The sequence below is a fragment of the Hyperoodon ampullatus genome (genome assembly GCF_949752795.1).
Source record: "Hyperoodon ampullatus genome assembly, chromosome: 18".
Lineage (NCBI taxonomy): Eukaryota > Metazoa > Chordata > Mammalia > Artiodactyla > Ziphiidae > Hyperoodon > Hyperoodon ampullatus.
Genome location: NC_136931.1, coordinates 55,194,124 through 55,325,373, shown reverse-complemented (window position 1 = coordinate 55,325,373; position 131,250 = coordinate 55,194,124). Strand labels below are relative to the sequence as shown.

Genomic DNA, 131,250 nt, shown 5'->3' with positions numbered 1-131,250 from the left:
GTGGCTAGAAGCCAGCAAGGAAAAGTAGAAAAATCCTTACTTAATGTCATCACAGTTAACACCTTATTGTTGCTAAGACCCCATCTAGAAATGATTGATGGGCTTTGTCCTGCAGTCTAGGCTGGACCAACACATGTTGCCGCAGGGAAAGTCCAGGTCTGGCCACTGACTGAGCAAGCTTGGACTCTGAGTGAATGGGAATGCCGATATCTAGGAGGAGTCCCAGGAAAGATGGCTTTCTGTTCCCTCAGCTCTTCCAAAGACTTCCCTCCTCCTTCTCTGTGAATATGAGGTTCCCACCCAGGTTAAAAAAAATCCCTTCCTCCTGAGCAGGCTTTAGTCACAGCATATCCTGGAAGCTCTGCACCGAAGTAGGTTAGAGATAAAGGTTTCTATTTGATTTAGTCTAGGGCTTGTGTTCCTGGTCAAACTGTTGAAACAAATGGCCATTAAGAAGAGAGCACTGGGGCTAAATCAAGCTAGGTGTGACCTGATTGAAGCTGGGAAGCTTCCAGAAGCTATGCTGGTGTGGTCCTTTAGGGTTCATTATGGTTGAGAAAAGTTAGCACAAGACCTAATGTAGCAACATCCCTGCTTCTGATTTATAAGTCTCTGAAACCCTCTGAGTCCATTAAGATCACAGGAGGGTTCTCTTCCCAGAAGAGACTCAGGCTTGTCAACTAGATACCTGGATTTGAATTGAACCAACTCATATGGGGGTGTGGGACCTTTGGGTGTCCCCAGGTGTTGAGCACAACCAGAAATAGACTTCTGGGTGGTACAACCTCCTCTAGCCCCTTCTGCATTGAAAGAAAGGAGCCAGGGAGGCTGGGTTTGCCGAATAAGCTTTATTTCAAAGCTCAGTTTTGCCTCACAAAAGTCTCAGCCTTATTGCCCACAAGCTCCAGATAAGGCCGCTTTCTCAAGGCCACTGAAAGTGAGGCCTCCACTCACTCAGCCCTGCATGGAATGTACTTAACTCTGTGACTTGGAGAGGACACATCTCTCTGGGGTTAAGTGCACACACTCCTGCTGCGGACTGGATTTTGGCTCCTATAGTCATTAGCTGTGTGATTCTGGACAAGTGACATCACCTTTCTGAGGATTAAAACAGTGCCTGGCACGCATACACATGCAGTAAATTTTTGATATTATCACGTACAAAGCAAAAGGTGCTGTTCTGTATGGGCTCTGGGCCAGGGACCAGTGGGTTTCCACTTTTTCTGTTGGGTGTATGGGTAATGGTCAAATCTAGCATTTCGACCACAGCTCATAGTATTGGGATGATCCTCCTCTAGGTCCTCTAGGGCAGACCTAGAGGAGGAATCAATTTCATGAGAGGCTGTGAATCCTGAGACCAACTAAAGTAGCTCCGTACCGTCAGAAGCAGATACAATACATAGAGCTGACTTTGGGGATTATCCTTCTGGGGAGTGAGTGAGTGTGTCTGTGATTCACCTGCCATGATTGCAATTTGAGTTAAAAAAAAAAAAATAGAGTTGATGGGAATTCCCTGGCAGTCCAGTGGTTAGGACTCTGCGCTTCCAGTGCAGGGGGTAGGGGCTCAATCCCTGGTCAGGGAACTAAGATCCTGCAAGCCGTGTGGGTAGCAAAAAAAAAAATAGAGTTGAAGGCATGAGATAAAGAATACGGGTGATGGGTGATCAAGAGTTGCACTGCCTTAAGGAAGTACATTTTTGCTTGCCTAACCCATAGACCTTGTTACAGCCTGTTATGGGTTGAATTGTGTCCCTCTAGAAGAGATATATTGAAATCCTAACCCCTGGTAGCTCAGAATGTGACCTTACTTGGAGACAGGGTCTTTACAGAGATGACCAAGTTATAATGAGGTCATCCTAAGGTGGGCTTTAATCCAATAGGATGGGTGTCTTCATGAAAAACGCAAACACAGCCCATAGAGCATCATATGATGTTGGCCCAAGGGTGGCCCATCCATTGGCCAATCTGTGATGTGTGCAGGTGAGTGCTGGCTCAAGAGGATAAGTTGTACCAAGCAGGTCCTCTCCCTTGGGAATTTGAAGTTAGCAGCACAGAGAGGGTGGCCAGTTGATTGTGGACTTGGCAGTGGAAGGGCCTCTTAGGGCCCAGCTAGTGCAGTATGTTAAACCATATCTAGGATGAACTGGAGAAATCCCAGAGCAGAGTGAATTCAGCCCTGAGAATAAAACTCGATAAAGATCCTATGGAGAGGTGAAAGTATCACTGTGCTCCAGATGCCTTCCTGGTTCCTGTTTCCCTCAAGGCCATGCAGCACTTTCATTCGGGTCCAGATCCCCACAGGATTCCTCAGACTCTGCCCCTGACGGGGGAGAGGAACCCTCTGAGGACTGGAGGAAGGAAGAGGGAGCATTGAGGGAGGAGGAGGAAAGCTCCCTGTGGAGTGGCCTCTGCCTTCTTCCCACCACGGTTTTCTCTTCCTTCTTCCAGCTTGAAGGGCAAGGAGTAGACTTAGAGCCTCTCTCTGGCTCCAAATTTGCCAAGCTTGGGACATGGAACAACGGGGGCCAAGGGGAATGCTTGTAGGAAGGCAGAAGGATGGAGGGGAGGAAGGGAAAGAGAGAGCGGGAAGGAAGGGAGAGAGAGAGATGGAAAAAGACAGGAAAAGAGAAAGAGGGAAGTAGAAAGAAACGGAGAAAAAGACAGGGACACAGAGAGAGAGACAGAGAGAGAGAAAAAGAGTCTGAGACAGAGAAAGATGGAGGCAGGGAAAGAGAAACACAAAGGAAGAAACAGACAGAGACGGGACTAGAATGACAACAGAGGAGACAGAGGGGGAGGCAGAGAGGGAGAGAGAAAAAGGCCGCCGGGCAGGATGGGTCTCCCTCCACCGGGTCCCACCTCCAGCCCCTGCTCGGCCCCAACGCTCTCTCTCTCTCTCTAGGTCAGTCCCTTTTGAGACCTCTCAGTCTCAGTGTCTTTATTACACACTTCCTCCGGTGAAGGAAGGGACAGTGTCCATCTTGTCCCCCGTGTGTCCCCTACAGCCCTCAGAAGCTGGGCTCAGCACATAGCAGGTGCTCAGGAAATACACGCGGGAAGAATGCAGTCCCTGTCTGGCCCCATTTTTTTTTTCTCTCTCTCCTCTCAGTGAGTCTCTGCCAGCATCTCCCTGCCTCATTCATTTTCCTATATCCCCCCCTTGTTTTTTTTGGTCTCCATTTCCCAGCACCTAGTAGGTTAAAAAAAATGAATACTAGAAGCACAGACCTTCACAATCAAACCTCTTCAATTCTGGACTGGCAGCGGGGACCCCTGAATGGTCCTTCGAAATTTGTTTACAGCAGACAGAAAGACAAGGTAAAAGGAAATGCAGAATGTTCTAGAACAATGTCTTTTAGTCTTCCTGGTTGCTTCTCCCCTCCCCACCCAGGAAGGGGGATTGGCCACTGCTGAGGAGCCTCACGGGCCTCCAGAACTCGACCCCATGACCTCGACCAAGGCTTCGGGGAGAAGAGGGAGAGGTGGGGAGAGCCTCACAGGGTGAAACCCAGTGTCTAGGAGTAGGGGGCCACGCTGCGAGGTTTTGAAAGATTTAGGTTTGGAGAGAAGCTCTGTGGGGTGTGGCAAGAGTCTCTGATTAGCTGTGTGACCTTGACCAAGGGCCTCTCAGTGTCGTCATCCAAAAAGTGGGGATAATAATAAGAGCACGTCTCTGCAGGGCTGTGGAGCGAATGCTGGACCGCACGGGCTGTTCCTTTCATCTGGAGCAGGGTTCATACCCCAAACTCACATTTATGTCGGGCTCGAACCAAACGTCCTGTCTGCTGTCGTCGTACTCCCCTTCCTCCTAGTTTAGTTATCTTAACGAATTTTTTTTTTTTTTGCGGTACGCGGGCCTCTCACTGTTGTGGCCTCTCCCGCTGCGGAGCACAGGCTCCGGACGCGCAGGCTCAGCGCCCATGGCTCACGGGCCCAGCCGCCCCGCGGCACGTGGGATCTTCCCGGACCGGGGCACGAACCCGTGTCCCCTGCATTGGCAGGCGGACTCTCAACCACTGCGCCACCAGGGAAGCCCTATCTTGCTGAATTTTAACAACAATCTTGCGATCATAAGGCTCAGAGACCGGTCAGAGAGCGGGTGAGTGGCAGGCTTGGGGAAAGGCCAGGGCTGCGGGCGTGGGGGTGGGGGTGGGGAGGAGACCTGGAAATCAGCGCCCCTTGACGACGTCGGGGTCATTGGAGGTGAGCTCTTGGGGAAAGCCGACAGCTGCAGTGAGAATCTAAGGCTGCACAGCTTCTGGCAAAGGGGAGGAGTCTGCCTTTCCCTTCAGTCCTCTGAGGTCAGGAAGTTCATCTGCTTACCTGCCCTCAGTCCTTACAGCTGCATCACACCCTTCAGGGAGGGGCGATAGGAGGAGTTAAGGTCCCTCGCTCCCCCCGCTCCACCCCGCCCAGGTCCCCTGGGAGTCATCCCGTGAGGGGTTGCCCTAACTTGGCAGGGGGATTCTGCCTCCAAGTCCCTCAGAAAAGTGGGGCCACCCAAATCTGCTGATAGCTTCTTTTAGACTCTCTCGTTCTCGTCCACTTCCCTCTGTCCCAGGCCTGGCCTCATCCCCTCCCCTCTTGGAGTCTGGCCGGAGCCTCCGTGCCTCCCTCCCCTCCTCCCCACCATCTGTCCCCACGTCAGAGCTCACCCTACCGGCTCCTCTGTTCAAAACCTCGACTCTCCCCAACCAGAAGCCCAGTCCCATCACACCCTGTAATTTGCGTGTCCGATTCCTTGAGCTCAGTCCCTGCCCAGCTGCAGGATCCCCTCCACACCCACGCCGCCGGGCACGGGCAGGTTTGCCCTGTCCACCCCTGTCCCTGAAATTCACCCTATAATCACAACGCTGGGGAAGAGCTTCAGACAAGAACGTGAGGCTACCGCTTTGAAATCCCTAGCTTTCTGCTGGCCTAGAATGGAAACGGTGACTTAGGATAGAATCTAGGGAGTCAGGGATCCGCTCACCGCCCCGGCGGGGGCTTGCCTGGGGCTGGAGCCTGCAGCCCGGGCTCTCTGACCAGGGTCCTGCCGTCCGTCTCTTGGAGGTCGGCGAGCAGCCTACCGTGTGGGACCAGAACACTCCAGTTACCGCGGGCCCCATCCTGGCCTTTCCTTCTCAGTTTGCCTCGGTTCCGGGAAACCGGGTGACAGGAGGGAGGGAGGGAGCTGGTGGCCTTGGGTGGGGAAGGGGAGAGGGGTGGTGACAGAGGGGATGGGGGTGAGGTCAAGTAATAGATTTCCCAGGAAGGAAGATGATGGGAGCCGAGGAGGGCGGCTGGCTTGGGGGCTGACAGAGAGGTCAGGTGGCTGGTGTGCTGGGGGGCAGAGGCGGTGGGCGCCTCTGCTTCTGGAGACCCCTGGCAAACTGAGTCTCCACTTGCCGCTGAATCCCTGGGATCAAGTCTCTTCCCAGCTCTCTGTCGTGTGTGTATATGTGTGTGTGTATATATGTGTGTGTGTGTGTGTGTAAGTAAACAGAAGCGTGCTGCAGGTGCAGGGAGAACTCCCAGTCACCATCTCTTACCTGGTTCTGGCTGGACGACAAAGTGACTCGGAGAGGAGCTCAGTGCATTCCGTTCCCTCGGGTTGACTTCTCAATCAGAATCTCCCGAACCTTCCAGTACCTGTGGCCAAAAACCCGCCCAGGATCTACCCGGAGCCCGAGGGAGGCGGGAGCTGGAGCCAGGTGAGCCCGAAGCCCCTCCCTCTTCCCTGGGCGCTGCCAGGACGCTGGCCCGGAAGGCTGCCTGGAGGAGGGGGGACAGTTCTGCTGGGCCTGGCTCTTCCCGGCTCAGTCTTCTCAGCGTCCTACATTTATTTAGCTTGGCAAACAACTGTTAGCACTTACCTGGCCAACCAACCTCATTCCATCTTCACAATTCCTTGAGAGGGGCACCCTCTCATGGTACAGCGAGGAAAACCGAGACACAGAGAGTTGAAGTAACTTGCCCAAGGCCACACGGCTAGAAAGTTGGAGAAGCTGGAATATGAAACCAGGCAGGACGGAATCTTGGAAAACACTTGGCAAGTAGCAACGCTTCTCAGTTTCCCTTATTTCAACAAAGATTCCCTTAGGAAATGACCGTTTTGCATCTCTTAATAGTATGTTATGGGTCCAGGTGTGAGCAAGCATTTTGCAGGAAACTACCCTCAGCCCCTTTCCCTCTCACTTTACTTATTTATTTTAATTTATCTATTTTATTTATTTATTTTTGGCTTGTTGGGTCTTCGTTGCTGTGCGCGGGCTTTCTCTAGTTGCAGCGAGCAGGGGGCTACTCTTCATTGCGGTGCGAGGGCTTCTCATTGCGGTGGCTTCTCTTGTTGCGGAGCACCAGCTCTAAGCGCGCAGGCTTCACTAATTTTGGCGCACGGGTTTCAGTAGTTGTGGCTCGCGGGCTCTAGAGCACAGGCTCAGTAGTTGTGGCACACGGGCTTAGTAGCCCCGCGGCATGTGGGATCTTCCCGGACCAGGGCTCGAACCCATGTCCCCTGCATTGGCAGGCAGATTCTTAACCACTGCGCCACCAGGGAAGCCCTTCCCTGTCACTTTAGCAAAGCTATATTATAATTAATTTTTGAACCAGGCATCCTCATGCTCCACTCATCTCCAACCCAAGCACAACTTTCACATCTTTTAATCATATAATACTCTGCCTAACTTGTTGGTTCTTTCCGTGGATCAAAGAAGTAGAAATGAAGAATTAACAGATGACCACATCTCTTCCCTAGCTTCCCCTTCAGTAATGTCCTGAACAAACTGTGTGACCAAACTGTGTAAACAAGATAACATCTAGAGGAAGATCACGAGAGTCCACAAGCCTGCACACAGCTGGATGATGGTGACGACACTGACCCCGTATCTCAATGATTAACTGGGACTACTTCCCTCTTTCCCTTACAAGTTTCATGGCAGAATCTTCAGAGGTGGTTTTTGGGGGGACACTGAGTCCACCATCTCCCCAGGTTGCCAGCACTCTGATTAAAGGCACCTCTCCTTTGCTGTCAACGTTTGTATTGATTTTGTAAGCGGCGAGCAGCGGGACCCAATTCACTCGATAACATTAATGGTGTGTCATGGGTCCAGGCAATGCTTGTCTATGGCTGCCAAACTCAGGCGCAAGACTGATGAAGAGTTTTACTGGGGAGGGGTGAGGTGGGCATCAGCACGGCCCCCAGCAGTCCTAACACATAAAGAGGGACAAGCAGCACCTCTACCCCGTGAAGTGACAGGAGGTCCCTGCACCATCTAAAAATGCCCCCCCTCAGCCTTCCCTTGCCAAAAAAAAAAAAAAGAACCTGAATCCTATCTAGCCTCTCACTGTAATCGCCAGTTTTCAGAAAATAGGAGGAAGGAGGATAAAGTTGCCAGTGAATCAACACCATGAGGATGAAATCGACCAAGTCCAGAAAGTGGGACACAGTCTACAGGACAAATGACTCGGTTTCCCCAACGATTCAATGAGGTGGAAAAAAGAAGCAGGGTGGGTGGAGTTACCTATAATACATGCAAAGCAGATTCAGGGCTCAGAAACGTATAAACAGATTTTTCAACTGTACGAATGTCTAACACGTTGTTCAAAAGTCATGGGGATGCGGGATGATTCTTCCCCTTGTAACTTTCAGTAGTCCTGGCCCTCAGTCCCTAAGTGCTGTGCCAGTGTCGGAAAACCATTGTGACAACTAAAAAATGCCCCCATGGATTCCCAGAATGCCCCCTGGGGGACAGTACTCCTCATGTGAGAACTGTTGTCTTTAACCCTTCTGCTCTCCTGTCTTAGCAGCACCAACTTCCTGCAGAAGAAAACTCTTCTTGGTAGCAATTGTCAATTTCCACAGTGTAAAAACTCCCACCATGACCAGTGGCTTCATAGTGTATGAATATCTATATGAAATGTCCAGAATAGGCAAATCAAGAGGGATAGAAAGTAGGTTAGTGGTTGTCAGCGGCTGGGGAAGGCAGGGAATAGGGAATGACTGCTCTGGGTACTGGTTTCTTTTTGAGGGAATGGGGATGTTCTGGAATTTGATTGTGGCGATGCTTGTACAAGACTATGAGTGTGCTAAAAATCACTGTATCATACACTTTAAAGTGGCAAGTTGATTATTGCCATTATGAGTTGTGATATTGAAACCAAGCAGGACCCTGTGGGGCTTCTGGGCACAAAAGCCTTTCTGTGTCCCCTTCCCTGCGTTCCAAAGGGCAGGTTCAAACAGTTGCTAATCAGGGAAGGGAGGGGATGCAGAGACAAGGGAGGAGCAGTCAAGAAACAACGGTGCAGCCTTGGGGCAGGGCCCTGGTTCCCCTCAAGGGATACACATAACAATATCTTTGAGCTGTTTACAGAACTAAAACCCACCCCAAATGGAAGATGTTAGCATTCGTCATTCCAGAGAAGACCACCTGAGGCCAGATAAAAAGAACCAGAAAAGCTCATCAGGAGACCACCTGAGACCAGATCAAAGGAGTGCAGGCCCTACACGCACCCTAATCCTTATCAACAACCTTGCCCTTGAACCATTGCTATAAAACTCCTCACCCGAATCCCACCCCCACCCCCCCACCCCGGGTTGGGACACACGGTTTTTTTGGTTTGTTTTTTGCGGTACGCGGGCCTCTCACTGTTGTGGCCTCTCCCATTGCAGAGCACAGGCTCCGGACGCGCAGGCTCAGCGGCCATGGCTCAGGGGCCCAGCCGCTCTGCGGCATGTGGGATCTTCCCGGACCGGAGCACGAACCCGTGTCCCCTGCATTGGCAGGCGGACTCTCAACCACTGTGCCACCAGGGAAGCCCTCTGTATTCTTTTTTAACTTAAGAAGTTTTTTTTATATATATAAATTTAGTTATTTATTTTTTGGCTGCATTGGGTCTACCTTGCTGCGCATGGCCTTTCTCTCGTTGCGGTGAGCGGGGGCTACTCTTCCTTGCGGTGCGTGGGCTTCTCACTGCGGTGGCTTCTCTTGTTGTGGAGCATGGGCTCTAGGCACGTGGGCTTCAGTAGTTGTGGCTCGTGGGCTCAGTAGTCGTGGTGCACGGGCTTAGTTGCTCCGCGGCATGTGGGATCTTCCTGGGCCAGGGCTCAAACCTGTGTCCCCTGCGTTGGCAGGTGGATTCTTAACCACTGCGCCACCAGGGAAGTCCCTAGTCTGTATTTTTAAAAGGAACACTCACTGCTTCTTCAGCACCCAGAACCATTTCTGCTGATAATAAATGCTCAGAAGTTTGTGTTGACAGTGTTCATTGCAGCACTATTTACAATAGCCAGGACATGGAAGTGACCTAAATGTCCATCGACAGATGAATGGGTAAAGAAGATGTGGCACATATATACAATGGAATATTACTCAGCCATAAAATGGAAAGAAACTGAGTTATCTGCTGTGAGGTGGATGGACCTAGAATCTGTCAAACAGAGTGAAGTAAGTCAGAAAGAGAAAAACAAATACCGTATGCTAAAGCGTATATATGGAATTTTAAAAAGCGGTACTGATGAACCCAGTGGCAGGGCAGGAATAAAGACACAGACATAGAGAACAGACTTGAGGGCAAGGCGGGGTGGGGAGGGAGGGGAAGCTGGAATGAGTGAGAGAGTAACGATGACATATACACACTACCAAATGTAAAACAGGCAGCTAGTGAGAAGCAGCCACACAGCACAGGGAGATCAGCTCGGTGCTTTGTGACCACCTAGAGGGGTGGGACAGGGAGGGTGGGAGGGAGACGCAAGAGGGAGGAGATATGGGGATATATGTTTATGTATAGCTGATTCACTTTGTTATAAAGCAGAAACTAACACAACATTGTAAAGCAATTATACTCCAATAAGGATGTGAAAAAATAAAATAAAACTCAAAAAGCAAAGTTTGTGCTGAATAAATACAGGGGCGCCCAACGCCTACAGAGCAAGTGCTCTTGTGAACCTCTTGCCCTTAGAGATGGAGAAACCGAGGTAGAGAATTCACGCCCTTCCTGGGAGCCCACAGCTGAGGTGGGCAGAGGGGGATTGGAACCCAGGACGTGATGTTCGGGGACCCTGGCTCCTTGCCATCCTTCAATCCAACCCCTAATTAACAAACCTGAAAGTGGCCGTCACCTGTGTGGGGCTAGCTGCACAGAAGTGGGAAGCAGTACAGAAGAGGGGCACGCTGGGTGTCACGGGCCCAGGTTGGAATCCTGACTGTAAGCTCGGGGACTCTGGGTGAGAGACTGACTTTCCCCAGCCTGTAAAATAGCCTGGCACCTGCTTCAGAAGATTGCTGTGGATAAGCAGTGAGGCCCCATGGGAGAGGTACCAGCAGGTGGACCATTACTAGTAAGCAGTGACTGTGAGTCTAACCCCCTCTGCAATGGTACTGACCCTAAACAAGGTCCTGCACAGACACCTTCTGCATTTCCTCAAACACTGATCCATGTTCTCTTGAAATGCAGCCGCCATGCTGTGAGGAAGCCCACCTATCCTTCAGGAGAGAGGCCACATGGAGGGGACCCAAGTGTCCCAACCAAGCTCCCCATTGAAGGCAGCTGCATGAGAGACCTCAGATGACCTCACATGGAGAGAAGAACCACCCAGTCAATCCCTATAACTTAGAAACAATACATTCTGGGGTTGAAGCCATTCTGTTTCAGGGTGGTTTGTTACACAGCATTAAGGTGGCAGTTTCCTGAGAGGTGGAAGCATGTCTGTTTTGCCCCCTACAGTGTCCTCACTACCAAGGACATTTCTTGGTAGATAGTAGGTGCTCTATACATATTTGCTGAAGGAAGGGAGGGAGGGAGGGAGGGAGGAAGGAAAGGATTTTCAGAACTTCGTGTCCTGGACTGATGTCCATGAAATGTAAGGGAAGCCAGTAACTACCCACCAGCCTCTATGTATGTATCTATAGCGTGTGTTCAGGTGGCGGCTGTACATATGTATACAGACACCCCTTGGAAATATGGAGGGTTTGGTTCGAGACCACTGAAGTAAAACGAATATTGCAATAAGTCAAGTCACACAAGTTTTTTGGTTTCCAAGTGCATGTAAAATCATGTTTACACTATACTGTAGTCTATTTATTAAGTGTGCAATAGCATTATGTCTTAAAAAATGTACATAGCTCAATTAAAAATACTTTAGTGCTGGGGCTTTCCTGGTGGTCCAGTGGCCAAGACTCCATGCTCCCAATGCAGGGGGCCCAGGTTTGATCTGTGGTCAGGGGACTAGATCCCGCATGCATGCTACAACTAAAAGTCCACATGCTGCAACTAAGAAGTCCATATGCTGCAGCTAAAAAAGGTCCCGCGTGCCGCAATGATGATCCGGCTTGCCGCAACTAAGACCTGGCGCAGCCAAAATAAATAAATAAAATAAATATTAAAAAAGAAAAAACTTTAGTGCTAAACGATGTTGCCCATCATCTGAGCCTTCAGCTAGTTATAAACTTTTGTAATAATAACATCAAAGATCAGTGATCACAGATCACCATAACAAATATAATAATAATGAAAAAGTTTGAAATGTGGCGCTAACTACCAACATGTGACACAGAGACATGAAGTGAGCAAATACGATTGGAAAAATGGTGCTGATGGATGCAGAGTTGCCACACTTGTAAAAATCGCAGTATCTGCTGAAGTGCAATAAAGCAAAGCACAATAAAACGAGGTCTGCCTGTAGATACTGCTATCTCATTTCATAACCAGGGCCTGGGATGCCAGAAGTTTCTTGATGGAGGATTGTCCTGCAACCCCATGACTTTTGAACATTTTGTCAGACACGCATGTAGCTGTAAAACTTGTTTATAGGTAGCTGAGCCCAGGACATGTTTTGCTTATTAACCGTGGAGTTGGAGGTTGCACGTGGAGCCCAAGGCTGCATATTGGTATGTGGACAGGATGCTCCCTTGTGACCACAGGGAAGGTGCATGGGTATCCAGAGCTGAGGGTGAAACGCTGGAAACTCCCTGGATGCCCCGCCATCCACGGGCTCTGCATTGGGCAGGAGATAGCGTAAACTAAAGGACCACTTCCAACATCCTTCCAGCCTCTATCACCAAGGTTACCTGTGGCCTCTGCCATCAGACTGAGAGCCCTATGGGGTGGGGACTGAGGCCGGGCCACTCCTAAGCTGGTCCCCTGGCACAAAAAAAGGAGCCTTGGTAAATTTTTAAAAACTGTATTATGGAATTTAAATTTAACAACATGCAGAAAAGTAGACAGACTAGTACAATAAAGGCACACATACCCATTGTTGTTTTCAATGCTTTACCAGTCTTGGGCATCTATACCTCATCCAGTCTTTCTCATTAAATTTGTAAACATTTCATGGTGCTCCTCCGACTGATGAGAATATTTAAAAATAGATAACAAACCCCATGCTGTTACTAGATCTAAATATTAACAGTAATCTCTGAATATTACATAATACCCAGCCTAAATTATAATTTCCTGGAGAGTCTTAAAGCTGTGTTTTTTCTTTGAACCACGACCAACACATCCTCATGTAAAGGTGAAAATCCACTGGTCCGTGCCCCAGAGCCCACACATAACAGCACCCTTTGCTTTGGGTTGTTTTTTTTTTTTTTGGACACACCACGTGGCACGCAGGATCTTAGTTCCCCGACCAGGGATTGAGCCCGTGTCCCCTGCAGTGGAAGCTCAGAGTGCTAACCACTGGACCGCCAGGAAATTCCCAGCACCTTTTGCTTTGTGCGTGATGATGGCTAATACTCACTACATGTGTATGTTTGCCAGGAGCTACGTTTTTTAAATAACAGCTTTACTGAGCTATAATTCGCATACTATAAAATTCACCCATTTAAAGTATACAGTTCAAAGAGAGTAAATCCTAAGCGTTCTCATCATAGGAAAAAGAAAAATTTTTTTCTATTTCTTTAATTTTGTATGTCTGTGAGATGCTGGATGTTCACTAAACTTATTGTGACAGTCACTTCATGATGTATGTAAATCCAATCATTCTGGTGTACATCTTCAGTTTATACAGGGCTGCATGTCAATTATATCCCAATAAAACTGGAAGAAAAATAAAGTACACAACTCAATGGTTTTGAGTGGCTTGGAGATCAGTGACTTCCAAATCGGAATGGATTCAGAGCTCTGCACCCATCCCTACTGTCAGTTTAGAATATTTTCATCACCCAGTTAAGCAATCACTGCAAGGAAGGTCTCCACTCACTCAGCCCTGTATGGAATGTACTTCACCCGATGACTCAGAGGACACATGACTCTGTGGGTAAGTGCACACCCTCTGGCCACGGGCTGCTAATTTCAGCTTCCCACACTCAATAGCTGTGTGATCCTGGGCAAGTGACTTCACCTCTCTGAGGGTTAAAACAACGCCTGGCCAAAGAACCACATATTGTAGGAAATGTCCAGAAAAGGCAAGTCCATAGAGACAGAAAGCAGATTGGTGGTTGCCAAGGGCTGCGGCGCTTAAAAGGGGATGCGGAGGCTTTTCTTTCAGTGGCCATGAGGAAGGGGCCTTATCTGGAGCTTGTGGGCGATAAGACTGTGGATCTCCTGCTCTAGCTGAACTGCGAAATGAACCTTATTCAGCAAACCCAGCCTCCCCGACCCAAGAGGGTTGTCCCATCCAGGCGTCTATTTCTGGCTGGGCTCAAATAAACACATGGAGGCGACCCAAGGGACCCAGCCCCATCTGGGTTGGTTCAGTCCAGGCATATAGTTGGACAAGCCTGAGCCTCTTCTGGAAAGATAATGCTCATGCGATCTTAATGGGCTCTGAGCGTTTCAGGGACTTATAAATCCAAAGCAAGGATGTTGCTGTAGGTTACTCCTGTGCCACATCTATATAGCTTCTGGCAGCTTCTCAGGTTCAAGCAGGCCCCACCCTGCTTGACTCAGCCCCATTGTTCTCTTAATGGCCCCTGGGTTCCAGGCTCTGACCAGGAACACAGATCCTGGGCCAAGACATCTGTGCACATGCTGGCTGTAACCTGTTTGTGTGCTAAGCCAGAAGCACTGACCAGGAGATTGTTCAGTCCATTCAGTAAATACGCATTAAATGCTGTATTCATTCTGTAGGGCTGCTATAACCACATACCGCAAACTGGGTGGCTTCAAACAATAGGAAATTATTCTCTCACCTTCCTGGAGGCCCGATGCCAATCTCTGCCTCAGTCAATACGGGCGTTCTGTGTGCCACCTGTGCTGGAGTAGGGCCCACCCTATTCCAGTGTGACCTCATCTTAACTAATTACATCTGTAAAGACCCTGTTCCCAGATGTCACATCCTGAGGTACTGGGAATTAGGATTTCAACATCTCTTTTAGGGGGACACAATTCACAATTCAACTCATAACAAACACACACGGTGTGCTGATGCTCTCTGGAGCGCTGGGCTGTGAGAGCTCTGTCTTCAGAGACCCTAAGTAGTCCCTGTCCTGGGCGTCCTTGTATCCCCTCTGGTGAGTAGCAGGGGGAAGGTGTTGAAGGGCTTGCTACCTTCTGGTTTGGGTTTGCAAATCCAGGAAGGAGCTTAGTAAACATTTCTTGAATGAATTAGTGTGATTCATTGTTGGCAGCTGGCCAGTTCCTGCTTTGGCCCTGATAAAATAAAAGTTGTAAAGTTCCTTGTCCACCAAGGCCCTTCAAACACAGGGAACAGAGCTGGGTCACCCGAGCTTCTAGATTAAACAGAGCTCAATAGAGTATATCGAGCTACTCCATTCAGCTCCCGGAGGCAGCTGGTGCCTGTTCTGTCCACCGGCAGGGCCCTTTCTGGGTGGAGACCTCCTGGGAGGTAACAAGAGAGGGTGGTTGTGAGCACGGGTCTTCTGAATCTTCCCCCAGCACCTAAAGGTCCCCAGAATGTGCAAGAAAAGATGTGCAAGAAACTAGCGCCCAGCTTCCCACCCGTGGGTGCTGTGACAGCTCCACAGATTTCATCTTCATCCTCCAAGTCAGGTCTGTGAGAAATGTCACCTCTCTTCATTATTTTCTGTGAGTCAATTTGATTTTGACTGAGAACAAGTCCTCATTCCACTAATCTGGCCAGAAATTCAGCTAGTGGTTTCAACGTCAGAGCAATGTGGGCATTTCAGATTCAACGTGGGAACTTCTGTGTGTAGTACCAAAATCCTGGAGGCATCACTCAGACCCCCAGCAGGAGATGGAACACTCATAGGAAGTGACATGAGAGGAGTTAAATAGGATAATTTACCAAGATGTGGGTAGGGTGTAGGGAAAACAATGAGAGACAATACAGCTCCCAGGGGCTGGCAACTGTGGGGAGCTGCTACCACCTCTAGATCAGCCGGGATGGATCTGGGACAATAAATGGCCCAGCTTCACTCTCCCTCCTCTTCCGATTTCTGGACTGTGATCCCACTGACCCAAGCCAACAGGAAGGCATAGGACAGGGGAGCTCACAGATACTGTGTTGGTCAGTTTGGGCTGCCGTCACAAAAATACCCCCGCCTGGGTGGCTTAAACAACAGAAATTTCTTCCTCCCAGTTCTGAAGGCTGAGAAGCCCAAGACCTGCTGATTCAGTTCCTGGTGAGAGCCCACTTCCTGGTTTGCAGATCAATAAAAGTTTGTTAAAGGAATTAGTGCAATTTACTTTGATGGCTGGTCAACTTGCACTTTTGCCTTTATAAAAATAAAACGTTGGGGCCTCCCTGGTGGCGCAGTGGTTGAGAGTCCGCCTGCCGATGCAGGGGATACGGGTTCGTGCCCCGGTCTGGGAGGATCCCATATGCCGCGGAGCGGCTGGGCCCGTGAGCCATGGCCGCTGAGCCTGCGCATCCGGAGCCTGTGCTCCGCAACGGGAGAGGCCACAACAGTGAGAGGCCCGCGTACCGCAAAAAAAAAAATAAATAAATAAAACGTTGGCAGAGAGAAGACATCTCTCTCATGTCCTTATAAGGGCACCAATCCCATTTATGAAGGCCCCACCGTTACAACCTAATCCCTCCCAAAGGCCCCACTTCCAAATACCAACACATTGAAGATTAAGGCTTCAACATATGAATTTGTAGGGGACACAAATATTCGGGCCACAGCAGATAACATAAGACAGCCTCCCAGGGCACAGAACAGGGGGAGAACATTGGAGATGAGATTTGGAGGGGCAACAGGAAGAGACCTAGCACATGAGTATTTTATTGAAATGTGAGATACAGTTGCCATCCACTTCTATACTCTGATGTTGTTACACTTTTTCTTTTTTTTTTTTTTGGCCATGCTCCATGGCATGTGGGATCTTAGGTCCCCAACCAGGGATTGAATCAGCACCTGCTGTATTGGAAGCACAGAGTCTTAACCACTGGACTGCCAGGGAAGTCCCGGATGGTGTTGTTACACTCGACAGAGAGCCAGGGGTCAGGTCTGAGGTTCCTCTATCCTTCTGGCTTGAATCTCTCCCAAAGAGTTAATTTAGGAAAAGATCCTGGCTAAGGTAAATTATCCTGAGAAGGGGCTGACCCTGAGAGAATGGAGGAAAAAAAGGAAAGGGAGTAAAAACCGTCTGATTCTAGGGGGTAGGGCTGGGAATGGAGGCTGGGAGCTGTTATGGGCTGAACTGTGTCTCCACAAAAATTCCTAGGTTGAGGTCCTAACCCCCCAGAACCTCAGAATGTGATTGTATTTGGAGACAGGATGTTTACAGATGTAATTAAATTAAAATGTGATCATTATGTGGGCCCTAATTCATTATGACTGGTGTCCTTACAAGAAGAGGAATTCTGGACACATACACGTACAGAAGAAGGATGTAGAATCATAGAGAGAAGTGGTCATCTACCAGCCAAGGAGAGAGGCTCGGAGCAGATCATCCCCTAGGAGCACTCGGAAGGAACCAGCCCTGCCGACACCTTGATCTCAAACTTCAAGCCTCTAGAACTATGAGGTGATAAAGGTCTGTGGTTTAAGCCACCCCATCTGTGGTACTTTGCTATAGCAGCTCTAGCAAACTAATACAGCAGCTTCCAATATGGCCTGAAATAATCTTCACCTCCTGGTATCATACCCTTGTGTAGTTCCCTCCCACATTCAGTCAAGCTGCTCTGTGTGATGGACAGGATATGACAGAAGCAACATTGTGAGACAAGGTAAGGCTCCGTCGTAAAGGGCGTTGCAGTTTCTACCTTGGTCTCTTGGGTTTCTCTCTCTGGAGGAATCCAGCCGCCATGCTGTAAGGACACTCAAGCATTGTAAGGACACTCAAGCAGCCCCAAAGAGATCCACATCAAGAGAATGTGACCGGGCTTCCCTGGTGGCGCAGTGGTTGAGAGTCTGCCTGCCGATGCAGGGGACACGGGTTTGTGCCCTGGTCCGGGAAGATCCCACATGCCGCGGAGTGGCTGGGCCCGTGAGCCATGGCCGCTGAGCCTGCGTGTCCGGAGCCTGTGCTCCGCAACGGGAGAGGCCACAGCAGTGAGAGACCCGCGTACCGCAAAAAAAAAAAAAAAAAAAAAAAGCAATGACTGAGTTGAACCATTTGAGAGTGCCAATATTCAACCATATTTTTCCTACACAAACAGCCGTTTCATATGGTCCCACCTAACAGAACTACCTCATCGGTAACATTTTTAGAACAGCGCCTAGCATACAGAAGGCACTCTGTAAGTCTTGGAAAACAAAGACTTCTAGAGTATTTACTACGTGCATCCCTGTGAGCTCACGAATCTATTAAGGCTGCATATACAGAGGTGCAGAGCCTAGACTGTGAGGCTAGACAAGCTCAGGTTCACATGCAGACTCTGCCTCCTGCTGGCCAACCCGGAGCATGTTAGTTAACTCCCTAGGGCTCAGTCTTCTCCATAAAATGGGGCTAACCATAGCCCCTGCATGACGGGTGCCTGGAAGGGCCCCTGCCATGGTAAGCGCTAAGTGCCTCCCGCTACTGTCAGTGGATCTGGTGGATTCAAGCTGCTGCAGAGTCTTTGACGCTCCTTCCCTGACTCTGGGTGGGCCTGTGACCGCCTTGGCCAATCACATATGGCAGAAGTGACACTGTGTCATTTCTGGACCAGGACTTAAGGGTCCGCCAGTTCCCACCTCCTGCCTCTGTAACATTCTCTCCGCGTTGCCACCTCTAGCTGCCTAGATTTAGCTTTTTTTATATTTAGGTCTCCGATGAGCCCTTCTTCTTTTTTATTTTTATTATTATTATTTTTTTTGCAGTACGCGGGCCTCTCACTGCTGTGTCCTCTCCCGTTGCGGAGCACAGGCTCCGGACGCGCAGGCTCGGCGGCCATGGCTCACGGGCCCAGCCGCTCTGTGGTATGTGGGATCCTCCCGGACCGGGGCACGAACCCGTGTCCCCTGCATCGGCAGGCGGACTCTCAACCACTGCGCCACCAGGGAAGCCCCCTAGAGCCCTTCTTCTTCTTTCTTGTTGGCAACCACTTTATTGAGATAATATTCAAATACCATACAATTCTCCCATTTAAAGTGTACGGCAGCTTTTAGTATATTCACAGAGTTGGGCAACCATCACAATTAATTTTAGAAAAGTTTTATCACCCCCAAAAGAAACCCTGCACCCCTTAGCCATCCCCACCCCCCGTCTTCCCACCCTCCCCGCCCCCTCCCTCCCACTCATCTACTTTCTGTCTCAGTGGATTTACCTACTCTGCATGTTGCATATAAATGAATCACACAGTAAGTAGCTCTTTGTGACTGGCTTCTTTCATTCAGTGTCAGAGTTTCAAGGCTCATCCATGTTGCAGCGTGTGTTAGTATGTCACTGATTTCTTTTTACAGCCGACTAATATTCCACGGCATGGATATGCCTCGTTTTATTTATCAGTTCATCAGTTGCTAGACATTTGGGTTGTTTCCACTTTGGGGAATTATGAAGAATGCTGCTATGAACATGCACGTCCAAATCCCTGTGTGGACCTAAGTTTTCACTTCCCTCTGGTATTTCCTAGGAGTGGAATCGCTGGGTCATGTGATAACTAACTCTGTGTTTAACGCTTTCAGGAACTGCAGACTGGCTTCCAAGCAGCTGCCTCATTTTCCACTCCCCCCAGCAGCGTATGAGGGCTCTGATTTCTCCACATCCTCGCCAACACTGTCTGTCTTGTTGACCGCAGTGGGCGTGCCATGCTAGCACAGTGAAGCCTACACTTTTGAACCTACCCAGACTCCCTCCATCTCCTGCCTCTGACTGGGCTCCATGAACCTCAGTTTCCCCATCCTTGTAATGGGGTGGAGAATCCCTTCTTCAGGGGTTGCTTCTTTTTCAGTCCATCTCTCCTCCAGGTCTCCCCTGGGCTCCCAGAAACGGTCTTTTCACGCTGGGTCTCCAGTGTGTCCTGACCCGCTGTGTCCTCTCCCCTCCTCTGTTCCCCTGACCAGGCACCTGTGGTTTCCCTGTGGCTGTCCCAGTGCCTGCAGCTCAGGAGACCCCCAAGGCCCCTACAGAAGCCCTGGATTGTGAGGCCCCCGCTCTTCCTCATCTGGCTTCCATCTCACCCCCTCAGGCTCCCCATCTCTCCCTCCACTGGCCCCCTTAAATGTCAGGGCTCTGTGGGCCTCTCCTCCACTCTCTGCCTCCTCTTCCTCCTATATTCCAGGGCCCCTCACTTTATTAATCTGACCCCTATGGGAAATCTGAACACTCTTGGGCCCTCCTCAAGGGTCTCACATTCAACGTGGGTTCCCAGTGAGGTCAGCTGACTCTTACCACCTGAAACATGTGTTACGCTCCCTCCCCTGAGATGTACAAGAAATGCCTTGCTCGCTGCTTTAGTCTCCAAAAAGCAAACTAAAGCTGCCCCTGAGCCCCTCTTCTCGCTGGGCTGGTGACAACTCTGTCCCAATCCTTATCACACAGCCTGTCCAGCTCAGGCCCTGCCTGGGGTCCTGCGCAGAGGAGGACTCAAGCTTCCGCCTCTGGTCAGCTCAGGCAGCTCAGCCAGAGCCCCAGGCCGGTCTCAAAGCCAGCAGGCAAGCTGAGCAGGGACTGGAGCCAGGGCTACTGGGGAGGAGAAACCAGCTGAGGACAGAGGTACCCACCCAGGGTCACCTCCACGGTGTGCGACTCGTGCAGTTGCACAGGGTCCCTGCTCTGTTCTAGCCGTCTAGAAAGTCTCCATAAGCGAGTGCAAGGCAGCCCGGGTTTTCATTTTGCACTGGGCTCTGCCAATCAGGTAGCCTAGTCTGGCTGCCACCTCTGTCCTCCAGTCTCAAGAGCTCCCTCTCCTGGTCTCTCATGAGCCTACACAACTGAAAAGCCACAGGAAATAATGAACCAAAGCTGGTGCTTCTGTGGTTCCCGACTCAAGCCAGGCACTGGTTTCAGCGCTTATACCCTGGTCCACAATTCCTTACTGACCATTTTCATGAAGATTGCTGGCAAACCCCAACCTGAGCTGAATTCACTTGGGGACAAAATCTGAACCAACGTGCAGCTATTCGCAGACTTGACTTATTTTGGAGCAAACGCCCATGTGTTCTGCTTGCAGAAACAATAATGTTTGATTATGGGATGCTGCCCAGACCCCACCGGGGGAGTTGTATAATATATAATATAACCTGTGCACCGCATGATGGTGTCAAAACACCGGTTCTGCGGCATGTCTGGTCCACAGAGTTTCAGATATTAGACTGTAGGCCTATCTTCACTCATTTGGTCCTTGTGATCTCCCAAGAGGAAGGTACTTTTTTATGCCAATTTAACAGAAGAGGTTAAGAAACTTGCTTTGGGTCACGCAGCTAGGAAAGATGTGGAGCCTGGATTTGAAACCGGTGTGGTTCAGGAATCTGTACTCATAACTACGATCCTGGATTTTTCCACTATGTCCTGAGAAAGGGGTACTCAGCTGCACACTCCCAGTGCAGTTACTCAGGGGCTTTGACATGCCCTGCCTCCTGGGGCCTCTGTGATTTCTGCGTCACAGAGATAGGGATGAAAAGATGTCTCTGGAAGCCCAGAGGTGTGGGTCCCACCCTGCTGAGCCCACCTCAGAGCTGTGGCCCTGGGAGGTCCTGCCTCTGGGGCGCTGTGCGGGTAAAGGTGCCCCATACTTGAGGAACTGCCCCTTCCCCCCAAAGTCTCCTCCCCAACTTGGGGAGTTGTTTCCTCTCTGCTTTCTGCTTCTACCCCCCACCCCAGGCCCCTTCAGGGGTGATAATCGCCTCAGGCAGCTCAGACTATTAAAAGCAAAAGTGAGAAAGCAAGCTTCCCTACAGGGAACATTAGCTTAAGAAACTTCTAGTCCCTGGGGCGGGGGACGGGGGTGGATAAAGTGAGACCTAAACCTTCTTCCTGAGTTTTCTCTGACAGCAAAATTAGCCTTTGCACTGGCCACTCCCTGTGCCTGGGTCCTCCTGCCCCGATGCCCACGTGGGCATCTTGCCCTCACCTCCTCCAGGTCTCAGCCCAAATGTCCCCCTGACCCCCGCCCCTCAAACTACTTCCCTACTTGCTTTTGCTCCAAAGCATTTGTCACGTTCCATCTTTCTCTAGAACATAATGACTTACTACTTTTTGGTCACGATCTTGCTCTCTGGACTGTGAGCCTGACAAGGACGGGCTGCTGCGCGTGTTCGTGCGGTCAGCAGAGCGTCAGACACACAGTAGGAAGTCAGTGGGCACCAGCTGAATGGATCAGCGCAGCAAGTTACCCTGTCCATCACGCCGCCGCCTGGGATCTCACATGTCCCCCTCTGACTTGGTGGCGTCTCCTTCTCGGGCAGCTAACTCCTCCTCCTCACGCCTTACCCATGTCCCCACCCTGCCTCCTGCCCCCGGGGCTGCCTCTCCACTGCCCGGTGTGAGGGTCACCCAGAACCAGAATCACGGGTAGCCTTGGCTGTGCCCTCCCGCCCCAGACACTGGGTCCCCAAATCCCTGTCAGGGTCGGGCCCGCGCTGTGCCACAATCAATGCACTCAAGGCCACAGCAGCAAATGTGGTGCCCCATCCTCCTGAGGCCCTTGCTTTTCTCAGGGGGAAGTGAAGAAAAATGTTATTTTTCTAGTCAAAACCATTCGGATATGTAATGGAGTTGAGGGGGATATTTGCATGAAAGGTTCATGAATGAAGTGTTGAGGCCTCACAGTAAACTGGCCATGGACGGATCCGCTTTGAGCTCAGTCCCCCTCCGGGGGTCCCTGATTTCTCCCTCCAGCCGCTAGAACCACCAAGGTCCCAGGCATTCATATCTCCCCCTTCTCCTTCCCCACCACCTTAGAAAGAAGCCCAAGTCTTTGGGTTTCCGGGTGGGTGGTGCCACCCTTCAAAGAGCACTGATTTTTTAAGGCTTGAAAGCGAATGACCTTCATGCTCAGTTGACCCACAGCTGACAGAAGGTTCCAGAGGGCAGGAGGGGCTGGCTTGGGGTCACACAGCCAGGGGCCCACGTCCCGCCCCAGCGTCAGCGGCCCTGACAGCGCCGTGCTCCCCAGCAGGCCAGCCCCTTCCTGATCACAGCCACCACGTGCTGGGGCTGAGCCCGAGCCTGCCTGCACTGAGGAGTCAGGAGTCGCGGGGCAGGGGCGGGGTGTGAGGGGAGCACGGACCCCAGACCCCGGAAGGCCATCTGGCCGCCGTCCCCTCCTACCTGCCTTGAGCCTTCTGGGCCAGCCTGCTCGGGGCTGTCCAGCTGCGGGCCCCGGGGGGCGACGGCGCTCATGTCCCACACAGCGCCGGGTGGCGTGGCTGCCAGGGGTCCCTGCGGGGAGAGCGTGGCTGCCTTGGCGAGGGGACTGGGGCGGGGTGGTGTTGGATTCTTAGGCTCTGCTCTGAGCTCCCGCCCAGAACCCCTACTAGCCCGGGGGCTGAGAACAGCCACTCTGCCTGCACTCACTCCGAGAGCCCACGCTGGCCGCCAAGCTCCTGCGGGAGGGAAGGGCCGTGAGCGGCTGACTGCAGAGGACAGTCTCTTCCAGGGAACAGGTTTGGACGACGACAGGGGTGAAGGGTGGGGTGTGTGCAAAAGAAGCCGGGGAAAGGGGCCTGGGTCCCAGGTGGAACCCCACACTGCCCAGGCAAGAGGCCTGACCCTGGACCTGGTGAGTACACGGCTAGACTCTGCCCCTTAAAGTGGGGGCCAGGGTGGGCTACAGTCTCCAGAGGGACTGGAGGCCGGATATCTGGGCTCCCCAGTGGCAGGCGGTGGCGTCTGGATCCCCCAGGAACACCGTGGGACTCAGCCGGTTGCCCGGGGTACTAAAGGCCAGAAAGCGGTACCCCGTGAACCGCCCAGGCAAGAGAGGAGGTGGGAGATGGGGCGAGCCCCTTAACAAGGCCGGTGCCGGGGGACGGGGGCAAATGCCCGGCGGGCACAAGAGCTCAAAATGGCGCCAGGCTCCTCCTCGGGAGGTGCGGAGGGCCACGCCCGTCGTCTGGGCCTCGTCTGGGGCGGGGGAGGCGGCCTCCGCACCGGGCGACTGCGGTGGGAGCGCTGCGGGCTGTGAAATCAGGCTGGGAGGACGGGACCCACCCGCACCCACTGCTACCTCTTGGACTCCCAGCTGGGGCACAAACCCGGGTCCAGATTCAGAGCCAGGGGCCTGGACAGTGGGGCCCAGCAGGGCTCCAAGGCCCCCAGACCCGAGTGGGCTCCTCATCAGGGGCTGCCAGCTCGGGGTGGGGTGGGGTGGGGTGGGGGCGCGCATTTCCGCTCCAGGTCTGTCCTCGATCCTGCCATCCCCGGCTCTGGACTTGTGGTCCCTGCGGGCGCCCTAGCATCTGGCCCGGCCCCGTCTCCCTCTCTCCTCCCTTAGTACCCGCCACCCCCGACATCTGTTCTCCCTTCTGCTCTGGGGACCTTAGGACTGGAGGGGAATGCGGGGCCTCTGATTCCCGGACCCTGAGGCCTAGAATGGCAGTGGAGGGTGGGGTGGGCAGAGGTTATCAGAAATGCAAGTACAGGGTCCTCCCATCGTGAGCCTCAAGGGGAAACCAGGGGTCTGCCTTCCCAGCCCAGGCTTCCAGCCCCCAGGCATCCCCGTCCCCATCGGGTCCCTCAGCACAGCTCTTGGGGCTTTGAACCTGGGTGAGAAAGGGTTAAGGGCGGGTGGAAGCTAGGGCTGGGTGGCAGGGAGGCCTAGTTGTTTGGGTTGTTTGGTGATAATCCCCCTCCGTGCCCTGGGCGTGGAGAACACGGTTAGGGCCCCACGTGGGAAAGGGCCTCCACTCTGATCCCCAGTCCCCATGGGCCTGGCCTCCTGCTTCTGCTCCCCGCCCCCTTCCGCCTCCCCCCCGGGTCAGGCCCGCCGGGCTGCCTGTGCTCCTCCTGCTTCACAGGTGTCTCTGAGCCCCCTGCGCACCTGTCTGTCTCAGCCCCCAGGCTCCCTGGGACCCGGTGCCCCCCACCCTGTGGACTCTGGGTGCCTCCTGGTCTCCCCTTGTGTCCGTCCTCTCGCTCCTCGCAGTTCCTTCTCCCTGCCTGGCCCTTGCCCTTCGCTGGCCTCTGCCCCCGACTCTCTTTGCCGTCTGGGCCTCTGTCGGCCCCTTTCTCCATTTCTTTGCCACTAAGTCTTCATCTGTCTCTAACTCCCCTCCCCTGCGCACCCGGCTCCTCCTCTCTCCCCCTTGCTCCCTCTTTGGGTTTCGCCATCTGTCCCCCCTCCCTGCCCTCTCCCCAGGGCCCCCTGCCCCTCGACACTGACACACTGACGGATAGCTCTGGGGTGCTAAGCTACGGATTAGTTCAGGCAAAATTCTCGATTTTGCTTGCGTTCTTTCTCCTTTGGGTTATGTAAACAGTAATTCTCCCCAGATGGAACTATTTTCCTCGCTCCGAAGCAGCCGGGAGGGGTCTGGGGCAGGGCTGGGGGTGGAATGCCGGGGTTCCTCGGGGAGCCTGGGGAGCGGGCTGGAGGCTGACCCCCGAGGGCGGCCTGAGGCCCCCCGCCCAGACACTCGTCTCCTCTCCAGGTACGTGCCTCTGCCAGAACCATGCCAGTGACCTTTGCCCTCTTGCTCCTCCTGAGCCAGGCCAGCGCAGACCCATGCTACCATCCAGGGGGCCGCCCCCGCTTCTGCCTCCCACCAGTGACCCAGCTGGCCGGCATGGCTGCCTCCTGTCCCCAGGCCTGCATCCCCTCCCCGGGGGCGGATCTCGGCCCCCGGGCCACCTGCAATGGCAGTCTGACCCTAGCTTTGGGTGGCCCCTTCCTCCTGACGTCCGTCAGCCTGCGCTTCTGCACCCCAGGACCCCCAGCCCTGGTCCTGTCTGCTGCCTGGGCCACCGGAGGGCCCTGGAGATCACTGTGGCGCAGACCCGCCTGGCCGGGGGCCTTGGGAGGTCCCGAGACGGTGACCTTCCGAGCCCCACCGGGCCCTAAGGCCAGGGTGGTGGCCAGTCACCTCCGTGTGGAGCTCGGGGGCCAGGCAGAGCTGGCAGCAGCAGGAGTGAGAGGCCGCTGCCAGTGCCATGGCCACGCAGCCCGCTGTGCTGCCCGTGACCGGCCGCCCCGCTGCCGCTGCCGCCACCACACCACCGGCCCAGGCTGTGAGAGCTGCCGCCCATCCCACCGCGACTGGCCCTGGCGGCCTGCCACACCCCGGCACCCTCACCCTTGCTTGCGTGAGTCCTGGGCCCACCCTGACCCGCCAGCTGGCCACACGGCTCAAGCAGCTGGGCCCTTCTCCCTGAGGGGCAGGATGTTCTCCCCTCCCCAGAGCTGCATGCTCCTTGCTTCTCCCCATACTGTCCTCCAGCCAGGCCCCCTCTTCGCTTCCGCCCACTCCCTCCCCACCACCTGTGCTGCCCCCAGACTTCCAGCTGCTTACATGCCCATTAGGGGGCTCCAGCGTCTCCCTGACACTTGATCATGGTGATGGTGATATGGATAACATTTCCTGAGCTCCCAGCCCAGGGCCTGGCTTGGTGCAGGTGCTCAGGTGGTATTTACTGAGTGGCTGTAGGAAAACAGGGCAACTGGACATTTTTGGAATCATCAAATCAACCACAGGGGGTAAGGATTTATTCATTAGACACATATTTATCCAGCAACTACTATGTGCAGGGCAGGTATTACATCAGGCCCATTTTACAGATGAGGAGACTGAGGCTAGAGTTGGGAAGTCCCTTGGGCAAGGACATGCAGCTGGAAAGTGGCAGGGCCGGAATCTGAGCTCAGGAGGATAAGCCCAAGGGTCTTAGCTTGTCCTTGCCAGCCACCTTTATGTGCTGTCACACTAGATGTTCTCGGGCAGCAGACACGGGCATGGCCTCAGCAGCCAGCCAGACTGCCTGGGCTCAAATCCCAGCTTCTCTGCTTCCTGGCTGTGTGAACCCCAACAAATGACCAAACCTCTCTTTGCCTCCATTGGCTCACCTGTAATGTGAGGATAGTAACAGCCCTTCCTTTACAGGCTGTAGTGAAAATTCAATACATTAAAAGACATAAAGCCCTTAGAATAAAGCCTGATGCAGGACCTGGCACGGAGGAAGAGTTATCTGATTCCGCCAATGTTACCATTGCCCAGACGAGGAGGGTGAGGCCCAAGGGGACGTGTCACTTGCCCTACGTCTCACTGTCAGCAAGGGGCAGTGCTGGGACTGGACTCAGAGAAGTCTTCCGAGAGGCTGGGCCATCCACCAGCCTTCCAGCTGGACCAGAGCTCCCCAGGCCCCACTCAATGCCCTCCCCCATCCTCAGGGCTTCCGGACTGGCCTCCAGAGTCTGGGCCCTTCCCCATCCCTCCAGCGGCTCTCCTCAGAGACAGCCCTCCTCATCCCACCTGCAGCCTGCAGCCTTGCTAGAGGGTCTGAGTGTGTTACATGGCCTTGCTAACTCCACTCCATGGATAGATACACACCACACACACACGCACACACACACACGCCCCCTCCATTCTCTCGCTCCTGGACCTCCCTCTCTCTCCACCTCGCACATCCTTGGCCCCCTCCCCCTCTCCGTCCTCCTGCAACGTCAAGTGGACGAACTCACAGACCACCCAGCTGTCCCCTGCTCCCCGCTCTGTCCTCATCACACTTGGGTCCCCTTTGACCCGCTGTTCTCATCATCCCAGGCCTCTGTCCAGTTGGCCCATTCCTACCAGTAAGATCTGATGCCCCTACAGGGGAGTGAGGGAGGGGAGAATCACGTGGCCTGAGGGTGGGGTGGGGTCCATCCTGGGGGAGGACAGGGCCTGGGAGCTGGGGAGGCTGTCCCTCTGTGGATCACCACATCCCCTCAGGCTGAGCTGAGCAGCCGACCCTCCGAACCTGGGTAACAGACCAACAGTATTGTGATGGAGAAGGGCCTGGGCAGACAGGATGAGACTAACTCCTGTGGCGGAGCTGTGGGCTTTATAGACACAGTGGCCTGAACCCTTCCCCCAATCCAAGTTTTCTAGTGGGGAGTGAGGTGAAGTGATCATTCTCAGGTCAGAAAGAATCCAAAGCCCAACTCTACTGACTGATAATCTCAAGAGTGCTGCCATCCCTAACGCCTACAAAAACCCTTGAGAGAGGAACTGAGATCCCCACTGGATGGGAGGAAACTGAGGCTCAGAGAGGGGGAGTCATTTTCCCAAGAACACACAGCTGTCTCAGCTCCCTGACCTTCCCGCTGCTCCTTGGGGCCCTCAGGACCTGCTAGTCCAGGCCTCTCAAACCTCTTGGAGTCAAAAATTCCTTACATCTCTCCAAAGAGTGGTCCATGAACTCCCTGCATCAGCATCTCACTTTGGGATGCTTGCTAGACATACAGGCCCCTGGACCCACAGAAGCCCTGGGATGGGCCCTGGAATCTGTGTTGCTCTTTTTAAACATTTCCCACGTAATCTGGATAAGCGGTAAGGTTTGAGAGCCACTGCTTTTGAAAATCTGATCAACACTCCCCAGCAAAATGTACATGGTACGTGGTCCTCATGTGAGCTGTATGAGAAGCACTGGAGTGAGCCTGGGTTGCAATCCTGCCTCTGACCACCCCTCAGCTGAGTTTCTTTGGGCAGGTCACCGCGCCTCTCTGCCTCAGTGTTCACATCTGTAAAATGGGGATGGTGACAGCCCCAGTCTCACAGAGCTGCTGTGAGAAGGAAACATGCCAAGCACTCGGCACATGGCACCGGGCACGTGGATGTGCTGAATGGGCAGGGGCATGCTCTGTGTCAGGTACGGAGTTAAGTAGGCACTTTTTATGTAGGTGGTTGCATTTAAAGATCATGAAGTAGACACTATAAATGCTACTTTACAGCAAAGGAGACTGAGCTACAGAAAGGAGTCGTCACTTGCCCACGGAAACAGTGAGACACTTACACGCGGGGCTCTGATTCCACAGCCTCGGCCCAGAGCCGCCACTCTTCTTTACACCCCCTGGTTTTACACAGACATCCAGCATATTCATCACTCCTCTCGGGCTCATCCAGCTCCAGTCCAGTGCACCCATTTTAAAGATGACAGTGAAGAGCTTCTAGGACCCACACTTACCTAGGGACCCCCGGGCAGTCTCTTTCCTGAGGGCAGTGGGGAGAAAGCTGGGACAGGGGAACAGAGAGCCGGGCCTGATGTGCTGTGACTCCATCCTGTTCCTAGCCTGTTCCTGCAACCAGCACGCGCGACGCTGTAGGTTCAACTCTGAGCTGTTCAGGCTGTCGGGCGGCCGGAGTGGGGGTGTTTGTGAGCGGTGCCGCCACCACACAGCCGGGCGGCACTGCCACTACTGCCAGCCGGGGTTCTGGAGGGACCCTAGCCAGCCTATCAACAGCCGCAAGGCCTGCAGGGGTGAGTGCAGCCTGAAGCCCAGCCTAGAGGGAAAGGAGGCCGGCAGGTCTGAGAGGGGAGGGGCCGGGGGCCTGGATCCTCGGTCTGAGAGGGGAGGGGCCGGGGGCCTGGATCCTGGGTCTGAGGGGGGAGGGGCCGGGGGTCTGGATCCTGGGTCTGAGGGGGGAGGGGCCGGGGGCCTGGATCCTGGGTCTGAGGGGGGAGGGGCCGGGGGCCTGGATCCTGGGTCTGAGGGGGGAGGGGCTGGGGGCCTGGATCCTGGGTCTGAGGGGGGAGGGGCTGGGGGTCTGGATCCTGGGTCTGAGGGGGGAGGGGCCGGGGGCCTGGATCCTGGGTCTGAGGGGGGAGGGGCGGGGGGTCTGGATCCTGGGTCTGAGGGGGGAGGGGCCGGGGGCCTGGATCCTGGGTCTGAGGGGGGAGGGGCCGGGGGTCTGGATCCTGGGTCTGACGGGGGAGGGGCCGGGGGCCTGGATCCTGGGTCTGAGGAGAAGTGGCCAGGGAATTCCAATCTCCTCAGTCCTTGAGGAGGAAGAGGCTGGGAGCCTGCACCGCACATCCCCAGCTCCTCTCCTCATGTAGCCTGCCAGTGCCATCCTATCGGGGCGACAGGTGGTACCTGCAACCAGACCAGTGGGCAGTGCTCCTGCAAGTTAGGGGTCACTGGCCTGACATGCAGCCGCTGTGGTCCCGGCTACCAGCAGAGCCGCTCCCCAAGGATGCCCTGCCAGCGTGAGTCCTGAGGGACAGGCCCCAAGTCTGAAGGGGGGTGGGAAGGAGACATCCCAGATCTCCAGGGGGCAGGTGTTGTGAGGACCTGGTCCATAGGAGACGGACGCTAGAGAGTGGAGGCCGGACTCTGAGTCCTTAGGGAGGTGAAGACTGAAAGTCCAGTCTCCTCCATCTTGGGGACGAAGAGGGTGGGAGCCTGGATTCCTGGGTCTGAGGGAGGAAGGGGCTGGGGACCTGGACTTCTGAATCTTAAGAAAGTGGCTAGGGACCAGGACTCCAGGTCCTGGGGGAGAAAGGCAAAGTGTGCTTCCACTCTTGGGCCTCAGGGGAATAGACATTTGGGGTCTGGATGCCTGGCTTCCTTGGGGGGAGCGGGCTGCGGATGGGAGGCACTAAGGCCCTGTCTCTCCTCTGCTCTTTCACAGGAATTCCAGAGGCAACCACCACCCTTGCTACAACCCCTCATGCTTACAGCTCGGGTAAGACTGGCTGGCCTAGAAACCCCTGGCAGCAAGAGGGATCAGGGATGGGCTGACTGGGCCGCTAGGTGGGGATCCAGGGGTGTTCCACCGAGCCCAGTCCCCAAGGGTTCAGGCACCCCAGCTGTCTGTCAAGATGAAATGCAGGGGATGGGCAGGAGCAGAACGCTGTAGTCCAGGCCTCAGGAGCCCACTGCAGACAGCCTGACCCTCCCCAGACCCTCAGTGTCAAAACTACTGCAATGTCTCGGACACCAGGGTACACATGAGCCTTCGGAGGTACTGCCAGCAGGAGTACGGTGAGTGCTGGGGTGGAAAAGGGCCAGCAGCGGCACAGGGGCTCTGATCTGCTGCAAGCCACCCCCTTCTCTGGCCTTCAGTTTCCTCAGCTTAAATGGGAAGGGGTGTTGGACTCTGCAGGGCCTTTCCTGATCTAGAACCTAACAGGACAGCAGACAATGGGCAGAAGGGGCAGTGGGGAGGGGGTGCTCCCCACGTTCCTAGTCTCCTCTCTCCCCGTGTTATTGGCCTTGCAGAGTTTCACGATCTCCTTCAGCCTGACATCTCTGAGGGAGGGAGGTGGCCTCCTGAGGATGGAAGGAGAAAGGGGAACTGGTTGAATGGAAGGGATCCTTGCACCGTCTTGTCTGTCTCAGACCCTCTGCCTCCTATCAGGGTCTGAGATATCGGAGCTCCACTCCCACAGACTCACCCCACAGTGCCCTAATCCACCAGTCCACACCAGCCCCCGACCCCAGGGCCTGTGGCTGCAGGCTCTCTTGGACAATCAGTTCAGCCCAGTCCTAGTTACTTCCCTCAATGGTATAGGATCCCAGACCTCTCCTCCCTGAGGCTCAGCATCTGGCCACTAGTGTCCTTGAACTTCAAAGGTGGAGGATTCTCCCCCCACCTCCCACAGGGATCTTCTGCCCCAAAGACCCAGCTTGTCTGCCAGAGTCCTGCTCCCAGCATGTCTCACCTCACCCCCTCAGAGAGGACACGTCTCTGAATCACCACTAGTATGACCTCGACCCTCAGCTTCCAAGGACTGATCTCCTTCTGGCCCCCAAATTAATCCTAAATGCAGATCCCTCCCATGGCAATACCCCTGTTTTCCAAGGGCTCTGTCTGCTCCTAATACCTTCTGACCCCTTGGCATTAGAGATCTGGACTTGCCTCTTGGACCTTGTTCCCAGCCCCACCCACTGCAGGGTCCTCCTGGGACCTCTAACCCTTTAAGTAATCCCTGTACCCGCTGCTTCTAATATGACCCCCAAAGCGCCCCATCCGGCATATTCCTGGTGGGCCCCTGGGTTCCTCGCCCTGTCTGGCCTCCTCTCCAGAGGGACCCCCACCCCCGCCTTCCCAATCACAATCCTGTGACCCAACCTCTCGCTCCATAAGCCCCGCTCTCCTTGCTTTGACCCATCTCCCCAGAAAGATCTCACTCCTCACAGCACACGGCCAGACCCCCAGACCTCTCACCCTCAAAGGTTCAAGGTCTCTCCCTACTGATGCGATCCCGGAAGCCCACTCTCGGGTCCCGGGTCCCTCCCCACCAGGACTGACCCCACGGGACCCGGAGGCTCCCCACCGCCCAGGCCTGACATCTCCCCTCCCCGCAGTGCTCCGCGCGCAGGTGCTGGCGTCCGAGGCGGCGGGCCCGGCGTGGCAGCGGCTGGCCGTGCGCGTCCTGGCTGTATACAAGCAGCCGGCGCGGCCTGTGCGCCGCGGCGGCCAGGACGCCTGGGTGCCCCACGCCGACCTGGCCTGTGGCTGCTTGCGCCTGCGGCCCGCCACCCACTACCTGCTGCTGGGCAGCGCGGCCACCGGCCCCGACCCCGCGCGCCTAGTCCTCGACCGCCATGGCCTCGCGCTGCCCTGGAGGCCGCGCTGGGCCCGGCCGCTGCGGCGGCTGCAGCAGGAGGAGCGCGCTGGAGGCTGCCACGGCCTGCGGCCTTCGACCCCCAGCCCCGAACCCAGGATCTAGAGCCGGAGCCGGGCGGCCTCGAACTCCAAGGAAGGAACTTGAAGCAACCGCGAGAGGAGTATTCTACCTCGACGGTGCGTCCCCCAGCAAGCCAATCAGACGCCGTGGAGCCCCTGACGTCACTTGCATGTGCCAGCACCGAGGAGGCATGAGGGACTTTTAAATAAAGGCGGCAAACCTCTTGGTCTCTGGCTAGGACACTCGACCTGCGACCTACTCATCTAGTCCCCTCAATAAAGTCTCAACTCATGGGGAAAGTCGGCTACAGACCCCTGACCTGTGCTGGGAGGGTATCTGAGGGGCAAATGAAGAAGGCCACGAGGAAATCTGTGGAGCCGAATATGGCTACAGCTCTCTGACAGAATAGCCAATCCAATGAAAAAGCTGGTATGATGTCACTGGGTGCTAGTCAGATTTATGTTGCCTGACGATTGGTTAAAGCCGGTGGGAGGGGATGGTGGCTAGAAAAGGCGGGAAATACACCTGAGGAAAGCACAGCAGTGTCAGATTTCCAGAAAGTTCCAGATTGAGAAACACTTGGTTTCTGATGGCCCCAGGATGGTCTCTGAGAAAAGAATAATGGAACTTTGAGTGACTATCTGAAGAGGGTTCTCATGGGTTCACCTGGTCTTGAAGCACAGCCTAAACCCTTTCCTGAGGGATTAGCCAATTGGGAGCCACAGAGTCATGTGACGTCACTTGGTGCTAAGTAGAATTCGATTCCACCCAACAGCTAGGTACCTACAGGCCAGAGGGATGGGGTGAAAAAGGCAGGAAGCTTAAGTACTATGGAATGGAAGGCCGTCAGGGCCTATGATCTTCCTTGTCACCCTGGCCTCTGCCCCCACAATCAACAAAAAAATTTCAAATTTGGGTGACCTTGGTAGGAGAGAAAGTGAGCTAGTACTTTGAAGGAATCTCAGACAAAGTGATATGACTTAAGGTCCACTGGGGCCTAGAGAGCAACCTATTCTTTCCCTGAGAGAAAAGCAGGCCTCTTAGCCAGTGGGGAGTCAGGCTGGGCCATGATGTCATTGGGTGCTAGGCAGAGAGAACAGACCCTCCCACCAATGTTCTGGGTATGCTCCTGAGGAGACTAAGAAAGGCAGGAAATAGCCTTCAGGAGGTGACTGACTCCCAAGCTACCAATACTATCCTATATATGGGGAGGCTTGCCTTTGGCTTCCAACTGGGCCCTGGGTGCGGGCATATCAGAAGCAGGAGTTAGGAGTCTTTAAGGGGTTTTCTAAGAAGAGTTCTGTGTTTCAGAAAAGTTCTAGACCTTATCTTGCTCTTTCCATCCTTTCTCAAAATCAGTTCAATCAGGCACTACTTACCCCACTACTTCACCCTCACATCTACTTACAACTTTAATAATATATTGGCCAGGGACTTCCCTCGTGGTGCAGTGGTTAAGAATCCGCCTGCCAATGCAGGGGACACGGGTTCGAGCCCTGGTCCGGGAAGATCCCACATGCCGTGGAGCCCGTGCGCCACAACTACTGAGCCTGTGCTCTAGAGCCCGCGAGCCACAACTACTGAGCCCTCGTGCCACAACTACTGAAGCCCACGCGTGCCTAGAGCCTATGCTCTGCAACAAGAGAAGCCAACGCAATGAGAAGCACACGCACCACAACCAAGAGTAGCCCCCTCTCGCTGCAACTAGAGAAAGCCTGCACACAATGAAGACCCAATGCTGCCAAAAATAAATAAATAAAATAAATAAATTTATTCAAAAAAATATATTGGTCAGCTATTTTACCAACAAAACTGAGTTTATTAGGGACTAGCAGAGAAATCACAATCAGCGATATGCAAAGATGGGTGGCCATAAGCAAATACAGAGAACAAGCAAGGGGAACATGCTTTTATAGGGAAAAGAGGAGAGTTGGGAGGGGCTGCAATAACCAAAGAGTCCATTGGAGGAAACTGGGAGTCCAAAGTATGGAGGCTTTGCATTGGTTGGCCTGCTACAGTCTGACTGGCTGAGCTTCCTTGGATGAAGAGAAGTTTTCTTCTTCCTTCTGATAGTAACCTAGAGGTACCTTCCTATCACAGATGTAGGTTTACTTCTCTCCTGTTAATTGAGGTCTCCTGGCGGGATCTGAGAGCTCCCCCTACAGGCCTGTCCCAACTCCAACTCTACCTGAGGTTTCTTCAGTTACACATACTAAATATGTTCATAACTCAGCCTTTTTTTTTTTTTTTTTTTTTTTTTTTTTTTTTTTTACCATTTCCACTGCTACCACCTTGATCCAAGCCATCACCACTCTTTGCCTGAATTACAAGTAGTCTCCATACTGGTCTCCCCACTACCCTCTTAGAGTCTTCTTCACACAGAAGCTAGGATAATGATTTAAAACCTAAGTCGGACCGTGCTGTTACTATGCCCAAAACTCTTGATTGTCTTCCCATCTTGCTCAGAATAAGATCCAAAGTCCTTGCCCTGCCCTACAAAGCCTTACTTGATCCACTCCCACCCCATACCTGACCTCACCTCTTAGGACTCTCCCTCATTCACCCCTCTGCAGCTACACTGGTCTCCTTCCTGTTCCTTTAAAAACCAAGAACACTCTGCTTCAGGGCCTTTGCACTTGCCCTTCTCTCTTCCTGGGACACACTGCCTTGTATAGCAGCAAGCTAGTTCCCGTACTTCATTAAGGACTTCCATTAGTCAGGTTAGGCTAGCCCTGTTGGCTTGACACAATAAGAGTTGACTTCTTTCTCATGTCCTGTCCCATGCCAGTCAGCAAGGGGCGATTTTCCACACAATCATTGAAGCGCCAAGGCTGAGAGGCATCCACCGTCTTGTCACTGCACCAGCTGCAACCCATGGTATCCTTGATCACTGGGGAGGGGGGAGAGAGAGACAGACAGACAGACAGAGGGTATTGAATGGTCCCACACAAGAAATAGATGCTTTGGGGCTTCCCTGGTAGCGCAGTGGTTGAGAATCTGCCTGCCAATGCAGGGGACACGGGTTCGAGCCCTGGTCTGGGAAGATCCCACATGCCGCGGAGCAACTGAGCCCATGTGCCACAACTACTGAGCCTGCGTTCTAGAGCCCGCGAGCCACAACTACTGAGCCTGCGCGTCTGGAGCCTGTGTTCTGCAATAAGAGAGGCCGCGACAGTGAGAGGCCCGCGCACCGCGATGAAGAGTGGCCCCCGCTCGCCGCAACTAGAGAGAGCCCTCGCACAGAAACGAAGACCCAACACAGCCAAAAATAAATTAAAAAAAAAAAAAAGAAAAGAAATAGATGCTTTGGCCCAGGAACAACTCTAGCCCTTCCACTCACAGCTCATTAGTCAGTATTACAGTTGCACAAAGGCAGGAAAGCAGAATTCTCCTATGTGCCCAGAAAGAGAGAAGAACCAGTGTATTAGTTTTCTATTGCTGCCATAACAAAGTAACACAAATTCAGCTGCTAAAACAACACAGAGTTATTCTCTGACAATTCTAGAGGTCCAAAGCCCAACATGGACTTTACTGGGCTGAAATCAAGGTGTCAACAAAGCTGCATTCCTTCTGGAACCTCTAGGGAAGAATGTTCCCTTTCCATTCCCTGCTCCTAGAGGCCACTTGCATTCCTTGGCTCATGGCCCCTTCCTCTATCTTCAAAGCCAATAATGGTAAGTCGAGTCCCTTTCACACTTCAGATTTCTCCTACCTCTTCTTCTCTTTCTCCTCCTCCTCTTCCTCCTTCTTCTTCTTCCTCTCTTTTATTATTATTATTATTATTTTTTGCGGTACGCGGGCCTCTCACTGTTGTGGCCTCTCCCGTTGCGGAGCACAGGCTCCGGACGCGCAGGCTCAGTGGCCATGGCTCACGGGCCCAGCCGCTCCGCGGCATGTGGGATCTTCCCAGACTGGGACACAAACCCATGTTCCCTGCATCGGCAGGCGGACTCTCAACCACTGCGCCACCAGGGAAGCCCACAAATCTAAATCTTAAAAAAAGAAAGAAGCAATGATAGAGGCAAGGAGACTTAGCATCCATCACACAAGTAGCTGGCAAGTAGCCAGCATTCAAATTTAGTTCACCAGAGCTGAGCTATCCAATCAGTAGCCACTGCCACATTGGTGGTGGGTGGAAAACATATCCGACAGAGCAGATAAAGAACATTTCTGTCATCGCAGAAACTTCTATTGGATGGCACTGCTCTAGAGACGATTTTCATGAAGTGCATGGACTCTGGAGCCAGACCGACTGGGTTCAAATCCCTCTCTGTTCCTCAGTTTTCTCATCTGTGAAATGGGGGTGGTGGTGATGATGATAATAGGAAGTAACCCACAGGGCATATTATGAGGATTAAATAAATTAACATGTGTAGGTAATGGGCTTAGAACAGTGTCTGGCACAGAGTAAGAGCCATTGGAGTTTGTTTTTATTATTTAAACACTGGTGGCCACACATCCCCCAGGAGAGGCGAACCCAGAAGGTGAGAACACAGATCGGGAGGATTTTTCCCAGGCTCCCCCAGAGAGTTAAGAGCAGGGAAGGAGGGGCGAGGAGGCCAAGAGGGGCTGTGGGAACCACCCGGGCCTGGAGAGTCCTGGCCCTGCTGCCTCCTACGCAGGGGTTGGGGACGTAGGAGACAAAAGTGAGGAGCGGGGCAAGCCGCATATGTTCTTTTTGACCCAAACTTTGTTCCCAGTGCCTGAGACGAATAGGCGTGAAATTCACATCTGGGACCCACCTCTGGCCTGGTCATTCCCTCCCGCCTCTGGGCATTGAGCCCAGTCTGTCTTGCTGCTATAATGGAAGCAGCACAGGTGGCTTCCAGAACTCAGAAGAGGCCCCTGCTCACCACAGCATCACTGATGGCTTCCTGAAAGAGCAGACTCCTGAAATGCATATGAGCTCTCAGAAGATGTGACATCTGAGGTAGGTCTTGAAGGACAGAGGAAGGATTTGGACATGACAAGAAAGGTGAAGAGGTGGGGACTTTGTCCAGAGGTGCTGGGGAGCTATGGGAAGGCTATAACTAGGGGAGAGGCGAGGTCAACTCTGGATGTAGAAGACCCCTCCGGGGTCCCTGGAGGGTAGACTGGAGGGGGAGGGAGACTGCGGTGGGGGAGGGGCTGGAGGGAGGTTCCTGGTGGGAGAAGATGAGTTCTGAGCCAGGGCTGGGGTTATGGGAACAGAAAGAGGGTCAGGAAAATGTTACCTACACTGGAAGACTTCCTCTTACCCCCATGTAAGAAAATCTTTTTCTTAGCCATTTCTGAATGCAATGCCACAGTCCCTATATTTTACTTCATTCACTCACTTATTCATTCATTCAACATATTCTCCCAAGTTCTCCCTGGGAAATGCTGGGACCAGGACTTGAGTCAGTCCCCGGATTTGCCCTGGAGGAGCTCCCAGTCTGGGAGGGTGAGGTAGGAGAGAGACCTGGGTACAGTCACATTGGTGTGATGTGTAATAATGGGGGCAGCACAGGGCCCAGCCTGAGAGGTCAGGGAAGACTTCTTGGAGGAGGTGAGGCCCTCCCTGGGCCTTGAAGGAAACCCAAGTGTCTCCCAGGCTGATGGGAGGGGTGAGAATCTCTAGGGAGGGACATCAGGAGCATCGTCTCATTCAATCACGCCCGACTTCTCTCCTGAGGACGCTCATGTCCTTTATGTAGGGTGATGCCGGGGACCCAGAGATGGGTCAGGCCTGGGCCCTGGAGGAAGGGCACACAGGGACACAGTCCCTCTCCTAATGAGATCTGTGCTCTAATGGAGGTACCCAGGACATTGGGAAGGTCCACAGAAGACACAGACCTAGCCTGAAGGTCAGGGAGGGCTTCCTGGAGGAGGAGAGTCAAAGTGTGGGGAGAGCCTACTCTTCCTGTCATGTCAGTCTGTCTTCTCTCCCTCCGTGTATCTCTGGTTCCTTCATTGGCTCTCCCTCTGATGAGTTCCATGTCTTTCTCATGATGTCTCCCAACCCCTGGGGTAGGCGGCTATAAAAAATTACCACAAACTGCGGGGCTAAAAATACCAGAAATTAATTCTCTCACAGTTCTGGAGGCCAGAAGTCTGACATCAAGGTGTGGGCAGGGCCACAGTCCCTCCGAAGGCTCTAGGGGAGGATCCATCCTTGCCTCTTCCAGCTTCTGGTGGCTCCTCAAGATCCTTGGCTTGTGGTTGCATCACCCCAATCTCTGCTTCTGTCTTCACATCACCTTCTCCTCTGTCTCAAATCTCCCCCTGCCTTTCTTTTCCCTTTTTCTTGTTTTTAAGTTGAAGTATAGTTGATTTACAATATTCTGTTAGTTTCAGGTGTGCACAAAATGATTCAGTTAGATATATACATATGTATATATCTATGTAGATATATACATATGTATATATATCTATATTCTTTTCTCCTGATTCTTTTCCATTATTGTTTATTAGAAGATGTGGAATGTAGTTCCCTGTGCTATACAGTAAATCCCCGTTGTTTATCTATGCCTTTATTTTATAAGAACTTATCATTGGATTTAGGGTTCACCCAGACAATGTGGGATGATCTGATGTCAAGATCATTATCTTAATTACATCTCCAAAGACCCCTTTGCCAAATAAGGCCTTATTCACAGGTTCTGAGTGGGCATGTCTCTTTTTGCGGGGAGGGAGGCATCAGTCAACCCATGACATGTTGGGTGAGTTACTTCCTTCTCTGAGCCTCGGGGTTCTATCTGTATAATGGGGTTAATACTAACCCCCACCTGATGGGCAATTTTGAGGGTTAACAAAACCTAAAGAGTGCATGGTACAGCCCCAGTGTCTAGAAAACTCTCAGTCAGAGTGGCTTCCATTTATTTATTTGGTTGTGCCGGGTCTTAGTTGCGGCAGGCAGGCTCCTTAGTTGCAGCTCGCAGGCTCTTTAGTTGTGGCATGCATGTGGATCTAGTTCCCTGACCAGGGATCGAACCCAGGCCCCCTGTATTGGGAGCATGAGTCTTAACCGCTGCACCACCAGGGAAGTCCCTGGCTTCCATTTCTTACTGATTTATTTGTCTGTCAGAGCTGGGTTCTTCTGCTAGTCTTTTCCTGCCACTTCCCCATAGTCTCTGCACATATGTCTCCATTATATTTTCTCCATCCTTCTTTGCTTCCTTCCTGTATAACTCTGGGCAAGCCCTTTGAGACTTGGCTTACTCATCTGTAAAATGGGATAATAACATCTTCTCTTTCATAGAGAGGCTGTGATGATTACATGAGTCAGTTCATAGAAAGTGCTCAGAACTTTGCCTGGTATGTAGTAGGTACTTTATGTGCTGGCTGCTATTACTGTAATTATTATTTTTACTACTACTGCTTTGGTTTCCTTTGTCTTGACTCTTTTCCCTGTCTCCACAGCTCCCTCTGTCTTCAAGAGTCTCTCTTGACACATTCCTGCCATTCTGAATAAGTGTCTCACCAACCTCTAAGCCTCACGGGCCTTTAAGAGTCTGTCTCCTGGGCTTCCCTGGCGGCACAGTGGTTGAGAATCCACCTGCTGATGCAGGGGACACGGGTTCGTGCCCCGGTCCGGGAAGATCCCACATGCCACGGAGCGGCTGGGCCCGTGAGCCATGGCCGCTGAGCCTGTGCGTCCGGAGCCTGTGCTCCGCAACGGGAGAGGCCACAACAGTGAGAGCCCCCACGTACCACAAAAAAAGAAAAAGAGTCTGTCTCTCTCCATTCCTCTCTCTCTTCCTCTCCCCACCTGTGATGGTTTTAAAATAAGCCCACATTCTTTGATACCCCTCTGTTCAAGAGGAGGAGCTTAATCTCTTTCTCTTTGAATGTGGGCTAGACTTAGTGTTTCACCTCCAATGAATAGAATAAAGAAGTGATGGTGTCAGGAATTCCCTGGCGGTCCAGTGGTTAGGACTTGGCGCTTTCTGCTGGGGCCTGGGTTCAACCCCTGGTCAGGGAACTGGGATCCTGCAGGCTATGCAATGCAGCCAAAAAAAAAAAAAGGGATGGTGTGTGACTTTGGACATAGGTCATATAAGACACTGCTCTCTCTCTCTCTCTCTCTCTCTTTCCCTCTCTCTCTCCAATCACTCGCTCTGAGGGGGAAGCCAGCGGCCATGCTGTGAGGACACTCAAGCAGCCCTATGGAGGGGCTCACCTGGTGAGTAGCTGAGGCCTCTTGCCAAGCACCATGTACGTGAGCTTGGAAGTAATCTTCCAGCCCCATTCAAGCCTTCAGATGACTGCAGCCCTGGCCAATAGCTTACTGCACCTTCGTGAGAGACTCTGAGTTCTCTGTTGTTATCTGAGCCAGAGCCACCCAACTAAACTGCTCCAAAATTCCTACCCCTCAGAAACCATGAGATAATAAATATTTGTAGCTTTAAGCCACTGAGTTTTAAGATAATTTGTTATGTGACAAGGGATAATGAATATACCTTTCTTTCTCGTGTTTTCTCTGTCTCTCTGCATTTCTGACTCTCCGGGGTGTCTCCATCTCCCTCCATCACAGGTCCTTGAATGTCCATCTCCAATTCTCTATCCCTGAATGCTTCTGTGTTCCTGAATCCTCTTTAGTCTCATCCTTCATGTCAGCTGACCTGTTTCTGGGACTCTTTCCCCCTATCTGGGTCTCTCTGTCTCTGTCCATCTGTCTCTGTTCATACCTCTTTCTCTGCATGAGTGCGTCTCTTTATAGATGTGCATGTGTGTCTGCCTCGTTCTCTGTCTCCTCCTCTCTCTGCCCCTTGCTCTGGGTGTGTGATTCTCTGTCGCTCTGTCTTCAGATCCCTTTTTCTGTTTCTGTCTCTCCCCACACACCTCCTGCCTGGCATCTTGCTCTTCCATCTTTAACCTGGTATGTGGGACTCTCTCTCTCCTCTCTCTCTCTCTCTCTCTCTAGGTCTCTCTGCTTCTATCTCCAAGTTCGTGTGTCTACATCTGTCTCTCTGTGGGTCTCTGTATCTCTTTCTCTGCCTCCATCTGCATCTGTCTCCTTTTGCATTTTTTTCCCTGTCATTCTGGGGGGGTCTCCCTCTCTCTGTATCTCTCTCTCTTCTCGGTGTGTATTTGTTTCTGTATCTTCTTCATTCAATGTATGTAAGTCTCTCTGTCTCTCTCTCTCTCCTGCCGCCGCCACCTCCCCCAGCAACCCCCCAACAGCCCCAGCCTTCCCTCTCATCTCTACCCTGCATCTCCCTCCACCACGGCTCTCCGTACCCATCTCAGGCTCCCCTTCCCTTCCCAAACCTCCTCCACTCTTCCCTGACCTCACCTCTGCTCTCTCTTCTCTGCCTTCCCGGCTCCTCCAGCCTCTCTCTCCCTCTCCAAGTCTCTGCCTCCCCCTCCTGGCCAGCCGCCCACATCGCGCGCCAGTCTCCCAGGGGATCCCCCAGCCGGGTTATAAGGGAGCCCCTGGCGGAGGCCTGAGTGATGCATTGGGCGGGGGGCTGCAGGCACTGCAGGCTCCCACCTGGGTCCCCGCGAGCTGGGAGACGGCGGATCCTCCGGGGCCAGCGGCCCTGAGCGGGAAGACATCCGAGGACTCTCCCAGCTCCACCTTAAACGCCCCCCTTCCCCCTTCTGCGGAGGATGGAAACTGCAGGCTCTTGGGCCCCAGGTGTCCGGGCCACCCCCGCCCCCATGGCCCCAGCGCGGCCGGGAGCTGGGGACCATCCCCCCAACGACCCCTCCATCCTGCCCCTGGGGCACCCCCCCCACACACACCCACGCCAGCCCGAGGAGGAGGGTCCTCTGCTGTGAGAGCTCCCCCAGCCCCAAACAACGACAGAAAAATTAAATAACAGCAAGAGAGAGAAGAGAGGGAGGGGGAGGAGGGAGGAAGGGAGGAGAGAGGAGAGAGAGACGGAGAAACAGAAGAGGCAGGAGAGGAGGAGGTGGGGAGAGGGAGAGGAGCTGGAGGCCGAGAGGGAGCGAGGGAGGAGGAGAAGGAGGGGAGAGAAGCGGGATGGAGGTATGGAGTTAGGTGGCTTGCGAGAGCGTAATGAAGAGGGGGGTGTGGATTAGAAACCCAGAGGTAACCCGAGGGAGAAGCAGAAGGCAGAGAGAGGAGTAGGAAGATCGGGAGGTAGAGGGAGAAGGAGGCTTCGGGAAAAGAGGAGAGGAAGGGGAGGCATAGAGAGGGAGGAGAGGAGAGCGGAGTAGGGGCGTGGGGGCGTCTCAGTCCCCGGCTGCCTCAGTAACTGGGGAACTGGGACTCCCTGTGGGTAGGAGAGGAAGGCTGGAAGTCCGGAGGGGTCGGGGTTCCACAAAGAGAGGAAGAAGCTGAGAGAGGGCGGGCCAGGGCATTGGGAAGGGGTCGCCCCGAGGCCTCCCGGGGATGGGGGGTGCAACTCGTCTGAACGCCCCTCGAGCGCTGCTACTCTGGGCCGCACTGGGGGCGGCAGGTAAGGCCTGGGGGGTTGGGGCAGGAGCCCCTGACTGGGGTGGGGGAGGGGTGCCAAGGAGAGGGGTTCAGGCTGCTCTCTCTCCAGCTCACATCGGACCCGCACCTGACCCCGAGGACTGGTGGAGCTACAAGGATAATCTCCAGGGAAACTTCGTGCCAGGTGCAGCCAGGGCGGGGACCCAGGAGTCTGGGCTGCCGGGCGCTTTCTTCCTGAGACCCAGCCCCCTCCCCCCAGGACGCAGAAGTCCCATCCCCTTCCTCCCTCCCTCAGGAGGCCCAGCTTCTGAACCCGAGGGGCTCAGCATGGGACATTATACATTAGCATTGCAAGTAGTGAGTGGGAGGGAGTGGAAGGTAAGGGAGCTTGGGGCTGGAGAAGTGTGTGTGTTTCCTGGGAAAGAGGCAGGTAGGTCCTGGCTCCTACTGAGAACCAGAGGTTCAGTGGCCCTGTTGCCCACCTCGTCCAGCCCTCTCTTGCAATTCCTTCTCCCCATTACATTCATTATCCGGCTGTGGGACGAGACCAAAAGAACTACAACTCCCATGGGCTCTGGGGTAGGCAGGCACTGGATGGGTAGGCTGGCAGTCTCAGGGCCTGCTGGGAGTTGTAGTTCCTTCCCCAATGACAATTTAAGATAGGTTTGATCAAAGAGACTTGGAGGTGTTGGGGGGGGGCGGGGCGGTCCTTAGGAAACTCCTCTAAGATTCTTCTAGGACCCAGGATTCTGGATCCCAGCCCCCTCCTCCCTCAAAGCCAGGAGTCCAGATTCCCAGCGCTTCGTCTCCTGGGATCCAAGGAGTCCAGACCACAGCCTTCCCAGCAGATCCCAGCCTTGGGATCCAGTCCATATTTCTGACTCCCTTTCCTCCCTGCCCCACTCCTGCTCCCAGGGCCTCCCTTCTGGGGCCTGGTGAACGCAGCCTGGAGTCTGTGTGCTGTGGGGAAGCGACAGAGCCCCGTGGATGTGGAGCTGAAGAGGGTCCTTTATGACCCCTTTCTGCCCCCGCTGAGACTCAGCACAGGGGGAGAGAAGGTAAGGGGCCTGGAGGGTGGGGTTACCGAATCCACTGGGGCTGGGCCTGACTGGAGGTGGGGGGTAGGGCTTTCAGTTGGGAGGCTAGCCTTGGGGAAGGAGGCCTACAACACAATGGGTGGAGAGGAGGCTACTTACACTCCACAGTGGATCACCAATTGTTCCCTCCTCAAACATGGCTCCTGGTCTTCCCATCTCTTAGAATCAGTGGTAAAACAGACTCAGTGTGCCAGGCACTGTTTTCAAACTTGATAAATCCTCTAATTTTCACAACAACCCCATGAAATAGGTACAATTTTTATCCTTATTTTATGGATGCAGAAACTCAGGCACAGAGAGGTTAAGTTAATTACCTGAAGTCAAACAGCTACAGAGTGCCAGGGCTGGGATTCAAACCTAGGCAGTGTGGTCCCAGAATCCATGCTCTTGCCTGCTTTGCAATACCATTTCTTTTTTGGCCGCGCCCCGCGGCACGTGGGATCTTGCTTCCCCGACCAGGGATCGAACCTGCACCCCCTGCACTGGAAGCGCAGAGTCTTAACCACTGGACCACCAGGGAAGTCCCACAATACCATTTCTTATAAGAGGTGGCACTACCTTTCACTCAGCCAAAAGTCTCAGAGCTATTTCCCATCCCATTTCCTCCCTCACTCCCATTTCCCATCCATGTCCTTTCTAGTCTCCTTGCTAAACAGCATTTCACTTCTTGTCCCTCTACTGCTCCCACCATCATCTTGCACCTGGACTGGTGCCATAGCCTCCTTGCTGGCCTGCTTCTCTGCCTCCTGCAATCCTTTCTCCATCCCACAGCTAGAGAGACGTTTAAAAACACAGACCAGATCATACCACTCTCTCCTACTCAAAACTCTTCTATTAGGACAAGTAATAATAGCACACACTTACACAGTACTTAGCATGTGCCTGGCACTGTGCCAAGTGTGTTATATACATTCAGTTATTTAAATAAAAATACAAAACACCCCATCATTGCCCACAAGGCTGTGCACCATCTGGCTCCCATCACCACTCTCTCCTTTGCTCACTGGGCTCTGGTCCCACTGGCTTCTTCACTGTCACTAAAATAGGCCATCTCAGGGCTTTGCACTGACTGTTCTCCCTTCTGGAATGCCATTCTCCCTGCTCCTTGCAACTAACCCCTCCTTATCCTTCAGGTCTCCATTCAAATGTCACTTCCTCATGGAAGCCTTTCTTGACACCCCACCCCCATCCCAATCTATGGGTCATCCCCCCATTTTTTGGCTGTGCTGCTTGCAGGATCTCAGTTCCCCGAGCAGGGATTGAACCCAAACCCTGGCAGTGAAAGCACAGAGTCCTAACCACTAGACTCCCAAGGAATTCCCTGGGTTTCCTATTATACTTTATCAGAACTCCCAGTTCTCCCCAGTGTGAGCACAGGATGTAATTAACTAAGCATTTACTTATATGATTCAGAATTTATTGTCTGTCTCTCCTCCACTGGAGCAGAAGCTCCATGAGGCCCAGAATTTTTGTCTACTTGCTCATTGCTCTCTTCCTGGCATCCATGGCACATAGTAGCAGCTCAATAAATATTTGTTAATTAAATTCACCACTATTGAGCACCTACCATGGACCAGCCCAGAGTCTGGAAAGACATTAGTGTTCAGACTATGCTGAATGATTAAATGTTTGTTGGCAGAGGGAAATGTACGAATGGAAAACAGTAGGGAAAAGGTCTTCTCTCTGCATCCCTATGAAGGCCTCCACCTCTCCCACAGCTCCGGGGAACCCTGTACAACACCGGTCGCCATGTCTCCTTCCTGCCTGCACCCCGGCCTGTGGTCAATGTGTCTGGGGGGCCCCTCCTCTATAGCCACCGACTCAGTGAACTGCGGCTGCTATTTGGAGCGCGTGATGGAGCTGGCTCTGAACACCAGATCAACCACCAGGGTTTCTCTGCTGAGGTGATGCCTGCTAACCTCTGACCCTTGACCTTCACCCTGAGTCGACCCAATTCCTCCCACCTCACCCTCCTCTTAACGCCTCATCCCATCCTCCTCCACAGAACTACCCCCCCCAACCCTGAACACTAATCCTTAACCTGACTTGGGACCCCAAAGGCCCAGAACTGCACCCATTGCCCATTCTGTCCCCCCTGTCTGCCAGGGGACCCCACTCTCTGTGCTCCCCTCGCAGGTGCAGCTCATCCACTTCAACCAAGAACTCTACGGGAACCTCAGCACCGCCTCCCGGGGCCCCAATGGTCTGGCCATTCTCAGCCTCTTTGTCAATGTGAGCCCAGGCAAGATTCGGAGGGAGGGAGGGGCTGGAACCTGGGGTCTGAGAAGAGGGAGGCTGGAAGGCCCAGACTCCAGGGTCCTAGGGGAGGAAGGGGTTGGGGGCTTGGACTTCCGGGTTCCTATCTCCTCACCTCATACCTCCACACAGGTGGCTGGTAGCTCAAACCCATTCCTTAGCCGCCTCCTTAACCGTGACACCATCACCCGCATCTCCTACAAGAGTAAGTCCCTGGGCATTGGAGGGTGGAGAGGGTGGGGGTGGGGTGTGCACATAGGGGAGTTGAGCAGGGGCACCCCTCTTCACTCTGACCTGATATTCCCGCAGATGATGCCTACTTTCTTCAAGACCTGAGCCTGGAGCTCCTGTTCCCCGAATCCTTTGGCTTCATCACCTATCAGGGCTCTCTCAGCACCCCACCCTGCTCGGAGACTGTTACCTGGATCCTCATTGACAGGGCCCTAAATATCACCTCCCTCCAGGTGACCCTGGCAGCCCATTGTCCCCTCCCTGCCACCCCCAACCCGTTCCTTGGCCTGGGTGTCCCCTTGCCTCACCTACCCTCCTACCCCCGGTTGACAGGGAACTGGAGGGGATTCGAGAATCTGACAACCCTGGAGCGTCTGGTGGGGGCCGAGCAAGACCCCGCCCACCCGCTCTCGGGGGCGGGGCTTCCTGCGTGACGCCACCAGATCCGTTCATTATTCACTCCCAGTTTCCCACCCCCCTTCCACGGCAGATGCACTCCCTGAGACTCCTGAGCCAGAATCCTCCGTCCCAGATCTTCCAGAGCCTCAGCGGTAACGGCCGGCCCCTGCAGCCCTTGGCCCACAGGGCCTTGAGGGGCAACAGGGACCCCCGGCACCCCGAGAGGCGCTGCCGAGGCCCCAACTACCGCCTGCATGGTATGATCCAGTCTGCACCCCCTCCACGTCTTGGTCTAACCCGCCTATATGTCTCCCCTTGGTGTCTCAATATGATACAGTCCTACCCCACTCTGCTGCTCTGTATGATCCAGCCTCTTGAGCTCTCACTCGCTCTTTCTCCCTTCCCCCTTTGTGTCAAAGTGGTACAGCCCACCTCCCGGTCATTGACCATTGCTGGTCCATGATTTGTCTTCTTCGCTGCTTGCAACTTGGTGTATAACCCGAGCCCCCTGGTTTCCTTATGGTACGATCAAGTACTGGTCCGTGGTGCCTATTACTATGGCTTTCCGAAATGGTACAGCCCGAATCCTTTTCCCTGTTTTCATGTGGTACAACCCACCTCCCTTACTGAGGAACAGCATGGTACAATCCCCTTTCCCCCCCACTGCCTCCTCGTGGTTCAGCCCAGTGATCTAACGTCTACCTCTCTGGCTTCTCAACATGGTACAGCCCATACCCCCCCACCATGAATACCTTCCCGTAGTTCCACCTAATGCTGAAACCGGATGTCCCTATTCCACCTTCCTGCTGCCTCCCTATGGTTCAGCCCAGTGCAGTACAACTGACCATTTCCCCCAGCTTCTCAACCTGGTACATTCCGGTTCCCCCTTCGCAGCCCTCCCTGTGGTAGAGCCCCGGGCGGCCCCCCCATCCCCGCCCCCTGCATGCTCCCTTCAGGGTCCATCCTATCGTGCCCTAAACTAACGCCCCCCACCCGTGTCATCTTACAGTGGATGGTACCCCCCATGGTCGCTGAGACTCCCCATCGAGGATCGCGCCTGCCTTTCCCAAGCCTCCCCACAAGGCGAGGGGAGTCACCCCCAAAACAAAGCTATTAAAGGGACAGAATACTTCCTGTATCTCAGTGGTCTGATTCTAGGGGCGGCGAGGAAATATTTGGGTATTAAAGAATAGCAGCCTTCTTCTAGAAACCAATCTCCCTCTTCCTAAACCCCACTACTCGGTTTTTTGGCTTCCCGTTTCCCCAGTCATGTGGATTCGCGGCTCCTTTAAGCGGCTCTTCTCCCCTCCCACCCCTTTACCCACCCTCCCCGTCAGGCAGCACGCGCAAAGCCATGTGCTTCCCCCTTCCGTCTGCCTCATTGGCCCAAACTGGGTCACGGTCCCGCCCCCAGTGCCGTCTCCCATTGGGTGAATGTAGGTCAGGGTCCCGCCTCCCTCCAAAAGGCAAGGTAACTTCACGCACTGAGACCCTCTCTCGCACTCCCAGGACTTGGCGGATCCAGGGGTCCCATTGGCTGTGCGTCTCGAGGGGTCAAGACGCCATTGGCCCGCGCTTTCAGCCGGAGGGAGGCACGCGGCTGGGGTGCAAGGCCGGAGTCGGGCGGGGGCCGAGAGGAGGGGTGCGCTCTGTGGCGTCGGGTGTTTTGGTTTGGCTTTTTTTTTTTTTTTTCCGCGAAAGAAGTTTGCTTTGGCCACGCCTCAAGGCAGCCGCCTCCTCCTGCCCTCTCCCCGGCCCTCCGCGCACACCTCTTGGTGCAGATTGCAAAGCTCCTTGCTTGGAGAGGGCTGCAGATTTTGCAAGAGCCAGGCTCACCCACCTTGTAGAAGGAGCGCCTTGTGTCCCCTTGAACCCTCGGTTGCAAAGAGCCGGCTGCCTGATTTGATCAGCCCCTCACCCAGACTGTATGGTCTCCTGGGACCCTCTTGAGTTGCACGTTTCTGCACCGAGGACTGCAAATCCCCGTCGCTCCTAGGATTTGCAGTGTTCTGGATACTGGAGGCTTGCAAGCTACGCTCGCCCGCCCCTGGGCAGACACTCGCTCGAACCACAGGAGTGTGCTGCTGACTGGCAAGCCAGCTGTTCGCCTCTCCATGAACCCGTGAGCCTGCGGGCAGGTGCCGGGCGATGGCGCGGCCCGTGAGCGACAGGACTCCGGCCCCCCTGCTGCTGGGCAGCCCGACCGGGGCCCCCCCTGGCGGGGGAGCGCTGCTTGGGCTGCGGAGCCTTCTGCAGGGGACCAGCAAGCCCAAAGAGCCAGCCAGCTGTGAGTTCTAGCCCCCATCTCGCCCAACTCAGACACCCTGCTCCCTTAGTGCCGGGAGGGTCCACAGCTACCTCCTACGTGCCAAGAGCCCATCCTCCCAACCTTTATCTACCCAAATATTGTACTTAGGTGTTTAGGCCCCTAGATCCCTCAGCACCCAGGACCCAAAAGTACCGGTTCTCATGCCTGTCCACTCCCAGGACTCAAGACTCTAGGCCCCAGCCCCCTCTTCCTTTTGGTTCCGAGAGTCTGGACCCCTGGGGTCCAGGGAGAAGGGAGGGGGGGTGTGTCGGATGCTCACACGGTTGTTACACGGGCTTGGGCGGGGCCTCCTGGGGTCACATGGAGTCTAGGGATGAGGAATGTGCCCCAGGAATAGAGCCCCTTCCTGCCCCTTAGAGTGTGGGGGCAGGGAGGAGGGGGTACAGTGAGCAGAGAGTGGGGGGGTTGTAGATTACAGAGGAATTAACAGAGCTGTCATTTTTTAAATCTCTCCTGCCCAACCCTCCACCTACCTCTGTCTGAACTTCCATCCCCCTTCTGTGTCTCTATCCCTTCCTGGGTCTCTGTCCCCATCTCTCTCTTTGCGTCCCTGTCATCCCCTCTTCCTGAGTCTCTCTTCCTCTCTATCCCTTTCTCGGTCCGCCGCCCCCGTCTCTGTCTTTTCTCTCTGGGTCTCTCTCCCTCTCTGAGCCTCTGTCCCCTCCTCTCTCTGGGTCTTTGCCCTCCCTCCCGGGTCCCTCCCCCACTTCCCTCCTGTCCCCCCTCTCTCTGGATCTCTGCGGTGTGGGGCTCCATCCCCTCGTTCCTCGTGTCTCTCTCCTCTCGGAGTCGCTTCTTCATCTCCGTCTTTCTCCTCCTCCCCACCCTGCCCGCTCTTTCCCTGACCCGCAGGTCTGCTGAAGGAAAAGGAGCGCAAGGCGGCCCCGCCGGCAGCCACGGTCCCCGGGCCGGGCCTGGAGCCAGCGGGACCGGCGGATGCCTCAGCTGGGGCGGTAGTGGGCGGCGGGTCCCCACGGGGACGCCCGGGGGCTGCGCCCGGCCCGGGTCTGTTGGCGCCGCTACTGTGGGAGCGGACGCTGCCGTTCGGCGACGTGGAGTACGTGGACCTGGACGCCTTCCTGCTGGAGCATGGGCTCCCTCCCAGCCCGCCGCCCCCCGGCGGCCCGTCGCCAGCGCCCTCGCCCGTGCGCACACCTGCACCCTCCCCGGGGCCCGGCTCCTGCGGCTCGGCTTCCCCTCGCTCCTCGCCCGGGCACGCCCCCGCCCGGGCTGCCCTCGGGGCCGCCGGCGGCCACCGCGCAGGTGCGACGGCTGGGGCGGGACAGGGCCCTGGTTGGGCGGGGCTTGGACTCCAGAGGGCGGGGCTGTGAGAATCTGGGGGTCAGGACGGTGGGACTGGGGCTGCATGCCCGAATTCCGGGTCCCCTAATCGGGAGATGTCGGGAGAGGAGTCCGGATTCTGTGTCCCCTAATGGATCAGGGACTGTGTATCCTGGATCTGTAGGAGATGAGGGACTTGGGACCCCAAGTTCCAGGAAGCCTGCCCAGTGGTGAGGTCGTGTGAATTTTTACGTGGGACGTGAGGACAAAGGCTCTGGATACTCGAGGAGTAGGGATTGGGATCCCAGAACACTGGAGTTATTTACTGGGGAGTGGACTGCACCCCAGAATCTGGACCCGGAGGCGGTGGAACTGGGGTAGGACCGGAAATCCTAGGCCCTCTACGAGGGAGGAAGACGAGGAGCGGACACAGACTTCTGTTTCCCCAGGACAAAAGGGACTGGCAGCCCTGCCTCCTCGGCCCCACCCCCCAGTGGAGAGGGTCTGGCGCCCCGGGTCCCGGCATCCTTCAGAAGGGACCTTCATCCTGGGTCTTCCATTGGGGCAAGGACCGAGCTTTCTATATTCCTGTGGTAGGGGCTTGGGGTCCCAGAATCGTGTATATCCTAGTGGCGAGGACGTTTGGAGCCTGAGAATATCGAGGGGGTCGGTTCTCGAGTGTTCCCTAGAGAGCAGAGGGATCTGGATCCTTGGCGCTTGAGAGGTTCGAGCTGGGAGACCCCAGGGAGCAAGAGGAAAGGTGTGCTCCCTCTGGCACCTTGGGGTAGCCAGGGCGGACTGCAGGTCGGGGATTCCTGGACATACCTGCTCCTGGTCCGACCTCCGGGCAGGACCAGGGCCCTCCCCTTCCCAGTCGCACATTCCCGCGCCACGTGAGTCCTCTCCTCCCTCCTCCGTGCTTCGTGCTTCGCGCACGCGCGGTCACGCGGGAGGGGGCGGGACTGGGGAAACAGGAGGGCGCCCGTGGCGGCAGGGGGGCGGGGCGGGAAAGCAGGCGCCAGCACGTGACTCGGCCCTGAACCTGTGTCCTCAGTTGGCCCCAGCTGGCTCTCTCTTAAAGGTACAGGCCGCTCTTACGCTTGAACCAACCTGGAACCTCAGAGCCCTGTATGCTTCTTGTCCCTAACTCTTTGGACTTATTAGCTCTTAAGGAGCTAACTTGAGGTCTTTTCGGTGCATTAAATTCCTTTTCCCTGAACAGCCGGGGGTCTAGGCTTTGGTTGGGGATTCAGTTAAGAAGGGTAGGACTATAGGGAAGGAAGCTAACACTGTAACTCTGAAGTCCTGAGGTTTTAGAAGCAATAATTCAGGTTCCTGTGCTACTTAGGGCAAGTCACGTGTGATTGGGCCTCAGTTTTCCTGTGTGTAAAAGTGGAGCTGGTTTCATGATTTCTAAGCATCTTTGTGGCTTAAGGAACCTTCATATTTTATATTAGGGAGGTTGATCCCTGGCGGGCTTTATGTTAAACCCCATAAGGGCCTTCCTTGTGGTGGATATGATACCTGAGCAGGGGGTAGCCTCTGGGAACCCCCTCCCCAAAATAAATACGCACTCAGGCGGCACATTCTATTTCCCCAAGGCCTGACCTCTCGGGATACACCCAGCCCTGTGGACCCAGACACGGTGGAGGTGCTGATGACCTTTGAACCTGACCCAGCTGATTTAGCCCTGTCAAGCATTCCCGGCCATGAGACCTTTGACCCTCGGAGACATCGCTTCTCAGAGGAGGAACTTAAGCCCCAGCCAATCATGAAGAAGGCACGGAAGATCCAGGTGCCAGAGGAGCAGAAGGTGGGCATTGCTGGGTGTAGGACACAGGCTTCATGGGTGCTGGCTCCACGGCCAGGGGTGGCCCTCTCTTTAGTCAGACCTGGGTTTCTCACTTGGGATTAGCTCTCCCATTCTCCTAACCTACAGCCAAGGACCAGTCCTCCTTGGCCAGGGGCTGCACAGGGACAGAGGTTTGGGCTTGAGATTTGTGAAAAACCGTATCACTGTGGGATTCAGACTCAGCCAGCACTGCTGGGACCAGTTTTACAGGCTTGGAGCTTCTCCTATCGGTTGGACCCAACACCCTCATTGGGGCAGGCTTCAGGCTCTACCAGGCCCAGTTGCTAAGGATAGCATCCTTTAGGAATGTGATATCAGCTTGTTTCTTCTGAGCAGCCAACTAGGCAGGGGTTGGTCCTTTAATCTCTGATCTGGGGCATCCTTCAGGGCAATTGCATCTGCCTAGGATGAAGACTTTGCCAGCCCCTCTAGGCCTTGTTTTCTGGACTTACTGTTAAGAGGCCTCAGGTTCTCATTAGCGGCCAGGGCCACATTCTGATTTGGGGTGCTTTGGGCAGTGACTGCATCTCTCTAGCATTCTGTCTTTGTCAGTTCTGGGTTCTTCCCTAACAAGAAGTACCTGGGTTTGTCTCACAAGACTTTGGCATGTCCTTGTGTAAGACGCAACTACTTGAAGCAGTGAGTACTGGCCTGTAAACCAAATCTAGACCAGTGGTTTCTCTTGCCATGAAGCCCTGTTGCTAGGGAGTGGGTTTACCCTAGCAAGCAGGGACTAGGCTTTAATGAAATGGGGATGGAGGGGCATCTTTCAGAGCTCTGGGTGGTCCTTGTACTAAGGAGTGGTCCTCCTCCACAGCCAAATTCCAGGACTGGAGAACTCTAAACATAATGGTGTGGGGAGGTCTCAGGATAGACCCCTTTGCAACCGGGGACTGTTGGGGAGGAGGCAGCTCCCTGGCCTCTATTCAAAGCCAGTGGGTCAGAGACTGGCTGTGGTCATTGGGACCACTTACACCTCACTTTTGTTTGCTGAGGAGGGGTGAGGTTGCCTTGGCAGCAAGGTCAAAAGGGCCCAGCTCTGAGAGGATTTTATGGGACACCAAACCCCATCACTAGGGAACCTAGGCTTTCCTTAGCAACCAGGATCTGGAAAGGTGATGTATAGGGCAGTGCTTTTCAATGGGAGAAGTCTTCAGACCCTGAAGGTCTTGTTGCTAGGGAACAAGAATCCTTAGCAAACCAGGAGCTAACTGCAGGCCTTTTGTCAAGTGAGAAGAGCTTGGGCCTGCTCTGCACAGTGGAGACTTGAAGCTCAGTTGCTTGGGGTGGGAGGCTATCTCACGCCTTAGCTGTTGCTAGGGGCCTGCTGTGCATAGCATCCGGGGCCCTAGAAGGCCAGACCCTTGGGTACCCATTCAGGGGAGATCGGGTATCCTTTAGGCCCCACTGCTGGGTGAGAAGCAGCCCGGGGTGTGGCGGGGAGGTTTCTTAGGTGCACTCTGGTTCTTGAAGTCAGAAGCAAAGCTGTTCCTCCCTTCTCTCGCTGGGCCGGGGCCCCTCTGGACCTCAGTGCTTTCCCACCCATCCAGGATGAGAAGTATTGGAGCCGGCGGTACAAGAATAACGAGGCAGCCAAGCGGTCCCGCGACGCCCGGAGGCTCAAGGAGAACCAGATATCGGTGCGGGCGGCCTTCCTGGAGAAGGAGAACGCCCTGCTACGGCAGGAGGTGGTGGCCGTGCGCCAGGAGCTGTCCCACTACCGCGCCGTGCTGTCCCGCTACCAGGCCCAGCACGGAGCCCTGTGAGGCCGCCCCCCACCCCAACGGGCGGAGCGCTCCTCCGCCTCGCTCAGACTTGCGCCCTGACACCCTTTTCCCTCCCCGCCCTGTGGCCCACGGGCCGGCCAGCTGGGTGCCCCAGGGATGTGATGATGCAGATAAATACATTTATATTTTTAAGAAAAAGTGAGCCTCCCCGCTCCCTCGCGGGGGCGGGGAAGGTCCTCAGTGTGTGCCCCCCGGCACGTCGGGGACCCCATCCTCCCACCGCCTCCGTTAACACGATCCTGAATAAATCTTGAGAACCCCAGAGCCAGCTGTCGTGGGGGAGGAGGCAGCTCCCTGGCCCCAGTTCAAGGCCAGCGGGTCACGCTGGCCGCAGTCCATGGGCAGGTCTGGGCTTCGGTCCATAAAAGGCAGGAGCTGCTGGAAGTGCTTAGAGTCCGTTCCCTCCCACGGGCTGCTGGATGGAGGAAGGGGCGAGGGCCTGAGAGGAATGAAGCCACTACCTTTATTGCATAGACCTTTTCAATTGCTTTGAAGATTGGGGCTGGGGGACGCACAGAAGACAGAGGAAACGAACTTCCCCGCCCCCACTCACGGGGGGGAGGGACATTAGTGCAAATCGGAGCGCCGCCCGGGGAACTTGCCCCTCCTGGGCTGATTGGCCAGCTTGGTGGAGGCACCGGAGTAGACGGGACCAGTTATCTAAGGCCTCCCCAGCCCGTACATTCCAGGTCACGTCACTGGACTACGCGTTAAGACAGGCTCCGCCCTCAGCCGACCTGGCTTTCTACGAGCCGTTCTCGAGGGTCTGGAGTGAACCCACCCTCGTTGATCAGGCACTACCCTTGGGGCGAGCCCACTTCTCCGTGACCGTCAGGACCCCAACCCCCGGAATTCGGGACATCCTCCAGCATCACCTCTGGTCCCCTAGGGTAGGGCGCAATCCTGAGACCAGGCAGGACCACTGTAGCCTCCGCCCTGACTCTAGCAGCCACACCACGCCCCCTAGCTCAGGCTCCGCCCCCTCAGGAATGTAAGCCCCGCTCCGGGAGAGCTCCAAGCTTGGTTGGAGTTAAGGCTCCCGCCCAGGGCAGCCTGAAGGACCCGTGAGCAGAGTACCGAGGCCGGGATGCACCTGCGCCTGCAATGGCCCATACTCCACCTGCTCCCCGTCCACCGTGAGCACGCCGCGGGGCGTGAGCGGCTCAAGGCGGAAGGCACGAGCCGCAGCGTAGCCCAGCTGCGGACAGCCCAGGCTGAAGTGACTACCGCGCTCCATGGCCAGAAACAGGCGCAGGAGCGCCGCCCGTGAGATGCCACCGCGCACCCAGCACAGGTGCACCAGGCCGTCGTCAAAGCGCGCGTGGGGCGCTGCCACTAGGTCAGCCCCCAGGTGACTGGGTGAGATGGCCAAAATAAGCACAAAGTCCCCCTCCATTGTCACCCAGCCTGGGGGTAGTGGAGTGCCTAGAGGAGGGAGCAGGTGGTCAGGTGGGCCCCCAGCAGAGATGGCTACCCGGGCATCAGGCGTGGGAGGTGGGAGCCCAGAGGATACTGGTATTTCTGAGGCTCCCTCGGTGATGGGTGAGAGTTGAGCTGCCTTGGGGGAGCCAGGGGGCGAGGGCAGCAGTGGGTCTGGGGACAGTGGAGCATCCCCGGCCCCACCCCAGTCCCCGGCCAGCTCTGGACCCCCACCGTTGAGGGACAGGACGGGCAGGGGTTCAGGTGAGCCAGGGGAGGTCAGGGCAGGCTGAGGCAGGGGCAGGGGCAGGTCAGACACTGAGCGGTGCAGGGGTGAGTGGGCCACGGGTGGGGCTGGGCCGGGGGCTAGGGTCAGCTCTGACTTGGCACGTGGCAGGCCATGGGCAGAGGCGGGTGAGGCGGGCTCCACCGTGGCAGGGAGGTAGGAGAGGCGGCCGCGGTAGGTGTGCAGTGTGGCGAGGCCCAGGACCGTGCCCAGCGTGAAGCGAGCACTGCCCAGGGCCCTGAAGCGCTCGCTCTGGATGTCCACATCTGACACAAAGCCCCAGGCCACAGACAGGAAGGAGAAACAGCGGGAGCCGGAGGCCAGAGTGACGGAGAGCAGGTCCAGTGGGTGGCTGCCACCCCGGCAGAGCAGCAAGGAGCAGTTGAGCAGCAGGTCAATGCCCAGGGCCGGCTCAAACCTTCACAGTCAGACATGGACGGATACAGTAGGAAAGAGCAAACAGGCCAGGTGAGATACACAGTGCCAGGTGGGGAGGAGAAACACACAGATGGCTGGGGCAGCAGACAATGGGGAGAGGAGGCCGGGCATGTCCCGGGGCCTGCCCGCAGCCATTTGGCCACCTCCAGACGGACTCTTCTTACTGAGCCAGGTTCCCTGTCAGTTCTTTCATTCCATAAGCATTCACTGAGTGCCTCCTGTGTGCCAGGCACAGTTCTAGGCACTAGGGAGACAGCTAGGAACAAGACAGGCAAAAATGTCTGGGGGCTGTGGGGAGCATCCCTCAGCCAGACTGATCTGGCTGAGGGGAAGATGTGGCACAGATGTGCCAGGTCCCTGTTATCCCAGGAGGGCTCCTCCCACCTACCCCCCGTGCTGGTTCACGGCTCCTGCCAGCGCGTTGCCTGAGCCACAGGGGAGGATGCCCACGGGGGTCTTCACGGCCTCTTCCCAGTCGGGGCGTTCTAGGAGTCCATTCAGGACCTGGAGGGTGGGCGACCAGACACCTGCGTGTTGGCCCTGGCCTCCGCAGTCCCCCAGGGCTCAGGCTTGGGGCAGGGTGGTCCTACCCTACCTCATACAGCAGCCCATCTCCAGAGACGGTGACGATGCCATCCCACTCGCTCAGGCTCAAGCCCTGGACCAGCTCCCGGGCGTGGTTATGTCGTTCTAAGGTGGGGAACCAGGAAGTGAGGCAGGCTGTTCCACCCCTGACCCACCACCACTTCCCAGGACTCAGGAGTCCTAGCCCCCAGCTCCCGCCTCCATCATGACACTGCCCTTACCTGTCTGGATGAGGTTGAAGGACAGCCCCGCTTCAGAGATCATGGGCAGCACATGGTTCTTACACCACTGCCAGGCCAGGCCCCGCCCCCCAAAGGGATTGACCAATAGGAGCAATCGGGGAGGCCTCGGCAGAAGGTCGGGGGTGATTTCTGCAGAGAGAGGAGAAGGAGTCTACAGAGGTCAGGGCACCAAGCCCCTCACCTCAGAAACAGTAACTGCAAATAGTCTCCAGTGGAGGTGGTGGAGGGCTGGCATCAAAACCTGCTGGGAGTTGAAAGTTTTTTCTCCCCGGCCTCACCAGCTCAGGCCCAGGTGTACAGCCCGCCCCTCTCCCAGGTGCTGAGACAAAGGCAGGGATCCGGTGTCTAATCCCAGTGCCCTTTGGACTCACGGGTGGGAGGAGAGCTGTGGTTTCCACCTTCCACACCCCCAAACACCTGGAACCCAGGAACAGTTTACTCCACTGTGCGGGCCTCACCCCCAGCCAGCCAGGACCAAGGAAGGCCCACCAGCTGGGGACCCTGGAACCTTTACCTTCCTGTGCCAACTGAGTACCCTAGGTGGGGGCCTCTGCCTGAAAGCCTCCTCTGAATCCCCACAGCTGGATGAGATGCCATCTCTGGGCTCCTGAGACGCCCCAGGGGACCTCTGCGAGTGCCTGTCAGCCAGGGTGGTGACTGAGCATGTCTCACTCGGCTGCTCTCACCAGCCCGGGAGCCTCTGACTCATCTGTGGTCAGGACCCATGGAAGGGGGGAGGGGAAGGAGACAGAAATCTCGTGAGAGCAGCAGACACAAATCCTTCTCTGCCTGGGATTTTGCCTTCTGTGCCCATCCCTGTCTGTGCATCACTCTTTCAGTATGAACCCAGAGAGACACATCACACAGACAGACACACAGAAAAGTAGAGACAGAGATGCCCACAGAGGGAGATCTGTGGAGACACCAAGGTGGCCTTAGGACAGAGAGGCCGCCCAGTGCCTCACCCCCGTCCCCAGGTAGTGGCAGTCCGCGGAGCAGACACGTGAGGGCAGTGGCCCAGCGCTGGGCCTCAGCACGGTTCTCCTCGTAGGTGGCCGCCCCGTCGGCCCGGAAGGTGCGTGCAGCTCTGCGCCGGCCCCCACGCCGGCCCCTCGGGTAGGTGTAGATGCAGAAGTAGGCTGCTGAGTCCGAGGGGCTTCGGCTCCGCAGGGTGCAGCAGCCTGAGACCTCAGCCAGCAGGACCAGGCCACCCCGGGGCCGGGCTTCAGGCTTTGGCCGCAGCCGTTGTATGTGCAGGGCTTGTGGTGTGAGAGTGAGGGCGAAGCGAGAGCCTCGGGCTGGGTAAGAGCCAAACTCGCCATGCAGGAGTGGGGTGCTGGGGGTCAATGGCGGTGGCGGTGGGGGGGCCATGGCCTTGACCCTGTCCAGGGCGCTCCTAGGCCTGTGGCCCCAGCTCCAGGTCAGCTCCTGCTCTGGCCTCTGTGGGGAGGAAGGAGGGTAGGAGTCAGAGTCCAGGACCCCCATGGTGGGCAGAGGGAAGCAGGGGCAGGGCCTGTGGATAAGAGGAGACAATGAGGGGTGCTGACAGGCAAGGTGGGAGCACCAGAGACAGGCCCAGACAGAGTGTGGGAAGACTAAGGGCACAGGGCAGAGGTCAGCTGGACAGGAAGGCCAGCATCCTGGAGGGTCCACACCCAGGCATGCAAATATTCATTCCTTTATTCCCCAAATAATTATTCAGTACTGTATGCCAATCATGGTGCCAGGCCCAGCAAACAGAGCAGGGAATAAAACAGACAAAAATCCCTGCCTTCGTGGAGTTTATATTCTAATCGGAAGACAGGAAAACAAGATAGGCATAAAATACATATCGTGTTGGATGACGATTAAGGACTTTGGAGAAAAATAATGCAAAGGAGAGAGATCAGGATGGTGGAGACATATAAATAGACATACAAAGATAGAGAAAAACACAACACAACACACACACAGTCAACTCCAGATGGAGAAAGTAACAAGGAAGAGGCACCCAAACACAAAGAAAAAGGTCTGAGAGCCAGAGAAACACTGAGAGGAGACAAACAGCTTCAGTGAGATGAAACCTAGTATAATGAAAGATACTTAGAGAGCAGAGTGAGAATTTAGGGGCTCCAGAGGCCCTCTGAGAGTCAGACAACAGAGTTAGGAGAGAAAGAGCAGACAGGAGAGGCAAGAGGTAGGGGATGTAGTAGCTGGAGAAACTGAGAAAGGGGTGTGACATGGAGCAACTAAGGGGTCAGAGAGGTAGAGGAGCCACATGCAGGCACCTGCAAGGGGCAGGAGCCAAGAGCTGGACCTCAAGCACTGACCTGAGTGTCTGGCCGCCTGCTCTCCAGGGAGAGAGTGGGAGCTGGGCCTGAGGTCCCCTCCCCCTGCCCTCTGCCCAGTTTCTGCCTCCTCCTTCCAGCTCACCTTTGTTCCCCACTGCCCCGCCCACCCAGTCACCTATCAGTCCTGCCCCTCACCTTCCCCAGGCGCAGAACTGCCCCAGACACACCCCCATCTGTGGACTCACTCTCAGGAGCCACCTCTGCCCCCTATCCTGGGCAGCTCTTCAAGCCCCACCCCTAAACTTGCATTGACTCCCCCCCCACACACACTTAGAGCCCTAGATCTCCCCCAGTCCTGGGGCCTGCGTCTCGGTCCCTAGGTCCCCAGGTCTCTGGCCTGGTCTCCATTCTCTCCACCCTCTATGTACCCCAGACCAGGGCCTGGGTCTCCATCCATAGGTCCCCCCAATCCAGAAGCCTGAGTCTCTGTCTCCGGTTCCCCGGGTCCCGGCCCTCCATCCCCACCCCATTTCCAGAACCCAGTTCCAGACCTGGGTTTTCATTCCTGGATCCCTCAGTCCTGGTTCTGGTTCTCCATCTCCATCCCACACCCCTAGTACCCAAGTCCCGGGCCTGCGTATCTGTTCCTCTTGCTCCCTCAGTCGTCCTGACTCGGGTCCCTGTCCCGACACCCCAGACCCTCCTCACACGCCGGATCCTCGTCCAGGCGGCCACTCAAGTCAGCACCAACTGCCCCCATCAGACCCAGGGGTGGGGGGAGGGTGTGCATCCGCTCAGCCAATGGCCGCGCGGCCGGCCTAAGTTGCACCAATAAGAGCGTGCGGGGGCGGGGCCAGCAGACTAGCGAGCTTGGCGCAGGGGCCTGCCGCGGGAGAGTGGGAGAACTGGGCGGGGTATCGCGCTTCGCGAGATCAGCCGCCATTGTAGATGAGGGCACACACGCAGCTGAGGCGGCTTCACGGAAACACGGCCAGAGCCCCTGTCGCCATCTTTATTGAGGGCAAGTGGGCCTCTCCCATCCTTTGACTTTATAAAGAGAAGGGGCAAGGGGGAGAAGGTCTTTAACTGCAGATAGAGAATGACCGTAACACAGATAACAAAGACCCAGAGATATGCAAAAACAGTAAAAGGAAACAATGAACCAGAGTCAGAGGCAATAAGAGACCTGAAGACAGAGTGTTGTCTCTTTTTCAGACAGTTACAGAGAGTCAGAGAGACAGACATAAAGAAAAGCAGAGATACAAACAAAGAGACAAAGACAATGGAATTAAGAATGTGCAAGGTGGGCTTTCCTGGTGGCGCAGTGGTTAAGAATCCGCCTGCCAATGCAGGGGATATGCGTTCGAGCCCCGGTCTGGGAAGATTCCACATGCCTCGCGGCAACTAGAGAAACCCACGCAACGAAGACCCAACGCAGCCAAAAATAATAAATAAATAAAATAAATAATAGATTTTAAAAAATGTGCAAAGTAAGGACATAAGAAAACCCAGAAAATGATGGACACAGCGAGACATGGGGACAGACACTTTCAGAATGAAAACCAGGGAGGAGAGGCTCATTAATTCACAAACTATTTACCTTGGGCAAAAGCTAGCGTGGGGGCAGCATGACATAAATATCTGCCCAGTGAATGACCCAGTTACATGGTAAGACAGAGACTCAGGAGAGAGACTGGGAGTATCTGAGAGAGACCTCTAGGTCAGGGGTGAGGGACAGAGAGAAAGTTAGAGGCTGAGAGGAACTGAAGCCAAGAGACAGAAAGCAAATATGTTGACAGAGATACAGAGAGGCAAAGACACGATGAAATCAAGGCAAGAATAATATCAGGTGACCTAGAAACAGAACTGTAGAGACAAAGACACATGCTGAAGGAGATAGGGACTAAGCTCGCTAGAAAAAGATAAATGGAGGATGAAGTTCATTTATTGCCAATCAATGTACCTAGTGTTCAACTGAGAACAGCAACAGCACCAGATAACATGTACCAAAAAATAACCCAGAGAGAGAGAGGGACAGAAACCCAGAAAGATGGAGAGACAGGGAAACACAGTGCGTGTGCTTAGGGCTCCAGGGGAAAGAAAGACAGATACAGTAATCAAAGAGGCTGGGACTCAAAGACCAAGGAACAGGGACAAGGAGGAGAGAAGGAAACTGTGTTCCATCGTATGGTGATCTGGACTTTCATATGGACCCTTACCTGGTCCTGCTGCTCCTCTTCTTCAAGGTGTCCATTCATCTGCAGGCCCTCTGCTGTGTTATCACATCAGTAAGACCCTGGCCCTGGGTCGGAGGCCATGGGAAGGTGGTATGGACAAGGAGTCAGGCCTCATGGTGCAGGCCTGGCCTGTAGGAGCATGAAGGGCAGAGGAAAGGAGGCCAAGCTAGCAGTGCTGCAGGGCTTCCACGAAAACAAGTGGACAAGTCAGCTTCATCACTGCCCCAACCAGTCCATCTGGTCCCATCCAGTAAAGGCTAATAACAGCAATAGACGCCCCTTTTTGCAGATAAGGAAAGTAAGGCACAGAGAAGTTACACGACTTGCCCCAAATCACAGAGAGGTTGCCCAAGGTCACACCATTAGTAAGTAGCAAAGCCAAGAAATGAATTCGGTTACAGATGGTATCACCATCTTTCTGTCTCTTCTCCTCCTTGGATCTCCACGTTCCCTCTTTTTCTAGGTCTTCTAACTCCCCGGGTCACCATTTCGCCACCCTTGGTCTCTCTCCACTCCCCTTCTGGGTCTCCATTCCTCCTCCTCTTTGAATCTCTGTCTCCCTCTCTCTGAGTCTCTCCTCTTTCAGGAGTTTTTTGCTCATCCCTCTCTCCACCCCATCCCCCAAGCCCCGGGGGCCTCAGCTTGCCTGCTCTGTGCTCCAGTACCTTGCACGTCCCTCAAACCGAACCCGCTGGGCCACTCGAATCTCTCGGCTGGGAAAAGCAGCCTCCAGGTGGCAGGGGCTGAGTAGGGTTCAGGGAAGGGCCATCTGGGGGCAGAGGGAGAAGCTGAACCTAAAAGGTGGAAATACAGAATGCCATAGACTGGGCTGCAGCAAGAAGATCTCGGGTTAGACCTCAAGTAAGACTTCCCGAGCTGCGGCCGCACCTGGGAAGCGCAGCACGAGATAAGGCAGACGTGAGCCTGACAAGGAAACGCCCAAAGCCTGAGGTCAGAGGTTTCCCGAGGTCCCGACTAGCCCCGCCAGCCCCGCCTCCTCACCTCCAATACTCGGCCCTCTAGGTCCTCCGGGAGCCACAGAGAGGCCTTCGGCGTCGGGCCAGAGCGTCACCGCACGACGCGTCTTCTTAGCTCCGCGCGACATCTCTCTGGCTCCGAGATCCTCTTCTGCCGGAAGACTATCAAGAACAGGGACTGGATAGGGCCAGAGAGGCCTCCGACGTGCTGGCCCTTCCCTCCTTGGCGTAGCGATTGTTCCCCTTTAGATGTTCTTCCACCCAATTCCGGAATCGCCCATCTAGCTGGTCATCCGACTCACCATAGAGAGACACGAGTCAAGGTAGAGCGCCGCGTCGCGCCCATGTGACGTCACGTAGGCGCCACTCGCTGAAGGCTTTCCCCGCCCATCCTGGTTCTGTTCTCTCTTTCCGGACCTGGTTAAGGAGGAGGCGCCATCATGGTGAGCGCGTTTTGCGGCGTTCGGGGCTTGATCATCCGCTGCCATCCGCCGCGGTCTCGCGCTGGGGACGTTCCAGAGTGAGGCAGGGGTTCCGAGGTGTTCGAAAGAGGCGACTCCCGCTGTGGGGAGCTATTTTGGGAGCCCGAAGACCAGGGATGGGCGTTCTCAACCTTCCGCCCCTCCCATAATCCTGTATTATAGGTCCCATCGAATAGATGACCAAATTGAGGGGCAAGGAGGTTAAGTAATATGACCGGGGTCACAGTGCCAGTAAGTGGCGGAGCCAGGATTCGGACACAGGCACTGGTCCCACAGCCACTCTTGCCTGTGCTGTCCCTGGATCCGTCACTCCCCAGCCTGAAAAGCTGGGTTCTGGGGCAGGGTGGGGGGGTGTCGAGCGTCCGGTGCCCGGGTTTGGGGGCCAGGCAGGCTTCCGTTCGAGTCTCAGTTCCCTACCCACCGTATCGTCATTCCTGTGCCCAGAAAGCATCTGTTCATTGGAGACCCAGTAATTATGCCTCAGAGATGTGAGTTCGAGAAGAAATAAGTCAGAGGAAGTGCTCACCACGGGTCCCTGCGTACATTAAGTGCTGGATAAATGAGAACTATTAATAATTAGTAGTTCTTTATAACTCATGACACAGCCTGAAAAACTTGGAGGAAAGCAGGCAGGGGGTGTAGTGGAATTCGTGGGCTCCCTTCAGTTTTAGCACTACTGTGGGAAACTATACTTCATAAGGAGGTCGTTCTAGGGTTGGTCAGTGCATAGTAAGTTCTAGAAAAAAGGGTCCTTTCCTTTATAAGAACTTGAAGTATGCCCTTGGTTTAAATGTTTTTGATAACGCTCCACGCATGGGAGCAAGGTTTGGGAGCTTAAATAATACTTACATTGTTGAAAAATATAGCTTCTAAAGAAGTAAAAACTTGCGTTAACGCGGCTGCTGTGTTAAGGTCTTTCACGGTGCTGTGTGCCATGTGTTGAAGGCTTTTTGTGTAGAATTAGGCTTCCCCCTCCTTTTTTTTTTTTTTTAAACAAAGTCACTTGAGGCCCAGGGAGTTTTAAGTATTTTCCCAGAGGGCTCCCAGTGGTGGTCTGGGATTTGTTGTCTCCGGAGACTGGGGCTTTAGCTGTTTCTTAGAGGTGAGGAATCTGCCAGATCAGAGTTGGGTTCATGGTCTTCCCTTCACCCCTGCAGGGAGTTGACATCCGCCACAACAAGGACCGAAAGGTTCGACGCAAGGAGCCCAAGAGCCAGGACATCTACTTAAGGCTGTTGGTCAAGGTGAGGTTGGGGCCTAAGACCCCTAGGCAAGGCCACCCTGGAAATATCAATACAAGTTCTAGAGCCTCCATGCTGGTATTCGTCCTGGGCTCCGTGCAGGGGCCTTCAGGGCAGGCTTGAATCTCTGCTCCTTTCCCTTAGCTTCTTGAGATTCCAGTGTTTTCAGCCTCTGGGCTGGTTTAGCAGTGGGGAGGGGGATTTTCTGGGTCCCTGGCCAGGAGGGACCTAGGCCAGCTCTCTCCCGTGGGCCTAACGGGATGGGGCAAAGCCCTAAGTCACTTCTTTGCCCCTTCGTTAGAAAGCTGGGAGGGAGGGGGGCGGGTGGGCTGCCCCGGGTTTCATTTTCGTTTTCCTTCCCCTCCAGCTGTACAGGTTTCTGGCCAGGCGAACCAACTCCACCTTCAATCAAGTTGTGCTGAAGAGGTTGTTCATGAGTCGCAGCAACCGGCCACCGCTGTCCCTTTCCCGGATGGTGAGGGACTGAGGCGGAGGGCATAGCCAGCCTGGGGAGCGACTGGATCGTGTCTGGAGCTGGACTTCGGGTGGAAGGGCGGGCTTGGAGCTCTCTGGTAGCAGCCTGGCTATCAGCTGGCTTACCCTCATCCAGTGGTGGGTGCAGAGCTCTGACCCTCTGATTGTAGCTGAACAGTGGGGGCATTGGACTGGCTTGGCCTCTTGGTCTCATTTTCCTTCTCATTGTGTGTGTCTGGGGGCGGGTTACAGCGGCTTTATGAGATCTTCCTGAGGTTTCAAGTTATAGAGCGTCTTCTGTGTCAGAAGCTTTCTGTAGGAGAGAACCATGGAAGAATCTGTTTGTATTTTCTTTGGAGATTTTCCCAGACTGGACCTGAGATTAGGCTTGTGCTAGCTTGAGAGGTGTGGCATGGGTAGGTTTAGCCCAAACGGGACACAACTCTTGGTCCTCGGGATGCCTGAATGGGTGGGATTGGATTTAACCACCAGAAGGGACTTGTTTAGTGTGCATTTCATCCCCACCCCCACCCCCAGATTCGGAAGATGAAGCTTCCTGGCCGGGAAGGCAAAACGGCTGTGGTGGTGGGGACTATAACGGATGACGTGCGTATCCAGGAGGTGCCCAAACTGAAGGTGAGTGGGGAGGGGGCTCGGGAGCGTGTTGGGTGGGTCAAGGTGAGGTCCTGCGGACCTGGCTCAATTTCTCGTGGTGCCGGCAGGCTCATCTCACCTCTGGGTGAGGCAGGCATCGTGCCTGGGTTGAAGGGGGTGTTGTCCCTCACATTGTTGATGGCGGGTGTCCCTGGACAAGCCCCTCCTGGGGCCCGGCTGATGGTGCTCACTCTGGATCCAGGCAGCCAGAGTTCAGACCTGGATTTCTCTGCCACTTTGCTATCTCTGGACAAGGTCTTGGATTTCTTTGTGCCTCAGTTTCCTTACACGTAGTAGCTTCAGGTTGCGGTGTTAAAGGGGTTTCTAGAAGTAAAGTGGTAAGAATGGCTGTCGTGAACTCAGGGAGCTGCCTCCAGTAGTTGGTGGTGTTGATGACCAGGCCGAGGAAGCAGCTGGGACTCCTCTGCTGGGCCTGGGCAGTGGACAGGAAGCCCCAGCAGCCCCTGGGTCGCCATCCAGGGGGCTCTGACCGCACCTGTCCTCTGTGTCCCCCAGGTGTGTGCTCTTCGAGTGAGCAGCCGCGCCCGGAGCCGCATCCTCAAGGCCGGGGGCAAGATCCTCACCTTCGACCAGTTGGCCCTGGACTCCCCCAAGGGCTGTGGCACTGTCCTCCTGTCTGGTGAGTGGTGCTTAGTGGCTTGAGGAGGGTAGGGGTGTGTGAGGGGTCTGTCATGAGCTGTGGGACTGCTAGCAGCCTTTACCTTCCCAGGCCTGGGAGGTCAGTGACACTCCCACCCCACCCCAGATCAGCCTGAGCCACCGCTTCCTTCCCTTCCCCAGGTCCTCGCAAGGGCCGAGAGGTGTACAGGCATTTCGGCAAGGCCCCAGGAACCCCGCATAGCCACACCAAGTGAGTATACCTAGCCCTGGACCCCAGCCTGCAGGTCTAGGCCTTGCCACGCTTCCAGATGCTTCTGTTTCTCCCACTAGTCCAGCCTCAGGTCTCTCTAGAATTCCCCCACCCTCTTACCGCTTTTCCTTCAAGATTGCCTAAAGTTCTGTTCCTCGGGTGTTGAGCTCCCTGCACAGCCAGCATCACAGATGCAGGCTTCCCAGGGCCCGTCCCCTTCTCTCTGGTGGGGCCTGCGTTCTGTCCAGCGCTGGGGCGCCCAGGTGGATGGCCCCGGGGCCTAGTGCAGGCGCTTGAGAAGCCACTCCTGCCAGTTTTGCTTCCTGCGCTGCCAGGCTTTTCCAGCAGCGGACTTGGTGTCACCACTGATGCCGCTTGGGTTGAGTGAGGCCCCCTTCTGGGGTCCCTGTGCTTCTCTGTTAGAGCAAGCAGCTCTCCTCTGAGCTCCCAGCCGGCAAGCCGGCCCTGACAGCCGGTGACGTCCTCCCTCACTTGTCTGTAACGTGTGCCTCTTCTCACCCTCCCTTTTCTCCCTGCAGACCCTACGTACGCTCCAAGGGCCGGAAGTTCGAGCGCGCCAGAGGCCGACGGGCCAGCCGTGGCTACAAGAACTAACCCCAGATCCTACCTTGTTATTAAAAAGATTTTGGATGCTAATGGCCTTTTGTGTATTATTGGGGAACGGGGTGGGGGGAGGGAGAGGGTCGGAACCGGCGGTGAGAACGCCTTTGTTTTGGGGAATGTTTGCCACGCCCCTTTCTGGGGAGACCAGCCTTTGGGATGAGCCCCTTCCGCTGTGCTGGGGGACGGAGCCCACCGTCCCAGGTGTGCGTGGTGACTGCCCTAAGCCTGTTGGCGCCCTTGGACCTCGCTGCACCTTTGGGACCCCGCGGCCTTCTAAGGCCGAAGCCCCACCTCTTTCCCAGGTGTGTGGTGTTGACGCGCCTGCTCTTAAAGGAACCGCGCTCCCCTCCCGGATCTCTGTGCTCGGGATGGCAGGCGGGGCTTGGACCGGGAAGTATAAATGGGGCGGGCCGCCGTGGGGGAGGGGGTGCGTGGGAATAGGTGATGCGCTCCCCCTCCCCCGAAACCCGAGTCAGGCCGGCCGCCAGTCCCTGGGCGAAGCCCGTTGAGTGTGTTCCTGGAGCTGGGACCTTACTGTCCTCTGCCCCTAAGGGCCTGTGTCAGCCCTACCCCTGTGTTTGCACAAGGGGCTGGGTTCCCCGGATCCCAGGAAGAAACCCGGCGGATAAGGTGAGGTGGCCGAAAGAGCCGCAGAAATAAAAGGAGGTCTCCAGGCCCTTGATCCGACTGTTCTCTGTAAAGGCAAGAGAAGGAGGGGTAGGGGTTGGAGACCTGGACGCAATGGGGGGGTCTGGGGAGGGCAGGAGGGAGGGGGAGTGGCCTGGCTTTATTCCCCTTCCTTCTCTTTGCAGGGTTGGTCGCTGCGGACTGGAGGAAGGGAGCAGACTGGGTGCTGGGATTGGAAGGAGGGCTGCTTGTTGCAGGGATCAGGGGTCCACTCACCAGAGGCAGGGTCAGGATCCTCAAAGGGGCAGCTTGGGAGGGAGAGACGCAGGGTGTTCCTTGTCCAGGAATAAGTGGATGGTCCGACAGCAGGAGATAGTGGGATTAAGGCAGAAATCCAGGCTGGAGTCAGCATTGATTAGAGGACAGCCAGAAACAACCCGGTGGCCCAGGAGACAGGCAGGGGCAGCAGTCTGAGGAACTGTGGCTAGTGAGTCGGCCCCTCAATCTAGATGGGCTGGTTCCATGATAATCAAACCCCCTGTAGAGGGCATCCACCACTGCAGCAGCCTGAGTGGGTGTGAATGCTCAGGAAGCAGAGTCCTCAACCGGCGGAGGAGACAGACCTAGTTCCCCAGCTGGGGAAGGTGATGCCGAGGTTTAGGGCTGGAGTGCATTCTTCCAAGGCTGAGAGGGGAGATTCAAAGAGAAGGCTTCCGGGATGGTCAGCCAGTGAGAGCTGGTGAGCCAGCCAGCTGGTTGTCGGGAGAAACCAGTTCTAACGGAGCCAGCCGGGTGCCCCACTGGGCGGTCAGATACTGAGAGTGTCAGTTGGAAGCAATCAGTGTCTTCCAGACACAGAGACAGCCAGAGAGGGTCAGTTAGATGTGCTGTCTGCCAGGGACAAACAGGCATCTCGCTCTGCCTTTAGTTGGGGACATTTGGGTGCTTAGAGACGGGCAGACAGCCTGTTGCCTGAAGATGGGGAGGTCAGCCTGAGCCAGCCGAAGGGTCAGTTGGGGCATCATGTAGCCAGGGGGCTGGAGGTGGCTGGTGTGTCGGGGAGCAGAGATGGGCAGCTGATGGATCGCACAGTTGGAGACAGTGTCAGGTGGTCAGCCTGACCAACACGCAGGGCCGGTCATAGGCTCAGCCAGACCATCAGAGGCTGGCAGGAAGCTCAGATGGCCGGTGGGCTGTTGGTCTGAGCAGTGCCACGCACCCGGTGGTTAGTCACTTGGGCAGTCTGATTATCAGGACGGCAAGCCAGGGACAGTGCAGGGAGCCATTTGGACTTAGGGCTGTCCTGCCTTGCACGGCCACACAGACTCTGTCGGGAGACACCCAGATGCTCAGTGCCCAGAGACGGCCAAGCCCTTGGACATCCAACCTCTCCATCCTCCCACCTGCACGGCCTGATGGCAGCCTCCCAGCTGGCGACACTGGAAGGAATGGAGTCAGGGGCCAGGCAGCTGCCCCTGACCGAGGCCACTCCCAGCTTCCTGTATTCCGAGGGCCAGAGGCTAGCGCTGGAGGCTCTGCTGAGCCAGGGCGCAGAGGCGTTTGAGGCCTGCGTGCAGCGCGAGGGGCTGCGGCCCTTCCTGAGTGGAGATGAGCTCCGGGGCCTGGTGGCAGCGGCTGAGGACTGGACAGCAGCGAAGCAGGAGCCTAGCAGGGCAGCAGAGGGAGCCACCGCCACCGATGGGGACTTGGGCAGCCTGACCTACTGGCCTGGACAGTCAGAGGAGCCAGTGCCCATGCTGCGGCTGGGCTGGCCGAAGGACTCAGCCTGGAAGGGTATCACCCGGGCACAGCTGTACACCCAGCCACCTGGCGAGGGCCAACCGTCCCTCAAGGAGCTGGTGCGCCAGGAAATCCAGGCCGCCCACAAGGTGAGGGCCTCAAGGGCCTAGTGTCCCTTCCCCAGACCCGGTCATCCTCACATGCCAGCCCCCAGATGTGGGAGTGAGTACGCATCACTTGGGAGCCAGGCATTCTGAGCTGAGCCCTCCTGGAACTTGTGTGTCCACACCCCTGGAACCCAGGAATTCACACCTCCCAGCCCCCAGGACTTGGGCATCCACACCCCCCAGATCTCATCCTCTCCCTCTTACATATGGGGGGCGCCCACCTTCTCCCCAGGACCTGGGTGCCTTAGGCATCCATGGCCCTTGGACCTACTTATGACCCCCCTGGTCTCAGTCATCTCCTCTACCACTTCCGCCCCCAGGGTGGAGGTCTCCATCCTGCTTTTGGGGAGGGCCCAGATGTCTCCCTGCAGCACACCCTGGACAGCACTTTTCTTTTTTTTAACAGTTTATTTAGTTACATATTTTATTTATTTATTTATTTATTTAATTTTATTTTCGGCTGCGTTGGGTCTTCGTTGCTGCGTGCGGGCTTTCTCTAGTTGCGGCGAGCGGAGGCTACTCTTTGTTGTGGTGTGTGGGCTTCTCATTGTGGTGGCTTCTCTTGTTGCGGATCGCGGGCTCTAGGCACGCGGGCTTCAGTAGTTGTGGCACGTGAGCTCAGCAGTTGTGGCTCTCGGGCTCTAGAGCACAGGCTCAGTAGTTGTGGTGCACGGGCTTAGTTGCTCTGCGGCATGTGGGCCCTTCCCAGACCAGAGCTCGAACCCATGTCCCCTGCATTGGCAGGCGATTCTTAACCACTGCGCCACCAGGGAAGTCCCCCCGTTCTTTAACAATTTTTCTGTTACTGCTCCAATGCTAAGTGCTTTATAGGAGTTAACCTGCCTAATCCTCAGGAGGACCCTGGGAGGTTGAGACTTAATGTACCCATTGAGGAGATAGGGAAACTGAGGCATGGCAGGTTGTCTCTTGCCTGTACGTGGCCGAGTGGGGATCTGAACCAAGGCTGTCTGGCCAGTGAGTCAGGGTTCATCACCACTACCTTTTTCTGCCTGCAAGATCCAGGCCTTCAGCACCCCCCAGTCCCCAGAGCTCGCCTTGGTGGCCTGGCAGGTCATCCTTCCCGAGGACCCAGGTGGGCAGCTGCCCACAGTGCCCTGCAAGGGCCTCCAGCCCACTGACCCCTGGAGCAGGGCAGCCATGTAACAGTGTCACAGCTCAAGGGATACGGTTGCAGACGTGATTTATGATAACAGTTTTCAAGCAGTTAGAGGTGTGGGTCTCGAGGAAGGGCTGTTTTCTTCTCATTCACACATAGGCGCTGCGTGAGCATAGTGCATGTCTGGGGGGGTCGCCCCCTCGGGTTCCCTGAACATCCCATGGAGACTGGGCCCTTAAACTCTCCAGAGCACCTCACCCTCTGAATGTCCCCCTAAGCCCTAGGCTCCACCCACAGCCCCTCTCCCCACCCTCAGCTGGTGGCTGTGGTCATGGACATCTTCACTGACCCAGACCTGCTTTCGGACCTGGTGGATGCTGCCACACGCCGCTGGGTGCCCGTCTACCTGCTCCTGGACCATCAGCAGCTGCCTGCCTTCCTGATTCTGGCCGAGCAACTGGGGGTGAACCCCTGGGCCACTGAGGTAGGGGCCTGGCAGGAGGGACCCCTGAGTCCCCAGTGCCCTGGCACTGGGAGCATCAGGTGAAGACCCTTCCATGGGGTCTTGGGTCATCGAGGTGGATGCCAGCTGAGAGGGTCCCCTGAGATGTGATGCCCATGACAGGGTGGGGAACTGGGGTCAGCCTTCTCATGGGGTCCCTCTGAGTCAGGAATATCTGCAACAGACCCCTGAGGCCCTGGGGAAGCTGGGACAGAACCTTCCAGAAGAGTCATGGGCCACTTAGGTAGGACCAGCCTGTAGGGATCCTGAGCCCTCGGCACTGGGTGGAGGTCTGGGGGGTCAGCCTGAGCAAAGGTGTGCCTCCCCCACCCCAGAACCTGGACATCCGAGTCGTGCGGGGCTGCAGTTTCCAGAGCCGTTGGCGTCGGCAGGTGAGCGGCAACGTGCGGGAAAAGTTTGTGCTGCTGGACGGCGAGAGGGTCATCTCAGGATCCTACAGGTGCGGCTACCCCCCCCACCCCGCTCACCACACTGCCCGGTCTCCTGTCCTCAACTCTCCCTCAGTGACCTCAGACAGCAGTTGTCATCCCCTTTCCCAGACTCTCTTTCCTCATCTGTAAAATGGGTCTAAACCCCCTGCTCGGGAGAGGAGGTGTCCTGTAGCAGAACAGGCTGGCACTGGCCCTGCTGCTGGGCTGTTTAGTGGCCTGGGGGTAAGTCTTCATCTCTGTGACCCCTGTGTTTCCTCATCTGGAAAACTGGGCTCTCACTTGGTGTGTGGGAGTTTCCAAACCAGGGGGACCTGGATTGAAGTCTGAGCTCTGCCTTGGGTGAGTAACTCCACCCCTCTGAGCATCTGTACAAAAATCAGAGCTGGTATGCAGATGGCCCGGCCCTCAGACCATCTCATGTCCCTCCTCTGCTCTTTGGGGTCTGATTGACTCTGGAACCTGGCTCCATGACTTCTTAGTTCTGTGACATTGGGCTGATGCCTTCCCCACTCTGAACCTCAGTTTTCCCATCTGAAAAATGTGAAAATAGCAGCATTTACTTCCTGGGAACAGCATGTCAGGGGGCACGTGGACTCCGGGTCAGATGGCCTGTGGTCAAATCCTAGCTCGGACAGTTACTGGCTGTGTGACTTTGCATAACTGACTTCCCCTCTTTGTGCCCCAGTTTCGCCCTCTAGACAATGGGATGGTTCAGTTAGTGCGTCTACAGCAAGGTTTCTCAACAGAGGTACTACTCACATTTGGGGCCGGATGACTCTGTGCTGTGTGTGTGGGGGCTTTCCTGGGTGAACTGCCCTCTACCCAGGAGATGCTGGTAGCGTTTCCCCTTCCCCAAGTACGACTATGCAAACCGTCTCCAGACTTTGCCCGGTGCCCCCCAAGGGGCAGAAGTGCCCACTTGATTACCTTTGCTCTAGGCTGGTGGCTTTGAACCTTGAGCAGGCCTCAGAATCACCTGGACGACTTGTTAAAAAAAAAGCAAACAGGGCTTCCCTGGTGGCGCAGTGGTTGAGAGTCCGCCTGCCGATGCAGGGGACGCGGGTTCGTGCCCCGGTCCGGGAGGATCCCACATGCCGTGGAGCGGCTGGGCCCGTGAGCCATGGCTGCTGGGGCTGCGCGTCCGGAGCCTGTGTTCCGCGACGGGAGAGGCCACAACAGTGAGGGGCCCGCGTACCGCAAAAAAAAAAAAAAAAAGCAAACAGACTTCTGAGCCCTCTGCTCCTTTTCAGCCGGGCTGGGATGGGGCCCGAGAATTGGCATTTCTAGCAAGTTCCCGGTTGATGATACTGATGCTGCTAGTCCAGGGACCACACTTTGAGAACCGCTAGCATCGAGACTGGGAGGTTTTTTTTTTTTTTTTTTTTTTTAAAGGGCTTCAAATGCTTGGCTTTTTTATCTATCTATCTATCTATCTATCTATCTATTTATTTATTTATTTTTGGCTGTGTTGGGCCTTCGTTTCTGTGCGAGGGCTTTCTCTAGTGGTGGCAAGCAGGGGGCACTCTTCATCGCGGTGCGCAGGCCTCTCACTGTCGCGGCCTCTCTTGTTGTGGAACACAGGCTCCAGACATGCAGGCTCAGTAGTTGTGGCTCACGGGCCTAGTTGCTCCGCGGCATGTGGGATCTTCCCAGACCAGGGCTCGAACCTATTTCCCCTACATTAGTAGGCAGATTCTCAACCACTGCATCACCAGGGAAGCCCTTTTTGTGTCTGCAACACACAGCTTGCGGGATCTTAGTTCCCCAGCCAGGGATTGAGCCCCGCCCCCTCGGCAGTGAAAGCGCAGAGTCCTAACCACTGGACCACCAGGGAATTCCCGAGACTGGGAGGTTTTGAAGAGAATCCACGTTCCCAGCTTCACTTGGGGATTCAATGAGATAATGATGCCTGGCACGGAACATAAGAAGTGCTCCATAAATGTCAGCTGTCGTTTATTATTATTTGTTTTTTTTACCATATTTCATAGACTCTAAGGTGCCACCAAAGCAAAGAAGCATCCTGATCAAAATGTGAAAAGATACGCGTCTTAGAACCAGTGAAATACAGTAGTACAGTCAGACCCATCGGGCATGGCTCCCACCACTAAATCAGGCCTGAGGATGCCTCGCCGAGCACTGGGCTCTGGTGACAGTCCTAGAATGGATGAGGCCAGGGCCACAGGGGTTGTCCAGGGCCTCTGGCCATTGGATAGGGGAAGGGGATGGAGGCAGGGGGCACAGCGGGCAGTGCAGGCGGGAGAGCAGTCCTGGGCCCTGCCCTCCAGGTTGGTCACAGCAAATATCGGAGCAATAGCAGCACGCCCAGTGCCAGGCCGGTGCTGGCCCCTGCCATCTGGCCGCCTGTAGGGTGGGGGGCCCTATTACACAGGGGGCCGGTGCAGCAGTCGGTGGTGAGGCTGTAGGTGACACCCATGTAGCTGACGGGCTCCTCGTGGCCACACGAGGTGGCCTGCACGCAGCCTTTGTTGATGATGGGGCTGATGCCGGGGGCCACCCCGTGGCCCGTGAAGCAGTCCTCGTCCTCGCCACAGCGCATGTGCGTGCCGGGACAGATGGTGGAGTCGGTCAGCTCACAGAAGATGCAGTCCTTGGTGCCCGTCGTGCCTGGGGACAGAGCCATCACCAGAAGCAGCAGCCAGCCGAGGACCATGGTGGCCTGGCGGCGGTGACGGTGCCCAAGCCAGGCCGTAGGCTTCCTGGGCCTCCCAGAACTGCTGAATGACACTCCTCACGCCCGCAAGGCTTGTACCCCTGGTTCTGGTCTCCCAGGATCAGCACCTGGTGTGTGCTCGGTTCCCAATGCTCCGCGTCCCTCTTGGAAGCTCCGATGTGACCACGGCTCTCTGGTCCTTGGGTCTCAGAAACTCCCCCGGGACGGAGATGAGCCAGTGGCTGCTGCCTGACAAGAGACTTCGTGGAGCGGAATGGGGTGACCTCACAGACCCCACCCAGGGTTCCCTCTGGCTGCTCTGGGGGTGAGGTCATAGGTGGGGGAGGGGTGTCACAATCTGAGGGGCAGGCTGGCCCGGGAGCAGGGACACTGCCACTCCGCCTAGGTAAGGAAGCTCAGACCAACTTTCATCATCTCGACTGCGAACTCGTCCACTCTGCTGGGCGCTGGGTGCTGTCCCGCCAAGTGCAAGATACACAGCCCAGGGCGAGCCTGTTTTTCCGATGGGCAAACCGAATGGAGCTCAGGAAGGAAAATTGATATGTCCAAGGTCCCCCTGAGCCAGGACAAGAGTCCAGGTTCATTTAATTCATAAGAGAGCATTTACTGAGCACCTGCTGTGTACCAAGACCTGTGCTCAATGCTTTAAATCACAACCACTGTGATCACAGGGATAGTAAGGGCACAGCTCACCACGGCTCACAGGCTTTTAATACTGGGCACCTACCACGCTCCGGGCAGGAGGCCTGACCCATGTTCTCTGATTCTAATCTTCCTACGTTTTAGCTCCATATTACAGACGAGCAAACTGAGGCAGGGAGCAGGCACACCTAGAGCCTGGCACACAGCAAGCACTTAATCAATGGCAATCATTGTAGGAAGCAGCTGAGTCTTCAGTCCCTGAGGGTGTCAGAATCCCATCTCTCTCCAGAGGGGGGAAACTGAGGCATCCCTCCATGGGAACAGGGCAGAGGCCAGGTTTAAACTCGAGTCTGATTCCAGATGATCATTTAACTATGTTAACTGATGTTGTCTTCACATCAACCCTCTGAGGTAGGTACTTCATTGTTCCCATTCTACAGAGGTGCCTGTTGAGGCCAGAGGGATGGCAAGACTTGGCGGAGGTCACAGAGCCCGCCCTGGGACCAGGTTGGGGCCTGGTGATGGGGCCCAGACCAGGCTTCTGGGGCTGCTTGGAGATCCTGACCCCCACCTCTGTGCCCCCCAGCTTCACATGGAGTGACTCACGCCTGCACCGTGGTCTGGTGACCCTGCTGACCGGTGAGATCGCCGATGCCTTCAGCCGAGAGTTCCGGACACTCTATGCGGCCTCCTGGCCGCTCCCACTCGTGCCCACCCCGGGTCCCTTTGTCAGAGCCCTGGGGGGGTTGCAGCTGGCCTACAGCCCGCATCGCGTGGCCCGCTGCTGCTCCATGGCCCCCCTGTCGCCGCCACCACTGCCTGATGGCTCGCTGGCCCAACGCCTGGCCGCCTGCCGAGTCTTCAAGAGGGACAGGCAGGAGACCCTGGCCAAGCCAGGGCCAGCTCTTAGCGACATCCTGAGGAGTGTACAGCGTGCCCGGACCCCCAGTGGCCCCCTGGCCCAGCACAGCCGCTCCCTATGGGACCTGAGCCGCCTGTCCCAGCTGTCAGGCTCTAGTGACAGTGACAACGAGGTGAGACCTGGTGGCTGGCCTGAGAGAGAATAGCTGGAAGAGGATAGAGGCATGTGAGGGCCTGCGCTGTGCCTGGCCCCGGGGGTGGGGTGGGGCGGGGAAAAGCAAAACTGCTCCCCTGCGTTCATAATTGCATCGTCCACTTCCTGTATCCCTACTGTATGCTCGGCAGGGGAGCGCCGGGTAACACTGGGCAGAGACCCCGAGAGCCCTGGGTGTGAAACCTGGCAAGATACACCAACTATGAGAGCCCCGGGGTGGGAGGGGGAGAAATGCCTTCTCTGAACCTCAGTGTTCTCATCAAGGAAATGGGCTGAGCTAGCGTCCCCATCCTCAGTTTGCTTGGGAGGAGGAGTCAATGAAATCGAAAGAAATAGAATAATCACCATCATTACAATAAATTCCCAAAATGGAATTTATTTTGATTTCTTGATATCCTCCCAGGGCAATGAAGCGATACTCTTATTATGCTCACTTTTATGGATGGGAAAGCTGAGGCTCAGAGAGGTTGTGTTTAACTTGCCCAAGTCAGAGCAACGATCTTTTGCGGGCAGCCACGTGCCAGGACCCGTGCCAAGCGCTTTCACAGAGGTGGTTAAATGTAACCCTATGAGGTGGATGTGATTACAGTTCTCCACCCACCCATTTCACAGGTGGGGAAACTGAGGCACGAGGGAGGAATTGGACCTGAGCCCTGGTTGCCTCCCAGGCAAGACTTTTAAATGCTCTGCTTGCTGGCTTCCTGGATTCGAGTGTGCTAGGGGTATTGGGGAGGGGATTAGGGAAGGTCAGGGGGGTCTCCCCTCCCTTCCTCCAGCTGCTTAGACACTGGGGTTCCAGCAGAGCCTGCCCCAGTTCTCTGGGGAACCCTGGGCAGGGCCTCAGTGTCCTCAGCTGTGAAGTGGGCTATGGAGAGGGTAAGAGCAGAGCCACGTGGGAGAAACCGGTGGATTCCCCTTGGATCCAGACAGACCTGGGGTCAGTTCCTCTGTGAGCGGTGCCCCCTCTGAGCCGTGCCCCCTCTGAGCCGCAGTTTCCCCATCTGCTAAGTGAGAGCTCAAGGACTCTCTGGAGGGTGAGGGAGAAAGTCCCAGGAATCACCTCCCTCCACCCGGGTCAAGGGGAGAAGAGGGATGAGCAAGGGCCAGGTCCTCACTTCTCCCCAGTCCTGAGCCGCCCTCCCCCAGCATCAACTCCCTTGGCAAATATTTGCTCCCCCCATAAAGCTGCCGGCTGCTTCCTGTTCCTCCCCCACTGCAAAGCTGCACGTGGGGATGCAGCTCCTTGCCCCTTCTGTAGGTCTGGGCGTCCCCGGCCTCCCCACTCACTTCCCTCCTGGTTCTGGAGGCCCCTCAGAGTTTCACACCCTCCCCTCCATCATCACCTCCCTCCGGTCTCACCTCCTTCCTCCTCTGGGCCCCCGAGAGCCTCCTCTCACCTCCCTCTCTTTCCCTCCACAGCTCAAGAAGTCCTGGGGCTCCAAGGACACCCCAGCCAAGGCCCTGATGAGGCAGCGGGGTGCTGGAGGGGTCCCTGGTGGTGAGGCGGACTCCGGCCTGCTGGCCCGGTCCCAGCCCTGGGGCGGCCCCTTGCCCCTCATCCCTGCCCGCCGCCTCCACTATCCATCCCCGACCCGAAGGCGGTTTGGTGAAGATGCTGCCTCCAAACTCCCAGAACCCAGAGGCATCCGGCCGCCAGACCAGGCCGCCCAGCCAGGACTCAGGGGGCGGCGCTGACAGGAGCCAAAGCCAAATGGGGCTGTCCCCGTCCCAAGACAGTCGGACAACTGTTGCTCAAAGCCCCCCTGCCTCACTGTTGTACCTTGAACAAGGCTTCTGGCCTCAGTGTCTGGGAAGTGGAAGGGATTTTTTTTTTTTCTTTTCACTTGTTCTAGAACTTGGGCAAGCCCAGTGCTCACTCTAGACCTCATTGTCACAGCCTAGAAAATGGGCATAAGGTCTCCACTAGCTGGGATCCTAGAACAGCACACATCCTGTTCCGGCCGGGTCAGAACTCTGAGGAGAGGCCTGGCTGAGTGGCCCCCATGCTGGAATTGTGTGGGGTGAAGATGGGGCGTCCCTGGGGCTGAGGGGAGGCTTCCTGCACCCGCCATGCTCAGGAGCTGTGGGTAAACTGAGCTTGGCCGAGGAGAGGAGAGAACCCGACCACGGGAGCCCAGCTGAATCATGAGGGACTGGAAATTGGTGAGGACACACCTGTTGGGGAACAGGTCAGGGCCATGGAGAGGGACCCAGCAGGTGCTGGAACTGTTTTGTGGGCGCTAAGGGGTGAGCTGTTAGGGCTGCCTTTTACCTCTGCTCAGAATAAAGCTGCTTCATGGCAGAAACTTGCATTTCCACAGTCTCATGGGAGACCCAGGAGTCCAGACCTGGCCCCCTACTCCCTCAGACCCAGGAGTCCGGGGCCCCAGCACCCTCCTCCCCAAGGACCCAGGGGTCCTGGTCCGCATCACTCTGCTTCCCAAGAATCCAGGAGTCTGGGTCGCAGCACCCTGACCCTGGGGGAGTCAGGTGCCCAGTGCTGGCCTCCCTGCCCCCACCTTTGCCTCTGGGAGAGGCTTCTGAGTCACCGACCCCACTGGCGTGTCAGGTGGGTTAGAGGACCTCGCCCTCCCCAGGCCTTGGGTGCCCTGCTCGGGTCCCCACCCCGGCCTCGGTGGCCGGCAGAGGCGCCCCGTCCGCCCTCGCGCGCCCCCTGCCGCCCGCCTGCGGCACGCCACCTCCACGGCGCATCGAGGAACCGGGGCAGAAGCGATGCGTTTATTCTCAGGGTCACGGGTGAGGTGGCTCGGAGGCCTGGTCTGGGCTGGGACTCGTGTCGGGACTGGGGTCGGGGTCCGGGCCGGCGTCCTCGGGGTCCACGTCCCAGGGGAAGGTCGGCAGCCCCCGCATCCGCTCGCGGTAGACTCGGTCGAAGGCTTCGCTCTGCGCCACCGTGAAGTGGTTCTTCCAGTCACCGCAGATCCCTGGAGGGAAGGGAGGGACGGCCGAGGTGAGGAGTATCCAGAGCATCGTCCCCCGTCCCCAAGATCCCAGCACCTTCTTTCCCACCTCCTGGCCTTGGCCTATGGCGTTCCCTTTGCAAGAAGCGCTGTCCTTCCCCCGCCCCCCTCCATCTCCATTTTTGCCCCTTTTCCTCCTGTGATGCTGGCTGACACTTACTTACACTGGCCACCAGTCGCCTGGCCAGAGCCCTGGGCGCCATTCTTGCCCCCTCCTTCCCTCAGCTTCCTCCTGCCCCACTCCTCCCTCCAGCAGACCTCCTACCTTCCTCCACCGACCTCTTAAATCTCTACCCAGAGCATCCGCTTCTTCACCTAGCATTCCTGCACATCCTTCCCAGCCCCTGTATCACCTGCCCTGTGCCCTGTCCCTCACCTCCCTTGCTAGAACAGGGCTTCCTCGCTCCAGTGCTCCTACAACGCCCTCCACTACCTTCAGTATTGCTCTGACACTGGGAACCAGTGCTTTCCCTGCACTTAGTGGGTGCCAGGCATCATGCTGACGGTTTGCCAGGATTCACTCCTTAGCCCCTCACAGCAACCGAGCAGGTAAGGGGCGTGACTTTGCTAGTTCTCTGTGAGCACTCAGATCCCTCACGTTTCTTATCGCATGGGATAACCAGGGCCACCAGCCTTTACCTGGAATCCTGGGGCCAAAGTCATTTGGATCACAGTATTTTTTTTTTTAACATCTTTATTGGAGTATAAATGCTTTACAATGGTGTGTTGGTTTCTGCTGTATAACAAAGTGAATCAGCTATACATATACATATATCCCCATATCCCCTCCCTCTCACCCTCCCTATCCCACCCCTCTAGGTGGTCACAAAGCACAGAACTGATCTCCCTGTGCGATGCAGCTGCTTCCCACTAGCTATCTATTTTACATTTGGTAGTGTATATATGTCCATGCCACTCTCTCACTTCGTCCCAGCTTACCCTTCCCCCTCCCTGTGGATCACAGTATTTTGAATTTTAGCAAATAGACCACATTACATGACACCCCTGGTGAGGTCTGGGGGGCTCCCTGTGGTGGGCTGAATAATGAGCTCCCACCAAGATGTCCACGACCTAACCCTTAGAACCTATGAATATGTGACCTGACATGGCAAAAGGGACTTTGCAGATGTGATTAAGTTAAAGATCTTGATGCTTATTGGCAAACATCCTTATAAGAGGATGCAGGAGGGTCAGCGTCAGACAGTAGAAGATGTTTTTGAAGGTGGAGGAAGGGGCCACGAGCCAAGGGATGCAGGCGGGTCTGGAAGCCGTAAAGGCAGGGAACCGATTCTCCCCTAGAGTCTCCAGAAAGAACACGGTGCTGACACTTTAATTTTAGCCCATTGAGGCTGAGTTTGGACTTCTGACATCCAGAATGGTAAGGGAGTGAATGTGTGTGTGGGTTTTTTTTTTTTTTTAATCTTTTCTTTTTTTGGCTGTGCCGTGTGAGATCTTAGTTCCCCAAGCCCTGGGCCACGGCAGTGAGTCCTAACCACTGGACTGCCAGGAAGTGCCCTGAATGTGTGTTGTTTTAAGGCACAAAGTTTGTGGTATTTGGTTCCAGCAGGAATAGAAAACGAATACACTCCCACCCTCAGCCTGTAATCCAACACTTGAATATTTCTGGGGTGAGCATTAATGCCAAGAAGAATTCACAAGGACTCCAAATAGCCTCATAGCATTCAGAGCTGGCTATGGCAACGCCTTGATGCATTTTCTCCCCATGTGGAGCTCTCTGGGAGTGGTGGATCTGAGACGGCAGGCACATCCGCAGCACCAGCTGTGTGCCAGGCCCCGCCCTAAGCCCTGTGTGTGGATTCATGGGTCCACAGTGAGCCCATGAAGGCAGTTCTATTGGAGCACCCCCATGTAGCAGCTGGGGAAACAGGCCCAGAGAGGTTAAATAACTTGCCCAACACACACAGCCAGGCAGTGGCCTAATGGGGCTTGGAACCCCAGAGTCCCCTCACCTTTCCGGAGGAAGGCACCGTGGCGCTGGTCCAGCAGGCTGGGGGGCAGCAGGGAGAAGTTGGACATGTTGTTGGCCTTCATGGCTTTGAAGGCCGAGTGCGCCACGACGGACTCCAGCGCCTCCTCGCCCAGCGGCCGGCCCAGGAACTGGCAGATGCGCTGCACGGAACTGTGGAGATCCTGGGGGCAGAGGAAAGGGGGCAGGGGATGAGTCAGCGGAGGGAGGGGACCCCAGACCAGGAGGGTGCACCAGTCCCAGAGTTTGGTTGCCTGACTCCCAACCCAGACCTGGAATCTGGGTGATTCTGCCTCTTTGCCTCAGCTTCCTCACCTCCAAGCCGAAGGGTTGGGCTATGGCCTCTGAAGGTTTTTGACAGTTTGGGGTTTTGGAGGGTTCTGTGGGTGGCAGGGAAGGGGTGGGCCTGGGTCAGAGGTCACAGCAGGGGGCAGAGGTCAGTCCAGCATCTTATGGAGAGTCACCCTCTTTCAGCTTTGAAACAGGTGTCAACTGGTCTGTGCCCCAAACCTGCCCCCCACCCCAGGTCCCCATCCCAGAACAGCCCCATCATTCACCCAGAGCCTGACTCCTGGCCCGGCCTAACCACCCCTTGCCCCTTCCCCCACTTGCCCCTGTCAGTCATCAGCCCCGTCCCTCCTGCTTCAACTCTCCGCCGTATCCCCTCCTCTGTGTCCCCACAGCCCCTAGCACTGGCCAGGCCTTGTCCTCTCCCTCTGGACCCTCGCCTCACCCTCTTCCCCGGCCTCCCTGCCTCCAGTCCCTCACACCCAGAGCTGCTCCCAGCCCTCCTGTGGCTTCCCAGGGCCCCAGTCCCCAGGCCTGGCTTTTAAGGACAGGCATGGCCTGGTCTTTCCTCTCCTTCCCTGCGCTTTCCTCCCTGCAGGCCTTGGCACGGGGCTGCCAGGAATGCCCTGCACCGCCCTTCTCCGCCTGGCAAACTTACCCATCCAGATGCAGCTCAAGTATCACCTCCCTCATGACTGATGGTTCAAGTCACTGTGGATTAAGCACCTACTGTGTACCGATCTCTAGTCCAAGCCCCTCATGTGTATTTTGCCAATTCTCCCAATAGCCTGGCAGAGAGGTATCATTACCCCCATCAGTAAATGAGGCCCAGAGAGGGGAAGACACTTTCCAGGGTCACACAGCCAAGGAGGAGCTCAGATTTGAGTCCCCGAAGCCCACAATCCTCTCTTCTATCTCCCTGACTTCCCTGATACGCAGCGCCCGGCACAGTCAGCCTTTTGTTGGTTCCACCGACCCCACGGCCCTGATTTTCCAGGTCATTCTTGGTTTCATAAGCCTCCATCCCTTTATCCTCTTGAACCACTGACGTGTCCCAGAAATTCTAAGATGTTGGCAGTTCCTCACACTCAGGGGCGGCCCAGAAGCTCGGTCAGGCTGCGTGGCCCAGTTTTTGGTTCAGAGAACAAAGCTTGATGGAAAACAGAGGGGAGGGGTGATGCCGAAATCTTTTCTAGATCTTTCCACCAAAAGAGATTTACCAGGGTGGAAAAAAAAAAACCAAACCCATGGGGTCTGCAGTGAAGAACTATGCGCCTCAGGCAGGTTCTCAACTCTCTCGAGGTTATAAGCCCCCCCTTTCCTCCTCTATAAAATGGGGGCAATAATAATATTGGGGTGAACCATTTAAAAATTACCATATTTTGCAGCTTGAGAGGCAGAAACATTGGCTATTATGGTTATTATTAATCAGATAGGCCCTTGCTCAGAACCTAATTACTCTTACTTTGACACACTATACTAACACGTTGCTGTACCTTGTCAGACAGTTACAATATGCCGCAGCCGGGTACTGTGGTCCTCACAACAACCCTCTGAGCCAGCATTTTTTTTGCGGCATGCGGGCCTCTCACTGTTGTGGCCTCTCCCGCTGCGGAGCACAGGCTCTGGACGCGCAGGCTCAGCGGCCATGGCTCACGGGCCCAGCTGCTCCGCGGCATGTGGGATCTTCCCGGACCGGGGCACAAACCCGTGTCCCCTGCATCGGCAGGCGGACTCTCAACCACTGCGCCACCAGGGAAGCCCCTTATCGGCTTTTTGAACACCAAAATCCAGGCTCTTTCTGCTACACAAAGTACCAACAAAAAGGAGGATACGAAAAATACATGAAATGCTCACACGGGAAGAGAACGTGCCGTTGGTGAAGGAACATGTATTGGGAACCGCTTAGATTCCCAGCCTCTCAGAACAGATCTTTGTTAAGAACACAGAAGAGTTGGACACGTTCACTGTGGATTGGTCCATCTGGAAGCCCAGCGTCCTCCTTACAGCGGGCAAAGTCGTAGTCATTCTGCATGGTCCCTTCTTCCAGGCAGCCCTCCCTGATTGCCCCAGCCAGAAGGCCTCTCTCTCCCAGGTGCCTGCCCCAGGGATGTTTGACGGGGTCCAGACAGGCTCCCCGTCTGCCTCCAAAGGCTGTCTCCTTCCACTGCTTCCCTCTGCCTTTCAGGTCACAACCATAGTGAAACCATCATCGTTTCCCATGGGTCACAGTTTTGTATCGTCTCATTTACCCTATCACCTCCCCTGCTCAGAGGCCACCTGTAGCTCCCACCTACTCAGAGAAAAGCCAAAATCCTCACTAGGGGTCCCATCCCCTCTGTGCCTTCATTTCCCACCCCACCCCCTCTCAGCTCTGGCCACTCCAGCCTCTTTGCTCTCCTTGGAGCACATCCATCACACTCTCACCCCAGGGCCTTTGCACTGGCTCTTCCCTCTGCCTGAGACGCTTTTCCCCAGATAGCTCCATGGCTCTCCCCTGACCACCGTTCTGAAAATCGTGCCCACACACATTCCGGATCCTCCTTCCCCACTTGCCTTTTCTCCTTAGCTCTCTGCCGTCTGGGGAGGGGAGCTGGAGGGCGTGAGGAAGGGAGGAGTGAGGGGGCGCTGGGTCGAGGTGCGGGAGGGGGAATCACCTGCTGCAGCTCCTCGTAGGTGATAAACAAGAAGTTCTCTTTGCCCTGCATCCGAATCCAGCCCTTAATGTGGTCGAACCAGGAGCCGAACTGCACTGAGGGCAGAGAGACAGGCAGGGTGAGGGATGGGCAGCTGGGCCACCCCCCGCTGGGGCTCAGAGGGGCCCAACTAGCCCCACATGGCCCCAGGCTTTGGCCCCTTAGAGCTGGAGGCCTCCCTCCAAGCCCCCCATCCCTGCCTCTCCCCAGCTCCATCTTATCCCTCCTCTGTCCACTAGGGTCTCCCCCCACCTCACTCTGCCCCAGGCCTCACCTTCGCCTTTGAGGAAGTTCTTCAGGAACTGGTCAGGCGTGCCAGGGTCCTTCAATTGCCTGGCGATCTTGGAGTAGTGATAGAGCGAGACCACCACATCCCGGGGGTTCCGGCCCATGTAGATCACCTGTGTATGGGTGTTGGGAAGAGGGGAGAAGATGTCAGACCCCGAGGTTTCGTGCCCTCGAGACCTCTCTCGTCTGATCCTGCAGCAGGACGGACTCGGGGTAGACTTCTCAAGGGACTTCCTAGCTAATGGGAGTTCAGATCAGTTCACCTCAATCCACAGGAGGGGAGAGCTCCCTCCAACCACATTCTAGGAAAAGAGAGGGACTGTTTCAAGACCAGGTGGAGGGACAGTTTGGCTTCAGGAAATAAAGAGTGGAGGAGGAAGGCATGGGGCTCAGGGCAGGGGAGCTCATGGTGAGGGGTGTTGACCAAGAGAAGGACAGCCACCCTTCCTTCCTATTCCTGCAGAGGAGGCCCCAGCCTCCTCCCCAGCCTCCCAGCCTCCACACAGCCCCAGAGGGTCTTTCTGTACCCAGAGCTGACCGTGCCCTCCTTGGCTCTCCAGCGCCCCAGAGTGGAGCCCCAGACCCTGGGTCTGGCATTCAAGGCCCTGAGGACCTGGTTCCAACCTGTTTACGAGCGTGATAGTCCACAACTAACCCCACTCCAGCTGCATCAGATCTGTCCTTCCCCAGGACCAAGGTCAGCCACCCAGGTGGTCAGCCATGGCTATGTGGCCAACCTCCAAAAAAAACCCTGGATGCCGAGGCTCGGGTGAGCTTCCTTGGTGATACTCCGTGTGTGTTGTCACATGTCACTGCTGGAGGACTGAGCACTGTCCATGCAACTCCACTGGGAGAGAGATAACTTGAAGCTGGTGGCTGGTCTCACCTGGGTGCTCCCCCAGGCACCTCTTCCCTTCATCTTTTTTTTTTTTTTTTTGCCTCGCCACACGGCTTGTGGGATTTTAGTTCCCTGACTGGGGATTGAACCCGGGCCCTCGGCAGTGTGAGCGCAAAGTCCTAACCACTGGACCACCAGGGAATTCCCACCTCTTCCTTTCATTGACCTTAATCTCTATCCTTCCTCTGTAATAAGCTATAACCATGAGTATAACAGCTTTGCTGAGTTCTGGAATCCTTCTAGTGAATCACTGAGACTGAAGGTGGTCTTGGGGACCCCTAGATTGCAATTTGATCTCTTCTCTGTCTATACTCACTTCCTTCCTTGGTGATCCCACCAGTCTCCTGGCTTTAATTTCTCTGTCTCTGTCTCTCTGTCTGTTTCTCTCTGTCTCTGTCTCTCTCCATATATATGTATATATATATACACATCTCAATAGGTTGCAAATAGATGTGTCCAGCCCACATCTCTCCTGTCAAATCCAGATTTGTTTATCTCACGGCCCACTGGCATCATCCACCTGGGTGTCGATGGGTCACGGCAGAGCCATCTTCCCCCCAAACCTCTCCTCCCCAACCTCCCCATCTCAGTTCATGGCAGCCCCGTCCTCCCAGCTGCTTAAACCAAACCCCCTGCAGTCACCCTTGACTCATCTGTTTCTCTCACACCCGCATCCAACCTGCCAGCCACTCTTCCTGGTTCCATCTTCCAAATACACTCCAAACCCTTTTTCTTCACCTCCCTGTGGCCACCACCCTGTTTGCCTCCATTGTCACCTCCTCCCTGGCACCTGGCTTCTGCCCTCACCCTGATGGTCTGTTCCCTGACTTGCAGCCAGAGGGCGCCTGTGAAAACCTAAGTTGGATCCTGTTTCTCCTTGGCTCTGAGCCTTCCCCGGTTCCTGTCTCAATCAGCGACAAGCAAACTCCCCACCAAAGTCCACACAGCCCTGCACATTTTGGTCCCTGTTACCTCTCTGACCTCATCTCTCTTCCTCTCCCCCTTGCTCACTTAGATGCAACCACACAGTCCTCCTTGCTGGACCTCAGGCATGCCACATCGACCCCAGGGCCTTTGCACCTGTTCGTGCCTCTGCCGGGAATGTTCTTCCCCCAGACCCCCACTTTGGCTTCCTTCCCTCACTTCCCAGGTCTTTACTCAAACCACGCCTTCTTACTGAGGCCTCCTTTGACCACCCTATTTATAATTGCAACCCCTTCCCCTACCTCTAACCCCCAGCTTCCCCTCCTCCTCGATGTGAACTGATCACCTTGGATGTATTCAATCGTTTCCTTATTTACTCCATCTATTCTTTGTCTGTCCCCTTTAGAATGTGGGCTCATAAGGCAGGTGTTCCTTGTGTGTGTATTTGCTGCTGTTCTAGATCAGGGCCGGGCACACAGTAGGTCCTCAATAAATATGTGCTGAGTTCATCAGTTAGCTAAACTTTGCCCCACCAACACACACTCCCCTCCATCCTCCCACACCTTGGCCTTGGAGTTGAAGAAGGCCTTGGTGAAGAGCTGAATGGGGAGGTGAGAACTCATGAGGCGAGGGCTGGGCGGATCGGGGAGGCTGAAGGCACCTATGATGGCTTCACACCAGGGTGACCGCTTCCAAATGGGTACTGAGCGGATCCAGGAGGGGTCCCCGTCCTTTAGGATTAAGCTGAGGATCTCAATCATCCAGTTTGTGCCTGTTGGAAGAATTGGGCAAATTAATCAGAGGTGGGGAGGGGTGAAGGGGGATATGATCAAATTCATAATGGCTGCATTTATTGCACAATTTGCTACATATGTTTATTGCATGGATTCCTCACACAGCACAGAAGTTAGGATTGGTTATCTTTTTTTAAAATTGAAATATAGTTGATTTACAATCTTGTGTTAGTTTCAGGTGTACAGCAAAGTGATTCAGATATTATATATATATATATCTTTTTCAGATTATTTTCCATTGTAGGTTATTACAATATATTGAATATAGTTCCCTGTGCTATACAGTAGGTCCTTGTTGTTTATCTCTTTTATATATAGTAGTGTGTATCTGTTAATCCCAGACTCCTAATTTATCCCTCCCTCTTCCGACTTAGGGTTGGTTATCTTTATTTTCAAAGCAGGAAATTGAAGCTCAAAGAAACAAAGTTGCTAACTAAGGCGGCAAAGCTTGGAAGTGGCACGTGGCCAGGTTTGGCTAACTGTCCACCCAACCCCATTTCGTTTCTCTACTGGGAATATAACAGGACGACATTTTTCCAGCCTCCCCTGAAGCTACGTGTGGGACCGTGTGACTGAGTTCTGGTCAAGGAAGTGCAGTGGCAGCCATGTGCAGCCATTTCCAGACTTGGCCCATAAACACCGGCCACGTGACACCTCCTCTCCACCCCCACCCCCACTCCTGTCCCCTGCTGGCTGAGTGCAGAGATGCCAGTGGAAACTGGGGCTCCTGGGGATGGCAGAGCCATAAGATGGAAGGAGCCAGGATGCTGGAGACTGCATGGATTTCCCCCCACTTCCCTCCACCTATCCTGCACTAGGTGGAATTTACAGGAATGAGAAATAAATTTCTTGTTTTTTCAGCGGCGCCACGCAGCTTGTGGGATCTTGGTTCCCCGACCAGGGATTGAGCCCGGCCCTCAGCAGTGAAAGCATGGAGTCCTAACCACTGGACTGCCAGGGAATTCCCAAGAAATAAATTGCTCTTGGGTCCAGCTTCTGAGATTCTGAAGCACTCCATTAATGCATAGAGGAAGCTGGAACTGAATTCAGGTGGCTAGACTTAAAATCTCAGCTCTTTTCACTGCCTTTTCATGGGAGTAAGCCCTTGATTTCTTGAGGAGCCACAAACATCACATAGTAGGAAGGGATCTCATCCATGACCCAGTTCACAGGTCTGGATTCCAGGAGATTACAGGGAGGTCAGATGAGAAATAATAGTACTGTGAACAATCACCTGGCATTAGTATTATATTGTCTTGGATTCTGAGAACTACCCTGTGCCAGTTCCCACTGTATTGCCTCTCAGCACTACATCCAGTCTTGGTTGCCCTGCTTTGTGCCATTGGAGCTGTGTAAACGGATCTCCTTTGCCACCTAGCGCAATGTGAAGCTTTGTCAGTAGAGGGCGCAGAGGAACCCTGCAGAAGGATGGGGTTTCTCTTCCTGGTTCTCCTGGGCTTCTCCCAGCCAGCTCTTGTGATGGACAGAGGCCAGCAGTGCAGTAGACCCCAGTGACACTTACTCCTTCTCACCCCGCCCCTCATCCCAAAGCAAATTTCCTTGGGTGCTCTCTGCGTCAGTCCTAGAGGGAGGGGCTTCTCCCTGTATTGGCTCTTCCTGTATTGATTAGGGTTCTCTTTACCCCTTCATGTTTTAACCCCCTGTTACCACTTAATAATTCTTTTTTTGTGGGTATGTGGCAAAACATACCTAACATGAAATTTACCAATTTAACCATTTTTATGAGTACTGTTCTGGGCTTCCCTGGTGGCGCAGTGGTTGAGAGTCCGCCTGCCGATTCAGGAGACACGGGTTCTTGCCCCGGTCCGGGAAGATCCCACATGCCGCGAAGCGGCTGGGCCCGTGAGCCATGGCCGCTGAGCCTGCGCGTCCGGAGCCTGTGCTCCGCAACGGGAGAGGCCCGCGTACCGCAAAAAAAAAAAAAAAAAAAAAAAAAAGTACAGTTCTGAGGCATTAAGTACATTCACATTGTTGTGCAAACATCACTACCGTCTATCACCAAAGCTGTTTCAAACAAAGCCTGCTGTTTGGGGAACAGATTTCCACAACTTCCGTGGAGGGAAATTTGGCTATATTCATCAAAATTGCAAACGCACAGAGGCTCTGACCAAGCAATTCTGTATCTAGGAGTTCTACAGTTAAACGCATACGTGTGCAAGTGACACTTGCACAAGATGTGGTATGGTGTGTAAAGTTTATATGGTGTATATATGCAAAAGACTGGGGACTTCCCTGGTAGTGCAGTGGTTAAGAATCCGCCTGCCAATGCAGGGGACATGAGTTCGAGCCCTGGTCCGCGAAGATCCCACATGCTGCAGAGCAACTAAGCCCGCCACAGCTACTGAAGCCCGTGTGCCTAGAGCCCCTTCTCTGCAACAAGAGAAGCCACCACAATGAGAAGTACGTGCACTGCAGTGAAGAGTAGCCCCTGCTCACGGCAACTAGAGAAAGCCCAGCCTGCGCGCAGCAAGGAAGACCCCAATGCAGCCAAAAATAAATAAATAAATTTTTAAAAATAAATAAATGCAAAAGATTGGAAATCAGGAAAAGCTAATCATAAGGAACTAGTTAAACTAGAATTCTTGTACATCTAATGTTACACAATACTATGGAACTGTAAGAAAACCCCAAAACCAGGAAGCTCTTTGTTTACAGTTCTAAGATGGGATGATGTCAAAATACAAGGAAAAAGAAGGCACAACCATAAAACAAAACAAAACAAAAACATGAGGCAAAATGGCGTGTATCACATGTTAACTTTTGTGGGAAAAAAGTAAAAAAAAATTATGTACATTTTTTCTTGTACATGCAAATTCTGGAAAGATACACGGGGACTACTGGGGACTGTGAGAGAAGAGAGATCTTACAGTGTCAACCTCTTTGTACCTCTTGAATTCTGAACTATGAATGCATTACTTTCTAAGAGAGAAATTAAGATATTTTAAACTTTAAAAAATAGCTAGAATAACTGGACAACCATATGCAAACAAAGAACCTTGATCTATACCTCATACCACATACACAAATTATCTTAAAATAGATCATAGACTTTAGTGTAAAATCGAAAACTGTAAAGCTTCTAGAAGAAAACATAAAGGCCGTCTTTATGACTTTGGTTTAGGAAAAGATTTCATAGCTGTGACATCAAAAGTCTGATCCAGGGGCTTCCCTGGTGGCGCAGTGGTTGAGAATCTGCCTGCCAATGCAGGGGACACGGGTTCGAGCCCTGGTCTGGGAAGATCCCTACATGCCGCGGAGCAACTAGCCCCATGAGCCACAATTACTGAGCCTGCGCGTCTGGAGCCTCTGCTCCGCAACAAGAGAGGACGCGATAGTGAGAGGCCCGTGCACGGCAATGAGGAGTGGCCCTCACTTGTCTCTACTAGAGAAAGCCCTCGCACAGAAACGGAGAGCCAACACAGCCATAAATAAATAAAAAAAAAAAAAAAAAAAAAATCTGATCCATTAAAGAAAAAATTGACAATTGGAGCTCATCAAAATTTAAACTTTTGCTCTGAGAAGACACTGAAAAGAAAATGAAAAGACAAGCCACAGACTCGGAGAAAATATTTGCAAAAGGCATATCTGGTAAAGGATGTGTACTCAGATTATGTAAAGAACTCTCAAAACTCAATAATTAGAAAACAAACAACCCAGTTAAAAAGAGCAAAAAAAAAAAAAAAAAAATGGAACAGACACATTACCAAGAAAGATAATGATGGCTAGTAAGTCCCTGAAAAGATGCTCAACATCATTAGCCATTAGAGACATGCAAATTCGAACCACAATGAGATACTAGAACACATCTGTTAGAATGACTTTTTAAAAAACTTGACAATATCAAGTGCTGACAAGGAAGCAGAGCATCTGGAACCCACCTATGTTGTTGGAGAGAATGCAAGATGGTAAACCAGCTTGCCAAAAAGCGCAGGATGATTTTCACTATGGAAACCAGTTTGGCAGTTTCTCATAAAGTTAAGCATACATAATTCCCATAAACTCAGCAATCCCACATCTAAGTATTTACCCAAGATAAATGAAAACATATTTCCATGCAGAGACTTGTACACAAAGCTTCATAGCAGCTGTATTCATACTCATCCCAAACTGGAAAAAAACCCAAGTGCCCTTCAACAGATGAATAGATAAACCCATCGTGGTCCATCCAGCTGATGGAATACTCCTCAACAATAAAAAAATACAACTTGGATGGATCTAAACTACATTATGCTGAGTGAAAGAAGTCAGTCTCAAAGGCTACATAGGGTACAATTCCATGTATATGACATTTTGGAAAAGGCAAAACTATTGGGGCAGCAAACAGGTCAATGGCTGCCCGGGGCTGGGTTGAGGAGGGAGCTGACCACAAAAGGGTGTGAAGGGTTTTTTTGTTTGTTTTAGGTGGGTGATGGAACTGTTCTATATGGTTTTTTTTGGCCATGCCACACGGCTTGCAGGATCCTAGTTGCCCCACCAGGGATTGAACTCAGGCCTCCTGAAGTGGAAGTGCCAAGTCCTAACCACTGGACCACCAGGGAAGTCCCTGAACTGCTCTATATCTGGATTGTAGTGTATCTTGTATATGTCTCTGAAAACTCATAGAACTCGGGCTTCCCTGGTGAGGCAGTGGTTGAGAATCTGCCTGCCAATGCAGGGGACACGGGTTCGAGCCCTGGTCTGGGAAGATCCCACATGCCACGGAGCAACTAAACCTGTGCGCCACAGCTACTGAGCCTGCGCGTCTGGAGCCTGTGCTCCGCAACAAGAGAAGGCCGTGACAGTGAGAGGCCCGTGCACTGCGATGAAGAGTGGCCCCCGCTCGCGCAGCTAGAGAAAGCCCACGCACAGAAACGAAGACCCAGCACAGCCATAAATAAATAAATAAATTTATTAAAAAAAAAAAACCTCATAGAACTCCAAGAGAAATGAAAACACGTCCACAGACAGATTTGTATATCAATGTTCCTACAAGCATTATTCATGAGTCAAAGAGTGAATACAACCCAACTGATTGTTTATCAACTGATAAGTGAATAAGCAGAATATAGTATAACCATATCATGGAATATTATTCAGCCATAAAAAGGAATGAAGCACTGACAACAACTTGGATGAACCTCAAAAACATTACCCTAAGTGAAAGATACCAGACACAAAAGACCATGTAGTGTATCATTCCATTTATCTGAAATGCCCAGAACGGGCAAATCCATACAATGAGAAAGCAGATACCTAAGACTTAGGGATGTGGATGTGGGGATTGGGAGGTGATGGCTAATGGGTACGGAGTTTCTTGTTAGGGGTGATGAAAATGTTCTAAAGTTGACTATAGTGATGGTTGCACAACTTGGTGAATATACTACAGCCATAGATTTTTACACTTTCAAATGGGTGAATTGTATGGTATGTGAATTATTTTTTTAATGTTACCAAAAAGCAAAAAAAAAAAAACCCTCATCACACTCTATGCTGGAAAAGGTGAAAATAATATTTTGAAATTTTTCAAAAATATTTTGAAAAAAATTAAGACGGCAGCTCCAACATTTTAGAGAAGAACCCCCCCACCCCCTGCCACCGGGCCTCTCCTGTCACTCCCTCCACCGCAGTCCCACTGACCTTCTCTTGCTTCCTCAAACTCACCGAGCCACCTCCCACCTCAGGGCCTTTGCACATGCTGTCCCTCTGTCTAGGATACCCTTTCCCACTCAAACTGCTCTGCAGATTCCAACTCTCTGCATGAACATCTTCTCCCCAGGAAGCCTGCCCTTATCCCGAAGACCTTCTTATGACCTACACTTAATGTTCTCTTCACCTTTCCTTGGGTGGAGGGTGACCCACCCTAACCTTCATTAGATAGTAATATAGGCGACTGCATGTTTAAATGAAGCCTGTATCTCCCAGCAAATGTCTCCTTTCTTCAGAGCTGTGTCTCTGCACGTGGTAGACAATCAGTAAGTAGCATTTCAGTAACCGAATGGAGAAAATTAAGATCTTTCTTTCCTTCCTTCCTTCCCTCCTTCCTTCCTTCCTGAAATATTTATTGAATAAGTTCCAGGCACTGTTTTAGGTTCAAAGAACACAGCCGCGATCAAGACAAACCGGAATATCTGCACTCACTGAGCCATGTTCTAGTGAGGAAACCAGAGACTAAATCAACAAATGAAAATATGATATAGTGGCCGGCAGTGAAGAAAAATATGAGGGGCGTTAAGGGATAGAGAGGGTCAGGATGGGGACGCTATTTTAGCCAGGGAGGTCCGGGAAGGCCTCCCAGTGGGTGTGAGAGCCAGCCTGGTGGAAGGGAGGGAGCGAGGCACACAGGGATCTGGGGGAAGGGTGCCCCCTGGCGGAGGGACCGGCCAAGCTCACCTCGGTTCTGAACGGACCACGGCGTCCCCCGTCCGCCCCACCCCCTCCCGCTTTCCTCTTCCATTCTCCCTAGTGTACCCTTCTCACCACCCACAACACTCTCCGTAGCACCCCTGCCCCGGCCCAGCGGGTACCTGACTTGGGGTAGGTGATGATGAAGATGTCATCGTCTTGCACGTCCGAGTTCTCTGCGATGCTGATGCTCTCAGGTGAGTAGATGCCGACGGGGAAGAGGATGCCTTTATACCTGAAGTATTCGCCTGACAAATTCAGGCTGTAGGAAGATGGGGGAGAGACACCGTAAGGACCGGGGAGGAGGCGAGGACAGGGGTCACCCCTGGGAGAGTGGGAGGCCAGGGGCTTTTTTTTTTTTTTTTTTTTTTTAGGTCGGCTGCAGGCGGGATCTTAGTTCTCCAACCAGGGATCGATCCCGTGCCCCCTGCAGTGGAAGCGCGGAGTCTTAACCACTGGACCGCCAGGGAAGTCCCACGGGGCCTGCATTTGAGTGTCCTTCGAGGTCCCAGGAACCTGCACAGGGATCCAGCTTTACAGCTGAGGCCTCCAGGAAAGACGGCGGCAGAAAGTGGCTGAGGGATCTCGGGGCAGGTGACGGAGGGTGAGCAAGGAGATGGGCGAGGTGCACCCCGCTCGCTGGTGGAATTCTGGCAAGGAATTTTCTCTGTGCCCTTTTCCTCATCTGCAAAGTGAGGATGATTTACTAACACCCCATAACAATCCTATGCGGTGACAATGATTATTATCCCCATTTTCTGGATGAAGGAAGCGAGGCACAGAGAGGTTGAGTGACTTGCCCAAAGCCACACAGCTGGCGGGATAAGCAGCGCTTCACCTCTGCAAAGTGGGACTAAGCGCTTTCCACACGTTTACTCTTCACCCCAACCCTCAGAAAGGCACCACCCCCATTTTACAAACATAGGCCAAAGAATCAGGTGCCCTGCCCTTTCCTAAGCGGCCACAGAGCTGCAGGGCCACCTGCGAAAACCAGATGTGGAGTCCCTGGGAAGCTGGGGCAGTCTTAAGCTCCAAGCCCCTCACTCAAGCTGCTTTTCCCAAAACGCTGCAATGTGTTCACATAACCATACAAGGAAGTACAGTTTTCCAAAGCGAGATGTATTGAGAGAAATCCGTTTAGTTCGATCACCCTTGACTTTGCAGCCTCCCTCCAGATCTCCTGACCCTGGGGTGGGAGAGCGATAGGTGTTTTGGGGACCTGGCTAAGGTAGAGCTGAGTTGGGGATACATTTCACTGGACTTTCCTAGGATATTTACAAGGTTTGCGTTCATGTCTGTGTATAGTTATGGGATGGTGAGTGCAGGATTTGCTTCCGGGAGCACTTGTTGGGTGCAAGTAATGACAGGAAGGCTGGGGACGCGGAAGTCGGATCACTCTATCGCATGCCCAGGGGCGCTTGGCACCAAAAGTATGGGGTGGAGGAGGAGACTCAGGTTTGAAGCCAGAAGCTGGTGTATTATTTTTCTGGAGTGTTTGGAGTGTTTGTCAGCTTTCAGAATGAGACAAGTCACTGTAATTTCTTTTCTCATTCTAAACAAACATTCCTTCTTCCTTATGTTGCAGTCACACGTACTGATTCTTTCTTTCTTTTTTTAAAAAAAATTATTTATTTATTTTTTTGGCCACGCCAGGTGGCCTGTGTGATCCTAGTTCCCAGGCCAGGGATTGAACACGGGCCCCCTGCAGTGGAAGCACAGTGTCCTAACCACTGGACCGCCAAGGAATGCCCCTGATTCTTTTTCTTAAGGGGAATCCCCTCAAAACAGTATAAGCTTCAGGCCCCACGAAACACGGATTTGCCCATTCTTAGCCGTTACTTGGTGCTAATTTCCATCTGTGGTCCTTTCCGGTACACTTAGGACAATACATCGAACTGGGGGGAAAATTATGCGTGTAAGTGGGTTATACTGTCTGTGGATTTCATGTCAGGATAGTGAAGAGGATTTATAGATATTGTGAGGACTTATAAAGAGGGCTAGGGTCCAACCACACAGGTAAAACTCAGAAACAAAATGGTGAACGGAAGATGAAGGACACAAGACAGTCTAGATGATATGATTCGAATTAGGGGAAGTTCAAACACAGGGACAAATCACCTATGATGATAGAAGGCAGGATGATGCTTATCCTTGGGAAGTGGGGGCAGATGGGGGCGGAGCTGGTTACAAGGCGTGCCCTCTGCAAAATTCCTTGGGCAACTGACTGAAGCTCTGTTCACAGCACTTGTGTTTTACTTTAATAAAACTTACAGTGCACATATGGTCACCTTATCTTTGATAAAGGAGGCAAAAATATACAATGGAGAAAAGACAGCCTCTTCAATAAGTCGTGCTGGGAAAACTGGACAGCTAGCTACATGTAAAAGAATGAAATTAGAACACTCCCTAACACCATACACAAAAATAAACTCTAAATGGATTAGAGACCTAAATGTAAGGCCAGACACTATCAAACTCTTAGACGAAAACATAGGCAGAACACTCTATGACATAAATCACAGCAAGATCCTTTCTGACCCACCTCCTAGAGAAGTGGAAATAAAAACAAAAATAAACAAATGGGACCTAATGAAGCTTAAAAGCTTTTGCACGGCAAAGGAAACCATAAACAAGACGAAAAGACAGCCCTTAGAATGGGAGAAAATATTTGCAAATGAAGCAACTGACGAAGGATTAATCTCCAAAATTTATAAGCAGCTCATGCAGCTCAATATCAAAAAAACAAACAACCCAATCCAAAAATGGGCAGAAGACCTAAATAGACATTTCTCCAAAGAAGATATACAGACTGCCAACAAACACATGGAAGAATGCTCAACATCATTAATCATTAGAGAAATGCAAGTCAAAACTACAATGAGATATCATCTCACACCAGTCAGAATGGCCATCATCAAAAAATCTACAAACAATAAATGCTGGAGAGGGTGTGGAGAAAAAAGGAACCCTCTTGCACTGTTGGTGGGAATGTAAATTGATACAGCCGCTATGGAGAACAGTATGGAGGTTCCTTAAAAAACTAAAAATAGAACTACCATATGACCCAGCAATCCCACTACTTGGCATATACTCTGAGAAAACCCTAATTCAAAAAGAGACATGTACCAAAATGTTCATTGCAGCTCTATTTACAATAGCCAGGACATGGAAGCAACCTAAGTGTCCATCGACAGATGAATGGATAAAGAAGATGTGGCACATATATACAATGGAATATTACTCAGCCATAAAAAGAAATGAAATTGAGTTATTTGTAGTGAGGTGGATGGACCTAGAGTCTGTCATACAGAATGAAGTAAGTCAGAAAGAGAAAAACAAATACTGTATGCTAACACATATATATAGAATCTAAACAAACAAAAAAAAGGTCATGAAGAACCTAGGGGCAGGACGGGAATAAAGATGCAGACCTACTAGAGAATGGACTTGAGGACACAGGGAGGGGGAAGGGTAAGCTGGGACAAAGTGAGAGAGTGGCAGAGTAAAATAGATAGCTAGTGGGAAGCACAGGGAGATCGGCTCGGTGCTTTGTGACCACCTAGAGGGGTGGGATAGGGAGGGTGGGAGGAAGGGAGACGCAAGAGGGAAGAGATATGGAGAAATATGTATATGTATAGCTGATTCACTTTGTTATAAAGCAGAAACTAACACACCATTGTAAAGCAATTATACCCCAGTAAAGATGTTAAAAAAAAAAAACTTGCAATGAATGAATGAATGAATAAAACATTAAAGGGAAAAAATTACGCTTCCCACTAAAACAATTGTTTTTAATAAAAATGAGGCGAGGGAAAAAAGAATGGAGACGAGGTGCTGGGCCCAGTGAAGGTGAAACCCCAGCTGTCTTGCACAGGCCTTTTCTGATAGTTTTCCCTCGTGCGCCCAGTTGACAGATGAGGAAACTGAGGCCCATTGAAGGCTGTGACTTGCCCAGGGATCTCCCAGTGTCTTTCCTGAAGGCCTCCACCAGCTTCAGAGATTTGAGGGATGGGGAATTTCTCCAAGGCTTGGCACCAGGCTCAGGCTTGCAGGAGAAGGACAAAAGCTAGACAATTGTTTCCTCTGCCTGGGGTCGAAGGAGGGCTCTGGGGAGCCCGGGTAAGGCTCAGCCCAGCCAGGGTTTCCAAAGGGCAGTGTCCCAAGGCAGGGCCGGGAGGAGGCTATGGAGGAAGCTGGCATGTGGGCTAGGGTCTATTGGAAAAGGCCCCCTTTGTTCCTGGCTGGGGGGTGTTCCCGAGGGGACCAGGAAGGAAGGGCTGGTCACCTCAGAGGGGTGGTGGCAGGGGCTTTGCAGGCCCTGCTTCTAAGTAACCTAAGTAGGACAGATGTGAGAAAGAGTGTGGTTCTGGAGCTGGACACTGCAGGCACAGAGTCTGGCTTTGGCACTCTCTAGCCGAGCTGAGGCCTGAGGCTTAATGTCTCTAGGCCTCAGTTTCCTCAACTGTAAAATGGGGATAGGAGAAGTAGCATGGTGTCTTGGTTAACGGCATAAACCCTGGAGCTAGAATACATGAGTCTGAATCCTACCTCTCTCCAGTCATGTGGCTGTGGGCAAGTCATTCATCCTCTCTGTGCTTCAGTCCTTTCATCCATAAAATGGGGATAATAAGTAAACATTACCTCATAGGATGGTCGTGAGCATGTAAAAAGTGCTTAGAACTGGGCCTGACATAGGAATATGCACTATATAAATATTTCTTAATTTTTTTTTTTTTTTGCGGTACGCGGGCCTCTCACTGTTGTGGCCTCTCCCGTTGCGGAGCACAGGCTCCGGACACACAGGCTCAGCGGCCATGGCTCACGGGCCCAGCCGCTCCACGGCACGTGGGATCTTCCTGGACCAGGGCACGAACCCGTGTCCCCTGCATCGGCAGGCGGACCCTCAACCACTGCACCACCAGGGAAGCCCTGTTTCTTAATTTTTTAAAAATAGAGATAGTGGGAGGGTTTAACGCACACATAGAAATAAAAGTGATTAAAATAGAGCCTGGCTTGTGGTCTGCATTCGATAAATCCAGGCTAAAATTATTGTTATTATTACACTTAGTAATAGAGGCAACACCGGGCATCGTGTGAGCCCAGAGGAGGGGCTGCTTGGCACCTCCTTTGGCACACAGTAGGCCCTCAGCTTATTGTAATTACTTTATTGTTCAGTGATGTCATAGGTTGAGCGCAGGCAGCAGAATTAGTGATGTCACTAGTTGCCAGGCAGATTTAGGCCAGTGGGCGGGGCTGTGAGGCCATCAGTCACTAGGCAGATTAGCTGCTAAGTGCCTGGGTCTTGGCTCTGGTGGGTCACATGTGCTCTCTCTGTGCCCTGGGCAACAGATCTCACCTCTTTGAGCCTCAGTTTCCTCTTCTGACACATGAAGATAACAGTAATCTCAACCTCAAGGTTTTAATCCTACCTAAAGATTAAAAGGGATAATATACATTAAGCCCCCTGGCTCCTAATAAATGCTCAGGACACTGAAGCTCCCTTGAGCGTACAGCGCTATTTTTGTCTTTGATCTCACCAACAGGTCCTTGAAGGAGAAATGTCCTCCCCAGCTTACCGGAGAGGAAAACAGAGTTGCCAACCAGGAAAAGATACTGTGCCCTTCAGGAGTCCCTGAAATAGTCACTGAATGCGTACATGAATAAATATGAGGGTGTCCCGCCACCCCCCTCAGCACTTACAGTCTCCAAACTGGGGGTCAGGAGGCCCAGGGTGGAATCCACAGTGATGGCACATTGTTGGTGTCCAACCAGTATTTGACCGAATGAATGAACGTGTGAATGAATGAATCTGTGGTTGAATGAATGTGCGATGAATGAATGTGTGATTGAACGAATGTGTGAATAAATGAATGTGTGATGAATGAACGTTTGAATGAATAAATGGGCGAATGAATGAAGGGGGTTACCAGGAAAAACGTTAAGGAAACTCAAAGAGCACTTGTTACCTCCTTTCACCTGCCTCCGTGGTTCTCAGCCCTGGGCATTTTAGAATCCCCTCTGGGGACTTTAGAAACTTCCACAGCCTGGCCTCATTCCAGGTCAACAGTGTCCAGACCTTATCATGCGCCCTCTGGGCCCAGAACAACTATTTGCTCAGTAAATGACTGAGCATCAATGTTTAATAAATAATTGAGACATGACTGGGGGAGAGCTGGGATCTCCCTGCATGTTATGAGGCGACAGGTGAGAAAATGGAGGTTGAGGGAGGGGAAGCGATTTGGCCAAGGCCATGCGGCAAGTACCGAGCAGAGCTGAGATTTGAACCTCAGCCCCGTAGACAGTTCTGTTCCAGGCCCTCCTTCCCCACGTCCCCCCACTCCAGTCAAAACCCCCCAGAGCACCGAGCACTATTCCAGCCTCTGACCTTGTATCAGCTGTTCCTTCTGCCAGGAGGCTGGAGAGGGGGGACCCCACCTGGATTCCTGCTTGGCTGAATCTCACTGTGTGTCCCCAAACAGGTGCTGTGCGTCTTCTCTCCCCACCTTGTAAATTAAATCTGGCCCCGGGGTGACCTTTCCTCTCCCTGGGCTCCAAGCCCATTCTTTTCCCATGCCAGGTCCAGGGCCTGGCATGAAGCTATTTTGCTTGGTTAGAGCAGAGGAATGAAGGTGACAATTGGGCTGGGGCAGAGACCAGCCGCAGGAGGAACAGCAGACAGAGCTACAGCCCACATGATGGGCAACGGGCCAAGGACGTACTTAGCCTCCTCGAAGGGGCCTGGCCTGCCCTGCTAGGGAGACCCCAGGACATGAAACTCTAAGAATGGCCCAACCTGGCGACCCTCCTTCCTCCCAGCCCCCGCCCCTCAGTCCACCAGGCCTTAGCTCTTCTTCTCTGTCCCCACTACCCCTGTCCAGCTCAGGTCTCCTCCTCGCCCCCCTGCACCCTCAACGCAGCCTCCTCCCCAGTCTCTTGGCCTCCAGTTTCTCCTTCCTGTTCATCCCCCACATGCCCCAGAGCTCAAGGCCCTCCGTAGCCTGGGCGGGGTTGGGGAGGGGTTCTGTCTGGATTGCCAGCATATCAAAACACGGAGGGCCTCCATCAATATTTATGAAGAAATATAAATAACACTCACAGTGCCCACTCCTCACTACATTATGTGCCTTAGTTCGTTTATTTCCTCAACAACCCTAGGAGGCCACCCGCTATAGTATTTCTATCCCCGTGTTACAAATGAGGAAGTAGAGGCACAGAGAGGCAAAGTCACTTGGCTAATATCACACAGCGGCAGACGGCAGAGCTGGGGTTTGAACCCAGGCAGTGTAGCCCCAGAGTTTGCACCCCTAGCCACCCAGTGCCATGGGGTAGCGCCTTGCCAATCGTCATACCGTTGTCCTCAGGTGTGCTCATTCTGCGCAGGGGCTCTGGGGTCTTGGGGGTGGGGGGCAGTCAGGAAGACATAGGTTTGACCTCAGGCAGCTTACATGACCTCTCTGAGTCTCAGTGTCCACCTCCTTCCCCTTGGTCACAGGAATATTCAACTCCTAGGTGTATATTATAATTATTATCATTATATTGTATTATATTCTATGTTGTATATCGATAGACCTCAATGAAATATCTTAAGATAAGCACAGATTTTAAAGCAGAGTTTCTCCTTCTCCTGGGAGTTCACCCAAGAGAAACAAAAACTCCTTTTCACACCAACGTCTGTACTCGCATGTTTATAGCTGCCCTATTCATAATCGCCCAAAACTGGGAACAACGCAAATGTCCGTCAGCAGGTGCGTGGATAAACAGTGGGACATGTACACCACACGGTACTACTCAGCAAGGACAAGAAGCAAACCTTTGATACCCACCACTGCACAGATGGGTCCCAAAGGCATTGGGTGGAGTGAAGGAAAACAGACTCAGGAGATCACTGTCTGTACAATTCCACTGAATGACTGTGGTGGGTGGAATGATGACCACCCCCCAAAGATGTCCATGTCTCAATCTCCAGAAACTGTGAATATGATCCATTGCACCATAAAAGGGATTTTGAGATGGGGAGAGAATTCAGTGGGCCCTAAATGCAACCACAAGGGTCCTTGTAAAAGGGAGACAGGAGGGTTAGTCAGAGAGAGAAGATATAATAATGGAAGCAGAGGTCAGAGAGGAGAGAGGTCGGAAGAGGCTATGCAGCTGGCTTTGAAGAGATAGAAGAAGGGGCCACGGGCCAAAGGATGCAGGGCCTCTAGGAGCTGGAAAAGGCACAGAAGGGAGTGGGAATAGTGCCTCCCTGATGACACTTTGATTTTAGCCCAGCAACACTGATTTCAGACTTCTGACCTCCAGAAACGTATGAGCACAAATTTGTATTGCATTAAGCCACTCAGTTTGTGGTCATTTGCTGCAGCAGCAATAGGAAACTAATATGTCATTTTTGGCAAAAGACAAAAGTATATGGACGGGGGATAGATCAGTAGCTGTGGGGATGAGGGGTGGGAGGGGAGAGGGCAGCTAGGGACGGGGGAGGGTGTGACTACAAAGGGCTGATGGTGCAGTTTTGTATTCTGATTGTGGTGATGGTTACACAAATCTATACATGTGTTAGAATTCATAAAGCTATACACACACCCCCACACACACAAATCAATTTTATTGATTGATTTAAAAAAAAACCCACCTCATTCGTATAAATGTCAATACTTAACGCCCATTAACCATTATTATAACAAGACATCCTATTGGCCAGCGTCCCTCTTGGCTACCCAGGGTTGTGCAGAGAAGCAACACCTGCCTGTATTACAGGCCTGCCTTCGATTTGCCGTGTAACCTGAGGTCACTCTCAAAACCTCTCTGGTCTCCTTTGATGAACGAGCAGTGATGGGCGGGCAGGGACCAGGGACCTCTTTTCCAGGGACCTGCCAGTCTGCTGTTCAAAGAGAGCTCCCCATTCCAGGAGCTTTGGGCCATCTTGCCTGAGATGGGGCAAATTCATCCATTTGGCCCACAGATATTTATTGAGCCCCTACTATGTCCCAGGCCCTGGGGGATGGGAAAGTGAGTGCAACTGACAAAAAACACAACAAAACAAAAAAACAACAGAACAAAACAAAAAACCCTATTGCAGTTTATGTTTGAATGAACAATAAAATTAACACAGAATGTTTAAAATGTAGTGTATTGGATGGTGATGGAAAAAATGAAGCTGGTGGGGGACAGGAAGCATCTGGGGTTGGGAGGGTTTGCAATTTGAGATCGATGGAGTCAGGGGAGGGCCCTCCGAGGAGGTGACATTTGAGCAGACCTGAAGGAGGTGAGGGAAGAGCCGTGTGTGCGTATCAGAGGGAATAGTGTGTACAAAGGAGGGGGAGAGGGCAGGCTGCTGGCATTCAGGGGTCTTGTGGGACTGAAACTACTGACCCCCACTCCTCTGAGAGGGCCCCGCCTGTCCATGCATGCGATCAGGAGGAGTTTTTCCGCAGCCCCGCTGTCCTGCTGACTCACAGCGGGTGCCTGTGGTCAACTCGCCTGCCTTTCTCTGGAGCGCATTTTCAAGGCTCCTCGAGCCTGAGCTGGGTTCAGTGCGCCTTATTCCCAGGGCACCTTGTGCAGTGGCGGCCGCCCTCCTTTGCCTGAGCTGCTCTCACCTGCAGGAGTGCCTTCCCTCACCTCCTGAAATTCCTCCACCTGGAGCCCATCTGGGCAAGCGTCCCCATCTCCTCAAGCGTCCCTATCTCCTCTGGCCACCTCCACCTCAGTGGAATGACTCACGCCTTGGCCAGAGCGCAGAGAATTGGACTCGTTCACTCTCCTGCTCTCATCTGCGCCGGCCAAGGAGACTGATTAGAATAACCTCTTTGGGAGATCACTTGGCAACATTTTAAGTTATAACGGCCACCTCCACTCAAGCAGAGGACACCTGGTCCATGCGCATTTTTACCCCTCTCAGCATTCTGTTCTTTTCTTTTATAGCCCTTTTAATACCTTGTAACTACTTTCTTTGTCTATTGACTTCTTGAAATCAATCTTCCCCACTAGTAGTAGCTACAAGGGAACAGAAATTCTGCTTCTCCCATGTCCCACCTCCAAGAACCAGCATCAGACAGGCAGGCAGCAGCAGTCCATTATATCTGCTGGATGCACAAATGAACTTGACCTCCAGAAATTTATGGGATGGGTGCCCTTGAGGAAGTGCCCGGTGATATATGTACCACCATGCTAATTGCAACATCGTAAGAGAGACCTGAACAACAGAGAACTGGTTAAATAAATCAGGACTGGATGAATAAAACACCGCCTGCAAACCTTGGAATCCAGCCATTCAAAAGGAGGCGTTTATGTTTGATAGGGATTGGGGTTACACATGTATTTCTCAAAATGGCACACTTAATAAGTTTGTGCAGTGCCCTGTACATAAACATCATCTATTAAAAAAAAAAAGCCCATAAACAAGTGTTGAAGTCTATTTCATAATATGCAGCCTGGAATGTTTAAGGTGAAATGTTCTGATGGTTGCAAATCACTCCTTTGAAATGCATCACCAATACAGATTGCTGGATGGATAGAAAGATGTACAGATATACGATAAAACAAGTATAATAAAATTTTAGGAGTAGTGGGTATAGAGGGGGTGCGTGCTGAATAATTCCTCCAACGTTTTTCTGTGTCTTGGAATTTTCATTATGAAAATTCCAAAAGATCGGAGGGGTAAGGAGGTAGCATTTATTTGGGAAGATGTCTGAGATATTACGGAGAGCGAAAAGACGAGGGGCATAGCCAGATATAAAGTAGTATCTTACTTATGTTTAAAAAATAAGTAAGTAAAAACAAGATACACACATAGAGAAAAATTTTCTGGCAGGCAAGCATTAGAAGTGGTTACTCTGGGGATGGGTCTGGGGTGTTTGTGAGAACCAGAATTTTCCATTTTATGCCCTTCTGCACATCTTGAATTCTGAATTGTGAACACAGTGGCAGTGACTGCCATGTGCTCACCCTTTGCCCCCATTGCTGGTGGGACCAGAGAGGTTTCTCCGGGGACTTGGGAGTCACGGGTGGAGGATGGCAGAGCCGGGCCTGGCATCACATCACCAGGAGAGTCCACGTGGGGCTGGGATGCGAGTTTGAAATGAACTTCTACCGTGTTAAGATCCAGAAGTGAGGGGATGTTTTTTACACCTGCTAGACTGCCTTAATACGGTACATGTGTACCTTTCCTTCTTTTTAGAAAATCTAATTAGGAAAATAACAGGGATTCCCTGGAGGTCCAGTGGTTAGGACTCGGTGCTTTCACTGCCGTGGCCCGGGTTCAATCCCTGGTTGGGGAACTAAGATCCAACAAGCTGCACGGCAGGACCAAAAAAAATTTTTTTTTAAAAAGGGAAAATAACAAATTATTGGATTGTATCTCTGTATCTATTGTATCTATCTATCTATTATTAATAAGTTATATGTATTTATTATCATCTGGGCTTGTTAACAGGTTAATGGTCTCCCCCAGCACGGCCATGCCAGCTTCTGGGGATGCCCATACTACCAGCTTGGTGCGTACCTTAACCGCACTTGTAGAAGTACATGCGAGCACAGTGTGGGCACTCAGCTTCCTTCTCTACTCCTGCTCGTCTGGCTTTTTTTTTTTTTTTTTTTTAAATTATTATTTATTCATTTATTTAGGCTGCTCCAGGCTAGTTGCCACATGCATGTGGGATCTAGTTCCCCGACCAGGGATGGAGCCCAGGCCCCTGCATTGGGAGTGCGGAGTCTTACCCACTGGACCACCAGGGAAGTCCCCGTCCTCCTTCTAAGCAATATTGATATCAGACCTTACTCTGCATCTTGCTTATTTTTTAGTTACTCTACTATGGCAGTCTTTTCAAATCTGCAGCTGTCTCCTTGTTTTTATCTTATCTTATTTATTTTTTAAATTAATTTTTATTGGAGTATAGTTGATTTACAATCCTTGTTTTTAAAAAAAAGCTGCCAGAGCGTTATTGACAATTGCCATGGTATGGAAGAAACCTAAGTGTCCATTAACAGATGAATGGTTAAAGAAGATGTGATAAGGACTTCCGTGGTGGTCCAGAGGGTAAGACTCTGCACTCCCAGTGCAGGGGGCTGGGGTTCGATCCCTGCTCGGGGAACTAGAGCCCGCCTGTATGCCGCAACTAAAAAGTCCGCATGCTGCAACTAAAAGATCCCGCATGCCGCAACTTAAAAAAAAAAGGTGATATATATACATATATATAATAGAATATTACTCAGTCATAAAAAGGAAGGAAATTTTTCCATTTGCAGCAACATGGATGGACTTGGAGGGCATTATGCTAAGTGAAATAAGTCAGACAGAGAAAGACAAATACTGCATGATATCTCTTATATGCGTAATCCCCAAAACACAACAAACTAGTGAATAAAACAAAAAAGAAGCAGACTCACAGATATAGAGAACAAACTAGTGGTTACCACTGGGGAGAGGGAAGGGGGGAGGAACCACATAGGGGTAGGGGATTTTTTAAAAGGGTTATTATGGGATTATATGAAATCATGTGTGTGAAATTTTTGAAAATTTTAAAGTACTATAGAATTTAAAGAATCTTTCATTCAATAAAAAAAATTTTTTAATAGCTGCGAGATATCCCATTTCCATCTTGAACATTATTTTCCTGTTGAGGAAGCGTCCTCATTTTTTTTTTCGTGTTTTCAATTATTTTAATAACAGATGGAAATTATTATCACCTAAAGTTTTAGAATCATTATTTTTCTGCTTATGAAAAATTACATATAGAACATTTGGAAGATACAAAAAATAATACAGAAGAAAATAAATATCACCTGCAATTCCCCCACATAGAAATGACCATGATATAGAGATAGGTGGATAGCCAGCTAGAACTTTGTTTCTCAAAGCCTCCTAATTTTAAGTGAATTTTGACAAATGCATAATACCTCCATGCAATCCAAACCCCTATCATAATATAAAATAGTCGATCACCCCAGAACATTTCCTGGTGCTTCTTCCCAATTAGCTCCCACCTCCACCCTGAGGCTACCACTGTTCTGAGTTTTTCCATCATAAATTGACTTGGCTGGTCTTGGGCCTTCTAGAGCTGTCAACTTACAGAAAGTACTCTTTGGCCTGCCTTCATTTGCTTAGCATAATACTCTTGACATGCACCCACGTTTGTGTGTGCATTATAGAGTTTGTTCCTTTCTATGGCTGAGTAGAATTCAACTGTATGAATAGATTACGGTGTGTTGACCCACTGTCCTGTTCATGGCTGTTTCCGGGTGCCGCTAATATGCATAAACCCACTGTGACCATACTTGTCTTCATGTGGAAACTACATGATCATTTCTCTTGGACAAATAAGTAGCATTGGAATTGCAGGGTCATAGGGTGGGATGTCATACTGTTTGGATTATAGTAACTTTATAGATTTTAAGTTCTGATAGGGTCAATTCTCCCTCTCCATTTTTTTTCTTCCCTGGCTATTCTTGCACATTTAAAATCTATATACACTTTTAAATGATTTTTTGATTTATTACTTTGATGATGATGATGATGATGGTGATAGGGAACAATCTAGCTAAAGAAATGAATCACTCTCTTCAAATTCTCAGGGTTCTTTGTACTGCGTCCCTGGCTCTGTCCCTCAAAGCCCAGCAGATTCTTTGTGGGCCCGGTGGCCTGCACTGCCCCACCTCCCCTCAATCCCCACACTAGCACAGCCAGTGTTGTTCCATTCCCACTGTCAAGTTCAACTTGTTCCCTGCACACGCCATGCTCCACCACACCTTTGGAACTCTGCATGTGCTGTGCCTTTGGCCTGAAGGCTCTTCTCGACTTTTCTCTCTTCCCTTACGCGCTCTCTCTCTCTCCCTTCCAACATATATTTATTAAGCCCGTACTATGTACCTCTCCCCACCCTTGAGGCCTTTGCAGCCTGGAGCCATGCCATCCAATAGAACTTCCTCTGATGATGGAGACGTACCATTCTGTACCATGGCGGCCACTGGCCTCGTGTAGCTACTGAACCCTTGAAATGTGACCCATGCAACCCGGAGGGGGGCACAACTTTTAATTTTATTGAATTATTATTGATTTCAACTGAAACACTGATACTCAATTCAATTATTGGAATACTTTTTTATGCAGGTTTGGAAAGGCTCAGGCCTGAGAATCGACTTTTGTCAGCTGTAACGGTGATGAGAACTGAATGCAAATCAGATCTTTCTTTTTCCTTTTTTTTTTTGCGGTACGCGGGCCTCTCACTGCTGTGGCCTCTCCCGCTGCGGAGCACAGGCTCCGGATGCGCAGGCTCAGTGGCCATGGCTCACGGGCCCAGCCGCTCTGCGGCATGTGGGATCCTCCCGGACCGGGGCACGAACCCATGTACCCTGCATCGGCAGGTGGACTCTCAACCACTGCGCCACCAGGGAAGCCCCAAATCAGATCTTTCTGATGTAAGGTTAGCACCTGATTTGAGAAAGTGCACACTGTGTTCAGAGCCTTAGTGTGAAAAGGCTAAAATATCTTATTACTAATTTTTTTCTATCGATTATAGGTTGAAAGAATATTTCAGATATAATGGCTTAAATAAAATATCTAATTAAAATTAATTTCAATGGTTTCTTTTACTTTTTGTTTAATGGGACTAAGAAAATGTTTACCTAGGGGGCTCAGGTTATGTATCTATGGGGCATTGTTGGTCTGGAGGGTGGACAGACCACAGACTCATTGATCCCATTTGGGGTGACCAGCTCCCACCCCCACCCCATGAAGGTGATGGGGCCACAGAGGGGCAGCCCCTCCCTGTAGCCCCAGGCCCCTATCTGATCCCTTTCTCTAGCATGGAGGTAAAGAGAGAGGTCTCTGGAGCAAATCCCAGATGTACGAGTCCTCTCTGGGCCTCATCTTTCCCATCTGTAAAATGGGAATCCTAACATCAACACTCTCACAGGACTGCTGTGGAAACGGAAGGGGTTCAGCCACACAAAGCTCCGAGCACAAGCCTGGCGCGTGGCCAACGCTCAGGAAAGTCGTAATTATTACCATCTTTCACCCCGTCCCCACCCTTCCTGGCACCTGGGTTCCTGGCTCAGGAGCGGTCACGGGAATTAGAGAAGGAGGAAGGAAAACTGTGTGATCCCTGACTCAGCAGAGAACGGCAAGTCTGACATGTCCTGGGGCATCACCCACCGCACCCATTTCACTGATGCACAGCTATCTGCCAGACCCTGTCTGCTCGGTGGGCCCCAGTTGGCGGGTCCCAGTTGGCGGGTGACATGGGCGGGATTTGAACACAGGGTTGACTTCCTGTGGGTTTCTTGACTCGTGATGTGGGCCTTCTTATCTGCAGTGGCAGAGACCTTGGGGGCCCTGGTCCAGGTCCCCCTGCGAGTAGCCGGCCACGCCACTCTTGGGGTCTCTGATTCAGGCCTCCCAGCGAGACCAGGGTCTCCCTTCTTGCCTCAGCATTCGATGCCACTGATGGTCCGCTGGGTCCCGCTCTGCATCCCCCAGAGCCTGCCTTCGGCAAACTGGGCTGCTCTAGTTCTTTCCAAGTGTGTCCTGGATGTTCCCACTTCCTGAGCCCTATGCAGGGCCGCAGGCATAAGTGGGATGCGGGCACACATCCTACCGCCCCCCCCACCCGGCCTCTAGACAGCAAGGGAACCGAAACACATCCTTCCCTTCACTCTCCAAGCCTGGGTCCCTTGCAGGGAGACCAGTGGTGGGGAGAAGGGAAGGTGGGGCTGGGAGCATCTTTTTCTAATCCTCACCAGGGCACCTGATTTATCAGTAGAGGTCCAGAGCCCCACCTCCTCTCTGCCTGCCCAAATTCCACGCAGGCAAGAAGTCCAAGGTCTAATTATTTATTTATTGCCTTTTTATTAGCAGCCCCCTTCCCCTTGGGAAAAGCAGCTCTGTGACTGGCAGGACTATAGCCACAAAATCATCCAAGTAGCTTGGCCTCCCCAGGGAAGGAGGAGCCAGGGCTGTAAAACGAGGGTCGGTGACTTCAGCCATAAAAACGGTGAGATCTGAAAAGACCTTGTTTGGGGTTGTCCAAGATCAGAGGTAGGGGAGGAGGAGCAACCACAGGTCCAAATGCTGGCTAGGCTTCTCCTGGCCTTGACCTTCTCCAGAAAGGGCTGGTCAAGGCGCAGCCCAGTGCACGGGGTATTCCAGGAAATGCGGCAGAGCACAAGACACCTACTAAGCCTCCTGTCTGGGCAGGGTTCCCTCCTGATCCTCCTACGCCTCATCTTGCTTATCCCCAAATTCCTTCCACATCTGCCCACCCTTTCCGGGCTATGATAGAGTCAGGCTGTCCTGGTTCACATCCTGACTACAGCTCACTTGACAGCTGTGTGACTTTGGACAAGTCACTCAACCTCTCTGGGCCTCAGTGGCTTTCGTCATAAGTAGAATGATAATAGTTAATCATTCTCGTGGCTTAATCTCGAACAGTTGTTGTGAGGATTAAATGAGGTAATAGGTGGGAGACGCTAATCAAGGTGAGCATTAAAAAGATTCTCTAGGGATTAACATCTTCTGGGCTTGTCTCTGTGTCACCTCTGCCTCCTGAAACTTAGTATAACTGCCTGGGTCCTGCTTACCTCCTGCTTCTAACTTCTTCCTCTTAAAATTTTGGTTTTGCCCTTAAGATCCCTTTTTAGTCCTTTGGATACATACAAGTCTCCATGGAACACATTTAACATTTCGAAACCATAATTTGTAACAAATTATGAGCTAATGAACTAGAACGTTCCTAAGCGATATGTCTCTTGGGTGCCTCTGGGTTCCTTCTTGTCCCATTGGTCTCTCCCCCTCCCCACCATCCAAATTAAATCCCTGTCAGTCACTTGTTTTTTTAAAAAGACAGTTTGTTGTTTTTAAAATTTTTTTAAAGATTTTTTTTGGATGTGGACCATTTTTAAAGTCTTTTTTGAACTTGTTACAATATTGCTTTTTTTGGTTTTTTGGCCCTGAGGCGTGTGGGAATCTTAGCTCATCTGCATCCCCTGCATTGGAAGGCGAAGTTTTAACCACTGGACCGCCAGGGAGGTCCCTATGCTTGTATTTTAAAAATGATATATTGCTTAGCTTTTCTTGTTTTGGGGGAGGCGGGGAACTTAAAAACGGAATCGGGCTGCAATTAGCGTCCTGGGGATCACTTCTTGCCCTTGACATTAGGCGTCATTCATGTCCCTTCCAGCGGCCGCTGTCCTTTCCCTCTACTGGCTCCTCCCCTGCATGCCTTGCCCCTCCTCACTTGTCTTCCAGCCCTGACTCACCCTGCAAGTTCCAGCTCAAAACTTGCCTAATCTCTCCTCCATTCATTCCTTGACATCATTCTCAGAGCCTTCACAGCTTCCCCGAGCCGAGGACTGCAGAGGTGGTCCCGACTCTGTCCCTGTCTGTGAACGGTTCCGCCTTTTGGTACCACGGCACAGGTTTGAAGGCAGAAGTGTGATCAGGGACCTACCTGTGGTGGCCAAGAATCTTAAATTGTGTGAGAAGGAGTTCTCCAGGTGAAGGAGAGAGGTCATTCCAGGTGCAAAGCCTTCCAGGTGTGAGATCTGGGCTGGAGGGGATGCGGAAGCAGCCAGGTGGGGCCCATGGAGCAAGGAAGGTGGGGAGGGGGCTTGGGGGGCAGAGAGGTGCTCCCACAGAGGGAGCAGGGCCAGCAGGAGGACCCTAGGCCCACTCCCCCATTTTAAACCAGAGCAGCTCTGTTTTGATCTCTATTATGTATTTCTGTTTGGATGTAAGATTTCTCCTGGACAAAGGAATCTGTGTCTTAAAAACGTTTTGGAAACCACTGCTGTGGGTGCTGGGGAGCCATGGAAGGGACTTGAGCATGGGGGTGGCCAGGGATAGATTTAAAGATTTAGAAAAGACTTCTCTGGGAATCCCTTCAGAGGAAACCATGTATGCAAAGGCACTGAGGCAGGGAATAGTGAGGTATAACCAGGGAATTTGAAGTGCTGGGGTAGATGGAATGCAGATAAGGGAGGGGATTGACCTGGAGAAGCCAGGGTGCCAGGGCCTGGAGGGCCTCTGGATTGGGAGGAGGGCAGGGGCAGCTCTGGGAAAGACTGGAGGCGTGGAGGCCAGGGAGAGGCTCCAAGGGCAAAGATGAAGCCTGAGCTGAGACCATGAGAATGGAGAGAGTCAGGGGTCAGGAGAGTGGGGTTGGGGAGTGACAGTGGAAGGAGTGACAGTGGAGGGAGAGGAAGGAAGGGACAAAGACAGTTGCGGGGGGTGGGTTCTGACCTGGTGACTGATGGGGCCATCCCTGAGATGGTAACCTGGGAGGAGGAATAATTCTGGGGAGCCAATGAGTTTCCACACAGCGCTGGGGACATTATGTGTCTGAGGGGCCTGCAGCAGAGAGTCCAAAAGGGATGTTAAGGGCCCTCATGAGAGGCATCCTTCTGGGTCCAGGGGATTCCAGAAGCTCATGGAAAAGAAGATTTTAAGCCACCTCCCCGGGGGCTGCAGAATTTCGGTCCAGAAGTGTCTTATAGGGGAGGGTTATTTACTCCCATTTTTCAGATGAGGAAACTGAGGCTGGGAGAGGACAAATGACTGAATCAAGGTCACGCACTGAGCAAGGGCTGGGGATTTTATGGCCAACTGGCTGTGCGGGAGCAAAGAAGAGGGAGGCTCCCAGGGCCTGGTGGGAAGAAAAGGCTTCCTAGATGTGGGAACCCAGGAAGGGAACCAGGTTATCTCAGGAGGGAGAAATGGCAGAACCCAGAGGCCCAGAGAAAAGAATGCTAAAGAGAGAATGCTGGGAGTTTCTTCAAACAGAGCTGGGATCGGCCTGGTAGCCACTCTCATCCTGAGAGGCCCAGAGACCCAGGAGGCTTGTCTATGTCACACAGCACTCAGAATTCAACTGCTCGTCTCTGGAGTCTGGGGCATGAGGGTGAGGGAGGGGAGGGGTGAGCCTGAAACAGTACAGTCAGGGGTGGCTGGAAGAGCTCAGGAAGCCAGGAGAGACTTGCCTGGCAGAATGCAAGATATGGAGGGTTGGGATCATCTAAACAGCTCACTGTGTGATCTTGGGCAGGCTGCCTGCTCTCTCTGAGCCTGCACTTTCTCCTCTGAGAAATGGAGCCGTGGGGAGAGGGTATCACTGAAGAGAGGGGTAAACACAGACTTTGGGGTCAGGTGGACAGGGTTCAGATTTGCTTCTGGCTGTGTAATCATGGTCCCATCACTTTTCCTCTCAGTCTCAGTTTCCCCATCTGGAAAGTGGGTACTATAAAAGTGCCTGACTCATTCCTAGGAACAAAGGAGTCACACTTCTGAGGTGGGGAAAGCTCTGTCTTGGGGACCCATCCTTTGGGTCCCCAAGTCCTCCAGGGCCACAGACTCTGACTCTGAGACTCATCTGTATCCCAAACCCAGTCCACCTCTGCTCTCCCATCCTCCCCCACCCCAAACAGAACAGAAGCCCCTTGAGGGCAAGCACCCCCATCTGAAGGGCTTTTGGTCGTGTCTGGGAGGAAAGAGGGCACAAAAGGCCCTCCTGTTTCCCGGGCAACTACCACGCACCAAGCCCCTGCTCTCATCCAGTCCTACATCAGGCAGACAAACTGCTTCTGGACCCCTTTGATGGACAGAGAGACTAAGGCCCTGAGACGGACAAGACACGCCAAGCATCCCAACTGGTGACTCAGCACAGCCCGGGTCCTCGAATCCCTTCGCAGGAAGGATCTGCACTCCAGGGTGGACGAGCCAGCCCAGCCCAGCCAGTTCTGAGGCTCCAGGAGGCCGGGGGCCACCTTTGCAGAGGCCCCTGGCTCTTCCCCCAGGCCACCTCCTCCAGGGGCGCTGCCGGCACGTGCCCAGGTCTGGGCCTCACCTGATCTCCGAGATGTTTTTCTCATAGGGGTCCCACGCAGCCTGGTTTCCGCGCTCGGCAGGCTCATCCATGGCAGGAGGGCGAGGGTGGGGAGAGGAGGACGCGCTGGGAGCAGATGGCACAGGGAGCAGGTGTGTGTGGCGGTGGCGTCTACCACGCAGGGAGCCCGCCAGGTGCCTACCTCCACGCCCAAGGGGAGGGGCAGCATCCAGCCGGTTCTCCCAGCTGCTACCCACGCCTCCGACAGTGGGGAGAGGCCAGGAGGGAGCCACCCTTCTCTGAGGGTGTAGAAGAGGGGTGATGGGCACCTCCTGGGCATCTTGCCAGTGGCTGGGGACACAGTCCAGGGGGTCGGAGACAATCCCACACCGGAACGTTCCGTGTGGGTGGCTGTGGGCATGTCTGTGCCCACCTGGAGCCTCAGTTTGCTCATCTGATCAAGGAGCTAGTCCCGTCTCAGAGAGTTCATTCATTCATTCATTCATGCCTTTATCCATTCAAGAAATATTGATTGAGCGCCTCCTGTCTGCCAGGCGCTGTTCTAAGGGTTGGAACGCTGCTGGGAACCAGACCGACAGAAACTGCCCTGGCGGGCTGACACTTGTAAGGGGCACGCGTCGAAACAGATTGAGAGACGGGGACAGACGCAGCCAGGGGCACAGGGACACAAACAGGAGAGAGGGGGCCACTGAGAGAGGGTCAGAGACAGCAAGAGACACAGAGAGAACGTGGAAGAGACAGAGAAACATGCAGAGCAACAGAGACGGGGAGAAGCTGAGGGAATGCGAGAAACACTGAGGGTCAGAGACAGTGAGAGACATTGAGAGACACAAAGAGATACAGAGATGCAATTGATAAGGGCCAGAGCTGGTTGGTGTGGGACTTTGAAGCTCACAGTGCCTGGTCTGAGTCCCAGCTCTGGCACCTCCCAGCTGTGCGGCCTGAAACTAGTCCCATCAGCCCCCGGGCCTCAGTTCCTCTTGTAAATGGTACCCACGTCATCGGGCTGTTGTGAGGACCGGATGAGACGTTTCTCAGATGCTTGGCGGAGAATCTGACACACAGGAGGCTCCGCAAAGCCCACGTCCCCTTCTGCTCTCTCCCCCACCCAAACCCAGCTCCTCCCCACCTGCTGGTCTCCTGATCCTTCAGACACTTGGCATCTGGTCCCCAAACCCAATCTCCTCACCAGAAATGACTGCTTTTTATAGGACAAAGAATGTGCGTACCTTGTTTAAAAAAAAAAAATGATCTGAGCTGATAAGTCCAGAAAGGAAATAAGCATCCCTGGGACCCGCCTTCTACCCACAGAGATAAACACACGCTTTGGCAGACTCTTTCTAGAAACTTCTCATCTTTCTACTATGTGCCAGAGAAATTTCGGTTGGATAAATAAATGCAAAAATATCATCATTTAAAACTCTATTTAGTAGAGACACAGATGTAGAGAACAAATGTATGGACACAAAAAGCGGGGGGAAGTGGCGGGGGGTGGTGGTGGTGGGATGAATTGGGAGATCGGGATTGACACGTATACACTAATATGTATAAAATAGATAACTAATAAGAACCTGCTGCATAAAAAATAAATAAAATTAAATTTTTAAAAACCACCTCTATTTAGGAGGCTCCGTTACGCCCTCCTAATCAATATTTCCCCAAAGCTAATACTATCCTGACCTTTATAACCACAAATTAGTTTTGCCGGCTTTTGATCTTCATATAAATGGGCTTATACAAAAACAAACAAACAAACAAAACTACTCTAAAATTAAAAGTTTGTTTAAAAAGAAAAAGAAAAACAACTCTTATTTAATGACCAATTAACAGTTTGCCATGTTGTGTAGGTGAGGGGGTGGGGCCTCACGTAATGTCACGCCCCCTCAGTTTATCCGCCCAAAGGCCCTTCTCTAGGATGTTGTGATATGAGGAGCGCCCCCCGGAACCTCACACCACCACAACTGAGTTCGAATTCTGCCTTGGCCACTTTTTTTTGGCGGGACTGGGGGCAGGCCACACTGCATGACTTGTGCGATCTTAGTTCTCCACCAGGTACGGAACCCGTGCCCTCGGCAGTGAAAGCGCAGAGTCCTAACCGCTGGACCGCGAGGGAGTTCCCATGCCTCGGCCACTTTCAGTATTAGCCTTGATGTTCCCATCTGTGAAAAGGGCTCCCTCACAGGGAGGGGGAAACTCAAGAGGGTCAGCTCTCTCTGTCTGGGGCTGAGTGGATTTCCCAGGTTGGGGTTGTGGGAGGTTGAGCGAGACATCCCGCCTGGCCTTCCGTCCTGGACTGCCTGGCCTTTGTTCTGCTTTCAGTGACCCTTTGTTCCTAGCTCTGAGGAGGTGACAACCTTGCCCCGTCCCTCCTGTGGGAACCTCTCCTGAACCCCGTCCCCAGGGGCCCCACAGAACCAGAGGGGAAGAGCACGTGTGCCATCCAGAAGCCTCAAGTTCCAGAGGAGAGGGAGAGTCTAGGGGGAACAGAATGCCTAGATCCTTGAGGGAGACTGGTGGGGGGGGGTCTTGGGGGCGCAGCCCTGGGGAACAAGGAGATCCAGGGAGACCCAATGAGAATTTCACGGAAGACGTTTAAGGGAGAAGGCAGGCCTGGAGGCTGTGCCAGAGTGGGCAAGGGACCAGAAAACAAGGGGGCCCAGATACACAATGCTCCCACCCCAGGGCCTTCGCACTTGCTGTCCCCCTGTCTGACATGCTCTTCCCAGACACCTGTGAGCTTCACTGTCGCCCTTTATCCAAGTCTGCCGTGTCTCACTTCCTCTGAGCTTGCCCACCAACCTCTCCTCCCACCTTTCCTGTTTTGTTTTTTCCAGTAGCGCTCATCACCATCTGACATTCTCAATGTTTTAATCTTTGGTCTTGTTGACCGTCTCCTCATCAGACTGTCAACCCCATGAAGACAGGGCTTGTTATCTGTTTGTCTCCCGTTGTATCCCAAGGGAAGTGCCTGGCGGAGCTCCTGGAATGTGGTAGCTGTTCCATAAACACTGTTGACGGAATGCGTGGATCGTCACAGGTGATGGGGAATGAGTGACAGGTCGCAGTGGTGATGGAGGAGTTGGCTGAGTCTCTTCAGAACATGGGGGTGGGGATGGGGAGATGCAAAGCCTGATTATAGATGGAGAGGGGCCCAGACTCCTAAGGAGGTGGCAAGAGGAACCAGAAGGCACCAGAGTAGCATCTTACCCGGAGACAGGAGGGGAGGGACAGTAATGGAGACCACTGACCCCACAGAAATGGATCTGGCGGGGGGAACCTAGGCATCTGGGGACAGGGAAGAGAATTAGAAGGGTTGGGAAGGAGAGAGTGGGAAACCCAGTGCCAGCCGCCACGGGGGTGGGTAGGTTCTGGGAGGAGCAGGGATTGTACAATCATCCATTCCCCTGTCTATCTATCCATCCCTCTGTCTATCTATCCATCCATCTATCCAACTGTCCACCCAACTGTCCATCTATCACTCCATGCATCCACCCATCCATCCATCCATCTGACCATCCACCCTCTATCCAGTCATCATCCATCCGTCTATCCATTCATCCAGCTGTCCTTCCTTCCATCCATCTCTCCCTCCACTCAGCATCCATTTGTCTGTCTGTCCTCCAAACATCCATCCATCCACCCCTCTGACTAATATTTGGAGAAGCCTCCTCTAGGTCAGGACCTGGCACTGCATCCACAAATGAGACAGGTAGGTGGAAACAGCTTAGAGCTGTGCTGTCCAACACAGAAGCCACTGGCCGCATGTGGCCATTGAGCACTAGAAATGTGACACCTGTAACCGAGGAAATGAACATTTCCAATTTCATTTCATTTTAATCAACTTAAATTTAACTTTAAAAACAGAAGCAATGTAATTCCTCTTAAATACAACATGAATGCTTTGGGAAGACTGTATTTCACTTAACCCTTGGAAACAGAGCGTCGGAATTGAGATGAAGCATGTAAAATACCTCACAGGTAATTTCTGTATTGATGACGTTGAAATGATGATATTTTGGATATATTGGATCGAATGAAACATATTTCTAAAATTAATCTCACTTTTTTTTTTTTAATGAGGTTACTAGAAAGTTTAAAATGACACACGTGGCTAGCATAATAGTTGAATTGATTCTGCTGGCCTGGGGGACATTGTCTGCTTGGTATCCTGCCTGTAGATATGGGTCTCTTGGGGAGGAAGAGGATGGTTTCCCAGGGGCAAGGCTGCCCCAGTAGGGGAACACACCAGGTGAGTGACCTGAGTGAGGAAAGCATCCAGATGGAGGGCCTGGTGGGGCAAAGGCATAGAGGCTGGGCAGACAGATGGGAGGTATTCCTTCTAGTCCAAAGAGGGGACATCCGGGGATAGGGCGCATTCCTGGGTCCATGGGTGGGAACTCACACCCATCCCTGGGGGCTTAAGGGTGCAGGGAGCAACGCCAGGTAGGGCTGGGCTGGGCTGGGCTGGTCAGGACATGCCCTCCGCTCCTGGGAGCCCCCAGGAAGATGAACACGTCATCCGCATGTGTCACTGAACACGTAGGCCCCCTTCTGCCGCAGCCTCAGGGACTGAACGTGAAAGGGTAGCAGAAACTGGTCTCCCCCCGCTGGGGCTGAGGGGCGAGGGCAGAGATGGGGAGCTCTCAAGTGTGCCACCACCACCCCGGTCCTGGGCCCCCCATGCCAATTCCCTGGCCTCCCCCCAGGCTCCCCACTTGCGCTCCAGGAAGCCCCAAGATGTGTCGTTTTGCTCCTGGAGCTCAGACGTGGGCAAAGCGAGGTCACTGGGTCACGAGGTCATGTTTCCACAGAGTCGGGGCCATTGTCACCTCCAGAGCCCGACCTTTCCTTGAAAAGCTAGTAATTGCTGGGAATTCTGGGAAAGCTGAGGACAGGCCAGCGAGGGCGCTTATAGGCTGGGTTCCCCAGAAGGCAGAGGCTGGAGGTAGGGCTCCCAAATCCTGGAGCTGGGAACAAGGACTTTGAATGGGATGAGGAAGGAGGACAGTACAGGGGCTGGGGGCCTGGACTCCTGGGTCCTGGAGGAGGAAGGGATGGGGGCTGGGATTCCTGTGACCCAGACCGAGATGAAACTGGGACACCTAGACATCTGGACCTGGGGAAGGGGTGGGTCATGGATGGCGGGGGGTGCCCTTGTCCCCAGGGCTACCAAGGGCCCCTCTGAGAAGGAAACGAAGAATCATGCTGGGTGGGGTGGGAAGAGGGCAGCTGACACCTCAAAGCCGGCACGGCTCCCTCCCCCCAGCCCTCTAATCAGTGGCTCCATCTAGGGGTGTGCAGCGTTGCAGAAACCTCCTTCTCTGCTCCGCACCCCGATTACTCCATCCCGGTGGAGGAGCCTGCCCCAGGGCAGATACCGTAGACCTAGCTCCACCCCACGCACGCACGCAGGCGCCCCGCCCACCCTGCTCCTGGAGCCCGGACTGGCGGGGGCGGAGTCACACCTCGCCTCCTCCGGGGAGTGGACGGTTGGGGACCCTGACTTTGGGGTCCTGGAGGTGGACAGAGACTGGGGAGGATGCTCGGGCTGGGGTCTGGACTCCTGGGTCTGAGGGGGGAGGGGCCGGGGGTCTGGACTCCTGGGTCTGAGGGGGGAGGGGCCGGGGGTCTGGACTCCTGGGTCCGAGGGGGGAGGGGCCGGGGGTCTGGACTCCTGGGTCTGGGGGAGGAGGAGTTTAGGGATGGAGAGGTTAGGCTCCTGGTCCCTGAGGCTGGGACGGACAGTGCCAAGTGAGCCTCCCGGGGTGGGGGTGTTAGGTATGGGAGTCTGGGGTCCACAGGGATGGATCCAAGAACAAAGGAGCGGCCCCTCCCCCGCGACTTTTGGTGGACGCTCCTAGCAACATCCTCCCCTGTCCCCAGGGCTCTCTTCTGCTGAGATGCCAGGACCGGCCAAACCAGCTGTGCCAGTTGGGCATCCCCGTGACCCAGTCCCCACATTCTCTCCCTTCCCTAAGATGGCCCCAGGGAGGCCTGGGCCCAGCTCCAGGGAGAGGATGGTGGGTAAGTGGACGGAAGGCAGGCTCAAGTCCTGGAGAACAGGATGCCCCAGTGGCTGTTTCATTTCTCTGCCTCCTTCCTGCCCTGCCTGCCCTGCTTGTCCAGCTTATCCCTGCTCCTTCCACCATCCTGCTCTGGGCAACAGGCACTGCCCCTACTCCCTTCTGAGGTTGGCACCTCCTCCTTGACCCTCAGTCCCCACAAAACCCGCTCCAGCAAACATCCATCCTGCCCTTCCTGCTCTTTCTGTCCCATTCATTCATTCAGCAGTTCCTACAGAGGGCCTATTCTGTGCCAGGTGCTGTTCCAGGCACTGGGGATACAGTGGGAACAAAAACTGAACAGTGACCCTACCTCCTAATCCCAGAATATGTCGGGAATTCCCTGGTGGTCCCGTGGTTAGGACTCGGCGGTTTCACTGCCAGGGGCCTGGGTTCCATCCCTGTTCAGGGAACTAAGATCCCACAAGCCCAAGCCACCCAGCATGACCAAAACAAAACAAAACAAAACCCAAAATATGTGACCTCAGACAGCAAGAGGCACTTTGCAGGTGTGATCAAGTTAAAGGTCTTGAGATGGGGAGACGGCCCTGGGTAATTTGGGTGGGCCCAGTGTAATCACAAGGGTCTTTACAAGTGACAGAGAGAGGCAGGAGGGTCAGAGTTAGAGAAAGACTGAAGTCACTATGCTTCTGGCTTTGGAGATGGAGGAAGGGGCCACAAGCCAAGCAATGCAGGCGGCCTCTGGAATTTGGAAAAGGCAAAGAAACATATTCTTCTCTAGGGCCTCCGGAAGAAAACAACCTTGATTTTAGCTTAGGAAGACACTTTTTTTTTTTTTTTTTTTTCGGTATGCGGGCCTCTCACTGTTGTGGCCTCTTCTCATTGCGGAGCACAGGCTCCGGACGCGCAGGCTCAACAGCCATGGCTCACGGGCCCAGCCGCTCTGCGGCACGTGGGATCCTCCCAGACCGGGGCACGAACCCGTGTCCCCTGCATCGGCAGGCGGACTCTCAACCACTGCGCCACCAGGGAAGCCCCGGAAGACACATTTTTAAAAATACATTTATTTATTTATTTTTGGCTGTGTTGGGTCTTCGTTGCTGTGTGGGAGCTTTCTCTAGTTGTGGTGAGCGGGGGCTACTCTTCGTTGCGGTGTGCGGGCTTCTCATTGCAATGGCTTCTCTTGTTACAGAACACGGGCTCGAGGCGTGCCGGCTTCAGTAGTTGTGGCGTGCGGGCTCAGTAGTTGTGGCTCGTGGGCTCTAGAGAGCAGGCTCAGTAGTTGTGGCACACGGGCTTAGTTGCTCTGCGGCATGTGGGATCTGCCCGGCCCAGGGCTTGAAACTGTGTCCCCTGCATCTAATTTCTATTTGTGTCAATTAGAAAAAGACATATCTCCCTTTCTCAAATGAATTTTTTAAAATATTAATATATTACTGAACAGTCTTAATAATGGTATGTGTTTGCCCTGCAAGGAGAGCTGTCCAATAAACATGTCAGTAGAGTGCTATGGAAGAAACGAAAGCGGGGCGGGGGGACTAGGAGACCGGGGGTGGGCATTGAGTTGAATTGCAATTTTAAACCCAGATGGTGACATCTGAGCAAGCACTTAGAAGAGAAAAGGGAAGAAAAGACGAAGAGGACAGCAAGGGCAAAGCTTCAGAGGTGGGACAGTGCCCCTCAAGCAGAATGGAGAGATGGAGGGAGCTGGGTCCCCTGTGATGTGGCAGGTTCTCTCCCAGCTCAAGGAAACCGACACGCCTTGCCAAGGCACAAGGACACCCTTGTGATACCAAGATACACAGTCATAGTTTTAATGTATCTGTCAAACCCTTCTGTGGCACTTAGTGCCTGGGGCAGAGCCAAGAGATCTACACAGCTTCTCACTTAATCCTTGTGATGACTTAGGTGGCCGGCACTTTTATTTATTGGGTTGGCCAAAACATTTGTTTGGGTTTTTCCGTAAGATGTTACAGAAAAACCCAAACGAACGTTTTGGCCAAGCCAATATTTCTTTATTTACTTATTTATTTAGGCTGTGCGGGGTCTTAGTTGCGGCATGCAGGATCTTCGTTGCAGCATGTGGCCTCTTAGTTGTGGCAGGCATGTGGGATCTAGTTACATGACCAGGGATCGAACCTGGGTCCCCTGCATTGGGAGTGCAGAGTCTTACCCACTGGACCACCAGGGAAGTCCCCCGGCCGGCATTATTATTAAGCCCATTTTACAGATGAGGAAACCGAGACACAGAGGGCTAACATCACTTGTCCAGCTTGGATTCGAATCTGGCAGCCCGTGCTGTTACCTTAAGGCATGAACGGGGCTGGAGGAGAAAAACGTTTTTGTACATTTCCTGACCCACAATCAATGCTGAATCAATAGTAGCTCGGGGTCACCAGTTCTCCTCCTGGCTGCCCATCAAAATCCTCTGGACACTTTTTAAAAGCCACTCCCCAGGCTAAGTCAGAAGATCCAGAATCCTAGTGTAACTGTCTGTCTCTCCTGTTGGCTGGTTGGCGGTCCCTGCAGGAGGGAATCTGTCCACCGCCCTCACCACCAGGAACCCACAGCTCTTCTCAGAACAAACTAGGAAGAATTCACAGCACAAATGTTGAGCCCGGTGGTGCTCAACTGGGGACAATTTTGTTCCCTCCAGAGGACATTTGGCAACGTCTGGAGATATTTTTGGTTGTCACAACTGGAGAAGGAGATACTACTGGGATTAACGGGTCAAGGCCAAGGATGCTGCTAAACATTCAACAGTGCACGTGTGGCCCTGCAACAAGGAATCATCCAGCTCCAAATGTCAGCAGTGCCAAGGTGAGAAGCCCTACTCCAGACACAACTTCCAGTTTTCCCCCCAAAACTGGTGGCGGTAGTGGGAGGGTCCAAGCTAAAGAAATCTACAAGGAGAGAGATAAATCCGGGAGGTGGGTGGGACGTCCCAAACAGGACAATATGCCAGGCTCTTCAGTGCCTCAGATCGGCATCGGCAAAAAGGAAGAGTCACACAAGTTAAATTTTTCTTGAAACTCCAGTTAAGTTTTGTCCATTTCATATTATGTAAATTTCACCCTGTTCTGAAAAATAACAACTGTGAACACTGAGCCCTAGTTAATGATATACTTGTTGAAGGGTTAGATGTGAGTGTACTCTTTTCTGCAACTCTGAAATGCATCAAAAAATTATCATAGGGCTTCCCTGGTGGCGCAGTGGTTGAGAGTCCGCCTGCCGATGCAGGGGACGCAGGTTCGTGCCCCGGTCCGGGAGGATCCCACGTGCTGCGGAGCGGCAGGGCCCGTGAGCCATGGCCACTGAGCCTGCGCGTCCGGAGACTGTGCTCCGCAACGGGAGAGGCCACGGAGAGGCCACGACAGTGAGAGGCCCGCGTACCGCCAAAAAAAAAAGAAAAAAAAAATTATCATATACCTTGATATTATGATTTATAATAAGAAATATGCACTTTGTCCCTGTTACCAGCACAGACCTCCCAAAACCCTTGGAATTTCCTAAGTGATAAGAATGATAAAGTTGTCTTGATACTCATAAGAAACCTCTTTCTACCACACCAGAGTTTATGTTAATAAGGTGACTTTTGGAAAGCACCTAAGGATGGAGGCTGGTTGCCAGGGCAACCAATCCTGCGACTGAAAGGTTGGAACTTTCATCCAAGCCCTTACCTTGTGGGAGGAGACAGCGGCTGGAGGTTGAGTTCAAAGACCAGTGGCCAATGGTTGAATCAATCACCCCTATGTAAAGAAGCCTCCATAAAAACCCAAAAGGATGAACTTTGGAGAACTTCAGGGTTGGTGAATACATGGAGGTTTGTGAAGAGTGATGCACTCACAGAGAGTTTGGAAGCCTGGAGAACTTCAGGGTTGGTGAATACACAGAGGTTTGTGAAGAGTGATGCACTCACAGAGAGTTTGGAAGCCTCATGCCCTTTTCCCATACCTTGCCTGATGCATCTCTTCCACGTGGCTCTTCCTGAGTTACATTCTTTTTTTTTTTTTTGCGGTACGCGGGCCTCTCACTGTTGTGGCCTCTCCCGTTGCGGAGCACAGGCTCCGGATGCGCAGGCTCAGCGGCCATGGCTCACGGGCCTAGCTGCTCCGCGGCATGTGGGATCTTCCCGGACCGGGGCACGAACCCGTGTCCCCCGCATCAGCAGGCGGACTCTCAACCACTGCGCCACCAGGGAAGCCCCGAAGGTATTATCTTTTACATACTCTTTGAGGATGCCTCTTGAGTCCATGGGTTGTTTTATACTGAAACAGGAGGGAAGGGGGCAGGGCACAACCTTTAAATGAATGACATAGCCATAGGACATGATGTAAACTGGTTAGAACCAACTAGGTCCAAGATGGAGGAAGATTCAACTTCCAGTACACCTTGAGCCTCATTATATGCTCATTGTAATACATTAGCATATGCTAAATGACACACCCACCAGCACCATGACAGTTCTGAGGTTAATCATAAAAGGCCAAAAAATGGGTGGTGACCCACCCCTTCCCTGAAATAGCTTAAATAATCCTCCCACTCATTAGCCTATGAAATTACCCAGCACGTAAAAACTAACCACCCCATATTTCGGGGCCTCTTGCCTTTTGAGATGGACCACATTCTGTCTATAAAATGTGTATCTCTCTAAATAAATCCACTTCTTACCTATCACTTTGTCTCTCACTGAATTCTTTCTGCAAGGAGACATCAAGAACCTGAGCTTCATTTTAAGTCTTGAGACCAGGTGTGTGATTTCAATTAAGAAAACCATGGGTTCAAGTCCCAATCTGGGTTTTGGCTGGGTTCGAGTCCCACCTGAGTTGCACAGTTTCAATACTGCCACAGAGGGGCTTCCTTGGTGCCACAGTGGTTAAGAATCCGCCTGCCAATGCAGGGGACACGGGTTTGAGCCCTGGTCCGGGAAGATCCCACATGCCGTGGAGCACATAGCCCCGTGCACCACAACTCCTGAGCCTGCGCCTAGAGCCCAAGCTCTGCAACAAGAGAAGCCACTGCAATGAGAAGCCCGCGCACTGCAGCGAAGAGTAGCCCCCCCCACACAACTAGAGAAAGCCGACGCACAGCAACAAAGACCCAGTGCAGACAAAAATAAATAAATAAATAAAATAAATAAATAAAAATACTGCCACAATTATTTACTGTTTGTCCCAGATGAAACCTGACAAGGATTTAATAACTCTATGATCAGAAATTTGGTCAAATTGGAAGCTGCCATTCAGAACCTGATAAAATCTTTTTAGGCCATTTCCCCTAAGCTAAATGTTTCCAGAGAGAAAGAAAAACATTCCAACATAGGTGAAGGGGTTTATCAGTTCTTTGATGTCATTTTGGCAGCAACAGAATTCTTCAAGGGATTTAAAAAAAACTGTCCATGTTTTACAAATCTAGTCTTTACGGTATCAGAGGTGAGGCTCCAGACACAACTCAAAGACCACTTACCCATTTTATCACTCCCCAAGTCTCCCCATTTATCTCAATAGGCTTATAAATATTGTAAAAATTCTGGCCTTAAGGGAACAAGAGCCCTTCTAGGAAGTGCTTGCATTCTTCCTCTGTGCCTTTGAGATGTAAATGTCTTACCTAGGCTTCTCCAGGAATTCTTATCTAGAATTCAAAACAAAAACAAGCAAACAAAAAACCAAACTAAACCCATGCCCCATAGAGTTAAATAATCCATCCTGAACATGTGTGCTAACACAGTTAGGTGTTAGCAGACATTCTTGAGATTTTCTTACAGCTTGCTAAAAACCCCTTTGCTTGTAGCCCACCTTCACTGAGCAAGCTTGCCTTAATTATTTTGTTACAAATTACATACCCTCTAAGCTTCACGTAGCTTAAACAATAAGATGTTTGTTGGAGTTGTTTTCCAGTAACTTGGAGTCAACTGTGTCTAGTTCGACCTGGAGCCAGCTGGTTGGGACCATTGACCCTAAAACTGGGCCTATGCAGGTGTCTGATGAATGACTTTTTGGCATCAGAGAGCCAAAAACTCCACCCTCAGATCGTGCTAAGCACTTCCATTTTTTAACATACATCTCATGAAGGAGCATGTGACTCAGATATGCCTGCACAGAACACCAGTTATCTCACCTCTTCTCTATCTCCAGTAAACTTCCCCACTCCCAAGACCACCCTGCTCCTTTATTCCATAAAAATCTCAAGCCCCTCACCTTTGGGGAGGTGGGTCTGAGACTTGTTCTCCTGTCTCCTCGCTTGGCTGCCTCGTGAATAAATTCTTTCTCTGATGGAAGTCTCAGCATCTCAGCATTTTGTCTTGCTCTGCGTCAGGCAAACAAACCTGGTTTGGTAACAAAACCTTAAATATCTTCTCCACAAATACCCATCTCAGGATTAAAACTTTAAAATAGAAACTATGAGGTCTCTGCATCTGTCTGCATGGTCATGTGTGTCTATATATATGTGTTGTAAAAGTGTGGTATTTTCTACCTCTAGTTGGTATTGCCTTGAGTAAGGAAGGTCACTTCCTGGCAAGGGCAGAAACCTCAGGATATTCTGGGGACCCTATAAGTTTGGCAGGCAAAGTCTGATGGTAAGTCTTTGGCTTGACTTCCTAGCCTTGAGAGGCTTTTAAAAGTCCAATATGAGATTCCTTAGAAAAAGTTCAAGCAAAGCAGATTAAAAGATTCTATAGGGTCAATCGCTGTTCTTGCTGCACTTATGTAAATAATCCAAGTTTTTTTAAACTAGACTTAATTTGTCTCACTATGGTTATTTTTTTGGTAAATATTTATTTGTTTGTTTGTTTATTTATTTGGCTGCACTGGGTCTTAGTTGCGGCATGCGGGATCTTTAGGTGCTGCATGAGGGATCATTTAGTTGTGGCATGCAAACTCTTAGTTGCAACATGTGGGATCTAATTCCCTGACCAGGGATTGAGCCCAGATCCCCTGCATTGGGAGCATTGGGAGTCTTAGCCATTGGACCACCAGGGAAGCCCTCACTATGGTTATCTTTGATAGAAATGAGAGAGATTGTAGAGAGAAAAATTATATTTCAGTAGACACTATAATACACAAGTGTAGATATTAGATTCTAGCTCTGTTAATTGTCTTTGATATTTTGTTTTCTACCTGTACACTGAACTAGAGCCTGAACTCATCTAGTTTCCTCCAATATTTGACTACTCTCCACACTAACATTTCCAATTTTCTTCCCACCCTTCTGACTTGGAATCACTGAAGACTAAAACTGTCCTCTTCCCAAAGCCATGCAAACTACAGTTGGACAACTTGATATAAAAACCACAACAGCTCATGTATGGACACTCTTCAGGCCTGTTGCAATGTGACCACACAGAAAGATCACCAGAGACATTCAAACTACAAACCAGAAAACCTGTCAGATTGCCACGGCCTGTCCCCACTCCATCTGAAGATGCTTTGAGCCCAACATGTAGAGATCTTCTCAACTATCTGACTTCAGAACGCAGAAACAGGGATTATAATCTTCTCCAATCATTAACCATGGTTTTTCTTTTGTTTCCATAGAAACACCTTATTAAATACCCAATTTCTCATGCAGTAGAGGCCTAACTTTGGGAGCCCAGCTGTACCACCACCTCCTAAAAACGAGATACAACTGTTTAACTGAACTGACCTATTTTCAAGACTAAAAGATTAATTCAATGAAATCATGGAATGATCTACCAGTGCAGCTTTTTGTATGTGAAATTTCCAAGGAAGTTTCAGAGGAGGGGACTGCTGGGTTTCAGGGCAGGCTGCCCCAGAATGTGCCACTTTGGTATGTAGATTATTTTCAGCTGAAGAAAATCAAGGCCCAACAGACCCAAGAAATGCTTTTTACCTCTTCCTTAACTGTCTAAAAGAATTCAGATAGGGAGCCTGGTCCAGGAAGAAAACTATCACCAGAGATAACTACAAAAAGTAAGAGTAAGTATGGAAGCTGTGGGGAGCTGGCCAGGGCCTGTTTGTTCAAATTCCTCTCTGTATCCCATTGTCTTTCCAAACATGTTAACCAAACATCTCCCATCTTCCCGTGAATTGTTTTCCTTCCCTTTGAAGCCTCAGGCCCCTACCCCCTTCTCCTTAGCTCCGGATGGCACGTAAGCTTCAATTGCCTGACTGCCTTTGAGCCTGTCCTGTCTATGTGAGGCTCCCGTACACACAGAATTAAATTTGTTTTTCTCCTGTTGATTTGTGTTAATTGAATTTAATTATTGGACCAGCCAAAAGAACCTAGGATAGAGGAAATTTTTTTCCTTCCTGCTCTTATTAAGTTAAATTTACATTTATCACATGACCCAGCAGTTACACTCCTAGGTCTTTACCCAAGAGAAATAAAAGCACATGTCCATAGGAAGACCCAGACATGAATGGTCATAGCAGCTTTATTTATTATAAGCAAAGACGAGAAGCAATCCAAATGTTCATCAACAGGCAAATGAACGAGCAAAGTGTAGCACAGCCAGACCATGGAACACTGCTCAACAGTAAAAAGGAATGAACTTCTGAAGCACACAAAAATGTGGACAAATCTCAAAATAATTCTGCTGAGTGAAAACAGCCAGACGAAAAATAGAACATTCTGTATGATTCCATTTATATAGAAGTCTAGAAAATGCAGACTAATCTACAGTGACAGGAAGCGGGTCAATGGGTGCCTGGGGATGGGGGGGTGGGGTAGGAAGGAGGAATTCCAGAGGGGCACAGGAAACTTTTGGGGTGATGATGTGTTCACTATCTTGCCTGTGGTGATGGCTTCACAGGGGTACACATATGTCAAAACTTACCAAATTGTGCATTTTCAAATATGTGCAGTTTACTGTATGTTAGTTATACATCAATTAAGCTGTAAGTAAATAAATGGGAACAAACTCATTCAACTGTATACTTTAAATGTTTAACCATGTAATTTAAGAGGGCGTGTTTTATTGTATGGAATTGTATGATTATTACATAAATTATACCTCAGTAAATCTGACTTGAAACAAATGATTGCAACTAGTAGATAAATAAGTCCTGGAGCTCTAATGTAGAGCATAGTGATTACAGACAAAGATACTGGATTATCAACTTCAAAGCTCCTAAGAGACTGGATTTTAATTGTTCCCACCACAAAAAAGAAATGATAATCAAGTGACATGATAGAGATGTTAGCTAGCGCTACAGTGGTAATCATATTGCAACATATAAATGTATCAAATCATCATATTGTACACCTTAACTTACACAATGTTATATGTCAATTATATCTCAGTTTAAAAAGTGGATGGAGGGGGCCTCCCTGGTGGCGCAGTGGTTAAGAATCCGCCTGCCGATGCAGGGGACATGGGTTCGTGCCCCGGTCCGGGAAGATCCCACATGCCGCGGAGCGGCTGGGCACGTGAGCCATGGCCGCTGAGCCTGTGCGTCCGGAGCCTGTACTCGGCAACGGGAGAGGCCACAACAGTGAAAGCCCCACATACCGCAAAAAAAAAAAAAAAAAAGAAAGAAAAAAAAGAATCCGCCTGCCAATGCAGGGGACACGGGTTCGAGCCCTGGCCTGGGAAGATCCCACATGCCGCAGAGCAACTAAGCCCGTACACCACAGCTACTGAGCCTGAGCTCTAGAGCCCGCAAGCCACAACTAGTGAGCCCGCGTGCCACAACTACTGAAGCCTGCACGCCTAGAGCCCGTGTTGCGCAACAAGAGAAGCCACAGACAATGAGAAGCCAGTGCACCGCAACCAAGAGTAGCCCCCGCTTGCCGCAACTAGAGAAAGCCCGCACCCAGCAATGAAGACCCAACACAGCCAAAAATAAATAAATAAACTAATTAATTAAAAAAAAAAGTGGATGGAGGGACTTTCCTGGTGGTGTAGTGGTTAAGAATCCACCTGCCAATGCAGGGGACACAGGTTCGAGCCCTGGTCTGGGAAGGTCCCACATGCTACGGAGCAACAAAGCCCATGCTCCACAACTACTGAGCCTGAGCTCTAGAGCCCAAGAGCTACAACTACTGAAGCCCACGTGCCTACAGCCCATGCTCCACAACAAGAGAAGACACCGCAATGAGAAGCCCATGCACTGCAGCAAAGGGTAGCCCCCGCTCACTGCAACTAGAGAAAGCCCGCGCACAGCAATGAAGAACCCAATGCAGCCAAAAATAAATTAAAAAAAAAAAAGGTGGGTGGAAAGATAAGCCATAAAGCAAATGGAGTGAAAATTCTACAATGAATATAAAGGGTGGGTATGGAATATTCAGTGTATAATCCTTTTGATTTTTCTGACTTTGAAATATTTTATATTAATGTGAGTAAAAAAGGGGTAAGGGAAAACGTTCTCTACTCATACTTCTGAACCAAATATATATTCCTACCCCCACCCCCACACCAACCAGTTCTACAGACACCAACTGGGTGTTCAACAATTCAATTCAATTCTGACACCAACTACGCAGAGTCAGCACAGACCCCACAGGTTAAGGGCTCAGTCCCACAAGACTGGCCTGACTTCAGACACCAATCACAAGTCACCTGTACTTCCGACCAGCCAGCTATAAATCAGGGGTTCCCATGACCCTCTCCTCAGGTTCTGGCCTCCAGAACTCTTAAGAGAATAGATGTGTGTTGTTTTAAGTCACTTAGTGTGAGATGATTTGTCACAGCAGGAATAGGAAACTAATACAGCTGGTCTTTTTCAGGACTGAGTGAGAAGCAGGGAACCAGCAATGGGTTGGGGAGACCAGGCTTCGTTATGATATTCCCAGACTCTAGAATCAAATGTCCTGTCCCCTCATCTACTGCCCTCTGCAATGTGGTTGAGGGACTCCAGTCCTGGAACCTAAGGAGAGACACAGCCCCAGCCGCATCTCAGCTTCCTGAGACTCTGCTCTGAGCCTCTCTGTGGGTGGTGTAGGGGCAGCGTGTCTGGGACCTGAATCCCCCTCCTCAGACCTGAGACAGGACCAGATCACACTGAACACACTGGGGCCTCACCAGAGGGGGATAGAGGAACTTTGTCCATCAGCCTAGGGATGTCCTCGACTGGTTCCCAGAAAATGGAGTGCAAATTGCATTCTTCCCAATCACACCTTATTTTCGTTTTCATGAAGACACAGGCTCGAAATGGAAAATCGGACCATTACAAAAAAGGAGGAAGAGGAAAGGGCAGTGTTTCTGGAGGGCCGCTGGTATGGCCCCTGAACCTTTTCATGTTTCATGCCCCTCCAACCTGCATTTTCATTTCTTGGAATCTCCCTAGAGACCTACTTGAACATTAACCCACGGCAGGATGTGCAAGTATGCTAACTGTGCCGTTGTCGGTAACAGCAAAAGCATTTGAAACCGCCTAGGTGCTGCCGATAAGGGAATAATCAAATAAACTGATACTCGCCCTTCTATGAAATGCGATGCAGCAGGTTAAAATCACAAGATGGTGCTGGTGATAGATTAAGTTCTCTGAGGCTTATTAAGTGATAAAAGCAAGTTACAGGACAATTCATCCAGGACGCTATACAATGTTTAGGTGGAAAAAAACCTACAAAAACGTATAGTTATGAAGATTTAAACATGTGGGAAGTACCTAGGGGGAAAAAAACCGTGAGGAGACGGTTGATCCTACAGACAAGAATTGGTCCCCCTGGAGGGACTTCCCTGGTGGCGCAGCGGTTAAGAATCCGCCTGCCAGTGCAGGGGACATGGGTTCAACCCCTGGTCCGGGAAGACCCCACGTGCTGCGGAGCAACCAAGCCCGTGTGCCACAACTACTGAAGCTTGTGCGCCTAGAGCTCATGCTCTGCGACAAGAGAAACCACTGCAATGAGAAGCCCGCGCGCCGCAACAGAGAGTGGCCCCCACTCTCCACAACTAGAGAAAGCCCGGGGGCAGCAACGAAGACCCAACGCAGCCATAAATAAATTTATTTTTTAAAAAAAGTGTTGGTCCCCCAGGAAAGACAGGACAGACGTGGAGTGGCCAAGGGACTTTCTCTATAAAGTTGAAGAGGCAAGATTAACCCCCAGGGGTCCTCCACCAAGAAATAACCAGGAGTCGTTTTCTGACATATTTATTTTTAAAGCTTTTATCTTTGTAAAATTATATTGTTAACATCATGTTTTTGTCTCCTAATTTCATATATACATATGAATATTTTATATAAATATAAAATTTATAATATAATTTAATATAAATTTACAAACATTTAATATAAATTTATAATATAAATTTGTATGATAATAATATAATATAAATTTATAATATAAATGTATATACATTTATGTTTACATTATATATATATGTTCATTCCCCTCTGTATGTGTGTATATAAAATCCCCTCTGTGCCTCTATGTTATGTATGTGTGGTATATATATAAAAAATACTCTCGGGCTTCCCTGGTGGCGCAGTGGTTGAGAGTCCGCCTGCCGATGCAGGGGACACGGGTTCGTGCCCCGGTCTGGGAAGATCCCACATGCTGTGGAGCGGCTAGGCCCGTGAGCCATGGCTGCTGGGCCTGCGCGTCCAGAGCCTGTGCTCCGCAACGGGAGAGGCCACAGCAGTGAGAAGCCCACGTAATGCAAAAAAAAAAAAAAAAAAAAAAAAATACTCTCTATGTATGTATACATGTGTGTGGGTATGTGTATATATATATGTATATATATATACACACATAAGTGTATATACAAACACACAGAGGGGATGATACTACATATGTCATTTTTTTCTTTTTTGCATGTGTCATTTTATATCTTGCTATTTTACACACGGTTTTCAACACAAATATTTGCCATGGAGCTTCAGGCTCTTCATAAACATAACCTTTAATGCCTGCCTAGGTTTCTCTGGGTGGATTATGATTTACTTCCTCAACTCCCTCTTGTTGGACATTTGGTTCCTTGCCAAGTTTTCTCTGGGATAAT

At 52.8% G+C, this 131,250-nt stretch overlaps 8 protein-coding genes across 10 annotated transcripts; 5 read left to right on the top strand and 3 right to left on the bottom strand.

Moving 5' to 3' along the window:
* Positions 1–24,884: 24,884 nt before the first annotated feature.
* On the top strand, positions 24,885–31,860 carry NTN5 (netrin 5; the record flags this gene model as incomplete). Its single annotated transcript, XM_079723754.1, has 6 exons — positions 24,885–25,515; positions 28,474–28,662; positions 29,242–29,391; positions 29,817–29,870; positions 30,089–30,169; positions 31,496–31,860. 6 exons carry the CDS (start codon positions 24,885–24,887, stop codon positions 31,858–31,860), a joined length of 1,470 nt encoding a protein of 489 aa, XP_079579880.1.
* A 10,279-nt stretch (positions 31,861–42,139) lies between these two features.
* CA11 (carbonic anhydrase 11) lies at positions 42,140–47,305 on the top strand (the record flags this gene model as incomplete). The annotated part of the gene is made up of 9 exons (XM_079723686.1): positions 42,140–42,206; positions 42,294–42,368; positions 43,100–43,242; positions 45,000–45,185; positions 45,418–45,513; positions 45,670–45,742; positions 45,847–46,001; positions 46,259–46,424; positions 47,177–47,305. 9 exons carry the CDS (start codon positions 42,140–42,142, stop codon positions 47,200–47,202), a joined length of 987 nt encoding a protein of 328 aa, XP_079579812.1. The 3' UTR covers positions 47,203–47,305.
* Positions 47,306–48,315: 1,010 nt separating this feature from the next.
* DBP (D-box binding PAR bZIP transcription factor) lies at positions 48,316–53,554 on the top strand (the record flags this gene model as incomplete). The annotated part of the gene is made up of 4 exons (XM_079723548.1): positions 48,316–48,454; positions 49,349–49,759; positions 51,379–51,590; positions 53,180–53,554. The coding sequence occupies 4 exons, from the start codon at positions 48,316–48,318 to the stop codon at positions 53,393–53,395; spliced, it is 978 nt and encodes a 325-aa protein (XP_079579674.1). The 3' UTR covers positions 53,396–53,554.
* A 116-nt stretch (positions 53,555–53,670) lies between these two features.
* SPHK2 (sphingosine kinase 2) lies at positions 53,671–60,914 on the bottom strand (the record flags this gene model as incomplete). Of its 2 annotated transcripts, none has more annotated exons than XM_079723546.1 (6): positions 53,671–55,539; positions 55,948–56,063; positions 56,155–56,249; positions 56,366–56,515; positions 57,352–57,826; positions 60,876–60,914. In XM_079723546.1, 6 exons carry the CDS (start codon positions 60,912–60,914, stop codon positions 54,447–54,449), a joined length of 1,968 nt encoding a protein of 655 aa, XP_079579672.1. In that variant the 3' UTR covers positions 53,671–54,446. The 2 variants fall into 2 exon arrangements, with proteins under 2 accessions (XP_079579672.1, XP_079579673.1); XM_079723547.1 differs by having other exon boundaries at positions 57,352–57,646.
* Positions 60,915–62,250: 1,336 nt separating this feature from the next.
* Positions 62,251–66,249, top strand: RPL18 (ribosomal protein L18). Its single transcript, XM_079723459.1, has 7 exons — positions 62,251–62,313; positions 63,510–63,596; positions 63,961–64,068; positions 64,605–64,703; positions 65,238–65,361; positions 65,523–65,592; positions 66,132–66,249. Exons 1-7 carry the CDS (start codon positions 62,311–62,313, stop codon positions 66,205–66,207), a joined length of 567 nt encoding a protein of 188 aa, XP_079579585.1. The 5' UTR covers positions 62,251–62,310; the 3' UTR covers positions 66,208–66,249.
* Positions 66,250–68,258: 2,009 nt separating this feature from the next.
* On the top strand, positions 68,259–77,502 carry FAM83E (family with sequence similarity 83 member E; the record flags this gene model as incomplete). The annotated part of the gene is made up of 5 exons (XM_079723292.1): positions 68,259–68,732; positions 70,184–70,351; positions 70,705–70,829; positions 74,742–75,189; positions 76,650–77,502. 5 exons carry the CDS (start codon positions 68,259–68,261, stop codon positions 76,923–76,925), a joined length of 1,491 nt encoding a protein of 496 aa, XP_079579418.1. The 3' UTR covers positions 76,926–77,502.
* Positions 73,112–73,492, bottom strand: SPACA4 (sperm acrosome associated 4; the record flags this gene model as incomplete). The annotated part of the gene is made up of 1 exon (XM_079723293.1): positions 73,112–73,492. One exon carries the CDS (start codon positions 73,490–73,492, stop codon positions 73,112–73,114), a length of 381 nt encoding a protein of 126 aa, XP_079579419.1.
* A 453-nt stretch (positions 77,503–77,955) lies between the features above and the next one.
* SULT2B1 (sulfotransferase family 2B member 1) lies at positions 77,956–112,432 on the bottom strand. Of its 2 annotated transcripts, none has more exons than XR_013811361.1 (7): positions 112,324–112,432; positions 92,611–92,750; positions 85,856–86,064; positions 83,457–83,583; positions 83,043–83,238; positions 80,182–80,362; positions 77,956–78,175 (listed from the first exon to the last, which is right to left on the bottom strand). XR_013811361.1 is itself a non-coding variant. In XM_079723212.1 (7 exons), exons 1-7 carry the CDS (start codon positions 112,392–112,394, stop codon positions 77,982–77,984), a joined length of 1,017 nt encoding a protein of 338 aa, XP_079579338.1. In that variant the 5' UTR covers positions 112,395–112,432; the 3' UTR covers positions 77,956–77,981. The 2 variants fall into 2 exon arrangements, 1 of the variants encoding a protein (XP_079579338.1); XM_079723212.1 differs by having other exon boundaries at positions 83,144–83,238.
* Positions 112,433–131,250: the final 18,818 nt, after the last annotated feature.

Coding starts and splice junctions, on each gene's coding strand:
- RPL18 (XM_079723459.1), top strand. Junction 63,597..63,960: donor ACTTAAGGCTGTTGGTCAAG/GTGAGGTTGGGG, acceptor CTTCCCCTCCAG/CTGTACAGGTTTCTGGCCAG. Junction 65,593..66,131: donor ACCCCGCATAGCCACACCAA/GTGAGTATACCT, acceptor TTCTCCCTGCAG/ACCCTACGTACGCTCCAAGG.
- SULT2B1 (XM_079723212.1), bottom strand. CDS start 112,394: ATGGATGAGCCTGCCGAGCGCGGAAACCAGGCTGCGTGGGACCCCTAT. Junction 86,065..92,610: donor CATCACCTACCCCAAGTCAG/GTACCCGCTGGG, acceptor TTCTTCCAACAG/GCACAAACTGGATGATTGAG. Junction 80,363..83,143: donor CCTACGAGGAGCTGCAGCAG/GTGATTCCCCCT, acceptor CTCTGCCCCCAG/GATCTCCACAGTTCCGTGCA.